This window comes from Lagenorhynchus albirostris, chromosome 18, assembly GCF_949774975.1.
Source record: "Lagenorhynchus albirostris chromosome 18, mLagAlb1.1, whole genome shotgun sequence".
Classification (NCBI taxonomy): domain Eukaryota; kingdom Metazoa; phylum Chordata; class Mammalia; order Artiodactyla; family Delphinidae; genus Lagenorhynchus; species Lagenorhynchus albirostris.
Genome location: NC_083112.1, coordinates 55,269,393 through 55,413,571, shown reverse-complemented (window position 1 = coordinate 55,413,571; position 144,179 = coordinate 55,269,393). Strand labels below are relative to the sequence as shown.

Here is a 144,179-nt window from a genome sequence, read left to right as displayed (position 1 = left end):
GAATCATCTCTACATATTGCTACTTCAGCACAACAGGCTGAGTTATACAGTCTTTTATGAGCTTATATTTTAGTCAAGAACAAAACTGCCAATATTTATACTAATAGTATATATGCTTTTGGAGTAGTTCATGATTTGGGGATAGTGTGGAAGCAACGTATCCTCCTTACTTCCAGTGGCAATACAATTAAAAATGGTCCCTATGTTCAGGAATTATTGGATGCAATACTTTAAATCACTGCTTTAGCTATCATTAAGATTCCAGGGCATTCTAAACTTGATTCTGTGGAAGCTAAGGGTAATCGCACCTTGCTGATATTTCTGCAAGGAATGCTACCCTTTAAGGACTCAACAGCAGCCAAACCTCTGTCATGGTCCAACGGGCTATTTCCCCAAATAATAATTTAGAAAAACTGACTAAAGAAGCCCAATAATTGGCCTCAGAAAAGGAAAAACAAGATTGGGAATTCAACAATTGTTGGTCTGATAGAAACAGGAAGCTCTGGTTTGGACCAAATAACAACCCAGTCTTACCAGAGACTAAAATTCCCACTCTTCACTACTGTCCATGCATTAAACAATTAGTCTACTGACAAAACGGTAGCCTTCATGAGTCAATATGGTGGGGAAACATTAACAAAGCTGCAAAAAGTGCCTGCCTCACTTGTCCCACTTGTCCGAAGTACAACCCAGGGAAAACTGCTTCCAGTCATTTTAAACGGCCTAACGGACCACTGAATGTCTGGCAAATGTATTCACACAACTTCCTCTGTTTCATGGATATAAATATGCTTTAGTCATGGTCTGTATGTTTCCACACTGGACTGAAGCCTTCCCTTGTAGATAGTCTACTGCCTCTTCCGTGGCTAAGGTCCTATTGGTAAAGATTATTCCTACCTGGGTAACTCCTCTCAAACTCCATAGATCAAGGAACCCATTTTACTGGCCAGGTGCTCTGACAAGTCTGCACTGTTTGGCTAGTTTTACAGCACTTTCATTGTGCCAACCATTCTCAATCCTTTGCTTTAGTCTAATGCAATAATGGCATTTCTAAGACTCATTTGGCATACTTTGTAGAGGCCCTCCAAATACTTTGGCCAAAATCATTGCTGTTGGTCCTTCTAAATCTCACATCCACCCTTTTGGAACTCATAAACTCTCACCCTTTGAGATAGAGGATACCCACTGCACTTGGCACCCGCTTCTTTTGACCCACACGAATAAAAGGAGAGAGACTTCAATACTGTAAGGACCTAATTGCTTCTATTAAAAATAACCATGTTTTGGTACAGCAGTCTTTTCACAGTGTGTCCTCAGGAGATGAAGGCCTTAAGCTTCATACCTTGCAACCTTGAGATTTTATCTATTGGAAAAACCCCTTCAACCTTGCTGGTTGAAGTACTGCTAACAAACCCTTGTGCCACCCAATTTTAGGAAACAGACTCTTGGATTCACGTGACACACCTAAAGAAAGCACCAAACCTTGACTAGACCTGCATGTCAACTGGTAACCTAAAAGTAAAGATTTCCCAAACTGAAGCAAGTGACATCTGATGAGACAGCTTTCCCAAGACTAGCTGGATGTTTGTCACCAAATCTTTGATGATGACAGAATTCAGATGATTTCAAAAGCCTTTGATCTTGAGAACATATGAACTTCAGATAAAAAGTGCCTGAGAGTTCTCTCTCCTGCCCCTCATTGTTACCTGAATGTGACCTTAATAGGTTTCCAATCTGTGAACTTTCTCTCTGATGTGAGACACTAACCCAGGGAAGATCCTTCCCTTTTGAGGGACAGAAAGCAGCTGAAACCTGACACCTAGTCAGCGAGGTTTCCAAGAAAGAACTTGATCAAAAGAAGAAAATGTAAAAAATTAAGAGACCTTGGGGCTTCCCTGGTGGCGCAGTGGTTGAGAGTCCGCCTGCCGATGCAGGGGACACGGGTTCGTGCCCAGGTCCGGGAAGATCTCACATGCCGCGGAGCAGCTGCGCCTGTGAGCCATGGCCGCTGAGCCTGCGCGTCCGGAGCCTGTGCACTGCAACAGCGAGAGGCCCGCGTACTGCAAAAAAAAAAAAAAAAAAAAAAAAAAATTAAGAGACCTCAATTACTTAGAGTTGGGAGACCAGAAGGGGGAGCTCTCATGCCCTACGATGACAGCAGAGCCCAAAAGGGAAAAGAAAGACTTCTCTTTCCTGGCAGAGACTCAGCCAATGAAAAGCCATGAACTCTTTGTTTACTAGCGCTCTCCCAACTTTCTCTCCCTCCCAATAAAAGTGTTCTCTTTTTGTTGCCTTCTGGGGCCTTGCACATGGCTCACCATGGTTGTTGGCCCAAAACTGTCATTCTCTGCCGATCCTGAATAAATCCATCTTTGCTGGAAAAATATCTGGCAGTCTATTTGTTTCAGGTCAAAAATAGTTACCTGTGAAGTAACAGACTGTTCAATGCCCAATCAATTATAAGTTAACTTCTATTCCAAGACCAAAATCAGATAAGAAAATAGAATTTGGGGTGAGAATATTCTGCTTCATAGGAGAAGGCCAAAGTATTGATAGCTCTGCTTAAAATGCTGTAAATTTTCAGATAATTTCTCTTAGCTGTTTGCACTGAACCTTCACAGTCTTACAGAGTTTTCCCAATCGGAACTCATTATCTACAATGCTCTGAAATGTGCATTCAAAAATACCTTGTTTCATGCTTAGTAGTTTTTATTTTCTTCCTTCCACAAGAACACATTTTCTGCAACAAAAATGTATACTACTGTCTTTTGAAAATAGACTTATCAGTCATTTGAATTGACTCTACTCCTAAAAATTACGCATCAAACAGACACATTTGCTTCCTCATGAAGGTCCACACATGAAAGTTAGAAATTATCATCTCTCTCCTGGGAGCATTCCAGTGGCTACATGGTGATAACTGACACAAGAACATTTCTGAACATAAGTGCTGAACACATGTAGGAAATCCATTTTAGGAGCAGTAAATAGAGAATAAATCACAGATTCTGGTGACCTCTGCATCTTCCATTATTTTATATTCCTAAACCTTATTCCATCTTACTTCCTAATTCCATGCTCCCTTTTAAACTATAAATTAATAGATCCTCAAAGCAGTTGGTCTAATCATAGTGTAAAAGTGATTAAGTATATTTTTCTTAGCTCTTCATTTTTAAATGTCATTTTAGCCACTCAAAGGAAACTTAGATATAAATGTAGATTATGTTTATATGATATAATCAAATGTGAGTTTATTTATTGGCTATAACTTGTTATTCAGGTAATTCTAGATAGATAGGTAGATAGATAGGGCCCCTGGCTCAAGGAACTTAACACTGTGAGAAGATCGCACAAAATACTGAGTAAATCAAGAGAAAGAGTGAGTAATCAGGTCTGGAAGATAGCAAGATCAGACAAGTGTATACTCTGTTCTTTTTACCCTCTAGTTATTTCATTAGTATTTCAATAGTAGAGAGTTACTTCTCTCTACTATTTCATTTAAAAGAAATACCCAAATGGTGATCTATTTATGTTTAATATCAAATACATTTGATATATTAGCAGCACCTAGAACATAGTCACTGGTTTAGCTTCCACCTGCCTGCCAGTAAATTAACTGTGATGATTATCATACATTCATTTACCATAATAATTATTAAATAAGTCCCTATTACGTTCCAAACATTGTTGTAAATTTTGTGATTCAGCAGGGAGCGATGCAGAGTATAACACACATTAAACCAGTAAACATATCATACATAATATTTCATATACTGCTGTGCTATGAAGAAAATCATCAGGGTCAAAAAAATAGGAGTAAATGGAATGGGATGGGATTGTTTTGGAAGGGGATTTAGAGAAACTTCTCAAGAAAGAGACCTCTGAACAGAGACCAGCTGAATGAGGGGTGCCCCCTATGAAGATACAGGGAGGGAATTCCAGGAAGAAAACAACCTGCAAGCTTAGAGATACTGAGGCAGGAAGGGATCAGAATAGCTGGAGGAAAGAAAGAAGAATGTGGCTGAACTGTAGTTGACAAGGAGGAGAATGGTACTGAATGATACTGTAGAAGTAGATAGCAGGTAGACCGCCAAAAATAAACAGGTTGATAAATAAACAAACATAGGACTTTGGCTTTTTCTGTAGATGTGATTTAAAGCTACTGAGGGATTTTTTAAATGGAAGATACTGCTTTGAACTGCCCTGGGGGAAGGGTAAGGAACAAACACACGGCCTGACTGGCAATAGTGTTTGCAGGCTGACCAATTAGGATGTTACATTAGTAACACAGATGAAGGATTACGATTCCTTGAAACCAGTGTTTGTTGTGGCGATAACAAGAAGTGTCTGGCTTCTGGATATGATGTGATCATAGATAACTGGTATACAGATAAGGGAGATAATGAGGAAGAGAGAACCTTGGATTACTCTGAAATTGTATCCTTAGATAGTATGTAATCGGTGATTGTATGGGTAGTAAGTCATCTGGATGCCAAATGGATATTTGGGCAAGCCCATTTGCTTTTGTCCTTGGTCACGAACCATTCTCAATGCTTCTTTTCTGTGTACTGAGCCAAGGGGGGCTGACCCAGGAGGGAACCTGACATTTGAGGACAGCCTCCTTTGGGCTCACTTGCCAGTAGAATTCTCACTGGGTTCAGTCAATTGGAGGAGGATTTAAATGATCTCCTAAATGCTATTGATTTATAAATATATTTTTCTAGGGAAAAAAGTTATTCTCCTTTTTGTGTCTATATATGAAATGTACCTATCCAATAAATATCTAAACTCAAAATGTTCCATACTGAACATTCTCTGGAAACATGCTTGCCTTCTTGTTTATCTCTTGAATCACACTACAATTCTGTAAATTCCTGAATCTCAAACCTATGAATACATCTGATTTTCTAACTACCAGCATATATTAGTTATTAAAATCATATTAATAAAATCCAAAAATATTTTTACTAAAATTTTCTTTAATTTTTCTCCTTTACTGTCTTTCACAGACACATCATCTCTTCCTTTGGACTGTTCCCTTAGCCTTCTGTGCATAAATTTGTTCTCCACATTATTAACTGAATGGCCCTACTAAAATTTAACTACTTTGATGTATGTCATCTATAAAATCTTCAATTGCTTGTCAATAGTCTGGGATAAAGTCTAACTGTCTTTTATTTACACATATAACTCATTATTTTTTGGTTCTGTTAACACTTCATGCTCAACTGTCATCATACACAAATCCCCATCCTTAGTGTACACACACATACACAGGCCACACTGGGATCCAGTGGAAATAGTTATATTCAATTCTAGGCATACACAGCATAGTCTGCATCTAACCCTTGCTTTGATCACCCTCTCTCTCTTGCATAGAATACCCTTTGAACCCACTTCTTCTTTTCCTTTTTTTTTTTTTTTTGGCCGCGCAGTGTGGCATGTGGGATCTTAGTTCCCGGACCAGGGATGGAACCCATGCCCCCCTGCATTAGGAGCATGGAGTCTTAACCACTGGACTGCAAGGGAAGTCCCAAACCCACTTCTTCTAAACAACTATAAATATAATTGGCTCGGGCTTCCCTGGTGGCGCAGTGGTTGAGAGTCTGCCTGCTGATGCAGGGGACACGGGTTCGTGCCCCGGTCCGGGAAGATCCCACATGCCGCGGAGCGGCTGGGCCCGTGAGCCATGGCCGCTGAGCCTGCGCGTCCGGAGCCTGTGCTCCACAATGGGAGAGGCCACAACAGTGAGAGGCCCGCGTACCACACACACAAATATATATATATATATATATATATATAAAATTATATATATATATAAAATTGGCTCGACTTACTTCTTATGAAATGTTCTTTGTCCCAGTTAGAATTATCTCACTTATTCTTGATGCCTCAAAAGAATCCACACTTCTATATTTATACCTCTAGCATTTCCTCACAAATACTAGTTTTATTTCTATCTCCTCCAATTAAGCAGAAAATAATAGTATCTTTCCCAATACCCTGGTTGTTAAATCTTAGGCTCATTACCTCAGCCAATCAGATGTTCCATTCTGAAACTGTGAAGTTTGATGAAGTAAAAGAAAAAAATGGATAGTTAAATTACTCAGGGCTTTTGTTGTTACAAGTCCCCCAGAGATGGTAGTACTGACACTGCAGCAGCACGGGCTTATAGAGCACTAGCCTCAGCAGCTGGTCACAGTGATAACCTCAGGTGCAATACATTTCATCCACACTCCCCAAACCTAAAGTTTTTTCAGTTACCTCCTAGAATATCTGCTATATCATGCACCTTCAAATACTTACACATCTACTTTATATACATTCATGTATATTTTTAGTTAGTTTAGCTAAATTTTACTAGGAAAAAAAAAGATCCTTGACTGAACTGCCCTTATACTCTCAATACCAAATATATGCTTACATCATAGAAGCTCAATTTATATTTGCAGACTGTATAAATGAATACGTTTCATCCTTAAAGACGAACAACATAACAAATGTTAACATTCATCAAGTGCTTATTTTGGGTGTAGCTCTTTGCAACATGCTTTGCAGAAATGAATTTATTTACTCCTCACCCCATCCCTTGAGGTAGATGTTATTCTTTGCTTTACTGTGCAGGATACTGAGGCATAAGAGTTAGTTATATGGCTCAAAGTCATATCTCGTAAATAGGGAAGCTGGGATTTGTACTTGAACATCTGCCTCTGAAACCCACACCCATTCCATTGCCTTTTATTGCCTCTTAAAGCAGGATAAGAGGTATGCTTTCTTTGTTGTTTGTATTTGTTTGTGTATTGAGATCATTACTAGTTTAAGCAAAAATAAATGAGTACTCTTTGAATTTTTAATATTAGATTACATTTTTTCTACTGTCCTTTGCCCAAAATAAATGTGAAAAATAATACAGGTTTATCCAAATTCAGGAGAGAAGTGAAAACGATTTTAATGATCATCTCAGCTGTTTGGTTTGCTTATTATCAGCATGGTCCATATGAATCAGCTGACACTAATAAGAACATCTAAGAGAAGAATATATGCTTTCAATTTAAAAGTCTAGAATCTATCAATCCCAGTTAAATGAGCATCATGTTTTGTAAATTTGAATGTGTTATACTAGAAATGTATAAATATTTAAACATATCTTCTTTATTATATATAAATATATACATATGATATGTACATATTTATCTGTGTGTATGTGTGTATATATATATATCATTGTAAATGGATATATGTTTTACTTCCGCATAAATTCGGTTTTTAGATCCCATGTCTTTATATAGACAAAGTCTAAGCCAAAATAAGAATTAGCTTGGCTTAGTAGATGCAGAATACTGATGAAGAGCTATCTTTTGAATTTCTTCCTAAATGCTCTTATATTAAGCCTTAGAACTGCAGGAACAGAGAGTTCCACAGCCTTGGAAACATGACAAAGACATCCTCCCCTGAATTTTACATCATTTATTTCAGTTAACTACAAAATGTCAGAAATGAAAAGGACACCACCAGAAATTTTCTCAGTAAATTTTCACCTCAATTATGGCCATAAGAATATAGCACAAAAAAATTTAAACAGCACAAAACTAGAAGTAAAAAGAACAATTTCCGACAGACTTGCTTTCAATTGTACCTATTAGAGAAAGCATTATCTTCTAAAAATCAATATTGTACAATCATAACTTTTTTCTTGACCTATAAAACATTGAGGCTACTGAGTTTGTAATTCTGAGAAATAAAGCCCCAATACTTATCCTAGATGTTGTTGAGTATGCCCCAAGTATGAGCATGCAATGTTTATTCACATATTCTCATCCGTTAATTCATTACAAAAAATTTTTTGAGGCAAAATTGTACCTTGAAGTCTGTGGCCTACAAAAACTTCAATAATTATGCATATGGATATGTACATATATTACATAAAAAATACATAGTATAGAGTGTCAATGATCTACATTGAAGTTTCTGGTGATCACAGACATATATCATTTCCTAAATGAACCATTATTTATTAATTCATGTGTATTAGACACTAATAATTTTGAAATAATTTTTACTCACATGTGAAAGAGAAGGAATTTTGTTGGCTCAAAGGGAGAGGCAGGACTCAACTTGGTAGGTTTCATGTTCTTGTTTTTTTTTTAAACCTCCCAGGAGGAAGTGAAAGCTGGGAAGGGAAACGTTACTGCATGGGGAAAAATTTAGAGTAAGAACAGTAACAAAATTAATGTCTGAAATAATCTAACCTAAGTTCTTTATCATACTAGTAGTTATACAGAATGCAGTTGCTTTTTGAACACACTATTCTAATTCTCTGGATTCCTGTTCTGATTCGTTCTTTTGCTTTCCAGGCCTACTTCTTCTTTGTTTTTTTTCTTAATTATTTTTTTTTTTTTGCGGTACGCGGGCCGCTCACTGTTGTGGCCTCTCCCGTTGCGGAGCACAGGCTCCGGACGCGCAGGTTCAGTGGCCATGGCTCACGGGCCCAGCTGCTCCGCGGCATGTGGGATCCTCCCGGATCAGGGCACAAACCCGCGTCCCCTGCATCAGCAGGCGGACTCTCAACCACTGCGCCACCAGGGAAGCCCCTCCAGGCCTACTCCTTAGCTTTTACTCTCAGGCTTCATTTCCTTGTTCTCCTGGATTTGGCATCTGTTTTCTGGAAGCCAGATTTTCCACTACTTTAATTTTAAAAAAAAACAACAAAAAAAACCAAACCTGAAGCCTTAAAGAATCCTCCAAGAGGCATCAGAGTATCATACTCATGTAAATCTCTTCAAATCTATAGATATTTATGTCATCCTCATACTTGATATTCTGGCAGAAATATCTGAAGAAATGAAAACTCAGAGTTGCCCAAATTTAATTTTAAAAATATACAAAACATCAGCTTGAAATGGCACCTATAGTGTCAAACAGAATAAAGAAGAAAAAAGTCCAAATAGAAACTTGGTAGAGTCAGTTTCTAAACCATCAAGAAACAGTTCTGAAGACTTATAGAAATGAAATGCAATTATTAAAAATTAAGAAATGGCCTTCTTCAGAGTAACACTGGATACATGAAATCAATGGATTAATATTTATCATGTTTTGAAGTTAAAAACTTATTATTTTTGAGATGGAATACTCACAATAAAATGAACACAAGCTGGGCCATAAAAATCCTCAAATTATTAAACAATGAACATCACTTATCTATATTACCTGTCTAGAATAAACTGCAAGTCACAAATAAGTGGAGATATCAAAAAATATCTTACTTCTAAAAACAGTTATAAATATTCCACAGACAAAAGAAAAAAAAGCTTAAAAGAGATTATGGATAACTGAGAACTAAATTACTGTAATAAAACATAGGAAATAGCTAGAGAGAAATATTTAACTTGGAAGTCATTTTTTCAGAAATAAGTTTGAAAACTACGATCTCAGTCTCTAACTCCAAAAGCTAAACTCCCAAAAGATTTAATTCCAAAATATTAATAGAATTCACCTTTCAAAATATGAAATAATAATAAAAAAGATAATGAAAGAAATTTAAAAATGGGGTAAATCCTAAAATTTTAAATGGTTTATCAAATATATATATATTACTTCTGAAATAGATTTTTATTGTTTAATCAAAATTATATTGTTTCATTTAAAAATTTATTTTGGAAAAATTCCTGAGCTAAAAAATTCCTGAGCTAAAATTTCTCATATAGCATGACTGAATACACTGTAAATTTTACTCAGCAGCAAAATATCTTGGAATTTGTTTAGCTAACAAAATTTACAGTAATCTGAAAAACACTGACCCTTGTCTTATTTCAATAATTTAGCTATTACAATAAAATCTCTCTCTCTCTCCCTCTCTCTCTCTTCTACCCAGTCCAGGAAAACTCTGTCAAATCCTTAAAATGCAAACATAAAGCAAACACCAGACAAATGAGACTTGGTAAGCACCCTGTTTGAAACTAGGTTTTCCACTAGGTTCAAATCTAAATAATAATTTTCCTTGTAATTTTTCCATTTTATAAATCAAATATACTTCAGTGTCCAGTTTACTGTATAGAGTTCTTTTATATCTCAAATCACTTTGTATGGATATTCTCCTCACTAAGTTCTCCCCTTAAGAGAAACAAACACTAATGTATTACCAGAGTCTTCACCACATAAGTTAGTATATACTAGAACAATTTTTTTGTCTCAAACTATTTCATCCACTAATCAGAATGCTGTCCAGATTATTTTGTTCTTAAATCCAAGACAAGCTATTTTCTATATTGCTAAGGAATAATAAAAAGGAGAAAATTCAACTTAACTTCAAAATAAATTTCCAGAATAAGAGAAAATAAATATTAATTTAAAATAAGTAATACATATGTGAGAAATGAATTTGTTATACTGTAATATGAGCATATTTAGACATTTTTATGATTTCCATATTGCTTTTATTTTCATATAGACATTTAAACCATTAGTTTTCATACCTGACTGTAAAATTTCTAGGAAAGATATAGCTATGTTTGAATATACATTATATATAGAATATATAAAGTATATATAGATTCAAATATATTTATTTAAGCACAGACATATATCATATATGTGATATGCATGTGATATATATGTGAATATATATCTGTGCATATATATAATGCTTCCAGGATGAACCCAACAAAACTTAAAATATGGACTAAAGAAGGGCTTCCCTGGTGGCGCAGGGGTTGAGGGTCCGCCTGCCGATGCAGGGGACATGGGTTAGTGCCCCAGTCCGGGAGGATCCCACATACCGCGGAGCGGCTGGGCCCGTGAGCCATGGCCCATGAGCCTGCACGTCCGGAGCCTGTGCTCCGCAATGGGAGAGGCCACAGCAGTGAGAGGCCCGCGTACCGCAAAGAAAAAAAAAAAATTATGGACTAAAGATATTGTACTAGTACTTATTATTTACTGCATCACTAGCATTTCATCAATCATTCTGAGCAAAATCTGATTCACTTGTCATTCTTACTTGGCAATCAAAAATCTATCTCAGAAACAATGTTTATCCATCACAGCTCCATTTCCACCAACATTAAAATGTGTATTTTTTCCAACATAGTCACAAAAAAGTCCCCAAGTTTTGACCTATAATGAAGATAAGGTTTTTGAGTTTAAGGATGACTTTGTCTTAGTTTAATTTAACCAATTTTTGGAAATAACCAGCTAACTAATGGTTTTGAAATTCTTCATTTGCTTTAACTTGGTTTCAAGCCTCAGTTATTCAGGTCCCCTGAACTTCACCATCATGGCTCATATGGGGGTAGCGCAAGGTTGCTCAAAATTTGATAGATTAGAACTATTTCTGTCTACCTCAAATATGTTTCTATGGTATATTTTCTTTGTGAGGCCTCTAGTTGGCCTAGGGAACTAAATTCTATTTTTTTTTTTGATAGACATTATTTTCAAGTCTTCCATCAAGAAATGTCTACACTTAAAACCTATACTTCAGTTTACTGAGCCTATGTTTTCCTTCCTCCACTAGTTGAGAATAATCTTAACTCCAGCAAGAAGGCTTTAGGATGCCAAATTTTTTTCTTTTGATCTACAATTTTCTAAAATGGCAATACCAATAGTTTTGTCATCAGTTACCACATGCTGCCACGAGTCATTACAATCTAGGGATCAGTATAGAATTCAGAGGATAAAAATCTGGGTCTTAAACTTGGTTACACAACAAAGTCGGCAAGTTGTAAAATGTCTATGTCTCCTTTTCTCCATTTGTTAGAAAAACTAATAAAATCCTATTTGAGATTGTTTTGAGCATTTTGTAGTAACTAATCCTATTTAAAATGGTATTTATTACATTATTATATATAAGTTCACTCATTGATATTAGTACTTGCAAAGATCTACTCGACCTACAAAAGTTTAACACCAAGTCAATGGTGTATTGTGACTCTAAAATACGCATAACAAAGCCAGTAAAACACAATTTTTATATGCACGCCTATTAAACCATTAAGTCCTACAGACCTTGGGAATATTCTGCTATAGAAAGATTAATTTACTTATAAGAATATTCTGCTATAGAAAGATCAATTTAGAAAAGTGATTTGTTTAGCACAATATAATTTAAAAAATAATCACCACAGCTTTTAAAAAGAGAATAAAGCAATTTTTCAACGGCATACTATTACTGGAACTATTTGAGGGTACATTGAGAAAAACAAATTCCAAAAATCACAAAGCTTCATAAAATGAATTAAGATGTACTTTCTCATTCCACTCAACACAGCTATGACATGAAATTTTCAAAGCTTTGGATATGAGTCACTGTCTACTAACATTCACTTGGAATTCTTTTATTGATTTTTTTTTTTTGTTTTTGCTATGGCATGGTGCCCTATGTCTGCTGGTGCTAACGTTTATCTAAGATCAGCATTTTTTCTATAGCATTCTGCTGTGTTTATTTGTTTTTTATTTCCTTACTGCTGTAACACAATTGTCTATAATTTAATTTATTCATATTGTCTTCTTTAAACCACTACAGATTTAACTCTTCATTGTGCAAATAACATCATAGATTTCTTTTTAAAGTTTTTAGATTTTGTTATTACTTTTAACAGAAAATCATTTATGTTATCATCAACTTATTTGAAGACACATGAAGTTGAAGAATTCTGGATCTTGTTTTTCAACATAGTTTACTTTTCACTGGATTTTTATGATGCACTTCTGTATATATCTATAATAATAGTGTCAAATAAAAATTACAAAAATGCAATTTATTAAACCATTTTAATACTATAAAGAAATTATGGATAATAATCTGATAATAATCTTCTGATATATTTAGTAAAATATCTTTTTTTACAGCATACTAATACCAACATTGGACATACCTAAATATTAATATTTAAGATAACATATAGCATGCCTGTAAATGCTAAAAAAGACAGTTGGCTACTTCTGTTTTTGCTATCTCTTTTTGCACTTTCCACTGTCATATATAAATATTTTTAAAATATAGAAAGAGGTCCAATAAAGGTTCCAAAAGAATTGTCACAAGATTAAGATTAATCATTAGAAGCACTCATAACATATGTGATGGAACTATGCTTCCATACAGTACTGCAAGGATTTAAAGTGTCTTTCAGTTATACTGCCTCTTCCCAAACATAACCCTCAACAGAAATGTAACTGCGTGGGCGGGGGGGGGGGCATTCTTTGTTACCAAAAGAAACAGATATTAAAATTTCATTAAATCACTGCATGCAGTTTGTAAGTAATTCTAAGTCAACAGAATTTTGTAATAGTTTTTATCATATCTTCCCTCTAGATTAAATAATATAGTTGTGGGGTCTATTTTTCATACTCTACTCTGCCAAGACTGACAGAAACCTGACAAAGGGATTAGCGTAATACTACCTATTTTTTTATTTTAGAAGTTATTATTGAATTAATACTGTGATAAACAAGTGTTTAAAAAGTGCCTTTAAGGATCTGTACTGATGAAAGTGAATTCACTGTGATTATTGACAAAATCTGTTGAATTAATCTTAATTTCTCTTTGCATTCATCATCTCTTTACTCAGCTAGCAGATATTTATTACATACATTTAAGTGCACAGTGATACTACAGGCATTTAACAATTATTTGCTTATATGCAAATATTTTAAGAATAATATCCTGATTTTTCTTTAAGGTTGCATCCACATTTTCAATATTCTGAAAGAAAAATGATCAGTTTAATTTAAAATTTTTCATCTTAAATATCTATATACCTACCAGCACTGCAGATCTCACCTGCATGTGAAAATAATCTATTACCAATGTAAGACAAAATTTCCTTACAAATTTTTGAATATATGAATTTAAATCTCTTGGAATAATACTGATAGTAAAGGCTTGATAAAAGAAAAAAATACAACCATATATGTCTGCATAAGATGATATTCTATTCTGGTCCTCTCTCCTACAAATTTCAATATTCATTTTAGCCAATCCCAAAGCTATCATCAAGAATTAGTACAGAAACCTCCATCTTAGTTTTTCTCTTCAGAATGGCGAGTCTTAAATTTGAACCTCAATGCATTTCAAATAATTAAATATATGTAATTCAATCTTCCTTAATCTTTTGCTTCCCAGTAATTTCCCCAAAACTGAATTCTACAGTTCTTCAGTAAGATAAACACCATATATTCTTACATGAACTTTCTAGCAGCATTAGACAGCAGAAGGTGAAAAGCCTCACATTTATCATCAGATTCCAGGCTTCATTGAGCCAAACAGTTTATTAGATTTGAAATACAACTTAATGATCACATCTGCCATGACTTATTCTTCAGGATGGCCCTTGACTCTGTTCATCCTCATCTTTGCTGAATTTTACAGACAGTAAAACAATATCATCAATTTTCTACACATCAATTTTCTACAATTTTCTACACATCATATCTTGCCTGAAATAATTCTTAAAAACTTGTATATTTTTTCTCATCATTTAGGAATTTCTTCCAATGGAGGTGATCTATGATTTATACTGTCATAATAATTAATAACATTGAGTTAGGCACCAAATTAATGCTTAATAAATGGCTGAATGAATTTTTTTTTAAAGTAAATCAATTGTTTTGACAAAGAGAACCCTTTAAGAATCATGTTAGGATTATAATAAAAAATAAAATAACCTATTAATTGGAGTGTATCACAGCCTAAAGTGAAGACAGTAAAATATAAAGTTTACTGTTATGGACTGAATTGTGCCCCCCCTCAAATTCAAATGCTAAAGTTCTAATCCTTAGTACCTCAAATGTCAATGTACTTGGAGATGAGGCCTTTAAAGAGGAAATTAGGTTAAATGAAATCTTAAGGATGGGGCCCTAACCAATAAGACTGGTTTTCTTATAAGTGGAAGAGACAATAGGGACACATATGCACAGAGAAAAGGCTGTATATGAACACAGCAAGAAAACCGCCATCTGCTAGCCAAGAAAAGAGGCCTCAGGAGAAACCAAACCTGCCAACACTTTAATCTTAGACTTTCAGATTCCACAACTGTGAGAAAATAAATTTCTCTTGTTTAAGTCATCCAGTCTGTGGTATTTCATTATGGGAACGCTAGCAAACACATACAACTGTCAAAACACAATATCTTTTATGCAATTTGGCTTCTGTTAACATGAATAATTATTATTTTTTTAATGAAAAAATATAACAAAGTCTGTGTTATCTAATTACTATCACTTCATGTCATTTTAAAATATGACAAACATTTTCTAATTCCATATTAGAACTACTACAGTGCTTTCCTAATTAATGAAAAATCTCTTATTACTCAATATTATGTTGTGTTATGGAGAAATTAATATAACATTTCTTTTATGAAATTGCTAAATGGAGAAATAAACTCATTTGAATTTAGGTTTTAAGAAATTACAAAATAAGGGAACTTTTAAATAAAAACTGAAGCATGTACCATTTTAAATTTCAGAAGATAAGATCTCAAAATATTAGCAAGGAAAAAACACATTAGCAGTTTTAACTACAATTTTTAAACTCAAATCTCAAAGGGCTCTCACAGTTCTAACTAATGCATATCTTAATAAAATTCATATCCCCTTAAGTGATCATATACCTTTTTTTCTTCCTTACTAAATAGTTAAATTGACGGTTACTTGCAGGCCATATAATGTTCATTTTAATTTTGTATTATAAGTTTCAGTTCTATTTTCTGAGTATCTGAAAATATTGATGGCCTCTTAAAATATGTATTTGTTATTTGCAGGATTTTTTTTTCTATTTCAAATTTTCATGTTTAAAGAAATTGTGCTAATAAACATTGTCATCTGCAATCTTGTGAATAGGATATTGGACTAAGAGTCATTAGAGTTGATATCGAGGCCCACCACTTACACTTACTAGCTTTGTAGCTTCATACAAGTCATTTAACATCTTTGAGATCATTTATTCATCTGTAAATTACCAGTATTCATCTGTAAACTATCCCCCAAAGGATACTTGATTGCATTAGATATACTAGACAGGGGTCGGTAAACTCTATTATCCAAACAGAAATCATTTTAGAGTGATTAAATATTTTGGATTATTTAAAATAAAAGTAGCTACAATAAGCATATTATGATTCTATTGATTTGATATTGATTTTTGCATCACTTATTATATTGCCATTATATGTTCCAGGAAAAGAAATTCTTTCTTTGCCTAATGTACCCCAAATTAAAACAATTTAGCTGTTCAGAACAGTCACCATTTAAAAATGATAACAGCATGTCATCATGTGCACTATGGCTAGTCCTATACCAGTAGGTCCTTTATTATAACTTGAGTGATAGTAGCACAAACTCTTCATGAGGCTCTTTCTCCAAAAAGTGAGCTTCTTATTCTATTTCATGTGAGATATTAAAAGTTGCAAAGGAAAAAAAAAAAAAAAAAACAACACACCTTTAGACCCAAACTGACCTGCTAGATGACCAATTGATTGACTTACAAAGAGAAATGTGGAAAACCGGTTCCGTGACCCTTACTGAAGGTATAGAAGTGTGAAAACTGAGTAAATTGAACACGATCATTTTTTTCTTTCCATAGTATTTTGTTAAAAATCCTGTGAGGCTCCCCCGACTGAGTTTTATTGAGATATAATAGACTTATTAGTTTGAAGTGTATAACGCAATGATTTAATATATGTATATATTGTGAAATGATCACAATAAGTCCAGTTAACACCCATCACATTTTTTTTTTTAGATTCCACATATAAATGAGATCATACAGTATTTGTCTTTCTCTGTCTGACTGATTTCACTGAGTATAATGCCCTCAGTGTTCATTCATGTCACAAATGGTAGGATTTCCTTCTTTTTTATAGATGAATAACATTCCAGAGTGAGTGTGTGTGTGTGTGTGTGTGTATGTGCCACATATTCTTTATCCATTCATCCACTGATGGACATTTAGGTTGTTTCCGTGTATTTTACTGCAAATAATGCTGCAATGAACATGGAAGTGCAGAAGTCTCTTTGATACAGTGATTTCATTTCCTTTGGATATCCACACTGAAGTGGAATTGCGGGATCATATGGAAGTTCTGTATTTAACTTTTTGAGGAACCTCCATACTGTTTTCCATTGTGGTTGCACCAATTTACATTCCTACCAACAGTGCACACCACATCCTCACCAACACTTATTATCTCTTGTCTTTTTGAAGACAGTCATTCTAACAGGTGCGAGAAGATACCTCATTGTGTTTTGATTTGCATATTCTTGATGATTAGTAATATGGATCACCTTTTCGTGTATCTGTTGGCCGTTTGTATGTATTCTTTGTAAAAGTTTCTACTCACTTCCTCTGCCAATTTTTTAATCAAATTTTTTTTCTGTTATTGAATTGTATGAGTTCTTTATACATTTTGGATATTAATATCTTAGATACAGGAATTGCAAATATTTTCTCCCATTCCAGAGGTTGCCTTTTCATTCTGTTTATAGTTTTCTTTCCTGTGCAAAAACTTTTTAGTTTGATGTGGTCCCACTTGTTTATTTTTGCTTTTGTTGCCTTTACTTTTGGTTTCAAATCTAAAAAGAAAAAAAAAACCAAAACACTGCCAAGACCAATGTCAAGGAGCTTACTCACTATGTTTTCTTCTAGGGGGTTTATGTTTTTAAATATTACTTTCAAGTCTTTAATCCTTTTTTTTTAACATCTTTATTGGAGTATAATTGCTTTACATTGGTGTGTTAGTTTCTGCTTTATAACAAAGTGAATCAGCTATACATATACATATATCCCCATATATCCTCCCTCTTGTGTCTCCCTCCCACCCTCCCTATCCCATCCCTCTAGGTGGTCACAAAGCACAGAGCTGATCTCCCTGTGTGAAGCAGCTGCTTCCCACTAGCTATCTACTTTACATTTGGTAGTATATATAAGTCCATGCCACTCTCTCACTTCGTCCCAGATTACCCTTCCCCCTCCCCATGTCCTCAAGTCCATTCTGTACATCTGCATCTTTATTCCTGTCCTGCCCGTAGGTTCTTCAGAACCATTTTTTTTTCTTTTTAGATTACATATATATGTGTTAGCATATGGTATTTGTTTTTCTCTTTCTGACTTACTTCACTCTGTATGACAGACTCTAGGTCCATCCACCTCACAACAAATAACTCAATTTCGTTTCTTTTTGTGGCTGAGTAATATTCCATTGTATATATGTGCCACATCTTCTTTATCCATTCATCTGTCAATGGACACTTAGGTTGCTTCCATGTCCTGGCTAGTGAAAATAGAGCTGCAATAAACACTGTGGCACATGACTCTTTCTGAATTATGGTTTTCTCAGGGTATATGCCCAGTAGTGGAATTGCTGGGTCGTATGGTAGTTCTATTTTTAGTTTTTTAAGGAACCTCCATACTGTTCTCCATAGTGGCTGTATCAATTTACATTCCCACCAAGAGTTCAAGAGGGTTCCCTTTTCTCCACACCCTCTCCAGCATTTATTGTTTGTAGATTTTGTGATGATGGCCATTCTGACTGGTGTGAGGAGATACCTCGTTGTAGTTTCGATTTGCATTTCTCTAATGATTAGTGATGTTGAGCATCCTTTCATGTGTTTGCTGGCAATCTGTATACTTCTTTGGAGAAATGTCTATTTAGGTCTTCTGCCTTGGATTGGGTTGTTTGTTTTTTTGATATTGAGCTGCATGAGCTGCTTGTAAATTTTGGAGATTAATCCTTTGTCAGTTGCTTCTTTTGCAAATATTTTCTCCCATTCTGAGGGTTGTCTTTTCATCTTATGGTTTCCTTTGCTGTGCAAAAGCTTTTAACTTTCATTAGGTCCCATTTATTTTTGTTTTTATTTCCATTTCTCTAGAAGGTGGGTCAAAAAGGAGCTTGCTGTGACTTATGTCATAGAGTGTTCTGCCTATGTTTCCCTCTAAGAGTTTTATAGTGTCTGGCCTTACATTTAGGTCTTTAATCCACTTTGAGTTTATTTTTGTATGGTGTTAGGAAGTGTTCTAATTTAATTATTTTACATGTGGCTTTCCAGTTGTCCCAGCACCACTTACTGAGGAGGCTGTCTTTCCTCCATTATATATTCTTGCCTCCTTTATCAAAAATAAGGTGACCATATGTGTGGATTTATCTCTGGGCTTTCTATCCTGTTTCATTGATCTATATTTCTGTTTTTGTGGCAGTACCATACTGTCTTGATTACTGTAGCTTTGTAGTATAGTCTGAAGTCCAGGAGTCTGATTCCTCCAGCTCCGTTTTTCTTTCTCAAGATTGCTTTGGCTATTCAGGGTCTTTTGTGTTTCCCTAGTAGTCGTGAAACTTTTTGTTCTAGTTCTGTGAAAAATGCCAGTGGTAGTTTGATAGGGGTTGCACTGAATCTGCAGATTGCTTTGGGTAGTATAGTCACTTTCACAATGTTGATTCTTCCAATCCAAGAATATGGTATATCTCTCCATCTGTTTGCATCATCTTTAATTTCTTTCATAGTGTCTTATAGTTTTCTGCATACAGGTCTTATGTCTCCTTAGGTAGGTTTATTCCTAGGTATTTTATTCTTTTTGTTGCAATGGTAAATGGGAGTGATTCCTTAATTTCTCTTTCAGATTTTTCATCATTAGTGTATAGGAATGCAAGAGATTTCTGTGCATTAATTTTGTATCCTGCTACTGTACCAAATTCATTGATTAGCTCTAGTAGTTTTCTGGTAGCATCTTTAGGATTCTCTATGTATAGTATCATGTCATCTGCAAACAGTGACAGTTTTACTTCTTTTCGGATTTGGATTCCTTTTATTTTTTTCTTCTCTGACCGCTGTGGCTAAAACTTCCAAAACTATGTTGAATAACAGTGGTGAGAGTGGGCAACCTTGTTTGCTCCTGATCTTAGTGGAAATGGTTTCAGTTTTTTACCATTGAGAACGATGTTGGCTGTGGGTTTAATCCATTTTGATTGTTGTGTATGGCCTAAGATAGGGATGCAGTTTCGTTCATTTGCATGTGGTTGTCCAGTTTTATCAGCATCATTTATTGAAAAGACTATCCTTCCCCATGGTATACTCTTAGCTCCTGTGTCATAAATTAATTGCCTATGTATGTGTGCATTTATTTTGGGGTTCATTCTTTTTAAGTAACATTGTCACTGTCCTCTAGATCTCCTTACCCCACTTAGATGGGGAAGGAGTAGGGATGTTCTGATTGTTAATTTTATGTATCAACTTGACTGGAGTAAGGGATATCCAGACAACAGATAAAAAATTATTGCTAGAGTGTCTGTGAGGGTGTTTCTGGATGGGATTAGCATTTGGACAGATAGAATGAAGAAGCCTGCCCTCACCAGTGCAGGTGTGCCTCAGCCAATTCTCTGAGGGCCTTAACAGAACAAAAAGGCAAAAGAAGGGAAAACTTGCTCTCTGCTTGAGCTGGGACATCCATTTTCTGCTGCCCTCAGACTTCAGTGCTCCTGGGCCTTTGAACACAGGGCAGGACTTACATCATTGGCTTTGCTGGTTCTCAAGCCTTTGAGATTTGGCTGGATTTATACTACCAGTTTTCCTGGCCATCCAGCTTCCAGATAGCATAACATGGGACTTCTCAGCCTCCATAATTGTGAAACCTCATAATAAATCTCCTTCTATAGATCCATTTTTATTTTATTGGTTCTGCTTCTCTGGACAACCCTAATACAGGTGCTTTCTTTTTACTGTCAACGAAATGAGAGGACTTTCAGGGGATCATTAGAAAACTTATGTGAGCCCTGCAATTTTAGTGGGTATTGCCATGAAATTCTACAGGCAAGAGGCTGACTTAAGTGACCTATGAAAGCTTAGAAGGTAAGACTGGAAATGTACCCTCACCTCTGTCTGGGCAAAACGAGGTATCCATAAAAGAATATAACTGAAGTTTCCTTAGACCTTATTGAAACATCAGACAAGAGAGCGTTTGTAACCCTAGCAGAAGGTGGACCACTGGATGTCCAGAGTTGAATGGGAAATCATTAGCTCCCAGCTGGATGAGAGGTACTGCCCCTAACAAATTAGAGTTGGGAGAGCTTAAAGAGAAACATTTGAGAAAACCACACAAGTGTTCTAAGGGATTAAGAATAACTGAAATGCAATTCAGAAGGAATCATCACATATGTCCTTGCACAAAGACATTTGCTACACTTACATCTCTGTTCTCCTTCTTGTTCTATATCTGTATAGGACAGAAGCAGCCTCATGAAGGGAGAGGAGAAATACATAAAGTTAGAGAAAACAGACTGAAACCCTCTATCCAAGCCCAGTTTCTTTCCTCCTACGTCACTCTCCAGTGCAGTCTTTGCAGTTTGAACCTCAAGGAAAACTTTTGATTGGTTATGATTATGACAATGGAGTAGTTATTGTAATTGCTTAAATGAGCATGTGATTGGAGCTCAAATGCCTGGAAGTGGAGATTATGGAACTCCATCTAGTGGCAAGAAAAAACTGGTTCAGAGAGTAACTTTAGAACAAAATTATATTATGTAGCAACTTGAGAGTCCCTTTAACAAATGTATTATACTAGGCCACGGTGCTGTAAATTTTCTTTTTTTCTTCCATGTTTTTATTTTGCTTTATTTTATTTTTAGTTTGTTTGCCTTCTGGCTCCTGCACAGAATAAGGAAGCTGAACTAAAGAGACATAAGAATATCACTTATATGTGAAATCTAAAAAAAGAAAATGATACAAATGAACTTATTTACAAAACAGAAACAGACTCACAGACTTCGAAAACAAACTTATGTTTACTAAAGGTGAAAGGTTGGGGGGGGTGGCAGGATAAATTAAGAGTTTGAGATTAACATACACACACTACATATATAAAATAGATAATCAACAAGAATCTATTGTATAGCACAGGGAACTCTATACTCTGTAATAAACTATATGGGAAAAGAATCTGAAAAAGAATGGATATATGTATATATATAAATGAATCACTTTGTTGTACACCTGAAACGAACACAACATTGTAAATCAACTATACTCCAATATAAAATAAAAATTATATTAAATTAAAAAGAGATATAAGGAAGAAAAGTAAGTCAGCATGCAGTACATTTTGCCTCTCTGGGTGCAAACTTAAAATGGAAACTTTCAAATCTGGTAAAGTCTATCCTTTACATACTTTAAGAAGACCCTAGAGATTATTTGGAGAAACCGCTGCTGGTGGAGCTCGGAAAAAAAGTAGACAAATACTTCTTGAGTTTTCCTTCTCATTTTTATAACTGTCTTTTATTGAAATAAATATTACTATGAATTGCAACACAATTAAATGCATCCATTTTAAGAATACACATCAATGAATTTTAACACACATATATAAACTCAAGTAACTATCACCACAATCAAGATACAGAATACAGCCATCTATTACTGTTGGTGGTTCTCTCTCCATCCATGGCACAATGAGCTTTGTGTCCCTATAAATGAGATTTGCCTCTTTAAGTGTTCCATATAAATGGAAAGATACAGTAAATACTCTTTTGTATTTGTGTTTTGTCACTTAGAACAATGATTTTGAGAATCTTTCTTGTAATTTCATGCATCAATAGATCATTCTTTGTATTGGTATTATTACATTATATGGATAGATTGAAAGTTTATCATTCACCTGTTGATATTTTCATTGCTTATAATTTTCAGCTATTATGAGAAAAATTACAATAAAATGTTTGTACAGATATTTGTCAGAATATATACTTTCATTTATCTTAGGTAAATATTCAAGACTCCAACTACTAGGCTTATGGTCAGTATATGTTTAATTGTATAAGGAATTGCCAAAATACTTTTCAAAGTGGTCACACTGTTTTAGATTTCCATCAGCAATGTATGAGTTTAATTTTTATGCTTACCAACACTTGGTTTTCTGCCTTTTTAAATTTCTCTATTCTAGCAGTGTGTGGTGGTATCTATTGATAATTGTGATTTTAATTTGCATTTCCCTAATGACTAATTATGGTAGGCAGCATTCCAGTGCTTACTTGCCATTAGCACGTGTTCTTTGATGTACAAATTCTTTGTCCATTTTTAATTGGGTAGTTTGCCTTCTTATTATAGAGTTATGAGTCCTTATATATTTCAGATCCAAGTCATTTATCAGATATCAGTATTACAAATATTCTCTTCCAGTCTGCGCTTTCCTTTTCCTTTTTAATGGCATTTATGAAAATCAGAAATTTTTAGTTATTTGAAGTCCAATTTATCTTTTTTTTTTTCCAGTTGCCCATGTGTTTTGCCTGTCTCAGGATCACAAAGATTTTCTTCTATCTTTCAATCCAGAAGTATCATAGATTTAGCTTTCACGTTTCAGGTTCCATAAATCATTTAAATTTAATTTTCATTCATATTGTGAGGTAGCCAAGTTTTTTTTTCTCCCATGTGGATATCAAGTTGCTTCATCAGCAAGATTGAAAAAACTGGCCACTCCTTCCACTGAATTACCATGGCAAAAGGGTTGAATATCACTGATACATGATGAGTCCATCTGTGGACTCTAATTTATCCTACTGATCTACATGTATATCCTCAAACCATATCACAGCATCTTAACTACTGTAGATTTATGTTTTAATCACATAGTGTACATCCTCCAAATGTGTTCTTCGTTTTCCAAATTGTTTTAGCTATTCCAAGTCCTTTGCAACTGCATATTTATTTTAGAATCAGCTTGTATAATTCTACAAAATAAAAGCGTGATGGGGTTTTAACTAGAATTATGTTGAATTCATTCAGCAATGTGGTGTGAATTAACATCTTAATAGTATCAAATCAGCCAACTCATGAATAACATCTTTCCATATATTAATTTAGGACTTTTAAATATCTCAAAGCCATGTTTTACAGTTACCAGTGCAGAGGTCATGCACGTATTTTGTTAAAATTTATCCCTAAATATTTCATACTTTGGGGTGATAATTTGAATGGTATATTTTATTTTGATTCAATTTCCCAATTGTTTCCAACTGTTATTTTCTAGTATATAGTAATACAAATAATTTAAAAATGACTACTCTAATCTCAGTTATTTTTATTTTTTGTATATTATTCAGGATTTTCTTCATATACAATAATGCCCCATGCAAACAAAGAGATGTTTACTTCTTAGTTTTTTGTTCGGTGTACGTTTTACATCTTTGATTGCCTTGTTGGTCTAGGGAGAATCTCTAATACTATGTTAAATAAAAAAGGTGAGAGTGCATCCTTGCCTTTATATACAGTTTTTCGATTTTCCCTCCCTCTCTCCTCCCTTCGTTTCCCCCACCTCCTTTCTTTTTTTCTTTCATCCTCCCTTTATGTATGTATCCTCCCTTCTTTTCTCTCTCTAACCCTCTCCCCCTTTCTCTCTTTCTCTTCCTCTCTTTTTTTTGTGATACTCATTGTTGGATTGAGGAAGCTTCCTTTATTGCTCACTGTTTGAGCATTTTCATCATGAATAAGATAAATTTATTTAAATGCTTCTCTGGTAATCTGTTTAGTAGTGAATTACGTTGAGAGTTTTGAATGCTAAAACAGTGATCCATTATTGGAATAAATCCCACATGATCATGATGTCTTAAAATATACTTTAATATGTTTCATTTAAATTATCTTTTAAATATGCACATGCATTTGGATTCCCTTTGTTAATGTGTGGGTACGTATATATATGTACATATATTTTTTTTTTTTCATTTTTGAGTCTAGGTTCACATGGCATAGAGTGGTATATAGTTCTGTTTTTTCCACAATGCTCTTATCTGATTTGGTTATCAGGATAATGCTGACCTTATAAAATAAGTGGTAATGCCTTCTTCTCTCTTTCATTTCTAGAAGAGTTTGTGTAGGATTGATATTACTTTTCCCTAAATTTTTGAAAGGGCTTATCAGAGAAGCCATTTGAGTCAGGAGTTTTCTTGTTGGGAAGGGTTTCAAATATAAATTTATTTTCCTTAGTACATATAGTCTACTGAGATATCTTATTTTTTTAAGTAAGTTTTAGCATATTTCAAAGAAACTATATTTCATCTCTGAGTTGAATGTATGGCATAAGATTGTTCATATTTTCTTTTCCTCCTAAAATATCTGTGGATCCCTAATAATGTATCCATCTTTATTCTTGACACTGGATATTTGCTTATTCACTCTTTTATTGCATAATCAGTCTAGGTAGATGTTCATCAATTTTATAGGATTTTTAATAAAACAGATTTATGATTCATTGATTTCATCTTTTGCTTATTTTCTACTTTACCGCTTGCTCTTTTTATCTTATTATATCCTTCTCCTACATGTTTTGGATTTAATTTGCACTTCTTTACTAGCATCTTTGGATAGAAACTTAGATCATACATTTTAGACCTTACTATTTTCCAATATAAGCCTTTAAAACTATACATTTCACTCCGAGCATTGTTTTAGCGCTATCTTCCAAATTTTGGTAAGATATATTTTTAATTTTTAAAATTTCCCATTTTACTATCTTTTTTAAATCTGAGGGGTATTTAACAGTGTATTTTTTAAACCCAATTCTACTGTGGTCAAAGAACATGATTTATAGGATTTCATCCCTCAAATCTATTCAGACATATTTGAATGTTTCAAATGAACTTGAGAAAACTGATTTTCTACTGTTTTGGAGTGGTTACATTATTTCAATTACCTTACTTTAAGTCTTTTATATTTTCAAAGATGTTTTTGTCTTCTTATACTAACAATTACTGAGAGATTCCTGTTGAAATTCATTTCCACTTCATTTTCTGTCGGTTCTTGCTTCACATATTTTGAAGCTATATTAATAGATGCATATACATTTATGACTTTTAAAATCTTCTTCAAGAACTGACCCTTTTATAATTATGAGATATCCCTTTATCTCTGGTAACAGTTTTTTTTGTTTTTTTTTTCTGGCTTTGTTGGGTCTTCATTGCTGCGCGTGGGCTTTCTCTAGTTGTGGCGAGTGGGGGCTACTCTTCATTGCAGTGCGTGGGCTTCTCATTGCAGTGGCTTCCCTTGTTGTGGAGCACGGGCTCTAGGCACGTGGGCTCAGTAGTTGCAGCATGCAGGCTCAGTAGTTGTGTCTCGTGGGCTCTAGAGCGCAGGCTCAGTAGTTGTGGCACACGGGCTTAGTTGCTCCATGGCATATGGGATGTTCCCAGACCAGGGATCGAACCCATGTCTCCTGCACTGACAGGCGGATTCTTAACCACTGCACCACCAGGGAAGCCCTCTGGTAACAGTTCTTTTCCTAAAGTTTAGTTTTATTTTTGTAATACTGCCAATTGGGAATTTATCTGATAAGTGCATGAATTATTTTTCCATCCTTTTCTTTTAAGTTGTGTGTACATATATATCTTTGTACTTAAGATGTACTTCTTGTATGCAGCATATTGTTGACAATATATGCCTTTTAATTGGTGCATTTGGACAATGTGCTTATAATTGAATTATCTATGTATTTGGGTTTAAACATGCCATCTTGGTAATTGTTTTCTATTTATCAATTTGTTCTTTGTACTTTTTGTATTTTTTCTCTGCTTTGTATTGGGTTAAATATGTTTACTGGCTAAGCCTGCTTGTGTGTGTGCATGTGGGTCTGCTTGTGTGTGTGCATGTGGGCAGGTGTGCATGTGTGTGTGAGTGATTGCTTAAGATTTACAATATGCATCTTTACCTTAACATAGTCTGTCTTTAAATAATATTATACCTTCTAATATTAAATACAAAACTCATGTCATTGCACACAAGCATTTCTCCCCTTTCAACAACTGTGATATATCAATATAGATAATCAATATAGATAAATGTTTTACAGGGGTTTAACATATTGATTATATTTTCCCAACCATTGAAAACCATAGTTTTGTCCTATTTTGTATTGTTTGCTTTTTGCTGCTGTTGTTGTTAGTAAAAGTTGGAACTTTTTTTCACAGTTCAAATGTAAATTTATCAGTAAATTTATCAGTCTTTGTTAGGAACTGGCAAATGCAGCTATTCAAAAATTAATTTACATCAACCAAAAAAGAAGTCAAAAGCATCAAGTAAAAGTCATTAAAGAAGTCAAATATATATGTGTATATATATATACACACACACACACACACACATATTTGTCTTTTTTATTTCTCCTGATTTTTGGACCTTATATAGCATTACTTTCCCCTTAAATTTTTAGAAGGTAATAAACATGTACCATATAACAGAAGTGTATTTGAGTTCTCTTCTCCAGGTCCTTACCTTTAATACTAAATGGTAAATTAATTAATAAATAAATTTGAATAATGTTGAAAAGTAGTCATGAACTTTTTAAAATCTATTCATTAACTTATTTCATCAGTCATGCCTAGATAAAAATAATTTTCTTACCCTCAAGGCTTTTGACTCAATCTGCTTGTGGACATTGGTTTGTTCAACATTCCAATATGCTTTAAATTGGCATATAATATGCATCTCAGAGTACACAAATTTATTTTAGATGTATTTACTGTATTATAGATGAACATTTTTTCTAAGATATTTTTATGATAGTGCTAAGTTACTAAACATTTAAACAAAAACAGTAAAATATCACAACTGAATAGAAGTGATATGCCAGTGTTGCTATTAATTTAAAATAAAAAGTAAAATTATTTATGAAATACAAAATATATCATTTGCCCAATAATGCAAATTAAAGGTTCTATATGAAACATATTATACACCAATTAAGATTATAAAAGTCTTGGTCATTTAGTGTACTTATAGAGTGATTATGTTAATAAAATGTTATAATAAATTGAACAAACATAAATTAGATAAATTAGTAGTTGATATCATTGTGAGAACACTAAATAACAGAGCTATATGAAAAACAAATATTGTAACAATGGTATAATTAATTTTTGAATCCTTGACAATGAATACTTAGAAAATTCTAATTAGGAAAGAAAATTAACCAGGCTATGTTTTGGTAAAATTGGGTTCCCTGGTAAAGTAAAATTTATACTATATAACACTTGAACTGTGTAATCAAAAAATTAAAGCATTATTTTTAAAATAAGTCCTCTGATGAATTAGTCAAACCCATAGTCTTAGAAAATTTCATTTAAATTTCAAATATGAAGTTAGCAAATTTATAGATTATTTTTTACTAATCTGAAATTCAACACCTTATCTTATATACTATATAATATTTTTTACATGTATATAATTATAGGAGAAGAACATTAAGAAGAAATTAGATACTGTAAAATCCTTAAGTGGATTTTGTTTAATTCTACCTCATCTTCTAAAAGAAGTCTAATAGTTTCTCCTAACTTGATTTTGGCATTCATCAAAATAAGTTATTTAATGCTAGAATAAGAAGATACAATTCTATTTCATGAGTGCTTTTGCATAACAGTCAATGTATACCTCAGTGCCATCCAAAAATGACAATGCATTTTTTTTCTACCTAGTCTTTTTTTGGGGGGCATGGAACATTGATTTTATGGAATTGGGTATTTATTTCTAACTATGTAGTAAAAAGAATTGACAATTTAAATTAATATTTCTTTGATAACTAATTTTAAAATAACCTCCTTGATACAGACATGCAATACTCTTCAAATTTTATATTTCTAAATGAACAGTTGGCTTTAATGCAATGAAATGATTTAAATTTCATCATAAAATTTGGTATCTTTTGGTTCAAACTATATTTGTGTCTTGAGGATAGTAGGTATTCAACATACATTTACTACTGTTATTTATTAATCCTCTGTGACAGTATGTCGGGTCAAAGTCAAAATTATATTGCAGAATTAAATGAAAAGACACAGTTTATACAGATGTTAAAAAAAGACTCAGTTTAATGTTTATAAATGATAAACCACTTATACTGATTATAGTTTCACGTAGTGAAAAAGAAGCCATCTGTATTAAAAACTATTTAGATCATGTAACACAACCTTTCCTCTAATAGGCCAAAAAGGTTATATTTCTAGAGCAATGTAATGACATCTTAAAATAATGTGACTACTTATTGAGAAAATTAGCACTTTTAAATTAGATAGCAGATTTTGAAACCAGACTTTCTTTTTTTTTTTTTATAAATTTATTTATTTATTTATTTTTGGCTGTGTTGGGTCTTCGTTGCTGCACATGGGCTTTCTCTAGCTGCGGCGAGCGGGGCCCACTCTTTGTTACAGTGCGCAGGCTTCTCATTGTGGTGGCTTCCCCCGTGGCAGAGCATGGGCTCTAGGCGCTCAAGCTTCAACAGTTGTGGCACGTGGGCTCAGCAGTTGTGCCTCCCAGGCTCTAGAGCACAGGCTCAGTAGTTGTGGCACACGGGCTTAGTTGCTCCGCAGCATGTGGGATCCTCCCGGACCAGGGCTCGAACCCATGTCCCCCGCATTGGCAGGTGGACTCTCAACCATTGCGCCACCAGGGAAGTCCCGAAACCAGACCTTCTGAGTTAAAATTCTAGTTCAACCAGCTGCTAATTTTGTGACCACGGGTGTGTAATTTAACTTCACCATACTACAGGCTCCTCATTTGTAAAATAAAAGTAAACTAACATACAAGATTGCTGTAAAAATTAAATGCATTAATGTTAAACTATTGTGACAATACTTGAAACATATTAATTGCTAACTTGTTTTTAATTTTTTTAAATTAACATATATGCATAAACTATTTTTAAATGATATACTGAACAAAATAATCATTTTTATTGATTAATCAATGCTCTACTCATATGTGAACAATACTAGATTAGACATTTATATGAAAAATGTTTATATATTTGATATTCAAATATATAAAATTCAAGAAGATATGAAAAATAATGTATTAAAAGTCTATATATAAAATGATAAAATATGTATTTTCAAAGCTGAGATTCAGAATTTTGAATTTTAGATATATAGGTTTAAGTATGAAAATGTAAGGCAGAAGAAAAAGAAAAAAGAGAGAAAGAAGGAAGGGAGGGAGGCAGGGAGGGAGGGAGGGAGGGGAAGGGAAGGAAAGGGGGAGGGGGAGGGGAGGGGAGAGAGAGAGAAAGAGAGAGAAAGAAAAAAAAGTAAAGGAAGGAAGAAAGAAAAAAGTAAAGGAAGGAAGGAAGAAAACTAAATGATGACTTAACAGTAAACCAGAGAAAAAACACTCCATGTATCTAATGTTTGGGGTTTAAATTATCCCTACAATAAGACATTTGCTACAGTATTCTTTCTGATGTAATATACTCTTTCAAACTTAATTTTTAAAATAAAAGCTTTGCACAAAGATGAAATATTTATTTTAGAGTCTATATTATCTGATATTAGTATAGCCATTCCAGCTTTCTTAGGTTTCTGCTTGCAATGACATCTTTTTATATCCTTTTACTTTCAACCTAATTGTATATTTGGATTTAAAGTGTGTCTCCTATAGACAGCCTATATATGGATCCTGTTTGTTTTCTATTCAGCCTGAAACTCCGCCTTAATTAGATTGTTTAATCCATTCAGAATTTAATGATATTAACTGATATAGCTGGATTTGTCTGCCATACGTTATGGCAGTTATTATTTTATATAATTGTATATCACTGACAAAAGTTTATATAGAAAATCGAGAGTAAGTACATATTTACAGAGGTTGTTGTATTAACCTGCTAATATATCATTTTGGTTCTTTTCATTTGTATCTATGGATTTGACTTATCATATGGTATCATTTCCTTACTCCAATACAGCTTTGCTTCTACTTACCTCCTTTATGTTCTTATTGTAAAATATATTACATTTCTATGTACTATGGATCCATATAATTATACAAATTGTTGCACACGATTCTTTTTAAAAATCAGCTAAGAGAAGAAAGGAGAAACATACATTTGTTTGTCTTTTGTGTTACATAATTACCTTCACTGGTGTTCACTGTTTGCTGTGGATTTGAATTTCCCTCTCTGGGTTTATTGCTTTCAGCCTGAAAAGTTTCCTTTAATATGTTTAAGGTGCCTCTAGGACTTGCTAATTTTGCCGTTGTTTACCTGTTCATTTGTTTAATGAACTGGCTGATCTCTTTTTGTGGCACCTGTTTCCTCTGCCTTGTAAATCAGGGGTCCCCAACTCCTGGGCCGTGGACCAGTACCAGCCCATGGCCTGTTAGGAACCCAGCCACACAGCAGGAGGTAAGCAGTGGGTGAGAGAGCGAAACTGATAGCTGATTGTTATAGTTTCTATCAATGCCCTGGAGCATAAATTAATACACAGTGATCCAACTTCACTTGGGTTCCTTTGCAGAGGTAGTTTCTGAGGCTATCTTGAAAGTTTGAAGGTTTTTTTGTTTCTCCTGGTTCCAGGAGGCTGTCTTTTTACCTTGTTGTCTGTGGTAAACTAGCTGATCTAAAGCTTAGCTCATTCTCATGAAGATATTAACCTTTTCCTTGGTTGCTTACCATTAAAAGCTCTCTTGTTTTTGAAGGGGCCCTAGGCTAAATCTTGCCTACGTGCTCTTCAAAATAAAGTCAGTTCTTTTGGGGAGAACTCTGGTGACCTCTGTTCTTATGGCCTAAACCTTTCACTGGGAAAAAAATCTGAGCTCTGAAGATGGGGTTGGGAACACTTGCTTGCTTCTCTTATAATGACATGCCTAGGATATAAATGGATGCTAGAAATAGCCTCCGGTCTTCTCAGCTTGACTCTCCCTGTGTGGTACCTCCAACCTGTAAGCCCAAGTGAGGGTAGTTGAAGTACTTTGAGTCTTTCTCCCCTGAATGAGGTACAGTGGCAGGTTTTTGCACTGGGGCAAGGTTTTCCTGGGGTTTGCTTAAGCAACAAGAAGCTAGGGTTGTGAGAAAATGCTGGTGATACCACACTTCTGGAGAGATTCCATAGCTCTTAATTAAGATCTGGATGGAAAGAGACCTCCCATTTTGGCGACAGCTGCCCAGAATGGAACAGGGGTTCAGCATGGAGGCTGGGAACAGACCATGGCTCAAGTTATACAGTCTCTCTTTTTCTCTTCCTGATATTTAGTAGATTTCCTTTTTTTTTTTTTAAATCAAAATTATTTATTTATTTACTTACTTACTTATTGCTGCCTCAAGCAGCTTGCGGGATCTTAGTTCCCTGACCAGGGATTGAACCCGTGCCCATGGCAGTGAAAGCATTGAGTCCTATCCACGGGACCACCAGGGAATTCCCTAGTAGATTTTCTTGAATAAATATTTATTCATTTGCTTTATATCTTTAGGATAATTCCCAGTGATTTTAATTTCTTTAATATAACTTTCCTCAGTTATATTTGTTCTACTGGGAATTGGTTTCACAGATCTCCGCCTATCACTATTCAGGAAATGGAATCTGTGTATGTATGTATTTAATGTCAGTCATCACACAAAACTGTAACATGAAACATAAAGGCCTATAAAGAAGTATAGACAATTATAAAGAAATTGGACGGGGGCTTCGCTGGTGGCGCAGTGGTTGAGAGTCTGCCTGCCGATGCAGGGGACGCGGGTTCGTGCCCCGGTCCGGGAAGATCCCGCGTGCCGCGGAGCGGCTGGGCCCGTGAGCCATGGCCGCTGGGCCTGCGCGTCCGGAGCCTGTGCTCCGCGGCGGAAGAGGCCACGGCAGTGAGAGGCCCGCGTACCGCAAAAAAAAAAAAAAAAAAAAAGAAATTGGAGGGGTTGGGAGTGGGCAAAATAGGTGAAAGGAGTCAACTGTATGGTAATACATGGAAACTAGACTTGGTGGTGGTGATTACTTTGTAGTGTATACAGATGCTGAATTATAATCCTGAAAACTGGAAACTTACATAGTAAAAAATAAAAACTAAAGTTAAAACTAAAACAAAACTTCTTTGTGACATATAAGATACATCACCTGCATAAGTGACAGCACAATTCTGAAAATTATTTTTGTGATTCACAATGGCAGTAAAAGGACTGATATGTTCTTCTAAGGTTTTATTCTCTCCATTTTTCCCTTTACTTATACTACAGACAGCATTTAAAATCTTGTTGCCATAGTTACTGATATTAAAGCATATACAAGAGACTCAAACCTGAAACTCTTAAGAAAATATACTTGAAATAAAAGAAAAATCACTACAGTGAAACATACTTATATATAATAATTTCCCACCTGACATTATTTTTCTTCCCTTAGAAGATATAATGATTGAACTATATAGTGCCCCCAAAAGGTTGCAGGATTTAAAGAACTTTAAAATGTTTCCTTAAGAGTCATTTTTAGAAACCAAAAATGGCATGATATTTACAAATACATTGTGTATAAATAAGTGATAACGACATGAGAAATACATTGCATGGTAATGAAAAGTTTATCCCAGACACAAATTATAACATATCCTTTTCTCATTAACATATTAATTTCTCATTAATATGAATATTTCTGTTGGCAATCATTTTTTATCAACTCAATGGCATACAATTGACATTTAGTTCAAGAAGAGTGAAATACAATATATAAACAGCATTTTAAAAGCTAGATTACTGTATGTGACTCCGCACAGTATGGAGCCCATTCCATAAGGTCATTTTGAACTGAATGAAAAGGTAATAGCTGACCTGATATGGGATTTGATGCTATTCTTAACAGTGTGATGCCTCTTATTATATTGCAATAGATGCATCATTTAAAAGGTTTTAAATCGCTTTATTTCTCTTTTTTTGTCAAAAGAGCATAGAGGGTAAAAACAGCTTTTTAAAAACAACTTGAGCACTTTTTTTTTTCAAAACCAATTCCACACCGATAAATCACAGAAAACATAAAGGCTTTGCAGTTGAAGTCAGCCCACTCAAGTTCCTTCATCTGAATTCTATACATTAAATGTGAAAAGCTTGAATTTATCATATTTTCCATACACTGGGATTCACCAATATATTTATAGATAGAAATATATAGATTGCATACTTAAATATACAGATATAGATATACAGATATACGCATAGATATAGATATCACACACCAACACACCAACACACACACACACACACACACACACACACACACACACACACATATATAAATTTAGGAGGCCAGACAGAATAACTTCTTTATCTTTGAATCTTACTCCTCTTTTGTTCCTGTTATACATAATATTTATTAGGTAGCTTAAATAAGTATTAACTGATTAATTTGTCAAAGGAATTTGGAAATTTGAGCAAGTTAACATGCTTAATATTAGGATCAAAAATTAATAATTGAAGAAAAAAGAAAAGTACTTCAAATTTTCAAATTATCTGGAACATGCATTGACTTATTTTTTGACAACGCTCAATTTTAAATCTCCTATCCTGCCTGCTCTTCTAAATTCCTCTATCATATATTCAATTATTCACTTACTATGAGCTTCTTTGTTCCCAATAGAAATACAAAGGCAGAGTCCTTAAATCAATTCATGGGACCCTGCTGATTTTCTCCTGCCCATTCCCTCCCCACCCCCCCCCCCCCACACACACATACCTGAAAAACCATCCAAATCTCAGCCAAGAGTACTCTCCACTTAGATATTTGTACCTACAATCTGAGAGTGACTTTCTGTGTGTGTGTATCTGTCTCTCTCCCTCCTCAGAATCAATCACCAACTGTTTGATTCCACTCCTGAAATATTGATCAAATCTCTCTGTTATTCAACTACAGCGCCATGACATTAGTGACAGTCACCATTCTCTTCAGCTTAAACCTCGGCCACTATGGAAAACAATATGAAGAGTCCTCAAAAAATTAAAAATAGAGCTACCATATGATCCAGCAATTTTACTTCTAGGTATATACCCAAAGGAAATAAAAACAGGGTATTGAAGAAATATATGCATTCCCATGTTTACTGCAGTATTATTATTACTCACAATATGGGAAAACCTAAGTGTCCATCAATGGATAAATGGATAAAAAAGATGTTGTATATATACATACAGTGAAATAGTATTCATCAGAAAAAAGGACATCTTGCCATTTGTGACAGCATGGATGGAATTTGAGGACAGATACTATGCTAAGTGAGATAAGCCAGAGATAGACAAATACTATATGATATGACTTATGTGTGAATTAAAAAAAAAACAAAACTGAACTCTAAAAACAGAATAAAATGGTGGTTACCAGGTGGGGAAATAAGAGAGATGTTGTTTAAGGGTACAAACTTGCAACTAGTAGATACATAAGTCCTGGCGATCTAATGCACAGTATAGTGATTATAGATAATAATATTATAAAAATTAAACTTGATAAGAAACTAGATCTTAATCATTCCCACCACAAAAAAGAAATGACAATTATGTGACCTGATAGAGGTGCTATTTAACACACTACAATGGCAATCATACTGCAGTATATAAATGTATCAAATCAACATGTTGTACAACTTAAACTTACACAATGTTATATATCAAATATATTTCAATAAAAGACAACAAAAAAATCCCTGCAGTACCCTGTTAACTCATCTGCTCTGTCCTCTCTTGCAGCCCTTCATTTGGTTCATCACTAAGTATCAGAGAAGTATTTTAAAATATGATTTGGATAAGGGAGATTTCCTGCTTAACACTACAATGCCTTCTCCTCTAGACTACAAAACCTTGCAGCAACTAGCTATGACTTCATCTCTAAATTTACTTCACTCTTTTCAGTCAGCTACTATCTTTTCCTAACAAATATGATATAGGTTTATTCACATTCTCAGAATTTCAAGTCCTCCTCTGTCAGGCATGCTTTCTCTTCTTCTTGTCATGGGTTAATTTCTCCTCATCTTAGCTCCTTAAATTTGCTTTCCTAGGAAGTCTTCCATAAACCTCACACTAGGTAAGTCTCCTTGTTATAGCTATAATCTAATGGCACAAATTTTAATATAAATCCTTATTTCCAAATTTTAAAGTATATTTCTTTTATGAGATCCCCAACTTCTTGAAGCCAAAGACTGTTAATCACTTAATTCCCAGCACCCAGGCTGACTAGCTAGTAATGAGTAAATACTCAATAGTGTTTGTGGAATAAATGAGTCAATCAACCAATCAACAGTAGATTAGTGGGGAGCACAAGTGAGATTATAAATGAAATAAAAATTTTACAAAATGGGAACATATACAGAGTTCTTCCAGGAACCTCCATTATAATTACCATTATTTAAAACTGGATCTTCACTCTGTACTATTTTTCTGAGAGCACTAATGCTGAATACTGGCAACAGGGAATACAAAGCTCTTTTGTTTGATTTCATGAGACACAGATGAACAGATATTAGAACAAACATCTTAAAGCAAGGCATATAACTACCTTTCCAACCAGAATCAGTTTCATTGCTATCTGATTCTGAGGAACCTCTGGAGGGTCTGAGATAAAGAAATATTAAGTGGTGTTGACAACTTAATTGGAATTTCAAACAGAGCAAATCAATTCAGTGAGCATTTTATTGAACACCTGGATAGGCAAAGCCCTGTGATAGTATGTGTGGAGGCACAAAGGTGAATAAAGCACACATACTGCTGATTGTCTAGGTGGCTGCAGCAGGGTCCTCTGAGTCCATCAACACTTCTCATTATGGCTCTTTTTGGCTATACATTGATTCTCTCAGAACTTCCTCCATCACTGGTATACTTGACCATGTCAGTTTAAGTATTCTGATGAGGGGTGATTATGGAATAATAGAAGGACTGCAGCATGGACACAGAGTCTTTTTAGATCTAGGGTTCACACAGGCAATGTCTGCGATTTCTGAATTGAATTTTCTCAATGTGTAAAGTGAAGAATTAATATTACTTATCTTTAAGATCACACATTGACATATCCAAAGCTTTTCTGATGTTGATAGTATTAAGCCACATAAGATCTCTAACTATTTAATCCTTTGACAATATTGTTCCTAAAATTGTGCCTAAAATTTAGACAGCTGAGGGAAGGAAAGCAGAGTACTTTGCAGTGGGCTCTTCTAATCCAGATCCTATGGGTTTGCAACAAACTTGAAATGGTGTGGACACTGGAACTGTGTGAACATCAGATATGGCCTCATAAATAACAGTAAAGGAGACTGTATTTTTATTTTGGGAGACATAACCCTCATCTTCTTACTTTTCATATTTCATTTCTTTAGGCTCCTAAGCCAGACATGTTTCAAAAACTTTGTCATCCTGAATAATGTATTTCCAGTTCCCTGTTATATATATTTTCTTGTGGATGCCTTTTGATGCAACTGATTTCAATTAGGTAACAGAAACAAGATCTTATCTTTTTTATTCTCAGAAATTTTACTACCTTACCTCCAAATTTATGGAATTATCTATACAGTATATATTTCATCCTTCCAGGTTTCTCTCTAGTTTCTATAAGTATTATTTTTACTTTATAATATTTGTTTGTTCTATTTTTCTCAGAGGTAGTTAACCCAGCGTTACTCCTCTGCTCTTTAAAATAATAATAATGCTAATTATGGAAATACTGCTTATTTATTAAGAGAATAGAATTATAGAATCATTCCAGTATAACACCGTGTTCTTTGCATGCATAAACTTGTTAAATATTCACAACGAATTTTTGCATTAAGTACAAATTCCTGTTTTACAAAGAAACAAAATCAGACTCAGAAAAATTAGGCTACTTGTCTAAGTTCATAGAGCTAGTAAGTGGTAATGGGTTAAAGCCAAGAATATCTAATTCCAGAGACTGAGGTCTGAATTATTATGCCATAAATACATTATCACTGTTGCTTGGAGAAATTGTCCTTTTGATTTTTAGTGAGAATAGTCTTCTTAGATGATGTACTCAGTTACATATGTGAAGTTACAGTAATGTAATTTCAACCAAAATGCAATTAAAGTGATTTGTTAGCCTACGAAATGATTTTCTTAAGAAAGCAACCAGCTTAAGTGATGAGGGCAAACCACAGGACAATTCAAATTAAGAGGCTTGATTGGAACATTTTCCCACCTTCATTCCAATGTTCTCCTGAGTTCATACAACACATTCTCTCGTAATACTTTTTTGACTGCTCACTACTCCTTGGAGACACTTGGACTCTCTGAGAAGTCACCTCTGTCAGAATCTCTCCTTTCAGTATCCCCATTTTATTTTATTTTTTTTTTGCGGTACGTGGGCCTCCCACTGCTGCGGCCTCTCCCGCTGCGGAGCACAGGCTCCGGACGCGCAGGCTCAGCGGCCATGGCTCACGGGCCCAGCCGCTCCGTGACATGTGGGATCCTCCCGGATTGGGCACGAACCCGCATCCCCTGCATCGGCAGGCAGACTCTCAACCACTGCGCCACCAGGGAAGCCCCTATTCCCATTTTTATAACTTTTTCTCAGCTTAGAACCACATTAGACGATAAAATGATGACTAAAACACGTGTGTTAACGGCAGGCACCAGTTCGCTGAATTTTGTTATTTTTTAACAAAATATGCTTTCTTTAAAGTAAGAAATTATTATTTAAGGCAATGTTACATAGTGTGTGGTCAGTAAATGTTTAATAACTGATTAGTTTATGACAGAAATTCAAAGATTGGCAGTTGAAAATACAGATATATTTTTGGCCAAGCCCTACCTCTATCCCCATCTCTCACCATGCATTCACACGATACAGTCAACTGCATTTTTGGTTTGCCTTCCTGTTCATGGTGTCTCTCATACTTCATCAAACCTGCAAGTAGAGACACTGCAAAGTAGAGACACTGACAACATTTATTTTTTCTTCCTGGATTACTTTTAAGGGTGTTGCATAGTGAACAGCTTTGGAAGATAGAGATGATGAGGGCAGAACTGTTTGCTATTCAGTTTAATAAAGATAAGCTCTCCCTCTGGGTAATAGATTGGATAGGTTTGCTTGCAGTTCATTATAAAAGACTGAGGTTTTATAATCTTGGGGTTTCCATTTGCGACACAAGCCCACTGCTGCACCCAGCTCTACCCACCAGCATTATGTGCTCGGGAAGTGGATTGGGGACGGGGAGAGAAACTGATATAATTATGAAGTTTATGCTTCTTGCTGTATCTGAGAAACAAAGTCTTTTTTCTCTGTTATGGGTGTCTCATGTTTTATGTCAGCAAACATAAAACCACGGCAGGCTTATTTGCTAGTTTGCAAATCAGGTAAATCTCAGGCCCTTTACCATACTTGACACCATCCAGTTTAGAAATCAACCACATGATTATCACAAAATAAATCTAGGAAGATGGATACACCTGCAGCTTCCACCTGTGTGTTTCCTCTACTTTAGCTTTCCGAATATGTAAAACTCCAACCAGCATGAAAAGTTGGCTATTTTCTTCCTGATTGTTACATTTTAAAAGGAATTTAATTAGCAATGGTGGAAAATTAATGGCAGTTGATAATTCATAAATTTAAAGACATTGCCAAATTTAAACTTAGAAGTTGATATTGTACAATTTGTGTATTTCTTTTCGTATTTTGAATGCAAACATTTTTCAAATAAATTAGTATAATCTATATTAATGATTTTAAAATGATCTTCTATATTTGTCAGGGTAGGTACCTTGGTGATATGTAAAGGTATAGTAGACAAAATGTAAATCTAAGCAGAGTAGAGGTGACAAATTAATATCCACCTATATATCATTCACCCTATTTCCATTAAAATAGAAGATAATTTGGTGGTAAAAATATTTTGCTCTTACATTCCAAAAGCCCTCAAAATTTCTTCTCACTGGATTTATACAAAAAGATACTGAAGGGAAGCATAAAGATCTATCTCCATGGCTCTTTTTGACTGTGCAATGTATCATAAAGGTAGATGGAGAATGTGGCAGAACCTCACTCCACTCCAGACTTTGGCATAATGGTGCAGGAAAGCTAATCCAGTGAGTGAGTTATTGATTTTTTTTTCCCTCTGCCAAGCAATAGCATTTGCAAACACCAGTGGAGTACTGAGATCTCAGGATTTTCTCTTAGCAGTGGTGGCCACATGATGTTCAACTCATGAAGTAAGCTGATACACACAGTTACCTGGAGAGACTGTCATATACTAGAATACACAGTTTGACCTGTGGCCAGTTGCCTGAAGCACATGGTCAGATATTGACTCATCCTCAATGTTAACGTATGTTAAACGTTCTTACTATGTACTCTCTTGTCTTAACTCCCTTCTTGTTGTTTCTTCATTTATGTGTCTCTCCACCCTCTTGCATTCATGTGTCTTACTAATAATGCATCTGGAATACTTATTCTTCTAGCTCACCAGGTTCAATTACAGTGAAATATCAGTGTAGTGAACCAGTGTGATTATCTATAGAATATTTTTCTGAATGTCAAAGATATGAAATTAATAGCAAAGTTGGGACTAAAATTCACACATTTCTGTCTTTCCAAGTCAATGTATTTAATAGAGTAGAGTGTTTCTTAACATAATCCTAATATTAAGAAGGCTATAGTGTGTAATACTATGTTTAATCATTTGTTTGTTCATTCTTTCATGAATTTATTGAAAAGAAATAGAATTATGCCTGAGGATAAAGAAATAAATAATATAGAAAATTGTGACAGTTTCAAAGAGCTTATGTCTAAAACAAACAAAAAATTGATACATTAGAGTTAAAAAGGACATTTTTATCAGATCCTTTAAATCCAAATTAAAGGTCTGACTTTTACCTGAAAGAAATGAGAGGTTTTTTAAGTGTTAGGAAACAAATTGTGAGATGTTTATTTTTAAAATATAATTTTCACTGCCATACCAAAAATGGATACTCCTCATGCAGCTTATATAGCAATTCATTTTCAAATTGACAATATTTTAAACTCAGGTACAAACAGGAGTTATAAGAAGGACTCCAGAAGCATTTAAAAGTAGAATAAAATAAACTTAATATGTTTTTCAAGATCATATGGTAGATTCATGAGAGGGTGGGAGAGGTCTAAGAATGACTTCTAAATCTGAAACACTATAATGGGAAACTGGTTTGATTAAGGTATCATTTCATGAACTAAGGTTTAAGAGAGAAAATAAATTTTGTGAAAAAAAAGATGAGTTCAATTTTGTTTAGATTGGTATTGTGGCTCCTAAGAGGTATCAAATGTAGACATAAAATGAAAATTTTGAAATACGGGTGTGAATTTCAACAGACATCAGAGTCGTGTAACTTGAATTTTAGTTTATAAATAAACTGATGAGAAATTAATCCTTGGGAATAGATAAATTAGCCCATGCCTATATATTAGTTGTTGACTGCTACAATAACAAATTATCCCAAAGCTTAGTGGCTTACAACATTTATTATTTCACAATGTTTGTAAGTTAGGAATCTGAAGTGGTATAGTCAATGCATTTGGCTCTAGGTCTCTCACAAATGTACATTCACTTCCAGTCTCCACTGGGAAGGATTCACTTACTAACTCACTCACGTGGTTGTTGGCAGCCTTCAGTCACTCACAGGCTGTTAAACTGAAACCTCAGTTCTTCATGAGGTTTGGCTATAACTGTCTCTCAGTTTCTTCACTCATTTTCATCTACATATACTACCTTACAACATGGCTTGCTTCATCAGAGTGATCAAACAAGAGAGCAAGACAGAATACCAGCAAGAGAAAATGAGTGCAGGCAAGTTGAAATTCACAGTTAAGCTCATACCAGAAATGATAACCCATTAATTTCCATACTCTACTCATTAGAACCAAATCACTAAGCCCAGCTCACAAATAATGGACTAAGCTTAAAGAAGAATATGAGATCGAAGAGGTGGGTTCATTGGAAGTGATGTCAAAAGCTACCAGCCACAGCCCCAAGGAGTGAGAAGTAGTAAGAGAAGTAGACTCATGGCAAACTTGAGAAACATCTTTAATGTTATAATTTTAAAATTAGCTGGTACGGAGCTAAAATAAATACTTGAGGAACATCTCAGGCATTGTTTAGCTTCATATTCTATTTAAACTATCCACATATATGGAAATTGTTAACATTTCTAACTATAACCTAAATTGAAGATTCCATGTCTTCTATTCACACCTTATTTAAGTGCTCAATGTTCAATAGAGGTCTTGGTTTATTAACCAATTATAAACAATGCTACAATTTATATCCATTCAATTGATGTCCAAGATGGAAAATACCACTCTACAATTAATAATAAAAACATATCATATTCTGATGATTACTATAAATACACTCCTTTCTTATATCTCCTCTAGTTCAATGGTTTGAATATAATTTGATATTTTAACTATATTTGATATTTTAATTAATATATAGAATCGTAATTGCTATATTATGAAAGTTCTCTATTTCGTTATGTTTCATTTCCAATCTGAACATCTACAGCTAATACTCATGAGTCAAATTCAATGAAATATAAATCACAAGGAATTTCCGAATGATCAGAACTATGTTTAAGAAGTCTACGATGGAACCATAGGCTAAGAACACAGACTGAACTGAAAAACTGACACTTAACCACAAGAAGCATGTCTAATTACGTAAGATTATTTGTGTGATTCACTCAGTTTTATGGTTCATTCCTTGATTATGACATTCTGAAGGCAACAGCATTTTGCTATAATATAATCATAGCAAAAATTGCCCAGCATAACATTAATTAACAAATATATTCTTAAGTATATTTTTAAAAATTCAGTTTACAGTTTAAAAGCTTACTGACTTCTCAGTATTGTTATGATATTTTGAAATGATCTCTTAAATTTCTTTACAGATAGTTCACTGTTACAGTATTTGAAACGCAAAGCATTTTTCTATGTTGATTGTTTTTCCTGAAACTTTACTGAATTCATTTGTTAGTTCTAGCAGTTTGTGTGTGTGTATGTGTGTGTGTGTAGTCTTCAGGGTTTTCTATATATAAGATCATGCTATATGCAAACAGACAAAATTCTACTTTTCCTTTCCAATTTGCACGCCTTTTTTACTTACTCTACCTAGGACATCCAGTACTATGTTGATTAGAAGCTGCAGTGTGTGCATCCATGAGTTGCTCCAGATCTTAGAGGAAAAGATTTCAAATTTTCAAAGATATTTCACGGCTGAATATTCTGTTAGCTGTGGACCTGTTACACATGACTCAATTATGTTGAGATAAATTCCTTCTACACCTAATTTATTGAGAGTTTTTATCATGAATTGATACTGAATTTTGTCAAATGCTTTTTCTGCATCTATTGAGATGACTGTGTAATTTTTATCCTTCAGTCTGTTAATGTGGTTATCATATTGAATCTATAGGTTCAATGCTATAGCCATCAAAATCCCAATGACATTTTTTATAGAAATAGAAAAACAATTCTAAAATTCATACAGAACCACAAAAGACCTCAAATAGCCAAAGAAATCTTGAGAAAGAAGAACAAAGCTAGAGGCATCACATTTCCTGATTTCAAAATATATTACAGTGCTACAGTAATTTTAAAAGTATGGTACTGGCATAAAGACAGACATAGAGGCCAACAGAATAGAATACAGACCCCAGAAATAAAACCATATACACAGTCAACTGATCCTCAAAAAAGGGTGCCAGGAATACACAATGGGAAAAGGGCAGTCTTTCAACAAATAGTGTTGGGAAAACTGGGTATAGACATGCAAAAAAAAAAAAAAAAAATTGGAACCTTATTTTACACCACACACAAAAATCAGTTCAATTTGCGTTACAGACTTGCATGTAAGATCTGAAACTGTAAAACTCCTAGAAGGAAACATGGGAAAAGCTTTTGGACACTGGTCTTGGCAACAATTTCTTGGATATGACACCAACAGCACAGGCAACTAAAGCAAAAATTAATAAGTGGGACTGCATCAACTAAAAAGCTTCTGCAGCATCAAAGAAACAATCAACAAAATGAAAAAGCAACCTATGGAATGGAAGATAGTATTTGCTAACCATATTATCTCATAAGCGATTTATATCAAAAAAATGTATAAAACTTAGACAACTCAATAGCAAACAAACAAAAAAAACAAATAAACTGATTGAAAAATGGGTAAAGGACCTGAACAGATATTTCACCAAAGAAGACACACAAATGGCCAACAGGTATATGAAAAGGTATTCAACATCAGTAATCATCAGAGAAATGCAAATTAAAACCAAAATGAGCTATCACCTCACACCTATCAGGATGGCTATTATCAAAAAGACAAAAGATAAGAAGTATTGACAAGGATATGGAGAAACTGGAACTCTTGGAGGGAATGTAAATTGGTGCAGTTGCTATGGTGCATAGAGGTCCCTCAAAAAAAATAAAATAAAAATAGAATCACCATTCGATCCACAAATCACATTTCTGACTACATATCCAAAATAATTGAAATTAGGATTTGAGGAGATATCTGCACTCCATGTTCACTGGAGCATTAGTCACAAGAGCCAAATTTAGGAAACAACCTAAATGTCCATTGATGGATGAACGGATAAAGCACACGTGGCATATATGTATAATGGAGTGTTATTCATCCTTAAAAGAGAAGGAAACCCTGCCATTTGAGACAACATGGATGAACTTGGCATTAAAGTGAAATAAGCCAGTAATAGAAGGAAGCACAAACGCTGCATGATTCCATGTATATGAGGAATCTAAAGTAACCAAACTCATAGAAGCATAGAGTAGAATGCTGGTTGCCAGGGGCTGGGGTAGGGAGAACAAGGAGTTGCTGTTAAATGGGTATAAAGTTTCAATTATGTAAATGAATGATTCTGGAGATCTACTGTACAATGTAGTGCCTACAGTTAATGGTAATCTATTGTGGGCCTGAAAAATTTGTCAGTAGGGTAGATCTCATAGTAGGTATTCTTAACACACACACACACACACACACACACACACACACACACACACACACACACAGGGCAAGAGGAAACAGTTGGAGGTGCTGGATATGCTTATTACCTTGATTGTAATGATTGTCACAGGGTGTATGCATGTGTCCAAACTCATCAAATTGCATGCATTAAATATGTACATTTTTTGGTATATCAATTAGACCTCAATAAAAAATTCTTTTTACAGTAATGATCCCTTACCAAAATTTTGGTGGTACACAGGAAAATTTATAAACCTAAAATAATACTTTTTCTGTATAATATAGTTCTAAAGATTCCAAATACAAATAATTTAAAGACAATCATCATTGACACTTGGTACCTAGATAAATATAAAATTTTTGATTATCATCTTAATAAATGTTTTACAAAATCTATTGTATATTAGGTAAAATAATAAACATAAAAATTACTCTATATTTTAGGAGGTGGAGCTTTTTCAAGGCTATATTCAAATGCATACTTTTTAAATATAAACATACCTTAAAGGGTATAAAACATAAAATGATTAGTTCCATATTGACTGTAGATGAAAAACTGGTTTTTAGGAAATTGCCGTTAAAGATTTGTTCCCATACTTTTCCAATAATTTTTATATTTCCTGTATAAAATGAGGTTGATCAAATAAGATATAACAACATAAACAAAAACCATGTGGCAAGATGCTTTTAGAAAACAAACTAAATGTAATAAATATAATAGAAATGTATGCTAAAAATAGAACCGATAAATCAACACAGCAGCACAAAGCAAATATAAAATATACAGGCACCATCTGAGATCCCTTTTATATAATTAACTGAAAATACACTGCACACCGCAGCGAAGAGTAGCACCCACTCACCACAACTAGAGAAAGCCCACGCACAGCAATGAAGACCCCATGCAGCCAAAAACAATTAAATGAAATAAATGAATTAAAGAATTAAACAAATACATTCAATAACTATATCTGTGATTAGTCAAATTCATAGAAGATTTGAGAAGGGTAGAAACTTAGGCTAATAGGCACACTCGGAATAAAACATGGAAACAGCAAATTTATTCTAAAGTTTATTTCATTTTAGTAATTCTAAAGTACTCAAAACAATTCAGGTATAAGGGAATTTATATGTTGGTTATTGCTGTAAAATGTGTTTCTTTAGAATAATTAACCTAAGATGTGTAAAATGTGTTTCTTCAGAATAATTAACCTAAGATGTGGTATTATTTCACTAATATTTCAACTAAATTTTAAAGGGTAATATACATTCTGGAGAGTGTTTTGGTTATATAATACACAGTCACTCTTGCATGCTTGAAGACATAAGAAAAGCATAAAATTGGCCTCAATAATTACTGAATCTAAAATTAATTTTGAAAATATTCAACCAATTATATACAAAATATTTGTGACAGGCTAGTAGGATGGTTCTACTTATGAATTAAAAAATACTGGGGTTCCCTGGTGGTGCAGTGGTTGAGAGTCCGCCTGCCGATGCAGGGGACGCGGGTTCGTGCCCCGGTCCGGGAGGGTCCCGCGTGCCACGGAGCGGCTGGGCCCGTGAGGCCATGGCCTCTGGGCCTGAGCATCCGGAGCCTGTGCTCCGCAACGGGAGAGGCCACAACAGTGAGAGGCCCGCGTATGGCCAAAAAAAATAATAAAAAATACTGAAAGACTTAAACTATCTGTAGCTCTTCAGTGACCAGTCCAGACAGTTTATGTCTTGCCACTTGCTTGTGTTGTGCTGACATCAGCATCTCTTTGCCTAGAGGCATTCTCCAATCTTAGGTCATCTGCCCATGTGCACTGCAGACTGGTGGTAGTTAAGAAATTAACACCTCCAAGATCATCTCTCAACTAATGTCTGATAGGAGTTTTTATGTACATACAACATCTCTCTTAAGATGGTATAATTTTGAGGAATGTGTTTTACACCGTTTTCCAGAATTTCCCCCTTGAAATTAAGTTTCAGACAGGCATAATGGTAACAGGATGGATAGTGCACCTATCACTAACTGTAGCTCCTCTCCTTACTAACTTCTTCACTCCCATACTGATGTCACCTGCACCCCCCCCCAAATAAACTACTTTCACACATTTTCTTTTCTCTGGATCTGGTTCTAGGAAAAGCCAAATCAAGACACAAATAATACAAGGATGCCTGTCCTTAGTCACATAATTTTCAATAATAAGAAATCTACATTAAACACCTGGGTTTATATGAATGTGCTTTATAGGAATGTGTTATGACAAAAGGAAAAGTTTAAGTGAGACTAGTGCATATCACATAACTATATAGAATAGTGCCAATATTAAAAAAAAATAGAAGCCATAAGATAAAACTACCTTCAGTTCCCATGAATAATGAGACATTCCTCACTCTATGATAAAATCAATCTTTACTCATACTGTGGAGCCTATTTCCCTTCCCCTCTCCAGAGTCTCCACGTCCACTTTATTCCATTCATTCTCTCTGATGTATCTCATTCATTTCTATAGCATCGATGCTCACTTCCGGGCTTTCAAATGTCTATCTCCAGCTCCAAGGTCTCACACAATCTTCCACTTCATATAGCAAATTTCTTACTGGACGAGTCCAGTTAGATGTTCCACAGGCACCTCAAACTCATAATGTCCACTATTCCAATCACTACTCGCAATCCACACCTCTTGCCCTGTTTCTTCTCCTCTTTATAACATCATTTTGCAAACAAGAAATTTAAGCTTTATTCTTGATCTTGCTCTCTTCCTTACCTCCAAATCAAATTAATTTAAAAGTATGTAATTCTATTTCCTGAACATTGTTATATGTGCAATTTCCACCTTACCATACCTCCCTGAGTGTCAACTCCCATCATCTGTCATGCAGATTACTGTCACATCTCCCAACTGGCCTATCTGCCTCAGTCTTTTCCCTTCCAATCCCTTCTGCCCAAATTAATACCGATGATTACTTCAGCCTTGCCTCTTGCCTGTTGCCTCCATCCTTAGCTTTACATTCAGTACTCCAGTTACTCAATATTGTTCAGTTGATTCAAAGTACATTTTCTAGAATGTCTGGCTATGGGCTCAAGTTTTTTGTCTGCCTGAAATTCACTCCACCCTTTTCTCCACCTCAGGTTAATTTATACTCATTTTCCAAATTTTAAATTATATATACTGATTCATCTGTTCAACAAACTTGTTTTGAGGGCCAACCCTGTATCAAGATTTATCGCAGAAACTAAGAATAAATACATCAACAAATAATACATATAGAGTTCATGCTCTATTGGGTCTCACACAAAAGCATACAAAGGAGTAGGTGACATCATGTGTAATGAAGAAAAATAAATTAGGGTAAGGTGAGTAAAAAATCATGAAGCGATAAGGGTGGCCGGCAAAAGCACTCTGATGAGATGAATATCTCAGCAGAGGCCTGCATGAACTAAAGGAGTGAATTATGCAATTATTTAGGGGAAGCAGTTTCCAAGGTGATAGAACAACCAGAGTAAGGATGCCCTTAGGTAAAAGTAGGTTGTAGGGATCTAGGAAAAGCAGAGATCAATGTATTATATCCTGACATCTTTGGTCTGTTTTATATATGGCTGTCCACTGAGCTTTCAGAGCATACTATTTCCCCAGCCTACAAACGGATACACTTTATGTAATCACCTGCTTGCTGACTGTTTTTTCAACTCTCACGCAAGCATTCAAAAGACAGAGTCCTTGCCTGACGTTTTCACTTGGTACACGGTGCCCATGACAAAAAGGCTCAATAGATATTTTATCAAAAATGAAAGTATAAGGAGACATTCATACATAAACACGTACATATGTATGTGCATGTGTATATATATATGTTTTTCTCCCCCCCCATTTTTTTTTTTTATTCTTGCATTACATTTGTGTTTCCAACTGTGCGGAAAAGAATGCTTAGAGAGTTGTTACAACACAGCGTGAAGTGACACGAGGCGCGCGTGGCCCCCAGGCCCGTCACTTCCCATCGACCCCCTCTCCCAGTTAGACCGGCCTGGCGCCGGGTCGGCTCGGCCTACCTGGGCTCCGAGGGCTTTGCACTCTCTGGATCTGGCAGGTCTCGGCTGGGGCCCTCAGCTCCTACCCCGGGAGTCGCCACGGCAGGCAGAGGGCTGGTGCTGGGGCCAGACGCGCTGTCCCACCTGCTGCTGAGGCGCGTTCACAGCCATCTCCTCGCGTGCCCGGAGCCGGGGTCCGGGCCGTCCGCGGGACGTCGCCCGCGTGGCGTAGCGTCTGCGTCTCCGCCGCTCGTGAAGCGTCGGCTGCCGTCGCCCGCGTGGCGTAGCGTCTGCGTCTCCGCCGCTCGTGAAGCGTCGGCTGCCGTCGCGCGCGCCTCACGGTCCACCAGCCAGTGCAAGTCGTCTGTAAAGATGCGGCTCTTAACTGTTATATATATGTTTATAATATATATTTTATATACTTTATAACATTTAATATATGTAACATGTATATACTGCTTGAATATATAAAAGGTAAACATTTAAAGTTGCATAATTGAATATATAAATAGGTATCAAACACGTGCACACACACAGACATACCCTTCTGTTTCTTGCTCTAGAACCCTGGTGACACATATTTTGATACTAAGAGTGGTTCTGGAGAACAGAATCTTAAGGATGAGTGTTCTAAATTGGTTCTAAGGTTTCCGGAATTGGTTCTCTACTCTGATGAGTTTTAAAGGCATTCATGATTCTATTTGCAGTGGTAAAGAAGGCACTGAGAGTCCATAATGAGAAGCAGCAACAGAGGCAGGCAAAATATCATCACTGACTTGTCTCTCTCTCTTTTTTTTTTTTTCCAAAAATACGATTTGAATGAGGTATTCTTCAAAATCTTCCCTTTTTTCTATTGGTTAAGTACATGCAAATGTAATCTTGATTGTTTTCAGCGAACTACCTTTTAAAGCGTTAAGGACCTATTTTCCATCGTTAGCATGATTATTTTCACTTAACTTTTTAAGTTGAAGTACAATACACATCCAGAAAAAGATAAAAGGCACGTATGTATATAGCTCATTGAATTATCAAAAAGTGAGCACACTTATGTAAATATTACCTAGGCCAAGCATGTTAGAGTATGTCAGACACCTCCTTCTGTGCCCGTCCTGATAACTACTACCTCCCCCATCCCCCAAAGTAATCATTGTCATCACTGCTAATGCATGTTTTGAATTATATACAAAGGAATCATGCAGGATGTACTTTTTACACCTGGCTTCTTGGGTTAACATTATGCTTGTGAAAGTTATTCACGTTGTTATGTATAGGTATAATTGATTTATTTTCATTGCTTTACAACATTTCTTTATATAAATATATCCCAACTTGTTTATCCATTCTACAAATGGACATGAGAGATGTCTTTTGGGACTATTCTGAATAATATTTCGAAAACATTCACGTGCATGTCTTTTGTAGAGAGTGACGGCTTTTCTGATGGACACATTCTCAGGGTGAATATGCTGGCTCATAAAATAAATGCATGTTTATCTTTAGCAGAATATGTAAAAGACTTTTTATGGAGATTGTACTAATTTACACTCTAAAGAGCAGCGTATGAAAATTCCATCCTTTACAATATTTCGTATTGTCAGTTTTCTTTCGTTTAAGCTTTTTACTGCTTCTCTCAATTTTAGGCATTCTGGCTGTGCAGAACTCTCTCACTGTGGTTTTAATTTGCAATACCCCTATGACTGTTTGGGTTGAGCACCACTTTATAGATTTGTTAGTCATTTAGATATTTCTTATTGTCCCTATTTTTCTTACTGCTTTGTAGTTCTCTATATATTTTGAATACTAATGTACTGAAAAATAGATTCTTCCTATTTCTGTGGTTTCTGTTCCCAGCATTTTAACAGTGCCTATAAATGAACAGTTCTTAAAATTAATGTAGTCTGGTTTATCAGTCTTTCCTCTTATGGGTAGTTCCTTTGTGTCATTGGGAGACTGCACCACAGTCCTGAAGCTATTTAGCTATGCTGTCTTCTAATAGCTTTATTGTTTTGCCTTTCACATCTAGGTCTACAGTCTTACTGGAATTCGTTTATACATATGATTTAAGGCAGTGATCAAACACTCATCTCAGATTTTTTCTCTTATCTTTTTTGTCCAGTGTGGATATTCAATTGACCCAGCATTATGCATTTAAAAGAGAGTTTTTGTGGTGTGTGTGTGTGTGTGTGTATGTGTGTGTGTTTTCTGTTTTGTGTTGTATCATCATTGAATACTCTTAATTAAATATCAATACTTATGAAAGTGAGGTTCTGGTTGATATATCTGATATCTTAGAACAATTTGTCAAACTAACTAGTATAATGAGATTGGCTGGTTGCTCATAATTGTACGGGGATAAGTTGGGAAAGAAAAGAATGAACTCAAGGTTTAAAATTCCCAGTTCAAGCTCAACATATATGACCTGAAAGGTTTTATATCTGTCCCGAAAGAAACCTTTATCCCCCGTAGCCACAGAGCTGAAGTTTCTCAAAACCAAATCTAGAGTCTCATCATACAAGTGACTGAATTACAATCTAATTTGAATCTCCCAACCATACAGGGTGTCTTCTGTTAAGTTGAGGGCATTGATTGGGAAGAAATGGGATCCTGAAAGTCAGAATAGAGACATGGGCAGATTCTGATGAAGCTGGGGCCATCGGACCCCTAAATTCTGCTGCGTCTCCTTTGCCAGTAGAAACAGCTCTTTCAACCCTGTTTGTTAACTCACTTTTGCCTGAATAATCTGTAATGACCTTCCCTGAGGTAGCTGCCTAACAAGACACTGCAGATTTTCTTCAGGACCAGCTCTCACCACCCTTCTGTGCTTCTACCTGTAAGGAGACTCAAGCCCAAGCAGGTCTCGAAAAGTGAACTATAAACATTGACTCATGAAGAGGTGCCCATAATCCAAAACAACTGCATGATTTTTCTAATTTATGCAGACATTTAGCTGTGGAATATGTGTGAGAATGGATATTAAGAGAGAGATAATGGCAGAAGGACATAAAGGTTTATCAGGCTGAGTTTATTCATATGGCCCAGTAAGTTGTCTTTTTATAATACAAATTGAGTAATATCACCCACTTCCTTAAGCCCTCAGAAAGGTTCCTGTTGCAGTTAGAAGAAAATTTGACCATTTTTTCATTGCTTAGATGACTTTGTTCAGCCTTGTTTTTTACTGCCACCTGGTCTCTGTGTTCCTTACTCATATGGTCCATGTTCAGTTTCTTGTACATATCAAGCTTTCCCCTGACTCAAGGCTTTAAATTTGCATAAGATCAAAGTTTCTGTATAACTGCTTTCTGTTGTCCTTGTCTCAGCATCACATTTAGAATAAATACACATTCCCTCCACTCTTTATTACTTCTTACTGATTTATTTTCTTTTAAATAGTTATGATGATCGTAAATGGAAATGCATTCATAAATTCATTATCTGTATTTCTCCCACAAAACCCCAATATCCAAATCTAATGTCCACAAGACAAATAAAATAGTGCTTCACACAAGTACCTGCTCAATAAATATATGTTTAAAGAATGAATATAAATTACACATGTAAGAATAACACTAATATACTCTACAAATATTTTATAATAGTTTCTAAAAATTCTATACATTTAAATGTTTTAAAACTCTAGATAGTTACAACATTCTAAACAAAATACTATGAAAATGTTCACATTCACAAAGGGCATATCTATGTTATGTAATCAATACATACAAATTCCTTGTGATGTAGAGGGTAATATATATTTCAATGGGATTAAAATTATTTCTTCAAGTCACAACATTGGTAACTGTTTCACAAACCCAACATTGGCAACTATAACACATACACACAAACTTGCAAAGCTCAGCTGTTTAAAAATACTTCCCTTAGAAGAAAATATTGATTTTTCTATGTCAATAAGTGGATTTAATAGTCCCTTTTTTGATCTTCCATATAACTTTAACCACCTCGTAGCATAGAATCAGGTGTCTGTCTTCCCCAAGACCCTGACAGCTCCTTAAAGCCTTGATAATTATATATTTGACAGAATAAAGTATAATATAAAAATTGGATTAAGGGAGTTTTAGAAATAATTATATTTATTTTTAAAAGGGTGCCTGTTAAAAACAAACAACAACCAAAAATAGAAACAACAGAACCAACCAAGGGTTCATGGATAGTAAAGCCAGAAACTAATGCCAGACAGCAACTTTCTTCACTAAGCTATAATAAAAAAGCCCATGCAGTTCACCACATTTGAATCGTCTGATGATGGCAAGAGCCAAAGCACAGGGCTTGAGGGGTCACTGGGTACTAAGCTGGGTTGGGCCAAGGATGTGAACAAAGGAAAGAAGTTTTATATCTGTATGAGTTCATTTCTTTGGTAACCACATTATGTGAAGCCTACAAGTTTGAGAGCTGTTGCTTCTCTTACTTCGATCAAGTCAGTGTAGGTAGGAAACCAGGTAATTGGCTATAATTATCGCTGTGTATGTTCTAAACACATGCTAGAAAATATGAACTGGGGACATGCGAAAAGCTCACTCACCTTGTTTCGTGCTTCACTGTTGAAGGATAGCTTGAGACAGACAGAAGCTTAAAAAGTACTTTTTTAAAAATTAAAATTTCCAGGTTTTTTCTGAAACATTGACACTCCTGTGTTTAACATTACACTGATTGATGAAGAGAAAAACTTCCAAAATAAGATACATATTTATTAAAGTATAAGACATGTTTAAGGTTTTATTGAAGATTAGAAACTAAGTCTAACTTATCTATTGTCATCACATTTTCAATTCTGAATCAGTTGCCTTAGGAATTGAAAATATATTCACTTTTATTACTTTGTTTCTGTTCATTAGGACCTCCAAGACAAGGTGTAAATACTTGAGGTCTAGGACAACAAATAATGCTTCCCTAGTGCCATCTAGAGCACCCATCTAGAGGTAGTTATGGAGCAGTACTTTAAAAATAAAATAATCAAATGACCAAACGTTTTTGATTGATTTACAAACTATTGAATGATTGACTTGTGAACTTACTGTTGAAATACTGCCTATCATGTTTGGTGGGTACTGGTTACAAAGAAACTTATTTCAGATTTATTTAACCAGTGGCTTATTAACATTAGGATTAAGTTAAAGAGTGTATAAACAAATACATATATATATATGTGTGTGTGTGTGTGTGTGTGTGTGTATATAATATTTTTATATACATGTAAAACGTAGATAATGTGAAACTTTAGAAGAATTAGTCCATCACAGTAATACAGTAGTTTTAATATATCATAAGTACTCTAATTGCAACAGTGCCAAATGCAGCACAAACAAATGCTTTGTTGATATATTGATTTGGATCAGTATTTTTTGTTACAGAACATATTGATTTCATTATCAGTTATCTTGTTTGTAGCAGTATTATCTACTTAGGTATTGACTCAGTAAGTCGGGTCATCTTGTAGCCCTGGGCTTCTGATGCATACCGAATTTTAGTGCCAATTATGGCATCATTAACCATGGTTGGTTTACTTCAACCTTTAGTGAGATGCCAAACTTAGCCTCAATTTTTTTCTTCTTGGCCAGGATAAGAACTTGAATAAAATGAATCACTTACGTAGATTTTTTAATGATAAAAAAAAATTCCTCAGAAGTAAATGAGATTCATCACAGCAGTGCATAGATGCAGTCTGTTATTAAACTAAACATTTTTTCTAATTTTCACTTTAAAAAATTAGCCTCATCTGGAAGAATCCACTGAAAGAGTCAACAAATTTACATTATATGAGTTTGTGTGCAGAAATACTTAAATCTAATAGGAACAATATGCTTACTAACATAGTGCTATAACATCTGAACTAAAATGGGGTGTGATGAGAAAAAAATTAAATTAACTTAAAAGGTGTTTTGATTACTGCTTGTCTACAGCATGTACATAAAAAATAGAAGACCTTGTTATTTTGAGTGTGACATTTTCCTGTGATGGGAGATGTCAGTAGAATCATAACTGTAATAATTCAGAACTCTGGCAAGATCACGCACCTTTAAAAGTGGTCTTCAAATAGTAATGGGAAAGAAGGAGGTTTTTTTTTTTTATTGAAGTATCATTGATTTACAATGTTGTGTTAATTTCTGCTGTACAGCAAAGTGACTCAGTCATACATATATATACATTCTTTTTCATATTCTTTTCCACTATGGTTTATCACAGGATAGTAAATATAGTCCCCTGTGCTATACAGTAGGACCTTGTTGTTTATTCATCCTATATATAATAGTTTGCATCTGCTAACCCCAGACTCCCAATCCATCCCTCCCCCATACCTCCCCCTTTTGGCAACTATAAGTCTGTTCTCTATGTCTGTGAGTCTGTTTCTGTTTCATAGATAGGTTCATTTGTGTCATATTTTAGATTCCACCTATAAGTGATACCATGTGGTATTTGTCTTTCTCTGTCTGACGTACTTCACTTAGTATGATAATCTCTAAGTCCATCCATATTGCTGCAAATGGCATTATTTCATTCTTTTTTATGGCTAAGTAAATTGTTAAAGAGTATACACTTGAGCTTTCAGTGGGGTCAGGGTATACCAATTATTCCTCCTATGTAAATACTCAGATAAATTGCATTCCTTCTGAAAACCAACCAGCTAATCAACAACAATGAAGAGGATGAATATAATAACACCACAACCCTGATTAACTAAAAGAATTATTCCAAGGAGGGGACAGCAATTGCCTTCAAAAGAAAAGGACATAAAATTGCTTTTTAGAAAGTAAAATTCTTTTGTTTTTAATATTTACTGCCTCTGAATATAGATACCTCCCCTTCCGAAAGAGTCAGACTTAGTAAAGATAAAAAAGAGAGGAACTTTCTCATTTTAAAATGTCTCAGTTAAATATCAAAAGTAAACATATGTCTTTTGATATTCCTGATTGCATTTATTTTGAGGGACTAACTAAGAATAAAGTTGAAGCAAGGGACATCGATTTTAAAACAAACTTCATTTATTCAGTACTCGATAAAGAGAAAAAAAATAATTTGTTTCACCTTTCAGTATGATTTAATTCAGCAGGCAATCATTGATTTTCTATGCTGTACAAAGCTTCGTCCTTGGTGTTATGAGAGGTACAAAAATGAATAATTGTAGTCCCTACTTTTAATAAGCTCATTGTCTATTGAATAAAACAGATTCATAAACTGCCGTACAAAATATCAGGTAGTAATTTTATAAAAAAAGGAAAAAGGCTGTCAAACTTTAACGAGCATTGGAATTATCTGGAGGAACTGTTTAAATTAGATTGATTGGCCCCACCCTCAGAGTTCTCAATTTGAATTTCTAACATGGTCTCAAGTTATGCTTATGCTGTGGATCTTGGTATGATACTTTAAAAATTACTGCTTTAAGGATTTGATGGAGTTATTTATTTTTATTTGGTCAACAAAGGAAGAATTCCCAAGAGACATGGACTTGCTATTTGATCATTCATTTGCATTTGACAGGAAGATGAGGAATTAGGCAATCATATGGAAAGAAAATAAATCAATCAAAGACATAATAAAACCAAATATTGAAATCATGTATAGAATGTGTGGTTGGACCATGAATGAATGTATTTGGCTAGTATAGCACAGGGAACTATATTTAATATCCTGTGATAAACCAGGATATAGCTATAAGACACATGGCAGCTTCCTAGTTCAAAACCAGTAAGAGAAAGAAAGAGAAAGAGGGAGATAGGAAGCAAGTGAAAGAGAGAAAGGGAGAGAGAGAAAGAGAGAGAGAGATGCTAACCAGATGGGTACCACAATCCTAGTAATCATCTGTAATCGTGTAAATGTAATCATATGCATCTTATCACCTTTGCCATTGGTTAAAGCAAGTCATATGTCTTCCCACACTCAAGGGGAAGATTTATACAGTAGTGTGAAGACCAGGACACAGGGACCATGTGGATCACCTTGAAGTTTGTCCTCCATAGTAGAGAAAGCAAAAGTTGTTCGGGATTTGTGAATCTTTAGTGTGTCTCTGTCAAGAATGCAGTAGAAAAAAAACAAAAAAAAACAAAGAATGCAGTAGAAAATGCAGCATGATTTATGATTATTTAAGGCTACCAATATAAAATATATAAATGGCATTTTAATACCTGTTTACACTTTCTATTAAATTTCTGGAATATAAAAGAAAACAGAACTTGATGTCAATCTCTCTATTTTGGAAAAGTATAAGTTGATTTTCCAGTATGATGCAAGTAAGGAGAGAAATTTTCCCATTTAGATCAGTTGGGACTGTGGAGTTTTAAAAATACTTTTCAGGAAACATGACTAGAGACATTTTTAAATTGCAAAGATACGTACTAACATAAAACAAGAGCAAGGAAGCAAAGAGAGATGTCAGTTCTGAACCAATGGATTCACTGAACATATTTTCTCTTCCTGAGTCCAGGGATAAGATGACCATTATCACAATGCTCATAATCAGTTTCGTCAGTCATTTCTCTAGCACTCTGTCTTAAATCCCTAGAATGAATCTGTGGATAAAAGGTGACCACTTGGCTGAAGATTAACGAGGTTGAAATATAATACTTAGGCAGGAATTTAGCAAACTCTCTGACAGGTTTCATGATAAGAGGAAAGAAACTGTCAGGCCATACAATTTGTGGGAATTTGGTGAGGATCTTTTGGTAATGTTGATAGTGATTTACTAAATGCAGAAGGTAAAGACAAAATAGCAGGTTTTCTTATGGAATTATAGTATTCTAGCTATGTGAATAAAGCAACTCCTGGCAGATTCTTTAAGAGGTAGTGAATATGAGGAAAAACGGTGCAATAGAGAAGATAATCATAGAAGACATATTAGAAAATACTTAATGACCATTTAAGAATGAACTCAGTTAAAGTAGAGATAAAAACCTGGTGAAGATTTTTTAAAGCAATAGTTCTAGTAATTGCAAGTATAATTTAACTCACTTTGGGTTGAAACTGTCATTGACTCGGGAATATAAGATTACAGATAAACTATCTCTGAATTTATAGGAGAGGTTTTAAGCAGATTAGTATAGAAGTAACATCTTTGGTTACATAAGAAGTTGAGGAATATGAAGCAGTAACAGCAGAGAGAACAGGAGCCAATGTTGGGGCAGAGAGCAGCTACACTATTCCATTAATTCAGGATGGAGAGGAGTTGCTATTGGAAGTGGAATTGTGTTAGCTAACATGTATTTCCCAGCCCAGGGGCTTCCTGAAATTTAAACAGAATTTCAGTTGTCTATGTATAGGTTCATTTTTCAGAGAATAATTTTTAGAGCTTACATAAAATTCTCATCAACATATATGACCCCAAATAAGTATAAGATCTAAAACCTGTTGAAACTAAATTATGCTTTTTTAGAGACTCTCTCCCTTTAAAAGCAAAGAGGACCAAGGACATCTGAATGGGGCTTTTGTGCTGAGAACTGACAGAAGTCTAGCCCTTGTCATAAATTTGCCAAGGAGGGAGCCCAAGACAGTTATTACATGTGGAACGATATTTCAGAATACAAGTGCTGACTATACTGTAGATGTCTTTTGTTGTTGTTCTGGTCAGAGAATAAAACCAAGGAATGACTGGCAAGGGCTGATGAAAATAAAATGTTTAAATGAAAAAAATGTTCCTAATAATTACTAATTACCTAGGCAATTAGGAAAGCCCCAAATTATCACACTCAAATATATTCTAACTAGACCATTCCTGAAGTTAAGGTTTTATAGAAATAGACTCCTCACAGATTATTATACAAGCAGATTTTAGACAAAGACTTGTTAAAGAAAAATTTCACTGCATGGAGTTAAACAGGCAGTGAAGAATTTATTTGATACTGTGGCAGTAGGGCAGAGGGATTGAACTCAACTCCACTAACACAAAAGGCAGGAGGATTTTTACACTGGGATGAGCTCATGGAAAAGTACAGGAGGATGTTAGGGGAGAGGGAGGTTGGTCACTGTGCTTATGCCGTCTGTGTTCGCTAACTGGTACTTATCTAAATTTGACTCCTACCCTCCCTTAGAAACTGGGTGATGGACGGGCTTTCTTGATGATTAGATTTCAAAGAGATGGTTCCCAAATCCTTGAGAAAGATATGCCTGGGTTTATAAATCTGGCAAGAGGATGTGAGAAGATTTACACCTATAAAGAGTGGACAAATAACTTACAATTGCAAGTTTTCTAAAATGTATGCTCTAAGAAAGGAAGGTCGGGGGACTATAGTCAGGAAGAAACCTATCTAAAGTTTAGACAAGCTGAGGGACACATAAGGCTTTCTTAGACTCGTCTGTGGTTCAGTAATTTCCTTATATGACAACTATACACTCAACTGAAATAGCTCCAGTCCTTATATGGAACCATGAAATTAGTAGTGCTTTCCTTTAGCAAATGCTGTGGAAGCTTAGACTTGGAGCTGCCATACTACATACCATTACTGCAAAACAGAAGCACTGTGTTTCTACTTGCCACTTTCAATTTATTAAACCATTCAATTTTCTCTGAAGGAAAAAAAGGTATATGCACAAATATTTGAAGATCTTATTTTAACACATATGCAGCCTGTAAAAATGTTTCCACTAGAGTTTCAAGGCTTTTGCTGAATTGGCTGAATTTTGTATATTGTAGTAAAGCTAACTATTCTTTTGCTTACACTGCTGTAAATTTTGCTTATTGTTATGTATAATGTATGAAGAAGTACAAATGTACAGTGTATCTTTTGCAGGAAGATTATGAACTAAATCAAAAGTATTTCCAATATAAATAATAAAATAGAAAATACAATTTAAAATAGAGCCAGAAAAGCTTAGACTCAGAAATAAAATTTTCACAGCTACTTTGGAAAACAAATCATTCAAGGCACATTGTGGGCACAAGGCTTAGTTATTTGTTAGAACTCACTGGAGATATTTTTCAGTTCACATGTGGAACTTAATGCTGAAGCCTACTTTAATTTCTGATGAAAGTTAATCACTCAATTTTTTTGGCTTCACACTAATACTTAATATCAGATAGAGGAGAATAAAAAGAAGTTAAAGTATTATCCACAAAAGAAAGGAAAAGATATTTGCAAACAAGAAGAGTTTTCTAAAACCTAATATGTAACACTAAATACTCAAAAAAAGAGAGAAAGCTATTCAAAGATGACTCTTGGAGAGTTCCTTCTTAGACACTGAATAAGGTCAATATGACTTCAAGATTTATGGAAAATAACAATGGAACAAATGCCCCAAATAGGACAGACTTTTAACATAACTTCCCTCAATTTAATATTTAAGTAAACTTGAAATATAACCAATTCTGAACTGAAAAAAGCATTATTTCTCATTTTGGTAACATTGTTGGCCATGTAACCTGGACAACAGATATTTAAGGGTCAATCCAGACTGTTCTTTTGCATTTACTAAACGGTGGATGTTGTCCAGATCTCTCTTGGCTAGTATGGATTAGAAATATTAAAAATATACTTAATGGTCTCTCAGAAAGGGAAGTTTTGGTTATGAATCTAAATGGTACTCTTTCAAATTTAGTATACATAGACCAGTTTTCCTTGAGAAGATCAATCTGGGTAACAGCCAAATTAAAATTTTATGGAAGAAATAGACCATTATCAAGCTACTGTTTTTGGCATACTGTACTGTACTAAGAAAGTGAAAGAGGTGTGTGTGTGTGTGTGTGTGTGTGTGTGTGTGTGTGTGTATGTGTGTGTGTGTGTGTCTCTGTGTATATGTATATATACATACGGTGCTTTTAATTTTCCTTTTCACATATACTGGAATTGTTCACTCTGAAAGTATGCATTTAAATTCTAGTTTCATTATTATCATTTCATTGTATTGCCTCTATTCTTTGTTACTTATTTTATGGTCACTGAATGTTTGAGCCTGCAACACAGATAACCTCAGTGTTTCTCGAATATCTTGACTTCAGCCTAAATTCCACTCTTGTTGGAAAATATATATCTACTGCATATCAAAATCTCTGAGAATGTTTACATTTAATCTGTCACATCTAGCTCTAATTTGCTCTTTTCATTAAATTACCAATCTCTAGTTGAAGTCTTTTACAGCTGCTTTCATCTTCCAGAGCCACGAAGATACTCAGTTTCTCCATTTCCCTAAACAAATCACATCAGCAAAAATCTTCTCAAATCACATCAGCAAAAATCTTCTATGTCATATTTGTCTCAAGATGTTGAGTATGGAGGAGAAATACATGGTATGATAAGACTTTCAGCAAAATGAAGTTAAGACTTTGTTGATGGTCATACCTCTTTGGTCTCAGATTACCACTAAATACTGCTTTTTTTTCACCATATATTTGTAGGTACTTCATTTTCTTTCTGAATTCATAAGTGCCTCAGTAAGTCAAACTTCATTATCATTATGTGGAAAAATTCACCTCCATTTAGTTACTCATGGCAGTGAGACTTATCAACCATCTTGGCTTTATCAGAAAGGGGCATCAAAATATATTTTCCTCAATAATTAGATTATATACTTGGATACAATTACACTACTTTGGAAAAAGGAAAAAACCAATGGCATTTAGATTTTTGTATAGAAGAGCATCTTGACACTATTTTTATATTTTACATTATTATTTTCCTTAAAATATTCTTATGAATCAATACCCATATATTTTATTATTTATTAACATGTATTGTTAATTTTCTTTTGGATTTCTTTGGACATTGTTTTGTCCAATAGGAAACATAATCACAATTATAAATTAATAGAAACTTTATAATATACCTCTAAAGGAGTTACCATTTTATTTAAAGCATTTATTGATATTGATGTTACCAGTAGAATAAAGTTGAAATTATTTTCATGAAGTTAACAATATATATGTTTGGCATAAAGCCTGTATCGTTAAGGAAAAACAAAGGAAAACCAAAGACCATTAAACTAAGCAGGATATATGCTACCAGATTTTTGGACTTTTGTCCATCTTTTCAATGTTCCTGAGCATTCAATTCCTTTTATTGCCTGGATTATGCTTCTTGGTAATTTTAATTGTACAAGACATTTTGAAAACAATGGGTTGTACTAGGTTAAAGGGAGGAAAAACTTAGATATTCAGCTGAGAGAAATGCAGCAGAAGAAATTTGCAGGAAGAAAAATCCTTGGAAAAAATGCATTAAAAAAGAATAATAACAAAAGATCAAAGTTAATGTGTTACAAAAGCAGTCTGAATAATCTGTCCTGGGAACTGTCAGATCTTAATGGTTGAATTCTGTATTCATCAATGCCGCAAATTTTATTATGAGTAAGAAAATGAGTAGAGTTATATATAATTTTGACATGTGATTGGAAATTAGACAAAGAGAATATTATTTTATTGTGCCACCGAAACTAAGTTTGCCATCATTTTCTTGATGTTCTTTCATTTTTGATTGTAAATTTTCGGGAATACTTTGAACCACTGAACAACTAGCATTACTCATTATTACTATGTTTATTAACAAAACACTTTAACTTTTTTAGTCATGGAATAAAAATTAGTTTAACATGATGTGTATACAAGACATTTTGCTAAGTATTAATCTGTGATTAAATTGTGAAATGTATTTTTTTAAGTAAAAATTTCATCTGTAAATTACTCTAAAAGCCACTTAGACTGTGAAAGTCTTTCTGATAAAACTAGTGGACATATTCTTTCTAATTACATGATTTAAGACCACCATATATTATTTGTATCCATTTGGAGAGTAAAAAGTAAATATGATATTATTATAATTAATTACATACAATTATAATATAAATTTAATTATATAATCCAATATATCTTAAAATCATAATTGGGAGGCAATATGCTAAATAATTTATTTAACAATGGGTAAATAAATTGTGCTTGCATCTTATTTACTGTTTTTCTGATTCTACACTATTATGTGATAATTGTAGAGAATTTGTAAAATTCTGAAAATGAAAAGAAAATATGAAAAAATACAAAACAAAAACATTATAATGCACTACTCATGCAGTTAAACATTTAAGACTCTGCAACTTGATGCATATTTTGTGTTGTTTACTATAATCAGATGAAGATGCACAAGTATGTCTATATATGTATAAATTGGAGAATAATATTGAACTGGTACAAGAGCATGAATTATTACCCCTTAAGCTTATTCTCCGCCCAGGAAGTGAGACACAGAAGCATTAGAGTTTTCTACCTGGCGGAAGTTTAGTAGCCATGGTATGAAGTCATTTCTTCCTATGCCATAAGCAAAGAAATGGTATATCCAGCATGCTACGCCCAAACACTTTTCCTTGCCTAAGTTAAATGAAATGGTCTCCAGAGATCTGAGTGAGGTCGAAGATGCCTGCAAGATGGGAAAAGACCATTCAGACCCTGATAGGAATGATGGCTGAAATAGTGAATGACTAGGCTGTTCCTCCTGCTACCCCAGCAGTAGACAGATAAGAGAGATGGATAGGCAGATAGATGGATAGATTTAGAGAGAGGTACAAATGTGGCAGCCTGAATTTCTGTTTTCAAGTCCAGTGCATATTTTATGTGAGTTTATTTTGGGTCAAGGAGAAAATGCTAGCAAGACCTGAACTGTTTTGTAGTTACCCTACCAAAAAGGGCTTCTGATTTGGAGGAAACCTTAGCAGCTATGGAAGAATTTGAGCCAGAAGGGAAATCTCACTTCCTGGAGCCTTGCAGCAAAAGAGCCACAGGAGAGACCGTGAAGGACTCACACCTAGAACCACATAAGTCAGCAGTGCCTGGACAGAGTTTAATTTTAACAGGAAGGGGCTACAGGGATAAAAAGGAATTGATTATTTTGCTCTCCACACTCCAAGTCCCTGAAGCCACAAGTTTAGATAATCATGATGGAAATGGTAAGTATCTTAGTCAGTTCAGGCAGCTGTAACAAATTACCACAGACTGGGTAGCTTAAACAAGAAATGTTTATTTCTCACAGTCTTAAGAGGCTAGAAATCCAAGATCTGGCCACTGTGGTCAGGTTCTTGGTGAGGGCCCTCTTCCTGGTTTATAGATGGCAGCCTTCTCTCTGTGTCCTCATATGGCAGAGAGTTAGCACGCTTTCTGGCCTCTTCTTATAAGAGTATCTATATTTTATTTTGTCACTTTCAGTAATATGCAACTTCCAAGTAACTTTTTCATTTCATGTAATTGGTGTTATTTATAATGACCCCTTTTTATTATCTTAATATCTGAAAGATCTTGAGTAGTATACCCTCTATAATTGCTAGTAATGGCGATTTGTCACCTGTCTCCTTTTTTCTTTCTTTCTTTTTTTTTTTTTTGTGGTATGCGGGCCTGTCACTGCCGCGGCCTCTCGCGTGATGGAGCACCGGCTCCAGACGCACAGGCTCAGCGGCCATGGCTCACGGGCCCAGCCGCTCAGCGGCATGTGGGATCCTCCCGGACTGGGGCACGAACCCGTGTCCCCTGAATCAGCAGGCAGACTCTCAACCACTGCGCCACCAGGGAAGCCCCTGTCTCCTTTTTTCTTGATCAATAGATTATGAGGTTTATCAATTTTATTTATTTTTTTTCAAAAAACACTTTTAGTGTTATTGATTTTTATGTTAAGGTTATCAGATTTAACAAATAAAAATACAAGAACCCAATTAAATTTGAAATCAGATAATGAATATTTTGCATGCATAATTATGTTCCATGTAATATTTGCGACATACTTAAAAATGTACTTTATCTGAAATCCAAATTTAACTGAGTGTTCTGAATTATATGGGGCAGCTCTATATTCTGTATTTTTGCCTGTTTTCTATTTTGTTGGTTTCTGCTCTTTATCTTTATAATACCCTTTCTTCTACTTAGGATATTTTTTGTTTGCTGTTCTTTTACTACTCTCCTATGGTTGTAGGTTTACAGCATTGATTTCAGACATTTCTTCTTTTCTGATATTTGCATTTAACATAAAAATCTCCCTTTAAACATTTCTTTAGCAGTTTCACATATAGTTTGATATGCTAGCCTTATAATATCATTTGACTCAAAATAGTGTGTAATTCCGTTTTGTGTTATATGTTGATACATGTGCTGTTTAGAAATGAGCTATCTAATATGTATATATTTGGGGCTCTTCTATGTGTATTTTTTTATTTCTAGTTTGTGTTCTGATCAGGGAACATAGTTTGAAAGAAACCCTTTTTTAATATCTATTGAGATTTGTTTTATGAATCAATATGTGGTCTGTTTTTGGGAACACTCCATATGTGCTGGAAATAATGTTTAACCTGTAGTTGTTAAGTATAATGTCTCACATATATCAATTAGGTTATGATGCTGACATTGTCATTCATATCTTGCATATCATTTTTTTTGGTCTAGTCACCCTATAAATTAATATGAGGTATAAGAGAACCTGGAAAAGAATAGATACATGTATATGTATAACTGAATCACTTTGCTGTACACCTGAAACTAACACAACATTGTAAATCAACTATACTCCAATATAAAATAATTTTTTTTAAATATGAGGTATATATTAAATATTGAATTCTACGTAGATTTGGCAATTTTGTTAGAAGCTCCAATTTCTGTCTTATTTAGATATTGTATGGTGTATTTAATTATTTTTCATATTGTATTCAGTTTTTATAATTGCTGTCTGTAGGAAGGGAAGGTTCATACAACTTCATTGCTTTCTTGCCATTATGTGTATGATGTTAAATTAAATTGGTTTAATAAGTGTTAAGGTTTGGATCAAAGGCAGTTGTTATAGTTAGTGCTTGATAAATGTTTCCTCGATTCAATACATTTTAAAATGGGATTCTCATTATATATGTATACATAAAGTCATATATTTTAATATAGATTAGATCTTGAAATGAGTACTCTGGGTGAAAAATGTGTTAATTTATTATAATGTTATGTTTAAGGCACTAGAACTATCAATTTTGACTTGTTCATTTATGACTTATAGAACATATTCATGACATCATTGTTCTATTTAATGCTTCCCAATTGAATCCTAGCCTCCCAGCACATATTACTGTGATTTTTTACTAGTGTTCACTTCTGGGGCTTTAGTAATGTAGAGGAAATTGAGGTGGTATTCTGATGAGAATTTTCTGCTTACTGACTGACATGAGCTACTACAGCCACTATATTAATCTTCTTCCAATCCCTTCACCAGTATAAAAGAGAACCATATAATTTATTTATTTACGTGATTTCTCTGATCTTCTTAGGTTATATAAATTATTCAAGGCACACTGTTGAGAAGATATAGGTTCTGTTGATAGTCAAGACCATACGATTCAATGCCTGTATGTGTATATGCTTTATATAATCAGCAGCAAAGACAGAATTTTTTATTGGATTCAAAAAATAAATATATTTTGAATGTTTAATGGATAACTTAACATGTATCTTAGATAGCATTTGGGCTTTCCAATTTTTTGGAGATGAATATAACTTTGTATTACACCCAAAATTCTGGGGATTATGAAAGTCAAGACTGTCTTCAATGATTTTTTTCTTAAATATTCACAGGAACTTAATTTCTCATGTTCCCCAATAGTACTGTCATTGGTAAGTTATGTGACCATTTCTTCTTGACCTACTATCATAATCCTCACTTTCTTTAAAATCAAACAAGAAGCTTAGCTAATTCCTTGACCACTATATAGAGAACACATATCTACCATTTATCTTGCCAGTACCTTGGTCTCTCTTGGCTTCTCAGGTTAGTTCCATTGTGAATCCTTGTTTAATTTCCTTCCTGGGGTTTCAGATTTTATTCTTTCATTCTGTAGAGAAATTCAACTTCCTTTATTCCTTCCCCATATTTCATGACAAATCATTGATATTGCATTAGCAACTTTTTCTTGATACCTACAGATAAATAACAATGTTTATATATGTTTCAGAAAAGCCATCATTTAAATAAAACTTTGAAGATAATATGCAGGAATTATTTTTAAAAGTGATATTTCTTTTCTTTTTCACATGACATGGTATATTAAAAATATCAATCTGAATATGGTAATATTTTATACAAGATTTTAATAACTATGTACTGTACTTGATGAGTATTTAAATAATTTATTTGTCATTATGTTAGTCAGCTCTGATTGCCATAAAAAATACCATAGATTAGATGGCTTAATCAATAGAAATTTATTTTTTCTCAGTTACAGAGGCTGTTAAGTCTGAGATCTAGGGTCAGCATGGTTGGGTGCTGGTTCGGGCTCTCTTCCTGGTTTGCAGAAGGCTAACTTTTCACTGTGGCCTCCCACAGCACAGGGAGGGAGAGATGGCTCTTGTTCTCTTCTTATAAGAGGACACACTCCTATCAGATTAGGGTTTCCTCTTATTACCTCATTTTACCTTATGTAATTACCTCCTAAAAGTCATACCTCTAGATACAGTCACATGGGTGGAGAGGTAGGACTTCAACATATGAATATGAGGAGATACAATTCAGTTCATAGTAGTTATTATTGAGTAGTTACTACCTAAATAATAATATATTGGCCCTTACTGTGTTTACTCTATATGGAGTTTACATTTATTGTTATTGTTTTTTCATTCTTTGTTTTGAATATTTGAAATTTTTATAACTGTGTCATTTGGAAATGACTTAATACTTTCTTAATCAATTTGTGTCAAAAAATTATATAACTAAAGTCTCATATCTGAATAACAAAAAATGATTTGAATTAATTGTTTTTAAATCTTTAATCTTAAACTGTTTGGATTTATACTTTATTTTAAGTACATTTGCTAATATTTTTAGTTTGTACATAAAATTATGAGGCCCCAAGCAGTCTTATTTTTAAACATTAATCAGTTTCTCTCCATCTATTTACTTCTTCTGAAGCATCTATTAGTATTAACCCAGGCTGTGAAAAGAGTGACTGAAAGAAAGAAGAATGTTAGGCAGTGCTAGGATTTAAGTCATTTGTGACTCAACAAAGAACATCTGCTAAACCAAATGTGCACATCAACTGCAAAGGGAGCTTTTTTCAGACGTTCCCTAGATAAGGCCCATTCTCTCCAGATATCAAAACAGCCAATGCCTACAAAGTCTGATTAATAAAAAAGGATTTGATATTTATATTTAGGACTGAATTACAATCATGAAGAGAAATTCAGTGCTTCTGGATTTTTACAAGCTTCAAACTATTTGATTTTACTAAGGCAAGTACATGTACCTTTTTGAAGAAAATATGGAAACATTTAAGTTAAGAAAAAAAATTAACACTCAGATAATCATTTTGTAGAGAGATTTCCTTATAGAAATTATTCAGATATCAGAGCATCACATGGAAGAAAAAGTCTGTTATTTTCTAGGAAAGAGAAGTAGAAGCATTATTTAGTCAGTAGTCCTAACTTGTAGAGCTTTCTGTTTTCTGATGCTTTCAAGATACATCAATTAGCTTTTTGTTGAAGAAGTCTATATTCATGTGCCAACATTCCATTTCCTTATATTCTTTTGAAAGCAAGTTTAAGCATTTGCTCTACTAATTTCTCCAAAACAGGGATTTACCTTGCAATCAATCTTGTAATTTACTGTATTTCTATCTTCCTTCTTTTTTAAACAGAAATAGCTGCTGGTTATTATGGAATTGCTTTTAAAATGCTGATAATATGAAGTCTCTATAGATTTTTTTTCATGACATGAAGGTTTTTGTATTTCACAGAAGTGTTTTATCAAATGCCCAGGAGGGAGCCTGCCACTACTGGGAAAATGAATAAATAGCAATCTTAAAAATTAAAAATTTCTTATTTTTATTGAGGAAGGAAAAGAGATTCATGGATTCATTAGTCATTACAGTTGAAGATAAATGAAATGTGAGTTTTTATAAGTGGTATAATAAATTGAGTGATGCTATTTTAGACTGGCATTATTTAAGTGTCGTTTGTGGAGGAAATAGAATATTAAATTTATGTTGCAAACAAGTAGACAAGTAACATATGAGATAAATTCAAGCCATATAAAGTAGTTATGAGAATTACATGAGATTACAGTATTCATCTCAATACAGTATTGAGATGAACTTGAATTAAGTAGAATATTTAATTTGGGGGGCTGTGTGTGAATTGAAAGGTTACCCATCCAAGAATTAACCCTGTATGTAATAATCAACATTTAGTGATCTAACAAAAAGCATATTACCCAATACTTATATGACCCTCAGTTTCCTTATCTGCCTTACCAATTTCATCTACTATAATCATCCCAATGTGTAATATGTGAGAATCATAGAATCATATTTAATATCATTTTAAAATAAATGATGAACATCAAGATGAGAAGATTTACTAAGAGAAGTATTAAAGCTTGCTAAATTGTCAGAACAAGAAGTTTTAGACAACTATGTTACCATGGTGTCTGCTTAATGCATTCAACATTTTATAAAGAAAAAAAACTGAAGAGAATACACACACACAGCTTTCATCAGATGCATTGAGAGTGTCAGAATTCTTTAAAAACATGGAGAAATCCTGAACTCCTGCAGGAAAAAAGAAAAGAAATATATAGAATATATATTAAAACGGTAAAAAAAAAAAGAGGGAAGACATTGCTGCTCTAGTTGTTTCATCATCAAAAATCATTATAGGAGTCAAAATGAAGAAATAAGATAAGAAAATGTTTACGGAAAAATTTTTTTTCTAGGACCACATATCCCAAAGATGAATTCAGGTATCATGCCAATACCTAAATTACTGGGATTTAGATTGTCACTGAAAATTGAATGTACCTGAGGGATGTGTTTGTCCTAAGTTAAACTCAGTAAATATGGTGTTTGATGTGATCTTCCAAAGAGAGAGGAATTCCTCACTTTACTGAATACACTTTATAGTATCCTGAATATTAACATGAAGCAGAAAATTTTGACCCACTTAATCACAGCGAAAAATCTTCTAAAATAGTAGCTATTATTCACTGATAACCTACTGTGTTGAAACACAGTAATATGCCTATGCATTCGTTATCTAAATAATGCCTTCTCAATTAAGGTGTCATAGAAAGTTCTAGGTATCCTATGTTAATGTTATTTTCAGCCTTTGAGTTAACAGGTAGGAACCTGAAGGAGCCTGAGCAGGCTTCTGTGTTTTACCCATTGGGACATAAACATATTATCATCTTCTCTGTGTGTAGTAAAGTAAAGGTTAGGAAGCAATGACATAATTCTTACAATGGCCTTATTAAATAGTTACTGTTATTATCCTCACTTTACATAAATTTAAGCTGAAAGAAGTTTAGTAATTCTATTTAAAGAAGTTAAGTAACATTCTCTAGATCCCATGGCTAGAGAATCTTGTGCGCTCTAAATCTGTCTGATTAATCTTGGGCTTTCAAGTACTTTACGAGTACACATGATAGAGTCTCTCTACTTCCAAGTCATCTGTATACTCTCCTTCCTCCTTTCTGCCCCTCCTTGGATGAAGGTATTCATGCATTTGTTAATTCCATCCCCACTATTATACTTGCAAATCTTATTTTACAAATGAAATGCAGTAGAAAGAGTATAGACCTTGGAATCAATGAAACCTGGGTTGTAGCCCAAATTCTAAATGATAGCTACAGTAATACTTCTAGGTGGGTTAAATTAGTGAACTCCAAACTCTCTAGGATTCTAGTTTAGCTTAATGAATGTAAATATATATGGAGAATTCACCTAAATTAATGGAATGTGTAGAATCTCTCATTAAGCTGGTTTATGGTGGGTAATCCAGTTTCAGTAGACTATGTCAGTGAAGGTGGGCCAGAGTAGAGTATCAGACAGAAGCCCCTGCTAATACCTTCAGTTGCTATCCGTTGTCCCTGATCATCTCAGGCACTGGTTGACCATCCACTCTTTAGCCACTGCGATCTGAAAAAACTGATGTTTTGGTTCCATGACCAAATAATGACTTTCCCTCATGTACCTCCTCCCATCAATTAGCCCCAGTTAGTGTATACTTTATCTTATTCAATATGAAAGAGCATATTTGCTAGTTATTATTGAACTTCTCCAGACAATCAGATGGGGGGAAATATACTCTGATGTCTGGGAAAGGTGTAGAGGTAAAAATATATATTATCTACAGGGAGCACAGAAGGGTTTCTAATGGATCAAAATTTCTCCAAATTATGGCAAACCAAAAGTAATGTCTTGTTGGATAAGAATGGTCTACACCTAGATGTGCAGCTGCTGGGAAACAATTCTAAATAAAATTAAACAATACTCTTGAATCTTGCATAGCTCATTGGTTTAGACAGAAGTCTTCTGATTTCAGATTTTAAAAAGCAGTAAACTCAGAAGGTTTTTGTTTTTTTGGTTAAGGAGTGATTCATAGTAGCTTTCCTTCCAGATATCTATATGATAATAGAGTTTCCAAGTTTAGTTAATATTAACACCTTAGGAGTTTATCTCCTCACTATAAAGTGTATAGTAGTTCTTCTTGTCACACAATGTTATTTTCTTCTCCTCCTTCTCCTCCTCCTTTACCACCACCACCACTATCACTATACTTAACACAAAAAGAGGAGGAAAACTATGTAATTTTGGTTTATTACTGATCTCTCAACAACACTGGACACAGTTCCTGCTATATATTTGGTATTCAGTAACAATCTGGTATGTTACAGGAAATTCTAGAGAGGATAAAGGACCTCAAGGGAGAAGATGATGTATCATTTAGGGTCCAATCATGAAATAAAAACCACATAATAATTTGAGCACTGAAAGTTTAATCTAAATATGTATTATCTACTTTAAAACAGGTTTAATATTAAGAAATAAAGAAGCTCTTAAATATACAAGAGTAGTAGTCATTGAGAAAAAACACTGTCTCCATGACTGAGGATGAGTACAAAGGAAGGAACAAATTTGGAAGACCCCCAAGTCTGAAATTTGGATCTCATAAGAGAATAGGAGAACATCTTTTACTGGATAGCAAAGAAGTTATCTATAATGTTGTAGGCCAGGAGCTGGCAAGTAGTAAATAAGCACATAATGTCAAAAACACTTACTGAAAAGCTGGCTGAGGTGAGAGTTGGAACTCACTGGGAAACCAGCATGGGGGTGCTGTGGAAACTTGCTGGAAAGCCTCCTTCTGGAGCTCTTGGAAAACCGACTTGGAAGCTTCCTATGCAACAAGCTGCTAAAAGGTGGTTAGACTAAATAATAAACAAATATTTATTTTTTATTATTTGTAATTTATTATTTATTAAAAATTGTAATTTATTACACATTTATAATAAATTTGTAATTTATTATTTGTTTATTATTGTAATAAACAAATAAAGTAAAACAAATTATGACAAAGCTCGAGCAGGTCCAGAAGTTACAAGTTGCACGAGCAGGTAACTCAGACATTTTCAATACCAATTGCTGTTGTATAGTTTCCTCTCCCACAATCCATGTCTGTGGCTTCCTGGAGGGTTTCTTATGACTAATTGACTAAGGATTAAAAAGACCCTCAAGCCTGGTTTACATATATGTTTGCCTGACCTGTTGGCACTGCCTAAATGTGCACAGCCCCAGCACTGCATCCTCGGTCAGGGTCACCCTTTGTCAGTATTTTTCACATGGACGCTGGCACAATGTTAATATTGTTGGTAGAGGGCACAGGAAGGACGCTGGAGGGGAAAAAGGCTTTTCTTGTCTGCTCTCCATTTTGTCTCAGTTGCCAGTCTCCTCAAGGGCAAAGCGTCCTCCAATGCTAGAATCCACCATAGTACAGTTAATTCTGTGCTAAGCTCCTGCTTGTGGATGTTTCTTCAGTTATGGGCTAAGGTACGGTGTGACTTCTTCCAGTCCCAGCTGTTGACAGCAGATAGATTCGCCAGCTCCTAGTTCCAAAAGCAGTTGATTTTCTGCAGTCCTCCCAACACCTTCTTTAATGGCTTCACAAAAGATTGCCACAAATGAGGCTCCTCACCTGGCTCTCAGGTGACTGTTGTGCATTCTGAGGTGACAGTCCTCTCTGTGGATGGCTTCCCCCAACACCACAGAGAATATATTTTCAGAAACATCTTAGTACCATTTTTCACCATACGGTGATCCATAAACGTGCCTTCCCGTCCCTCTGCCCCATGCCACCTTTGGTAAGGGGGGGGAAGAGAGGCTCTTTAGGTAGCTGTTGCAGCTCTATGAGTAATAGATATGATAACATGTATATACCTACATACACGTACACACAGAATTCTTAGTACATTATCTCACACAGCCTGAAATGTGTGTATTCAGTTCTCTTTCTTCATTTCACACTTATGACTTAAGCTATGCAGTCTGAGGAACTAGAGAATTGGGAGGCATGCCACTAAGAGTCCTTACTCTTTCTTCATTCCTCATCCAATTTGTTACCAATTTGGGTCATTTCTTGCTCCCTTTGTATTTATAAACTTACATGAATCATTTCTACTTCTTTGTTCAGGACCTCATAATTTCTGTCATGGTTAATTAATATTTTTCTCAATTTATTTTCTATCTTGGTTTGATCCTCTTGAACCTATTTTTCATAGAGTTACTAGGGTGATTTTTATTAAAATTCAGATATGATTATGGTGTCCCTTTGAAGTAGTTCAATGTTAAAATACTTCGGGGATAATAATCAAGCTCATTACTGAGAAATTAAGAACATTTCTATTCTAGGCTGTAACTACTTTTCAGTCACTTATCATTTCATCTCCTAAACCCTATGTGCTGTTCATACTTAAGCAGAACTATTCTCCAAATAGTGTTTAAATTTAATTGAGAGGTACAAACTACTGTGCATAAAATGGACAGGCTACAGGGGGAGGAGTACAGTGAAATATAGCCATTATTTTGTGGTGATTTTAAATGGAGGATAAGCTATAAAAATGTTGAGTAGCTATGTTGTACACCTGAAACTAACATGATGTTTTAAATCAACTATACTTCAATAAAAAATTTTAAAAAAGAAAGTTAAACTTTAGTAGTTCTGAACTGCTTGCATAACTCATATTATTTTACTCTATCTACTCAGCACCTAGCATTGTGAGTGGTCAATGAATGATTGTTAGACAAACAAGTAAATATATGAATAAAGTGGGTTAGAGAAGCATGGATGAAGGAGCAAATAGACCAACGGTTTCTTGTCATTCAGTTGTGTGAAAAAACTCATACTTGATATTTGGAGATGACTAATTTCTTACAGTATTGTAGAGTAAAATGTGCATCAAAGATGTATTCAGAATGGAACATGATGCTGATGTAAATATAATTTTATATAAGTTTAGTGTAAAATATGCCTATGTAAATATCCAAAAGTACTCATTAAGATAGTAGCACAATGAGAATGCTTTAAACACCTAAAAATATGAGAAAATAAACAGTTCAGTAGGAAAAAATTAACCAACTAAGGACAAAGAGCTTGATAAAAGCCCAGGAGAGGTAGGACTATAGATTGCTATAGAAAGAAGTGGAAAGAAAATATGTAAAGACAGTTGATTTAATAATGTGGTGGAAAGCTAGATAACTAGCTGGAGAATGGACAGAAAGATCACCCTCTTGCAGAGAAATTAAAATAGGTGATTTTTTTTTTAAGGAGAGAAGGAAAACAAGAATAAAAATATAGTGGAGCCCCTTAAATTATAAATCAATAAGAAGGCATTTTAGTTAAGATGAATATGACTAGAATCTCAAAGCCAAGAATTCTCATTCACAAATCTGGCATGGTCAGACTTCTACCGGTTGCTATGGATGGAATGTTTCTGTTCCCCCCAAATCCATGTTAATTCCTAAACCCAGTGTGATGGTATTAGAAGGTGGGGACTTTGGGAAGTGATAGGTCATGAGGGTAGAACTCTTAAGAGTGAAATTAGTGCCCTTATAAAAGAGATCACAGAGAGCTCCCTTGTCCCTTCCTCAGTGTGAAGATATAGTGAAAAGAGAGCAGTCTGTGAACCAGGAAGTGGGCTCCCACCAAACAGTAGATCTGCCAGTGCCTTGATCTTGGACTTCCAGGCTCTAAAACTGTGAGAAATAAATTTCTGTTATTTATAAGCCACCAAGTCTATAGAGTTTTATCATACCATCCTGAACAGACAAACATACCAGTTTAAGCTTCTGAGGTTATTTGCATTATTTGTTATGAGAAAAAAAAAAAAAATCAGTGAATGGATGCTATTTATACTGAGCTTGCAGTTTGATCCTAATCCCTTACCAGTGTCTTTTGAGATAATGTAGAATGTCAAGAAGTTTGAAAAACATATTTTGCCTATTATAGAATCATGCTAACTAACCTTCCTAGTAGTTCCTTCATCTCCTGTTCCATCCTGCTAACATTGAGTCTTCACAAGTAGGAGAGGAAACTACTTTTTTTTTTTTTTTTTGCGTTACACAGGCCTCTCACTGTTGTGGCCTCTCCCGTTGCGGAGCACAGGCTCCGGACGCGCAGGCTCAGCGGCCATGGCTCACAGGCCCAGCCGCTACGTGGCATGTGGGATCTTCCCGGACCGGGGCACGAACCCGTGTCCCCTGCATCGGCAGGCGGACTCTCAACCACTGCGCCACCAGGGAAGCCCGAGGAAACTACTTTTGATGGATAAGATTCCATTTTCTTGAAAGCTTTTCAGAGCAAAGAGAGAAAAGAATTTTTAGAAAGGGAGAAAGTCATCTAGCAATACTCACAGGGGTTTTAGGAGTCCCATTAACAAAAAGTTTTCTCCCCTTAGCCCTTTTGTTTAAAAGCTTCAATTAACATTACCATGCAGAAATTTTCTGTCTTGATTCCTATCTGGCTTTCTCCCTGCAAGTAGAGCAAGTGAGGAGAGACAAAGAGGATGGGATCTCTGAGATATCATTAAAGGTTAGTCACTTGTTTTTTTCATTCACTCAAAGTTTGATACCCAGACCCCCTACATAAATACCACCTGTGGTGCTTTTTAGACGTGCAGTCTGCAGGCAACACTCAGACTTACTAAAACAGGTTCTAAAATATGCCTTAAAATACTCTGAGACAATTCTTATGTAAAACAAACACTCTGACCACTGCTATAATGTCTGTTCTACAAGTGTATTTGGAAACTTAACTCCAAACTAAGGTGGAATACAGAAAAACAGAATAGCTAAGGATATAAAATAGAGCACAATAGTAATGATTACTTTGTTCAATGAAATGTTAACAGAAGTGACATGTGTCATTTCCACTGGAATTTTTCAAAGCCTGAAAATAAATTATATTCTTTTTCTTCTGCCAAGGTGATCTTGAAAGCGAATATTAAGATGAAGCTATATCAGCTGGGATCCCAGAATCACCATAATGAGTTAAACATGCTGCCAACATGATAATACTCCTAGTCTGAGTGAGAAATAAACTTCTGCAGTGCTAAGCCATGAGATTTTAAGATTGTTACTACAGCATACCCTGGGGCGGACTACTATGGCCAGTTACTCTATTGCACTAACATAGGATTGAGATATGTTATCAATACCAACAACCCACCTTTTCTTCTTGCTCATGTTTATTTATCTTCGGGGGTGGGGGAGGATCCTAGTGCTTTCCATGTGTTGCCCTTTGAGCATTTTTCTTCCATGTGGGCTTCTCTTCCCCTGTTTTATTAGTGTGTTTTTATTCTCATCTTGTCTTTTCTTGCTTATATCAAAAATTTCCCACAAATGACTGGGTATGCAAATGGCAAAAGGCTCTGCAATGTGGATCTTGTTAGACATTTTTACTATTTTTATTGTTGCATTGAATATTTAAAATTGGCTTTTGGAATGAGGCAAGTGTTATCTAAGTTCAGTTTGCTATTTGAATCACAGTCTGTAGTGGGGATTTTTGAAGAACGTTTATCTTCTATGTCTTACAGGTTCAACTGGCATTTTTTGAAGTCAAATACATTTTTCATAGACTGTTGTTTTTGATTATCTGTTGATATATTTTTGAATGATCAGAGATATGTTTTATCTTGTGAACATCTACAGATTGCTTTTGCTTCCCCACATTTTCTAACTGTTTAATATTAATTCCTCCTTTTAAACCGTAAGCTGTAGGACATTGATGTACACAAACTTTTTCTTAAATTTGAATATTTACTAATATACATCTGTAGCTGTGCAAGTCTCTGTAAGGATCTTTGATCCTGATGCATGGTCTTCTTACATGGAAGCATGTAGTTTATTTTAAATATTCTAATGGTATTTGTGGTTTTCTCTCTCCTGAGAATGAACAAAATATAATAACCTTCAGAGTATACTGAGTTTATTAACTTTCTTGTAATATGTGCACCTATTCATTTATGTAGACCCACTGCTTTCCACTTCTGTCTCCCACCATATCATGTCATAGGTAGTAATAATCTATAGTGAATGTACAGTAGGAAACAGCTATGGAATAAAGATGGAGGTAAAGTGATTCTAGCTATTTTGGAAAGAAACTCAGGACTAAAAGCATGAAGGTAGAGTGATAGCAAGGTAGCAACCTCCCCTGACCCTTCTCAGAAGATATTCAATTCATAAATATGGTCTATCGTGTGTGAATTCTGATTATAATCACCTTAGAAATAAAGGGAAAGCAATCACATAATGGAAAATTTCCTACACAATATTATTAATATAATTATGATTAATACTTCTCAGAAAATAAAGTCAACTATAGTACAAGTACTAAGTATGTTTTGGTTTAACATATAAAAGAGATTATTCAATAATATATTTTGTATCAGTTGATATGGACATGACTAAGCTCTAGCAAGGATATGAAAATGTTGGAAAAATGCATATTTCCTGCACATATGGTCTTTTGTTGTCCAATTCTATTACAATAACTGCCCACCTAAGAATAAAAAACTGAAAACAGATATCAAGCAAGGATCATTGACCAAATTGGTCACTGCCATCTTATCTGTCACTAGCCAAACCTGTCCAGAGGGAAAATCTCTGGTTGTAAATGCATTGTAATGTAGAGTAGGTGGCCAGCTGATGATGCAAGCACTTCCTCTTTTGCCTTCTAAGTTCATGACATCTGATGAATACATCTCTTTTTAAAGAAAAAGCATTATTTTTAAAGTACCTGGTTATGAGTGCTCAATTCAGTAAGAGCAATAGGTTACAGGTAGAGAGACAAGGGAGTATATTGAGAAACAAAATTGTTTAAATTCCTTAAGAAGTTTAAAGGATACTTGAAAACTTCTTAAGGAATTTAAACAATTGTTTAAACAATTGTTTAAATTGAGGAAACAATTGTTTAAATTGAGCAAAATTCAAAGGAGTGACTAGATGTTAATCTACTGTCTTTCCCACTGTGGTCCAATGTTTTACCAGAGAATTTGCTGTAATGTAAGAAAGGTGGAAATTTCTCAGTGTTTCTGATCATATTCCAAATTCCCTACAATTATTTGAGTTTTACACCCCTTTTGACTGTTCATTAATATTTACTTGGAAAGTTGAAGAATATTAATCAGGTAACAGTATATTTCAGTGATCATAACCACTCACCATATTTTTATTGGAAGAATAAATGGTTGAGGTGGTATTAACAACAACCTTATAAAAAATACAATTAAAATTACATGAGACATCATTCATTCCGTTAGAAGGCACAGTTTTTAAGAAGTAGATCTTGTTCAGTGTTCTCCAGAGAAACAGAACCAAAAGTATAAGGCCATTGGGGCAGAATTCACTGTTACTGGGGGGGAGGGTCAGGGGACTATTCTATTCTGGCCTTCACCTGATTGAATGAGGCCCATCCACATTAAAGAGAGCAATCTGTTTTACTCAGTCTACCTATTTAAACATTAATCACATCCCAAAACACAATCACAGAAACCCGAGAATAATATTTGACTAAACATCTGGGCACCGCATGGTCCAGTGAAGTTGACTATCACCAAGTGTAATCACTTTATCACTAGCTTTCTATTTGTTACTTGGAAAATATACTTCAGCTTCTCTCTTGAATCTGTAAGTCAAATTATGTGTCAAATAATACTGGTTTTCCATTACTTCAAAGAGATAATGCAAGATTAATGTGCTAGTTTCATAATACACATTGAGTTCCTCATAAGAAATAAAGAATTGACATGTTAATATTATCAATATGTTATAGTATTTTAATATATTCAGCAAAGACCATCATTCACTATATGACATGAATAATGAAAAACATCGAAGGAAAAGAAGAAAGTTTGTAAAATCTTTTGAGGAATTCATGAATAGATGTGTATATAACTTGTGTTCTATAATGTATACTAGGTACAGTATTATGGGATATGATAAAGGAAGAAAACTGATATAATCTAATTAGATTTTATTTTAAAGTTTGTACTGTAAGGGTAGCCTTGAAGTGTTTTTCAGTATACATTATCAATGGATATCATACTAAAGATCATTCATTAGATTTACCTTCTAATCCAGGAACTTTGACCGACATCATGGTCAAATCAGTTTGATTTTAAGATATTCATTTGTAAAATTGTTAGAAGAAAGACATGATCTCTAACAAAACATCCTGTTTTAAGATTCTGTATTTTATATGGTAGGTCGCAAACCAGAAGCCTATAGGTTTAAAAAAAAGAAAACAGAAACATATCATTTACAAAACAGAAAATTTTACATAAAAATTAAATGGCTGTACTTCTCTAAACAAATAAGATCTGGCAACTCTCCCCTAAATTTGCATATGGTATCAGTTTGTACCAAGGGTATAATCTTTCCATTTTATTTCTCATCCACTATTTAAACAAATATGTTTTGAGTATCAGAGACTCAACATTCCTACCTTAGCCAGTGCTTTGGCTTTTCCACCTTTGGTAAACAGTTTTAATTGCAATTCATGTTCTGAAAAAGACAAAAAAAACTTAACTGATTTTTGATTTGTTTTGCCTAACGAAATTGATGAATTAGTCCATGAAGTCATATGAATATCATATTAAAAGTTTATTAAGTCCTGGGATGTTACCAAATAGTAAAGTCTCATCTCTTTTAAGAATAATGTGACTGGTTATTGCTTTCTTCTTTCATTTGCTATCCAGATTGACCCCAAATGACTCAATTTTATGTGAAGGGAAAAGAAGAAAATAGTCTCAATTTGCTCATAATGAAAATGAGTACTGATACTACTTTTTACTGAATAAATAAGTTCCCATTTTCTTTTGTGTTAGTGACATCAGAATAAAGAGGAACAGGTTAGCAAAATATTTTACTCTAAGGAACTGTTTACCAAAATACGTCAACGCAAGGAAAGATATTCACAAGTGAGTCTAAATTCTTGATTTATCTCTAGAGAACTGACTTAAATCTGATGTCATCAACTATGAGTACATAAAACAATGAAAATGTATTACTTTTAAAATTTTTAATCATTTAAACAGTCCTTATCTTGCTACTATACCTCTTACCAAGAGGTGGCAGTACCATATTTTCAACATTCAAGTGATGAGAAATATTTATATTGACTTAATGTTATCATTTTTTCCCTTTTTCTGAAAATTAGTAATACAAGTCAGTATTTAAGTGTATTCTCATATAAATCAACTAATGTGTGATAATTACAGCATATTCTTTGTAGGCCATCATTAATCTTCTTTATAGATATTATCTAGAGCTTTCTTTGTATTATAGACTGTGTTCTCTAATGATTGCCAGCACATACACACCAGACTGCCTTACCCCAATATTCAGTTCTTAATGTGCTTAAGGAATGATAAGTATAAAAGTAACTTAAGTAAAAATACAATCTATTGTAATTTAGTGATATATATGGGGGTTGGCCCAAAAAATGTTATAATGTTTATGTAAAACAAAGGAATTTTGATTTAAATGATAAAGACCCTTGTTTCTCTCAGTGTGGTCAACATTAGTACCCTGAGAGCTCATTATATGTAGAATCTCAGTACCCACCCAGACTTACTTAATCTAAATGTACATTTTATCAGGATCCCCAAGTGATTTGAATGCATATTAAATGGTGAGAAGCACTCATCTGAACTAATGATTACAAAAATCATCATCGATAATCACAACTGGCCTTAGAACAGTGTTTTATAAATTGTGTTCCACCAAATCCTGTAAGTGTGAAGTACTGCTTCTCTGACTACTGTGAGAGAAAGAAGTGTCCTAGAGAAGGTCAGTTACACTCTTATCTGTTTGCTTTTTTTTAATTTTAGTGAAAACACTTAACATGAAATCTACTGCCTTAACAAATGTTTAAGTGTACAATACAGTATTGTTGATGATATAATGTTGACGGTATAATGTTGTACAGCAGATCTCTAGAATTTATTCATCTTATTTAACTGAAACTTTCTACTCATTGACTAGTAACTCCTCATTTCCTCCTTCCTCCAACCCCTGGCAACCACTCTAACATTCTTTGATTCTATGAATTTGACTATTTAAGATACCTCATATATGTGGAATCATGCAGTTTTTTGTCTTTCTGTGTCTAATTTATTTCACTTAGCATAATGTCTTCAAGTTTCATCCATGTTGTCATGTATCACAGAAGTTCCTTTGTTTTTAAAGCTGAATAATATTCCATTGTGTTTGTGTGTGTATGTGTGTGTTCATATATATATATATATACACACACATACATACACATTATATTTTCTTTATCCATTCATCTACTAATGGACATTCACGTTCCTTTCTTACCTTGGCAATTATGAATAGTGCTGCAGTGAACATGGGAGTACTAGTATCTCCTTGAGAACCTGATTTAAATTACCCAGAGGTGTGATTACTGGATCATATAGTAGTTCTGTTTTTAAGTTTTTGAGAAATTTTTAAAAATGTTTTCTGTAGAAGCTCTACCATTTTGCAGTCACACCAATGGTGCATGTACTGGTTGTTCCAGCACTTTGGGTAAAAAGACTGTCTTTGCTCTATTGTATTTGTCATTGCCCCTCTGTCAAAGGTCAGTTGACTATATTTACATGAGTCTATTTCTGAGTTCTCTATTATGTTCCACTGATCTATTCTCTTACCAATACTACACTGTTCTGATTACTGTAGCTTTATAGTACGTCATGAAGAAGTCAGCTAGTGTCAGTCCTCCAACTTTGTTCTTCTCCTTCAATATTATGTTAGCTATTCTGGGGTTTTTTGCCTCTCCACTTCAATGTAAGAAACAATTTGTTTCTATCCACAAATAACTTATTGGGATTTTGATTTTAATTGTATTAAATCTATAGATCAAGTTAGGAAGAACTGATATTTTGACAATATTGACATGAATCTTAACTATTCATGAGCATGGAATTTCTCTCCACTTATTTAGTTCTTCTTCGACTCCTTTCATTCCAGTTTTATAGTTTTCCTCATATACATCTTGTATATATTTTGTTAGATTTTTACCTAAGTATTTCATTTTTGCAGGTGCTACTATAAATGGTATTGCATTTTTAATTTTAAATTTCACTTGTTCATTATTGGTACAGTATTGATATTTTAACAATAGTAAGTCTTCCAGTCCATGAATATAAATATTTTTCCATTTTTATGTGTCTTTAATTTCTTTTATCAATATTTTATAGCTTTTGGTATACAAGTCTTTTGCTTTCTTAGTTAAGTTTATTCCTCATCTGTTGTATATACAATTGAGTTGCCTATTATGTGTTGAAATGTAAAATCAGCACTAACAGTGAAAATCATTTAAATTTTCCTTTAGAATTCTTAGGAAAAAATACACTGCATTCAGAACATCTCTAAAGTATTTTAAGGCAAGCAATTTTTAATTCATTTATGAAATAGATCACCTTTTTGGCCTGATCACTGCTGCCTTTTTGATGGACTACATTGTAAATATATGTCTTCATACACTGAAGTAATAATTGGTTCTGTACGAAAGTTAAAAGAGAGTGGCTTTTGACAAAACAAACAAGCAAAAAAACTTTAAGTTCACATCTCTCACATAACTTATTTTCAAGAAAATCTGTCCTTGACTACAATGGACAGAGTTACGTATGACAGTGATCATTCTCTCTCTTTCTCCTTCACTTTTCCTCTTAATCTAACATTTGTTAATATAATTAAAGTAGTAACATGATAGAATTCTACCTTAAGTTTCTCTTTAAGCTCTCTACTAAAATATGAGAGGTTGAGTGTATTATATGAAGTAGTGTAGTATTATTAGTATAGTAGTAAGTATAGTAAGTAAGTATAGTATAGTGTAGTATTATAAGTATTATATGTATAAGTATAGTATAGTAGTAAGTATAGTAAGTATAGTATAGTGTAGTATTATAAGTATTATATGAAGTAGTGTATTATATGAAGTATGCAATGGGTATAAAGTTACAATTATACAAGAGCCCATTAGGTACTAGAGAAGGAAGGCACTCATGACACTCTATCTTAGAGAGACACTCCTGTATCTTTTCTCTCAAAACAAAATTATGTGTCACAGTTCTCCAAAAGTTTTGCAAGAACCTTACATTTAAATATATGGTTTGTCATCTACCATGAGTCAGTTTAGACCATGATGTGATTTTCCTTTTATATAACCTTAATGATAACTCTATTAAAAACAATAGGAGATGGCCCTCCCTAGCCCCTGTGCCTCTCATGGAAAACATGTGTGAAAGCTTCTAGATATCCTCCCACAACCACCCCCATAGTTATCACTCAGCAATTCCATGACATGGATGAATGGATAATTGCTGTCTGAAATGGGTTAGAACCTTCTGGCTACTCAGAATGGAAATAAATACAACTTCTTACAATAGGGCAGACCTGAGGCCAGATTAGCAAGAACTAATCTCAGAGAAGTGTTACCAACAATTAGGACACCATTTGGTCACCTGTCTTTGAACCTATTATCAGGTATACAGCATGCAGTACTATCCCAAATTCTTCCCCATTAACCAGATAGAGCAGAAGACCATTTATTACCCAGTAGATCATAACATTTTGGACAACATGTTCACTATCCATTCCCATGAAATTTCTTCACATCCCATTAATCAATATACAGAAAGCCTATATTCTTCCTTTTCCAGAAGTAAATCTATGTCAGCATGCTATCCTCATTCTAAAATTGTCAAGAACTATGAGAGATCTGTGACTTTGCTCTACTTAAATGCTGGCACATAATTTGCCACAATTTTAGAAATGCTGGCAGAATACAGGAGACATGAGTCATAGAACTTTATGGCTAATGGCAATATAAGCAGCATGAACATCAGAGTATTTCCTCAGTCCACTTTGCAACTAAGGCTCATGGGAATAACCCAAATAGGTCCAAATAGATGTCTGAGAATGCAATAGTTTGCATTTTATGAAAGGCATCCTGACTTTAGGAAACTGAACTCTTTTATAAGGGAGGTAAGCATGCCTGCTACAAAGGGAGACATTGTTTCTGTCTTCTTAGGCTGATTGCTAAACAAATACCTTTGAAAACAGTCTGGAACAAAGGCAGTCAAAGTCTCTGCAAAATGTCAGGAAACCTCAGGTACCCATAAAGAATTGTCTCTCAGTATTGGCTTCCTCAGCTTTACCTACTTTTCTTCTTTCTCTCTCTCCCTCTCTACTCCTTCCTTCCTTTCCCTTTATTTCTCTCTCTCTCTCTCTCTCTCTCATTCTTTCTTTCTTTCCTTTTTTATTTCTTCTATTCTTGGCTTTAATGGTCTTCACAAAGACTAAAATAGTAGTAAATAAATATTTTCAGGTACAATGATACATGAAGATGAAATAGTCCTGATTTCTTTTGTTGTGCAATTAGTTTAATTTTCTCCTTCAGATTTTATTTTCATACATCATATATATGTTTCTATGTGAGTGTGTGCATGTTGCAGGGGGGGCAACACTTAAAATGTTATAAGTTAGAGTTTGTATCAAATTTGCTTAATGTAAGTTTGTATGGTCAGATTTTCAGACTATTCCTGTGGAAATTATATTCAATAGGCCTAAGATGGTACCCAGAGTTTATATTTTTAGGACAGAGCAAACTGAATCTTAAATAAAGCAATTTGAGGAAAACAGGCATGGAACATTTTTTTAAAGGAGAAAGAAATGGACATATCTTTACTAAACACATTTTTTACAATGACAAGATAACGTCAAATGGTCAAACCTTTTTTTCTTTGTGTGTTAATGAGGTAAACACATTTTTGCTTTGTTCATAACTAATGTTTTCTTTAAGGGTATCAACAAAGAACAAATTAACTGCAATTTTTATTGTAGCATGTAGATGTAATTTGATATAGCAACTTTATGCAAATTAATTTAGTGCCACAGAAAAACACATCTGTAACACTTAACAAATGAGAAAACAAGTAGAACAAAAGAAATATGAATTGTAAAATTTCATTTATCTCATAACATCTTGCATCATACTGAGAGAAAAAAATTAAATCCTGAAAATCCTAAATGCATGCATATTGTATCAAAAATGAAAACAAATAATTGATATTCTTTAAAATATTTTTATTTGATAATGTTAAAATATTTTAAATGTCAATGTACAATAAGAAGCTATAAAATAGATCATTTAAAGTATCTTTTCACATACAGTATTTGGGCAAATAGGAGGGTCTATCCTGACTTGTATAGTCTTCAAAATTAAATTAATGCCTAATTTAAATTGTAAAATATCTCTATAATTCTCACAGTTTTATATGTTTCATGAAATTCTACTAGTCTTTATGTATACATACATTACATATCACATAATAGTTGGCCTGAATGACCAGAAATATCAACATTTTCTCATGTCTGGACCTTTTTTTCCCCTTCTGTTTCATATATCTTGGGATATATCTTAATGAATCAAATTCTGGTGTCTTAATACAAAAACTAAAAAAGACCACTGCTTTCTCTTAATCAGCTTCAGGGTAAGCAAAGTGCAGACACACTAAAAATCAGTGGAGACTAGCTCCCAACACTGAGCTGACAGCTAGAATTTGCTCGGCCATCTCTACTCTCTGTTATCATCCTTCCCATTTGTTTTGTTGTTGATGTTATTAAGATAGGCAGGTCCAAGGAATTCCTGAAATTGTTTTACTCTTGGATTTTGTAGTTGTCATTCGTGAAAGTATTCTCCTACCTGCCTGAAATTAGAACCTCAGAATTCTGAAACAGGAAAGAATGTTTGGATTTAAGGATTTAATGAAGAATTGTTGAATAGAATGCTCTAAACCAGAACTTTGGAGGTAGATACCAGTTGAGAAAAGAGAAGAGAAGATGGAGCTTTGAAATTCCTTTGTGGGTGGAATTAACAGGGGGAGATACTGGAGAGGTCAGTCAACACTTGCTCAAATAAAAACAAAAGTTATTTTAATTGTAGTTGATAGAGTTGTGAACTGTCAAACAATTTCAAACGTAGTCACTTAAAAAACATCGTGTGATACTTATATAATTATGTGAATTTGAACAGTTTATGAAAATACATATTTTTCTCAGTACTAGAACAAATCTATTGTTTTAGGTACTATTACAACATGCAATGTAAAAAAATGAAACAATTAAAGAATACTATAGTGTTTCCCAAAGCTTTTAAAAGCTGTGTCATATTTATTGACTATATAATGCTCTAGTACATCAGGGGACAAAACACATTTCCTTCCCTATCAACAAAATAATGGATTGTTCTTATTTCAAATAAAATTTTGTATACTATAATTTTATTGAAAGAAAATCCTAAAATATGGAGCTTTGGAACTCAGTATATTAATGATTAAGAATAATAAATTAATCTAGGCCAAAGGATAATCTACTTCAAATTTTAAGGTATTTCTTATAGCTCAAAGATATATATATATATATATATATATATATATATATATATATATATATATATATGGAATCATACACTTGCAGCTTTTTCATATTGGCCTCTTTCACTTGGTAAATGCTTTTAAGTTTCCCCATGTCCTTTCGTGGTTTGGTAGCTCAATTCATTTAAGTGCTAAATAATATTCCATTGTCTAGATGTGCCACTATTTATCCATTTACTGACTGAAGGACATCTTGGTTGCTTCCAAGTTTTGGCAATTATGAATAAAGCTGCAATAAACATCTATGTGCAGGTTTTTGTTTAGACAAAAGTTTTTAATACTGTTGGATAAATACCAAGGTGCATGATTGCTGATTCGTATGATAAGAGTATGTTTAGCTTTATAAGAAACTACCAAACTGTCTTTCAAAGGGGATGTACCATTTTGTGTTCCCACCAGCAATAAATGAGAGTTCCTGTTGCTTCAATCCTCCTCAGCATTTGGTGTTGTCAATGTTCTGGATTTTAGCCATTCTTATAGGTATGTAGTGGTATCTCTTTGATATTTGCATTTTCTATTTTATTGATCCCTAATTTGTATTGGTTGGTTTGGGCTGAGCAGTATTTTGAGCTAATACCTGCAATTCCACTGCCCAGTGATGTGCTATAACTACTGTTGTATTCATTCAGAAATTAATTCATTTAGTATTCAATGACTATTCGTTGAGCTTTTTTTTTTTTCTCTTATGTTCTAGACACTTCCTCTAGTATAGGATTATAGTAATGAACAATAAAGACACGTTCACTGCCCTCCTGGAACTTAAATTTTTATGCTGGAGACAGACACCGAACAAAAAATAAATTATGAGAACAGTGAAGTGATAACATTTTCCTCAGTGCATCATGAAGAACTTGAGATATATAACAAGAGGAGCTTAGCTAGTGAGAAAGGTCAAAACTGTAAATTAAAACTCTGAACTTAGTATGCTGCTTTCAAGTTATTTATACCAAAATGAAACCACCTACTCATTCAAATATTTTTCTTCTATGATTATAGCCCTTTCCCTTCCTCCCAGGTTTAGCTCTTTAATACATAGAAGAGATTTTGCCCTTCTTGAATTTGCATTTTCTTCTGATTATCATGCCTAATGTTAAAAATGATTAAAGAAGACAATTTAGGTTATACAAACAAACTTTAATTACTTCATGAAGTGGAGAGTGTCTTTTCAGAGAACAGTAAATGGCACAAAGCAGGAAGCTTTTATAGGATAAAGAATAAAAAGCAAGAAAGAGACAAATAGAAAATAGCTGATTGGCTGGGGCTACATAGCCAGCCTTGTTTGGGATGAGAAGGCCCAGAGTTGGCTTGGAGTTTAGGGATTCGCTGACTGGATATACAGTGTTTCTGGACAAGCAGAGCATTTATAGGGACAGGAAAGATATCCAACTTTCAGTTTGGTGATGTGGCATCCTGGGCAGGAGTGGCTCTTTTGGGGATCTAGAAATCTATTTCAAATGTCCCCCCTTTGATCATCCTCTTGACCATTCAAGATGCTTGATCAAAGATACCTGGTGTTAGTTACCATTGCCTCTTTGGGTCTCAGCATTGTATCCACAAGAGACAATGTCAGGCTCATATTCTTGGAGCAGGTTACATTTTTCTGTTTTCTTTTGTCGTCCCAGTTGGAGAGAGACCATTTGTCAGCTGGTCAATGACTGTCCACATGCATTTATAACTTTTAAGAGAATACAGTGTATTAGGGAGACAATTATTAACAACAAAACAACACTCATGGGCTTCCCTGGTGGCGCAGTGGTTGAGAGTCTGCCTGCCGATGCAGGGGACACGGGTTCGTGCCCCGGTCCAGGAAGATCCCACATGCCGCAGGGCGCCTAGGCCCGTGAGCCATGGCCAGCGAGCCTGCGCGTTGGGAGCCTGTGTTCCGCAACAGGAGAGGCCACAACAGTGAGGGGCCCGCGTACCGCAAAAAAACAAACAAACAAAAAAAAAACACTCATGGTTTGGGGAGCACTCCTGAGCCAAGAGACCCCATGACCCAAACCAGTTAGAATCAAATAAGTCAAGAAATGTTCCTCTTTAAGCCAGTAGGCCTGTCTATGTATTTCATGTACCTGTGTCTCTACTTCCCCAGAAGTGTTTATCCAGTGAACCTGCTCAAGAGAAACTGAGGTATTAGAAATCAGAGAGAAGTCTGTGATGGGCAGAAAGAACTGCAGGATCACCTACATCATCACAAATCCAACAGTTAACTAGCTTTATGTATTTGGACTCATACAATTTTCAGCCCTTTTTTCATGCCTAAGTACAAATATTTCTGTCTTATTATATTATGTGGACTTATATGTATAGAAATAAAATTTTTATTTATTTATTTATTTGGCTGCACCGTGTGGCATGTGGGATCTAGTCCCCAACGAGGGATCAAACCCATGCCCCCTGCAGTGGAAGTGTGGAGTCTTAACCACTGGACCTCCCAGGAAGTCCCTAAAAATAAACTTTAAATAGTCACAAAAAGGGATTAGCATCAGGACCAAGTGTGAACACTAGGTATTTCTAAGTTTGAATTCAGGTAAACATTGCATCTATTTAGGAATAAGAAATATTCAAAAGAAAACATAGCCCATCTTTTTGCAGTTTCCTGTTTTAATAGAAAGAGGATGAGAAGAATGAGAATTGTTAAATTGAAATTGAGACCTACTGCATGGTAAGATATTGCATCACAAACCTCAGCGTTATTGTGCATAACTCCTTGATTTTGACAATGTATTTCTGAAGTTTTCTTAAAAGATTCTATTTCCCTTATTTTGCATTCTAATTTACTTACTGTAAATTTCATTGAAGCAATAGTTTTCATTTTGTTAGCTACTATGCAAATTAAATGATGAAAACAACAGAATAATCTCCTAGCTCTTAGGAAGTGTTATTTTCTTTGTTTTCCAGATTCATTATTTTAAAATTTTTATTGTAATGGTAAGTGTGCATTGGCTGGTCTACAAACAAAAGCAAACTGTCTAATCTAAATTGTTATCGGTTTCATAGAGGGCAACAAAATGGTCGAACCTCCTCCAGCTTTATTTGAATTGCATTTTATAGACTGAAATCAAAGTTACAAATGCACGTTTACCAATTCAATACATATACATTTATTCACTCCACATATCTTTATCAAAGCCCTTGTCTTTACTAAGGAAATAGTATTATAAGCAGTTCCCAACTCAAATATGGATTTTGTTTCCAAAGACTCCTTGCAAATGTGGACTAACAAAAAAACACTTATTTGAAATTCAAAATACCTCCTAAGCTGATACACATAATGGGCTTTGCAAAGCTATCTCATTTAAAAAAATCAGTTAACTTATAAGGACGTATCCTGAAACAAAATCAGGTTCAGCATGGCACACTTAGTGTTCAAAGTTGTGATGCCCTGATCTCTAAAGTGCAGACTCTGCATTCACACCAAATTAGCATTCTTTGTTTTTTTAGCCATTTATCTTATTCTCTAGCTTACCAGGATGACAAGAGAAGGAAAGCATTTGAGGGAGAAAAAAAAAAAAACCCACAAGGGAAAGTGGAGGCTACAGTTGAATGCTGCCTGGATAACACTTAAGCTTGAGGCTAATAAAAGCTGGAGTGTTTTTAAAACTAGTGCTAAAGTCGTAGCTTTATATGTAGCTTCTCCTAATGAGGTGCCTACTTTAGATTTCCTTTCCTCTTAGAATAGTCTTCATCCTATACAATAAAACAAAAGGCAATTGTTCCCACTTCCATGATTAAACCCACCCAAAGACCAGTTTCCAAATGGAAGGCTATGGCGTTGTACATCTTGGATAGCAGCACTGTGACGTGGCATTGTCTACAGCCAGTTGAGTCCAGCTTTGCATTCTTATAAGCAGGACATTTCTCCTCCACTCTACTTAGCCCGTGATCACCACCTACAGTGCACAGATTGTACGGATAGTGCTTTCTACCCCTCGTCTTACTTGGCTCTTCTGTTGCAAAAATTCAAGTTAATATAGTATTAATATCAGATTCTGACTTCTTTAAATATAATTAAAGTATTTTTGGGGTCCTGGAAACATGTTTATAAGTAAAGTAAGTACAAGAAAATTAAATTTGGATAATGTTTTAAAATACACCTTAAGTTTCAGAAAGGAGGCAAGGACTGGCCAAATTATCACATCCACAAATTGTTCATATATATTTTTAACAGTTAATGACTTTCAGTCACTTCATTTTTTCAAACTTATACTCAGGAAATGTTATGTCTAGGGCCATTCTAGCCATAGAATTTTAGTATCTAGTGTGATGATTTTATGTTTTCATTATTAAAAGACCCATTTTTTATAATGGTATACACCAGGGCAGTAAAAATTGGATTCTTGTTTTAGAATATTTTTTGGATTGAAATGTGTGTAAGCATTGTATAACTTAAACAGTATAACTGAATATTTATGGTGTTGCTATGGGTTTTACCTCCTCTAATTTTTCCAGGTAAAAATTCATTGTGTGTGTGTTTTAAGTATCTTTAAATGTTTTAAAACTTGGAAGTTACTACCTGTAGATAATATTACTTGGAACAAATTTTTTTGAAACTTCGATAATTTTATTTTGAGTGAAAAACTGGTTTATGTTCAATGTGTACTTCACCAATTCCATCTGTATTCTTAATGAGAATCCTTATCTAGTGCATGTTTTATTCCAAGTATTCCTGGATGATCCCATAGACACTTTGACTTCATGGTCTGTAGACCATTACATCTATGCCATAAAGATGGCTCAGGGAAGATAACTAATGATTTTACAATAGTCATTATCTAGAAAGTATTACTATCCAGAAACACATAGATGTTGGAGGGCTGACACTGTGGAGACAAACAGGTTCAGAACCATTTAAGGTTCATATTTCTTCTTTAGTTTCAACTGGTTTTTGCATCCCAACTTTCCACAGATAGAAATTGTGAAACCATATGACAATGGCAGCACTTTCCATTGGTTCTTAAGATTTTTTTTTCCTGTTACAGCTTTCTGAAATACATCTTTTAAAGTTTTCTACCCTACAATATTACTCTTTTCTCTCATCTTAACCTATCTCTTTTTAATTCAAGGATCTGAAAGTTAATTACATTTATACTATGAGCACCTTCTTTTGAGAGATGTACCCCATAAGATCTATGTCATGGATCCATGGATTTCTCATCTATGCCTCATACTACTAATATCCCCCCTTACACACACACACACACACACACCCCACATACTTATTCACTCTTTGTTAAATTCCTTTTTCACAGCTACTCCAGATATGATGATTGTTTAATGTTGACATCAAAATGACACTATACACTGAAAAGCAGAAACATCTTGCAAGACCAAGGCAAGACAGATACCTGAAAAAGTATTTTATACTCCTGTGGTGAGCATTTTTTTTCTTTGGTGTGTGCCCACTGGAAAACAAAGTAACTGTGTTTAGGAACTTAACTGAATAGCAAATATTACTGAACAGTAGTTTACTTAAAAAAATAAGCTTTATTTATGAAAACAGCTTTAGACTTTAGAAATATTGTGAAGATTTTACAGGGAGTTCCCATATATATCATTTCCCCTATAATAAATATCTTAATATAGTATGGGACATTTGTTACAATTAGTAAACCATATTGATACATTATTATTAAAACATTTCATACTTTATTCAGATTTCCTTCAGTTTTATCTGATGTCCTTTTTCTGCCCCAGGATATTAACCAGGATACCACATTACATCTGTTCTAATATCTCCTTACATTCCGCTTGGTTATGACAGCTTTTCAGACATTCCTTGTTCCATAACGTGGACAATTTTGAGGAGTTTTTGTGAAGTATTTTGTAGGATGCTCTCTAGTGGAATTTGATATTATTCTCATTATTAGACTGGAATTATGTATTGTGAGTGAGATTATGTATCTTGAGAGAGGGAGAGTGACAGAAAGATTGAAATTTTTTAAAACATTAGTTTCCCCCACTTGACGTAAGGACAGGGATTTTATTCAGTGCGTGTTTTAGTCTGTTGGGGTTGCCATAACAAAATGCCATAGACTGGGTGGCTTAAACAGCAGAAATTTATTTCTCACAGTTCTAGGATTCAATTCCTAGTGAAGGAAGACTCTTTTCCTGGCTTGTAATGACCACCTTCTTATTATTCTATTCATGTGGCATTTCCTCTTTTTTTTTTTTTTGCGGTACGTGGGCCTCTCACTGTTGTGGCCTCTCCCGTTGTGGAGCACAGGCTCCGGACGTGCAGGCTCATCGGCCATGGCTCACAGGCCCAGCCGCTCCGCGGCATGTACGCTCTTCCCGGACCGGGGCACGAACCCGTGTCCCCTGAATCGGCAGGCGGACTCTCAACCACTGCGCCACCAGGGAAGCCCCAGCATTTCCTTTTTGCGTGCTGGAAGAGTGGGGGGATCTCTCTTTCTTCCTGTTCCTTTAAGACCACCAATCCTATTGGATTAGGGGCCATTTTTTTTTATCTCACTTAATCTTTACCTCCCAAAAGTCCAATCTCCAACTACAATCACAATGGAGGTTAGGGCTTTAAATATATGACTTTAGGGAGGGACACAATTCAATCCATAGCATCCCTTATTTATTTATTCAATAATATGTTACACCTTTATGGACATATAAATATCTAGTTCCACTTTACCTTATAATCCAATACTACTTTATTTATTTAGTTGTTTCAGATTTGGCCATTGGGAGCTCATTTCTTGGCTTATGTGTAACTATCGTTACCTAATATTAATATTAATTTCAATCACTCCTAACTGAAGATTTGGTAAAAATGATTAACCATGTAAAAGTAATACAACAGTATCTCATCTAATATGGTAGGTTTTCCAGATAATGTTACATTTTGTCCCAAGCTTTCCTAGCCTGATTTCAGTCTCTGCAGTATGGTTTCTCTATTTATATGTGGTTGTTTCTTGTTGTTATCGTTGTTGTTCCTCCTCTCCTCTTCCCACTCCTTCTGCTTTTCTGTCTTGTTCTTTCCATATTTTTCTAGGCTCTCTTTCTTTACTGTTACCTGACAGATGAGTTTCCTGGTTTCTTTTAATTCTATTTCTTCCTGTTTAATACAGGAACATAGTTGTATTTCAATAATTATTTGATGTGTCTAATATCGTAAAAAATTTTCAAAATAGCTCTTGAATTATCATCCACGTTTTTTAGACAACAGGGTTTTGTAGCTTTGTGTGTTTTGATATAATGACTTACCATTACATCAAAACACTAAAAGAAAAAAGCGTATCAAAGCCATATTCAACATCTATTGGTAAACAGAGAACATTTAATTCATGTATGTATTTCATGCAGAAAGGGTGAAGATTTGGCATCTTTAGAACAATTCAATATGTTGGGCAAATATGCTTAACATTTTAAACTCTTGGAGCTTGTATTTAGGTTTTATTTGACCCTAAAATAGATTTTGTGCTTAAATTTTGTATTTTCATGCAGTTTTAATGCGAGATAACCATAAAAAGCAAAAATGTATGAAACACTGACAAATTGGTACAGGAAAAATGAAAAAACAATAATAATTATGAAAACCTCCACAACGTTACATTATGTAAAAAATTAAATCACAGAGCACCAGTTATTGTTTATCCCTACATACAATTATTTCAGAATTTTAAAACTTATACATAATTTTCTATCTTTGAAAATTGTGTATCTTGAATTGGAATGAAGTCCATCATAATTTTTCTCAAAATCATTAATGGAATGAGGGGAGTTTTGATAACCAATGGTAATCTGAAGGTTTCTTCAAAAAAAGAAAAAAAACTTTAAAAGAAAGATAAATAAAGATGCACACACACACACAAATGCCCACAATAAAGACAGATGACAGAGATGGTTGCAAATTTCAAAATACTTATATTTAAATATTCCAGAAAACCAAGTACAGCAGAGTCACCTGTCATTACACTTTTAAGGAGACTATGAGAAATCTAGAAAAAAAAAATGTGAAATAAAGAAAATAGGAATTAGCAGGGAGCCTAAGATTGTTCTAAAATCACTTTTAGAGAGAAATGTCAATACTAAGTTTGAAAACATTTAAAAAGAATTTGGGCATATCAGAGCAGAGACTACAGGGAGAGAAGTTAAAATGTGTGACCTGAGGTGGCAGCTTTTCAAGACATTGCTCTGGGGAAAAAGAATGTGAAAAGGAAGGGACAGGTACTCTTTAGATATAGGGTGATATAACAAAATAAAGCAAGAGTTGCAAATTTATGTTGTGCAAAACAAAAAAGGACAACAGCAAAAGACACTGAAGCCACATAATCCTTCTCCTAAACCCCCAGAAGAATAAAGGCATCCATTAAAGAAATTATTCTTTACTACACTGGCAGAAAAAGCATTCTTGAACTAGGAATTCACTCCAAATTTGTGAAATAAATACATATGAAATAAATAGAAAAAAGCAGCCTAAATTTTTTTTTTGGCCACACCATGCGGCATGTGGGATCTTAGTTCCCCGACCAGAGATAAACCATGCCCCCTGCAGTGGAAGCATGGAGACTTAACCACTGGACCGCAAGGGAAATCCCAGTCTAAATATTTTAAAATTTTCTATTAGAAAGGGAAACCAAACAAACAAACAGAAAATGAGAATAAAAACATGGCTTAATGAAATGCTCTTCCCCCACCCAAATAAAATGCACCAGAAAGTACAAAGAAGAAAATTAATAAAAACGTTCCTGATTATTTTCTACAAAACATTTAGAATTATGTAAAACCATCTTGAATCACAAATCCAAAACCAGAAAACACAAATGTTCAAAATAAAAGAGGAGAAAAAAGAAGATTATTGAATTGAGGAAAGAAATGGAAGAAGTAAAAACCATCACAGAAATTAACATTTAATTGCAAGATACACAAGTGCATTAATATCAAATGGAAATTTAACAATGATTACTGAAGAAAGTTAGTCAAACCAACAATAGAATAAAAAATAGACTATAAAAGAAGAAGTAAAAAAGGTGCTAGAGAAAATGGTTGAGGTGTCAGTAAGGCAAAGGACATCTAGTATATATATATATATATATATATATATATATATATATATATAATTGGAGGCTCTGAAGGAAAAACAAAAACTGAACTAAACTAGTATTTAAAATTACAAGAAAAAAAGTCCAAATGTAAAAACAACCTGAATCTTAATATTGAAGGATTTTTAGGATATCTAAGAAAATTGGTTTAGAAAGCAATTTCAAGATATATCTGCATATAGAATAACATTTAGAAAAACAAAGTCCATAGGGCCTCATGTAAAGAAAAAACAAGTTACTTGCAAATACCTGAAAATTGGACTTGCATCAAACATCTCTAGAGCCACATACATAGTGAAACAAAAGTGTATGGGCAGCTTCAAGAAAATCAAGGAATTAAATTATGAACAAAGAATTTTTTGCCTATATAAGCTGCTCTTCCAGTATCAAGGCCAGAGAAAAAGTTTTTTAACATGCAAGATAGCAGCCAATACTGTACTTTTTGAAGATTCTAGAAATGGTGAGCTTTATTAAAGAATGATAAAATTTTAGGAAAATGAACAATGAATAGAATTTAAAATATTTAATTGTAAATCCAAGTTGTAATTGAAGGTGGGAATGAGGATAGAATAATAACCATTTACAAGTTATATTTACTAACAAAGTAGAAATAATGTAACTCAAATATGAGAAGATAAGTGATGAAAGAGGAAAGAACACTAGTTTATTGATTCTAATATAGACAAAATATAGGCAAAGTATGTAAATAAAAACCTGAGAAACAAGCAAATAAAAAGATTAATAAGAAACAGGTGACTTACAGATGTTAAAATGGCATACATTCAAAGTCAACTGATATACTTAACATACAAGCATTCATAAACTTAAAGGAAATTTTAACAAAGGAAAAAAATATCTTGTGAAGAAGAAAACACAGGAAATATAGCATTTGGAAACATAGTATTATATTGAGGAGTAATTTGACAGATATGAGATCAAATATATCAGTTTTGTGAATAAACATGAGGGTCAAATCACCTATTTAAAAAATTCAAATTGCCTTACAGAGAAAGAACATACTAAATGCTGTTTCCCAGGGACTCACTTAAAACAAAGTGTTTTTAAAACTGAATAAATAAAAAAACACAAGTAAAAACAAGGAGAAAAATAGGCATTGCTATTAGAATATCAGGCAAAATATAATAAATAAGATTAACTATTCTAAGATGTGTGTTTTTGAATGCTAAAAGCCACAATCCACAATATAGTACCACACATATGAATACATATGCACCAAATAATACTGCGATAAACTTACTAGAGCAGAAAGAGGGGACAAAAGAGACAGAAGCATAAAAATATCAGAAGGGTTAACACACTACTCTCAGTAAAAGTGAGGTAAAAAAAATGGACCAAAAAACTTAGAAATAGGGACTTCCCTGGTGGTCCAGAGGTTAAGACTCGAAGCTCCCAATGCAGGGGGCCTGGGTTCAATCCCTGGTCAGGGAACTAGATCCCGTATGCCACAACTGAAGATCTCACATGCTGCAACTAAAAAAGACCCTGCACACAGAAATGAAGATCCCTTGTGCCACAACTAAGACCCAGCACAGCCAAATAAATAAATAAATATTTTTTAAAAAGTAGAATATAGAAAAAATGCTAGAGTGTAATCAATTTTTAGATCATATGGAAACAGGTAAAACTTTGCCACATGGTAATAGAGAATACACTTTTTTCTACAGTGGAATTAGATTTTTGAAATTTTGGTATGAAAAAAATGTAAGAAGAAAAGTCAAAAGAAAAATGACAAACAGTAAATACACACTTGCAACTTTAATACAAATAAAGAGTCAATGTCAATAATAGCATACTTGTATAAATATGTATAAATAGAACAACACAAAACTTTACAGAAAAAATGGAAAGACATAAACAAATAATTATTTTAAAAGGTGTGAAAATTGCCTGTAAACTCTGAAAAGATATTCAACCTCACACATCATAAGTAAAATAAAAATTAAAAGAATCCTGAGCAACTATTTCTCATCAGTTATAATGACCAAAAATAAAAGCTTGATAATATGTTAAGTTTGGAACCAAGCACTCTCATTCATTGCTTTGGAAATGCAAAATGTTTTAACCTCATGAATATGAATTTGACTACATCTAACAAAATTGTACATGCTTCAACATTCAATCCAATAGTCTCCAACAATTGAAAAATACATCTGCACAAGGTTATTTTTTGCAACATTATTTGTAAAAGAGTGCAAGAAAAGAGCATAGTGTCCTGCATTTTATGTTAAAAGAAAAGTGAAATAAGAAAACATTCATTTATCTTCATGTTTTTGCAAAAAGAAATACAGGAAGGATAAACCAGAAACTTATTAAATTGGTTACCTCCAGGGTAAGTGGGAAGAGAGTTGAAAAGATTGAGGGTGAGGTACATCCTTAAAAATATTTTTAATATATAATTTTAAAATTCTGGAATCATGTTAATATCTTAACACAAAAAAGTAATATAAAATAAAATCCTCACATAGATAATTACTATGTTTTAAAATAGTTTTGTTCTAGTATGCACTCTCCAAGTAAAACATCGCTACAAGATGCTGACTTTCAATTTCAAGGTTTGGTATTTCTTGTTGTATAACTCTTCCTGTTTTAAATTGTCTAAATCCCGAGGTACTGGCTATTGTTATAATAGCAAAGTCTATGATGGCTCAATTTAATAGAAACCTGGAAGTATATGACTCACCAGTACCATTATTAAACAGACTATTCTGATCATGCTGACTAAAAGTAACATTTGGCATGTTTCATTGAAACTCCTTTCAGGTACACAAACATGGCACAGTATAACAATAGGTTTCATAGCTCTATTAAACATATCCTGTAAAATATTTGGCTTATCACTTTTTAGGCAATGACTCCTTAAAACTTTAAAGTTTGACTTCTGATTCTAAAAATACACACAAACTTTTATTATTATATTTTCCAATTGCCTATCTGTGTAAATGTGTACTGTTCTCATTTTTTCCACTGCAAGGATAGCAGATGCATAAATTCTTTTCTATTTGCAAATCTCAAGTCAGCATTAAAAATGATAAACAATATTTCTGTATTTGAAAATGGCCTTGTTGAGGCTGAGAAAGAACCGGAGGCAATTAAATGCCTTTTTTTTGTCAGTGCTTAATATAAGGCTTTATTTTTCCATCTCTGTGTTTAATACGGGAATAAAAACAAAATGAGATGAACTAATATTAATGAAACCCTTAAGTGAGTACTGGAGGTGAAAAGTTCAACAAGCAATAGAAAACTCAATATTGAGGAAAAGGGATTATTTGACAATGAATGGTTATCCACATATTAGCTTGGATGGATAAAGTACATCATTTATAATTCTGAGAGCTTGTGTTCAGTTTTCACATGAGTTTTACTTTATATAATACCAAGAAGCTCAGTTGCATCATTTTGGATCTTTCAAATATGTATGATTTTTTAAAAATCAGGTAGGCGAGTGATTGTTTGAGGGCCAATTTGCATTTATTTGAACACCTATCAAACTCAGCATTCTCTTCTCAGTGGCTGGATGAAGCAGGGGAGTAATGATATGAAATATCATTTTTCAGTCTGCACAAGTTATAAGACAGCATGAGTAAAACACCAAGTTGCCAGAGCTAAGGAGAATGTTTTAGACCCATAATTCAGGAAATGCTCAGCAGAGGTTTATTTTCAGCTCAGCTACAATCTAGAAGTGATGCTTTCTGCCAAAAGACCTTAATTGTATACACCTGTCCATTACTTAATGCCTTTAATTTGTGTAAACTGTCTCTGAAAAATCTTCCACTCAATAAAAATTATTAAATAAACATTGATTTCATTATTTTTTATCTTAGTATGTTTTCATAATTATAGACAAATTGCAGAATAGAACACAGAACTCCTGTTACCCACACTCACATTTTGGTCATTTGTTTATCTATATCATCCTCCCCAAACACACACACATTTTTTTGGTTTTTAATCATGTAATAGAAATTTGCAGGTATTATATACCACAATCTATTTATAAATACTTCAGTATATTTTATACTTATATTTAAAGTACTCACAGGCCAGTCTAGAATTAATTTGAGAAGGGACCACATAAGAGTGCTAATATTAGGAGGCCTGTTTCATGGTCACCAAAGCAAGTCAACCACATTAATGTAACAATTTTCACATAAGGCTGGTCACTTTGAAAGGTAACAGTGACACATAGTAACATTTCTTTCCCTTCAAGATATTTCTGGTGTGTAACAAAACTTAATGGTTCTGTAAATTAAAATAGCCCTGAGAACTTCACAAGACTGTAGATAACTCCTAATTCTGTCTCCATTACAGCATTATTAAAACAGAAATATCTTAATTCATATCTGTAGTGCACTTATATTTTGACCCAATGTTATGTTTTCAGGTCTGAGGAAGCAGCTAACTCACCCTATGTAATTTCTTGTACTCCAGGTACTCAGACAATCAGCCATATTACTGAAGCAGAGTTCACTTATTCATATTGCGATGGACTCATAGATTCCTTTTGTATTTAGTGAGTTTTAATCCATTCGCATTATTATTTTGATGCTCAAGGTGCCCCATATTTGTCCATGAAAATTCTTTAAGCTGGCTTTTGTGATTTTTATCATGTCCCAATCATTCTTTGAGTTCTTACTGTCTGGTACAAAACATATTCCAGTCTCACCTTGTACTTTCCCTCCCCTAGCACAGAAACCTGTAATTTCCTCAAGGAATCCTCGTTTCTAGACAACTGTGGAGGATTATATTTGGAAACAAAGATCTAGACCTTGATGTTTTCATTGTTATTTGAATGTTGCTGCACTCATGCCCTGACAGTGGACAGAGCAAGCTTCCCACACATGTATAAGTGCATGTGCGCACATGCGCGTGCACACGCCCACAGAGCTATCTATCTACCTATCTATCACCTATCATCTGTCTATCTCTCTACCTCTATCATCTATCAAAATCAAGGAGCACACTGATTTCTCAAATTCCATGTTTGTAAGTATCTCCCTTTTCAGACAAGGAGTAACCAGTCTCCTGCTTTTCTCAGTGTGTTTACTTATTTGATTAGTTTCTCAGTATGTAAGCAAGCGCTGGCACTGTGTGTGGACACCCTGCTCAATGTATTTGGGTTCTTGTTGGGATTCTGCCACTCCACCACCACTATCTAAACACCTGACTCTCCTTGAACTGTGACATCCCACAAGAAGTCACGTCTTCTACCATGCAAATTCTCTCCTCATCAACTCCAGCTTGGAAAATGCATGGAAGCCTCCTTCTTCAAACTAACTGGACACTAACACCCCATTGCTGAACTTGTACCCCTAACTTCCTATGTGGAATCACCAAATTCAGCAATAACCCCAGGCCAGTTTGCACCCCTGCACTGATTCACTTCTCTCCCCCTCACACTTCACACTGCAGTCACTGCCACTTATCTCTGCATGGATGCCCTACTAACTCCACTCAAACCCAACACCCATTCTGCTTAAATAATTATTAAAGCATGTGCTTTAGTTTCAGAAATTACATTTCCTCCAAAATTTAAAATTGATTGATGACTTAGTTAAACATTCTTCACATTAAGATACTTCAGATTTTCTTAAAAACTTTTAATTTTTAAACACTGAAGATAAAAACAAAGCTACTATTAAAAACCTGATTAGTACTCTGAGACTGCATTTGTTACAAATGTTCTAACACAAATGGGTATACTTTTTTTTTAAACATAGTTACACAGAATTAGAATTATTGCAATCTTTTAAATTCTTGCATGGTCTTTTTATATTTATTTTCTCACATTGGTTATCTTGTTTTCATTAGTTAATAAATGCCAGTAAATCTACTGGGAAATTTGACCTGTTTGCTCCATGGGCACCATTATCCCCCAGCATTTCATCTGAGAAACCATCCTGAATCTCACAATCATTGTTATACAGTTTTAAAGCGTCTATTGTGCTATTAAAAACGACATATGCACACACACACACAGATACACACCCACACTCACACATTATTATTTTTTTTAACTTAGAAAGTGGATATCACTCTTTATGCACATTCCTGGGTCATTTGTTTTTCCAGTTACTATTACGTTTCTATGATTTATCTATATTATTGTGTTTACCCTAATTCAATCATTTTCAGCCACATAATATTCTGTCTTGCTCATACATCCATTTTCCCACCAGTGAAATCAAGTTTGTTTTCTGAAATTTGTTATGAAAAGTAGTGCTCTGACCATTCTTGGAAATGTATCCCAGAGTACATATGGCAAAGTTTCCCCTTGGTATATACTGGCAAACAGAATTTCTGGGTTGTAGGGTATGTGGCATTTTCAACCTTCAGAAATAGAAGCCACTTAAAATCCTACCAGTTATGTAGCATCTGGAGTCAGATTCTAACACTTAATTCTGTCAGATTTTATTATTTATATTAATTAATGGATGTGCAATATTTTGTATAATTTTATTTATAACTTGAAGTTCATAATTCTTAGTTTCCCCCACTGCAGGTATGATTTTACCATAAGACATAGAGAGCTAGGGTTTTCATATTAAATCAGCTGAGACTTCAGATATGTTTAATGAACCATAGCACCAAAGCCAAAACTTTCACGTCTTTCTTGGCAATTTTATTTTTTTTACATCTTTATTGGAGTATAATTAATTTACAATGTTGTGTTAGTTTCTGCTGTAGAACAAAGTGTATCAGCTATATGTATACATATATCCCCATATCCCCTCCCTCTTGAGCCTCCCTCTTCCTATTCCACCCCTCTAGGTCATCACAAAGCATCGAGCTGATCTCCCTGTGCTATGCAGCAGCTTCCCACTAGCCATCAATTTTACATTTGGTAAATGTAAAATTTATCAAATGCTACTCTCTCACTTCGTCTCAGCTTCCCTTTCCCCTCCTTGGCAATTTTTATATCCACCATCCAGGTGGACAAGTCCCCTTCTTATGCACTTCAGTTTTGGAATCTTAATTGTTTCCCCAGAAGATGTCTGTATTGAGTGTTGTATCTTTCTATTATATACTGTTGCTATTTAAAATTTTCAATTTTGCCTTCTGTATTTTCTCATCTTATAGTAGATACAAGCCTAGTATAAAACTGCTTATTCTGAGTGTGGTTGGATGTGGTTTGATTTAACCTAAACAATTTGTTGTCAATTACAATTTCTTAAATTATCTTTATCACTGGTCAACATTATTGTTATTCTACCACGATTAGTAATCCACACATTATCTTTACCCATTTAAAAATTCTTAGCATATTGTAATGGTTTTGTGGTATAAACAGCTATTTTACAAGTCTACTCAATTTAACATCATATAGACTAGCTCTGATATAGACATATACATCAGTATAAGAGAATATAAAGCTCAGAAATAAATTCACTAATATTGTTACATGGTCATGAAAGACCTTTGACTCAATCTGCACTGACAGTATATATATAATACTGATTTTTTTACTCTATTTCTTAATTTGATATTTTATAGCAGAATATGTTTACATATGATTATATCTCATACTAATATTTTAGCATTAAACTTATGTGAATTAATTAAAATATAACTTTAATACATAACTTATGATTTACTGTAACACTCTTTTTTTTAACATCTTTATTGGAGTATAATTGCTTTACAATGGTGTGTTAGTTTCTGCTTTATAACAAAGTGAATCAGGCATACATATACATATATCCCCATATCTCCTCCCTCTTGCGTCTCCCTCCCACCCTCCCTATCCCACCCCTCTAGGTGGTCACAAATCACCGAGCTGATCTCCCTGTGCTATGTGGCTGCATCCCAATAGCTTTCAATTTTACATTTGGTAGTGTATATATATGTCCATGCCACTCTCTCACTTTGTCCCAGCTTACCCTTCCCCCTTCCTGTGTCCTCAAGTCCATTCTCTATGTCTGTGTATTTATTCCTGTCCTGCCCCTAGGTTCTTCAGAACCATTTTTTTTTTTTAGATTCCATATATATGTGTTAGCATACGGTAATTGTTTTTCTCTTTCTGACTTACTTCACTCTGTATGACAGACTCTAGGTCCATCCACTTCACTACAAATAACTCAATTTCGTTTCTTTTTTATGGTTGAGTAATATTCGACTGTATATATGTGCCACATCTTCTTTATCCATTCATCTGTCAATGGACACTTAGGTTTGCTTCCACATCCTCGCTATTGTAAATAGAGCTGCAGTGAACATTGTGGTACATAACTCTTTTTGAATTATGGTTTTCTCAGGGTATATGTCCAGTAGTGGGATTGCTGGGTCGTATGGTAGTTCTATTTTTAGTTTTTTAAGGAACCTCCATACAGTTCTCCATAGTGGCTTATCAATTTACATTCCCACCAACAGTGCAAGAGGGTTCCCTTTTCTCCACACCCTCTCTAGCATTTATTGTTTGTAGATTTCAGATGATGGCCATTCTGACTGGTGTGAGGTGATACCTCATTGTAGTTTTGATTTGCATTTCTCTAATAATTAGTGATGTTGAGCATTCTTTCATGTGTTTGTGGGCAATCTGTATATCTTCTTTGGAGAAATGTCTGTTTAGGTTTTCTGCCCATTTTTGGATTGGGTTGTTTGGTTTTTTGATATTGAGCTCCACGAGCTGCTTGTAAATTTTGGAGATTAATGCTTTGTCATTTGCTTCATTTGCAAATATTTTCTCCCATTCTGAGGGTTGTCTTCTCATCTTGTTTATGGTTTCCTTTGCTGTGCAAAAGCTTTTAAGTTTCATTAGGTCCCATTTTTTAATTTTTGTTTTTATTTCCATTTCTCTAGGAGCTGAGTCAAAAAGGATCTTGCTGTGATTTATGTCATAGAGTGTTCTGCCTATGTTTTCCTCTCAGAGTTTTATAGTGTCTGACCTTACATTTAGGTCTTTTATCCATTTTGAGTTTATTTTTGTGTATGGTCCTAGAGGGTGTTCTAATTTCATTCTTTTACATGTAGCTGTCCAGTTTTCCTAGCACCACTTATTGAAAAGGCTGTCTTTTCTCCATTGTATATCCTTGCCTCCTTTGTCATAGATTAGTTGACCATAGGTGCATGGGTTTATCTCTGGGCTTTCTATCCTGTTCCACTGATCTATATTTCTGTTTTTGTGCCACTACCATACTGTCTTGATTAATGTAGCTTTGTAGTATAGTCTGAAGTCTGGGAGCCTGACTCCTCCAGCTCCGTTTTTCTTTCTCAAGCTTGTTTTGGTTATTCGGGGTCTTTTGTGTTTCCATACAAATTGTGAAATTTTTTGTTCTAGTTCTGTGAAAAATGCTATTGGTAAAAAATATGGAACGCTTCACGAATTTGCATGTCATCCTCACGCAGGGGCCGTGCTAGTGCCAATCTTCTCTGTATCGTTCCAATTTTAGTATATGTGCTGCTGAAGCGAGCACTACTGTAACACTCTTTAAATTTCTTATATCAAACAACAATTTGAGTTTTTAATCTTATGACACAAGAAACTTATTTAAGATAACAATAAACATTTAACCCAATAATATGAACATGTAATGAGTTTAAAATAGATACTTTTTTAGGATATCATTCTTCAAAATGTTCAATAGTCATAGACAGTATGTCACAGAGTTTGTGCTATGTACAAGAGTTTGTTTTTGTGAGGTTTGAAATTTGGCTCATTCTGGGATTTTGTTATTCTAACATGTGATGCAACATATTGAAATAAACTGTAGTTATTCTTCCTTTTCCACACCTATTTCCCTTCCTGATGACTCCAGTCACAAACAGTAGGTGGGGATAAGCAAGACAGGTGCTTATGTGTGTGTGTGTTGTGTTGATAAGGGATCAAGGTGCTCCACAATCCAGAGTCAGAGGCTAAGTAAGTAGAGTGAGGATGGCGTTCAAAGGAAACAGACAGCCCAGCAAGGGCTATTGGTACCAGAACAGGATTAGAACTCAACCTTGGGCAGGGGGGCAGAGATGACAGCAGCTGCCCAGGCTAGAGTATTGGATTTAGAGCAGTGTAAGAAGGGTATCTTCTTGGGGAGGCTGAAGCCTGGCTTAGTATATAATACCTAAGTATGAGAAGGGCATGCAAGAGGAGACTGCGTAGAAATGGAGAAAATGAAAATCAACCCTATGTTATTGGATTTAAATTAGAGATATTGTAAACTCAGAGATTTTAACCTATTGAGATGGATATAGAAATAAATATGTGTGTGTGTGTGTGTGTGTGTGTGTGTGTGTGTGTGTGTATTTCTGGCTCTATCTACTACAATGGTCCTATGAGAAGTGACATACCAATAACAATGAACACACCTAGCACTAAAATCTTTTCTGTACTCTATTCTCCATTAAAATAACCTAGAATTCCATTGAGAAATGACTCATTTTAGTAGTGGGGTGAGGAAAATACAAAATGAGATTCCAATGGGGTATTTTCTAGGCCAGAAAATAAAGAAGAGTTCAAAAAATGATGAGTGCATGCCAAAGGATATGTAAGTCCATTTAAAGAGATCCTCACTGTAAAAAACTTAAATGTCAAAATGATGATATTAATGGATTACACCTGATTAACTAAAATAAGAACTCATGAGTCTACACTAATATAAATTAGTGAATAGATGTTTGATGAAGTCTCAGACTATCTCCATCCCAGTACTTATATATATATAAAGAAAGGGAAAAAAATAAAAGAGAGAAAAAGAAAGAGAAACTTTAGAATGGATAACACTAGTATGTGTCATCTTAATCAAGTGCTCAAAGTCAAAATAAGTAAACAAGTAATGAGACAAATTAAAATGGTATGCCATTACAGGATTGGATGGGAAGGACACGGCATCACTTCTTTGTTAAACCTGCCCAAAATACTTAATCTGAATTGAATTATGATGAGATATTTGATAATCCCAAATAGAAGGGCATTATCAAAAACAACTGGTTTTTAATATGCCCATGTGTCAAGGTCATGAAAGTCAAGGAAAAACTGAGAACTGTTCCAAATGAATAAAATCAAAATGACGTAGAAAATAAATGCATGTGTGTAATTCTGGACTTTACTCCTTTATTTTAATGGATATTACGAGAATAACTGGAGAAATTTGAATGGTCTCAGGAGTAGATGGTAGTAATATATTAATATCAATTCCTGATCTTCATGTTTACATTGTGGTTTTCTAGAACATGATTGGAAGAAATATACACAAAAATTTTTTGTGAGTGATTGGGCATCAAGTCAGCAGCTTACTCTTAGATGATTCAGAAAAAAGTTATTTGTGATGTACTTGCCACACTTATTAACTTTGAGATTGTTTCAAAAAAATTTTAAATGTAAAAATATAATTGTTATATATACACACAAATTGCCCACATTGTTTTTGTATTATTGTGCATAATTTTATTTATTTTGCTACTGCAAGATAGGGGAAAATGTCCCTCCAGGTTCACTTTACAAGATGGGTATAAAAAAACATTTTTCCCCAAACATATATAAGTCTTTAAATATTTTTATTATGATTACTTAATGCTTGATTATATAGAAGATAATTCATTGAGGCAAGGTCCAGCTGGATACATTTTCCCATCTTCCAATGTTCACAAGGATTAAGGAAACTTGTAGTCTTATCAAAGGCTATTAAAAATTGTTGATTCAGGATTTAATCAAAACCATGAAATGGCATAAAGCCATGCAATAGTTAAAATAATATCAAATAAAAAAGCATTTTGTAAGTTAATGCCTTTGTAAATTAGACTTTTAACATGTTATATTTCCTTATAGAAGAAACTTTTAGTATAACTTTAAGGGAAAAACTGAATGTTGGTCATTTATTTTCCACGACCAGAAAGACATCATTCGTTAAAATAATCAATAGTTGGTACAGATTATTAGCAGTATTAATTACAACATCATCATTTCTCCTACACATAAATGAATTTCAGAAAATCACACTCTTAGTTTCTCACCACTGATTAGTGGCAGAAGCAGAACTAATGATAACAATAATGGTTTTAATTAGTGATGTTATTTTATGGCACACAGTGCATTCTCATTCATTTACTCAAGGAACCACAATCACCCTATATGATGGATTATATCCTCATTTTATACATAAAGATAAAATTCTCACAATGTGTTGAAAAAGTTGCCCAAGTTTCACACAGCAAAGTGGAGGATCCTGCAATTTGGTATCTAATTGGTCTAGACTTCAAAAACCATAAATTACTTCAAACTACTTCCACCTAATGTAGTGTATTTATTTCCCCATGCCACATTGTGAAAGGTATTTTTGTGTTGATGTATCTTTAAGGGCTATTTCTAGTAGTCACTTAATTGATTATTTATGATCCTCTCCCTCCCTTTTGAACTTGGATTGAATTATGGGAAATGGTCTTAAATCTTTAAAGAATCAGCCTCCATTGATCACATACCTCTATAACTTGTGTCACATGACCACTGAAAATACAACTTGGGAAGATCTTTGGGTTATTGAGGAAAGAGAAGTTATAGCCTATATTTTGTAAACATTAGTATGACTATATATCAAAACAGAGGGTGTAAACAGCCTATTAGTACAGCATCTTCACCAAGACGCTCATCCCTTTCAATCACTTCTCCATAAGAATATTCCTGCTTGAATATAATGGAACATTATATACCATTTCCCTTCCGCCTATTCAATTTTTACATGTCAGTCAAATATCTTCCCCAGTATAACTGATTATTTTTGTTTTTCCAATCAAGAAATACCCATATCAAAAATGGCTGGAGTAATTGTTTTGAGACATGAAATATAGTATTTTAGTTAGGATCATTTGCCTTTCAGTATAATTTTCTAAGAAGTGAAAGAAGAGGTTTGATTGAAATAATTGTGTTTTTTCTCCATGATGGCAATCTGGAGATTAAGAATGATTTCTGAATCATTATGAAATTCCTCTGTATTAGTTATCTATTGTGACATAACAATATTAACACAGACTTAGTGTTTATGACAACACATTATTATTATTATCATATCATAGTGTCTAAAGCTTTAAGAGTTTGGGCATGACTTAGTTAATTCAAATTCTCATAAGGATGCAATTACTGTGTTGGCTGACGCTGTGGTCTCATCTGACACTTTACTCTGAAATGATCCACTTCTAATCTTTCATGGAGGCAGGATTCAGTTACTTAGAAGGCTGTGGAACTAAAAACCCCATTTTCTTGCTGGGTGTTCCTTGGAAGCCACTTTTAGCAACTTGCCATGCAACTCACACACAACATGGCAGCTTCCTTCTGCAAAACCAGCAAGGAAGAGAAATTATTGTAGCAACACAGTTTACAGCCTTACATAACCTAATCGTGAACATGTAAAAACATGCACCCATCATCTTGCTTTATTCTACTCGTTACCAGCAAGTCATAGACCCTGTCCACACTCAGAAGAGGATCACACAGGGATGTGAACACCAAGAGCTAGAGATCATGTGTGCAACCCTAGCATCTGTGATCACCCTCTGGACTCTAGTTGTTTATATCCTTCCCACATGCAAAATACATTGATTCTCCTTATAATGAGACATTCACGAGACACTGATCCCATTAAAGATTTTGCTCTAAGTCTATAATCTTATCACCTAACAAGATTGGATCTAGATATGGATGAGGCTCTTTGTGTGTAGTTCTCTGTAATGAAAGAAACCAGTTAACTGTAAAATATAGAGACAAGTTTTCCAGCCCCTCCCCAACAAATCAACATGCAGCAGTTGAACAGTCACGTGGGAACATCTACAGGCATCCCCATTAAAACGGGGGGAAATGGAGAGAAGTAGTCATTGATCCTAAAACTCTGAAATCCAGTCCTGTGAATGTTGGAATTTCTTGATTATGTATGTATAAAAGTCACTATTTAACCATAAAAATTACTCATTTAAATTAGTTAATAAAAAATATAAAACCTAACAAGTATCAGATATTTGTTCTACATATTTGCACAGAAAGATGTGCTTCATTTCATTAAGAAGCTAATGTCACACTAGAGGAAAGATACATAATTTATTGGAATTTTGTGAATAATGAAATGCATATTAGATTACCTCTGAATGTATTCACATCCTCTTACAATAAGATATCATTTGAAAGGGCAAGAAAGGTAACTTCTGTTCATTTTATTTTTTATATATTTGAATCCTAATACTAATTTTGTCATTTTTAGCTATATCCAAATCTGTGGCATAGAAATAAATCTGTGGCATAAATAAATATATATATATATATCACTCTCAATATATTCTGTGATAGGAAGAATTTTCCAAGTACATTATAATGTGTTTTGAACTGTGGGCATTCATTGTAGTATAACAACAGCCTGAAGAAATTTTAGTGTGTAAACTCTTCAGTAGTTTAATCAGTATACATCTCCATTTTCAGTTTGGCATATAGGCAGAAATAAAACTGGAGCTATATGTTTGTCACTTTGGGATTTACCTTAAATCCTTTAGGTTGTCTTTCTATTTTGATAATCCTTTGCCAAATTACTTTTTTAAAAAAAATTGAGTTAAAATTGGTATATAACCTTACATTAGTTTCAGGTGTATAATATTATAATTTGATATTTGGATACACCTCAAATTGATCACCACCAAAAGTCTACTAGTTATCATCCATCACCATACAACTGACTCCCTATGCTTTTGCTACCCCTCAACCTCCTCCTTTGGTAACCACCAGTCCGTTCTCTCTATCTATGAGTTTGTTTTTGATTTGATTCGTCTGTTTGTTTTCAGATTCCACATATAAGTGAAAACATGGTATTTGTCTTTCTCCGTCTGAGTTATTTCACATTGTATAATACCCTCAAAGTCCTTCCATTTTGTTGCAAATGACAAGACTTCCTTCTTTTTATGGTTGTGTAGTATTCTATTACATGTATATGTGTGTGTGTGTGTATATATATATATATATATATATATATGGCTCACATCTTTTTTATCTATGCATCCATTTATGAACATTTAGCTTGTTTCCTTATCTTGGTTATTGTAAATAATGCTGCAATGAACATGGATGTATATATTTTTTCAAATTAGTGTTTTCACATTTTCCAGGTAAATATCCAGAAATGGAAAAGCTTGATCATATGGTAGTTCTATTTTTAAATTTTGAGAAATTTCCGAATCATTTTCAATGGTGGCTATACAAGTTTACATTCCAACAAATAGTATATGAGATTTCTCTATTTTCCACATCCTCTTCAACATTTGTTATTTCTTATCTTTCTGATAACAGCCATTCTAACAGGTGTGAGAAGTTATCTCATTGTGGTTTCGATTTGTATTTCCCTGGTATTTAGTAATGTTGAACATCTCTTCATGTGCCTGTTGGCCATTTGTATGTATTCTTTGAAAAAATTTCTATTTAGATCCTCTGCCCATATTTTCAATGGGCTGTTTCTTTTTTTGTTGTTGAGATGCCTGACTGTTTTGTTTTCTTAAATATATTTTGGATATTAACCCCTTATCAAGGTTATGATTTGCAATTATTTTCTTCCATTCAGTGGGTTGCCTTTTCATTTTGTTGATGATTTCCTTCAATGTACAGAAGCCCTTTAGTTTGATGTAGCAGCTTATGTTTATTTTTGTTTCCCTTGCCTTTAGATTCATACCTCCCAAAATAATCACTAAGACCAATGTCAAGGAGTTTACCACATAAGTTTTCTTCTAAGAATTTACGGTTTCAGGTCTTATATTCAAGTATTCAATCCTTTTTAAGTTAATTTTTTTGTAGGGTGTAAGAAAGTAGTCTAGATTCATTCTTTTGCATGTCAAGATTTCCCAACACCATTTATTGAAGAGACTGTCCTTTCCCCATTGTCCATGCCTGGATCCTTTGTTGGAAATTAACTGTCCATATATGTCTGGGCTCTTTGTTCTGTTCCACTGATCTGTGTTTCTGTTGTCATGCCAATACCATACTTTTGATTACTATAACTTTGTAGTATAGTTTGAAATCAGGAACTTGATACCTCATCTTTGTTCTTCTTTCTCAAGATTTTTTTGGCTATTTGGGATCTTTTATAAACCACACAAATTTTAGAATTATTTGTTCTAGTTCTGTGAAATATGCCATTGGAATTTTGATAGGGCGTACACTGAATCTGTAGATTGTTTTGGGTAGTTTGAACATTTTAATAATTCTTCCAATCCATGGAACATCCTTCCACTTATTTGTTACTTCTTTAGTTTCTTTCATCAATGTCTTATAGTTTTCAGTGCAGTTTTTAACCTTGATTAAATTTATTCCTAGGTATTTTCTTCTTTTTTACATAGTTGTAAATGAAATAGTTTTCTTAATTTCTCTTTCTGATAATTCATTACTAGTGTATAAAAATGCCATAGATTTCTGTATATTGATTTTGTATCCTACAAATGTATTGAGTTCACTTATTAGTTCTAACAGATTTTTGGTGGAGTCTTTAGGGTTTTCTATCCACAAATGGTGACAGTTGTACTTCTTTCTTTCTTATTTGGATAACTTTAATTACTTTTTATTGCCTAATTGCTCTGGCTAGGACTTCCAATACTCCGTTGAATAAAAGTGGTGAGAGTGATATCCTTGTCTTGTTACTGACCATAGAAGAAAAACTTTGTTTTTCCTTGTTGAGTATAATGTTAGCTATGGGTTTGTCATATATGGCCTTTATTATGTTGAAGTACATTCCTTCTGTAACCAGTTGGTTGAGAGTTTATATCATGAAAGGATGTTGAATTTTGTCAATTTTTTTTCTGAATCTACTGGAATGATCATACAATTTTTATCCTTCATTTTGCTAACATAGTGTATCATATTGATTGATTTGCAGATGTTGAGCCATCCATGCATCTCTGGAATAAATCCCACTTGATCATGGCGTATGTTCTTTTTAATATATTTTTGAATTCAGTTTGCTAATATTTTCTTGAGGATTTTTCCATCTTTGATCATCAGAGATATTGGCCTGTAATTTTCATTTTTTGTGATATCCTTGTCTGGTTTGGTATCAGGGTAATGCAGGCCTCCATTAAATGAGTTTGGAAATGTTCTCTCCAGTTTAATTTTTTGGAATAGTGTAACACTGGGGCAGGGCAAGCAGCCTTAGCAAGGTAGAGAGAGACTATCAATAAATGGCACCTGCCAGCCTCAAGCTAGCAGAGTAGGAGATTGAAAAAAAATGGCACCTGCAAGCAATTACATCCCCAGAAAGAGTTTCAAGAGACATCTGTCCCTCTGACAGACACTTTAGGTTAGTTAATGAATCTTCTTCATGTATGGTCTAGGTGATTTCCAAATTGCTGCTTTTGAGCTGGGTCCCAGGGTGAGTCTGTGAAGAGCCCTTTAAAAGTGGAGTCTCAGTTTCCTATAGCCTTTTGAGTCTCCTGGACATAAGCCCTATTGTTTTTCAAAGTCAATTATTTTGGGGTTCATCTTTCCAGCGCAGTTCCCAAGGGTTGGGGTACCTGATGTGAGACTCAAATGCCTCATTCTTCAGGAAGAAGCTCCTTTTTTGTGATATTTTGTGATATCCCTCCTGCTTGTGGGTCGCTACTCTACTGGTAGGGGCCCTGTGGAGACTGCCTCTCTTCCTCTCCTACCTTACTCAATGTGGCCTTCTTATTGTTTGTTGTGGAAGAGCTGTTCTGCTGGTCCTCTGATTATCTTCAGAGAGAATTATTCCACAGGTAGCTGTAACTTTGGTGTGTCCCTGGGAATAGGTGAGACCTGTGTCTTCCTAAGTCCCATCTTCAACCAATTCCCCAAATTACTCTTCCCTTTAGCATTTTTAGACAGTCAAAATATCCCTCATCCAGTGTTTTCAGGATGAACTTATTGAACATTTTAATAAAATAGCTAATGTAATTAAAGAAAAAGTGACACTGTGACATTTCCACATATATTAAACAATGAGGAACATAAGTTAGTTCTCAAAAATTATCCATCAGTCTTGTGTCATTAATGGTCTCCCCAGAACCATAGTAAATCTATATTGTAATACAATAGCATTGTTCAAGATAGCATGGTTTAAAATTCTATGTCTATAGTATATATCAATTATCATCAGTAGTTATCTTTCATTCCAAGAAGATATTCTCTTTTCACTCCAAGTAACTGATAAATTGATATATAAATTATCTATGGACCACAGACGTACTGATTTTGGTTTGAAATTGACACTGTAACATACTGACCATTACCTAAAGGAGAAAATTCAAATACATCAGAAAGTTTCCCTTGTTGAAAACTTGCAGGCATTGTGTAGAAAATATGCAGGCATTGACAAAAGATTGTGATTTACTTTAATAAAATGTTGCATAGAGTTGTGTTTTTAATTTTACTGAACATATGTAAATATGAACAATCTACCTTAAGTCATTTCAAGTATGTAACAAAAAAAAATATGCAAGACTGGTTCAATGCAACAGCAGGCATCAAGGCCATAAATAATTCTATGAGTAATATTTAAATAAAAATTAAAATGTTATTTATTAATTATAATATACAATAAAGTGTGTGTAAAGAGAGAGAGAAAGAGGATTGCAATGTTGAGCCAGACCACTAACTTATAATTTATTACCTTTGGAAAATTTAATATATAGAATTTGGAAAAAAATATGTAGAATTTTTTAAATATAAGAAACAAAATATTAGGAAAAATAAGATCAATAAATCCAAAATGAATCAAAATATTGATGTTAAATTATACAAACAGGGAAGTTTAAAAATTCAGAGTTATTTTTCAAATTTCCAAATAAATCATCTATATATTAGAATACAACTTTTCTTCCAGCTACCCAAGATACCAAAGGGATAGAAGGCCACGGGGAAGAAAGTGGCCCTGGTGCCTGCTGTCGTGAAGAAGCAGGAGGCCAAGAAGGTGGTAAATCCCCTGTTTGAGAAAAGACCCGATAATTTGGCATTTGACAGGACATCTAGCCCCAAAGGGCCCTCACCTACTTTGTAAAATGCCCCTGCTCCATCCAGTTGTGGTGGCAAAGGGCTATCCACCATAAGCAGCTAAAAGTGCCTCCCATGATTAACCAGTTCACCCAGGCCTTGTGCCACCAAATAGCTTCTCAACTGCTTGGGCTGGCCGATAAATACATATCAGAGATAAAGCAAGAGAAGGAGCAGAGACTGTTTGCCAAGGCTGAGAAGAAAACTGCAAGCAAAGGGAATTTTCCCTCTCAGTGGCCACCTGTTTTTCGAGCAGAGGTTAACAGTGCTACCATTTTGGTGGAGAACAAGAAGACTCAGAAGGTACTGATTGCACATGACATGGATCCCATGGAGCTGGCTGTCTACCTGCCTTCCATGTGTCATAGGATAGAGTTACTGACTGCATTATCAAGGGGAAGGCCAGTTGGGAAGTCTAGTCCACAGGAATACCTATACCACTATCACCTTCACACAGGTAGGTACAAAAAGTTAATTTGCAGTTTTAAATTTCTTACCAGAAATCATCTATACCAAATTCACAAGTTTGTCAGGTATTGACACATTCTATATCTCTTCTAACTGCTCCACCAATTCATAATATTTTCCTCTTTCTTCAACATCCAAAATAATTTCCTCTCTGCCTAACTAGTTTTGACTGAAAGTCTCCTGCCTGTAGTTCTGGCCACCAGCAAAGGTAACAAAACTAATGGTACATAATAGGCCTAGTCTTGAGAGGTCCAGATTATCCCTTCAGCACTGCACTTCAAAGGAAGTCACAAGGCCAACCAAGGTTTAAGAGGAGGAGAAAGACTACCTTTTGGTGTGAACAGTGGCATGCATATAGAGAAAAAATGAATTATTGGAAACCTTACTTAGAGACTATCACATGGGAATAGAAACAGTTTTTATGAGAATGTTTTCAAAGAAAGAAACCATAATATAATATATAAGTAATTTTAAGAAGACTAGCATTGTAATGATCTGATATATTTAATAACACCATAAAGCAAAACATGAGGCAGATAAAAATTAGAGAAAGGTTTTTTTTAGTGTAAGATAAAGAAATAATATTCAACCTAAGTAATACACTATAACAAATAAATGCTATGAAATATACATTAAATTGTGCAAATGACATGATTATGATTGGACAATTCACAAAGAAGAAATATGTATAAAATAATGTTTATCCTATTTAAATGATTATCTGATATTAAATTGTTTGGGACATATAAATCATCATAATTATAGAAAATCCTAAAGATTACACACACACACACACACAAACACTATTAGAATTAATAAGTGAATTCAGTAAAGTTGCAGTACACAACATCAACATACAAAAATCAGTTGCACTTCTATACACTGAAAACAAATGATCCAAAAAGGAAATTGAGAAGACAATCCTATTTACAAATCATAGATGAAAGAAATTAAAGAAGAAGCAAATAATTGGAAAAACATCTCATGTTCATGGGTTAGAAGACTTAATATTGTTAAAATGTCCATACTACCCAAATGATCTACAGATTTAATGCAATACTTATTAAAATCCCAATGGTACTTTTTACAGAAGTAAAAGAAAATAATCCTAAAATTCATATGGAACCCCAAAAGACTTCTCTTAGCCAAAGCAACCCTGAGAAAGAAGAACAAAACTGAGAGGGATCACCATTCCTGATTTCAAATTATATTACAAAGATACAGTAATTGAAAAGTATGATACTGGCATAAAGACAGACGTATAGACCAATGTAACATAATAAAGACCTCAGATATAATCGCATGCATATACAGTCAAATGATCTTCAACAAGGGTGCCAAAAATACACAATGGAGAAAGTACAGTCTCTTCAATAAATGATGCTGGGAAAACTGGATATCTACAGGCAAAAAATGAAATTGGAACCTGATCTTACACCATACACAAAAATCAACTCCAAATGTTTTAAAGATTTAAACATAGAACCTGAAACTCTAAAACCCCTAGAAGACAATTAGGGAAAATCTTCATGATGTTGGTTGTGGCAATGATTTCTTGGATATGACACCAAAATCAAAGGCAACAACAGCGACAACAAAAATTAGACAAGTAAGACTATACCAAACTGAAAAGATTCTGCAGAGCAAAGGAAACAATCAACAGACTGAAAAGGCAACCAAAGGAATGGAAGAAAACATTTGCAAAATATATATCTGATAAGGGGCTAATATACAAAATATGTAAGGAACTCCTACAACTCAATTTCAAAATAAGAAATAATCCAATTAAAAAATGAGCAAAGGACTTGAATAAACATTTCTGCAAAAAAGATATACAAATGGCCAACAGGTATATGAAAAGATATTTAACATTACTAATCATCACAGGAACACAAATCAAAACCACAGTGAGATATCATTTCACACTTGTTAGGATAGCTATTATCAAAAAACAAGAGATAAGTGTTGGTGAGGATGTGGAGAAATGAGAATCCTGTGCGTTGTTGGTAGGAATGTAAAATGTTGTGGCTACTATGGAAAACAGTATGGAAGTTCCTAAAATAATTAAAAATACAATTGCCATATAATCCAGCAATCCCATTTCTGGGTATACATTTAAAAGAACTGAAATCAGGGACTTGAAGAGATATATGCACTCCTATGTTTACTGCAGCATTTTCACATGATTCAACATATGGAAACATGTCTGTAGATGGATAAATGGATAAAGAAACTGTAGTATATAGGAAAAAATAAAATATTATTCAGCCTTAAAATGGAAAGAAATCCTGCCATATGCAACAGCATCGATGAACTGGTAGGACATTATGCTAAGTGAAATAAACTAGTCACAGGAGGACAAATATTGCGTGATTTCAATTATATGAGGTATCTAAAATAGTCACACTAATAGAAACAGAGAGTAAGATGGTGGTTGCCTGGCATTGGGGGAAGGCGGAAAAAAGAAATTGCTGTTCAATAAGTTTCAGTTGTGCAAGGTGAATAACTTCTAGAGATCTGCTGTACAATGAATACAGGATTATAGGTACATTGTGACTACAGATAACAATACTGTTTGATACACTTAAAAATTAAGAGGGCAGATCTTATGTTATGTGTTTTTAACCACAAAAGCAAACAAAATAGAGGTACATAAAAAGAAAACCCCACATCATATACTCACATAAAGTTTGAGAAATAACATGTAATGAAGATACTGGACATACTCTTGCCTCACAAGATTGTTTCAACAAATTAAAAATAAATGCACTGCAACCATAAAATTTGGAAGAAAAAACTTTCTTTTTTAAAGTTTTCCCCTAATAATCTATGTTCTTAAAAAATTATGAACTTCTGATAATTTTGCTCAATGGGAAATGTAAATTTTATATGGTATACCAACTTTGGCACTTGCATATTTTTCCAGTCACAGAAGTACGAACTGAAAATATACAACACATTCATGTACTGGATAAGATGAAAAAAAAGTAAAAAAAAAAAAAAAGGTATATAAATAATTGACACATTTGCAAGTAAACAGATAGCGCTGATGTCCATAACTTTACTCAGATTTAAAATAATCTGTGTTTTCAACCCTAAGTTACATTCATTCATTTTTCAGACCTCTGTTCCATCTTTGAAAGAACATTCAGCTTAAAGTTTTGGAGTTCTCCTAGTCTTGAATTTAATTTAAAAAAAAAATCACATTTGTAATTATATTAGTATATATGCTAGGCATTCACTGGAGTCCTTTCCTCCACTGCAAGGTCTATTAGATTAAAAACTTTACTACATAAGCTATGTATTTTTTATTATATTGCAGATAATGAATGCAATGGCAGTCAGGTAGAGAAGATTTAAAGATATAAGCATGGATTTACAAAAAAGTTGCAGAGATAGGTAAAATATAAACCATTGATTTGAGAGGAGACAGAAAATATTTAAAAGAATTTTCTAAATTCTTAAATACTATACATGATATAAAATGTTAGTATAGTACATTTTGATAACATATTCATTTGACTATTTCTTTTCACTGCAATGTAATGAAACATTATGCTACAGTTATGTGGATCATGGAATAAAAGAAAAAAAAAGAAAGATGAAAATATTACATGCATGCACTTATACATATACACATACTTAAAGTGAACATCATGTAAAACTTGAAAAATAATAATCACATTGTATTTGGAAGAATGTTCAAGAAATAACAGAAAATAAAATAAAATATTTTATCTAAATATTATCTGAAGTAATTTCTAACCATTTTATAGCAGTAGAATTTGTTTTATTACTTGTATGTGGAAATTTAATATTTGCAAAATGATAAAAGAGAATGCTCTTCAGAAATTAATTAGATTAATTAACTATAGCTACACATAAGACAATTCATCTTTTGTGTTTTTTCCTATTGTAAATTTAATGCAGTTTCTTACAAACAAAACAGTAAATGTTTTAGAAAATATAATTCCTTTACATTATTACTACACTACAATCCCAAAGGGATATAACCACCTCATTAGTTGTGTGTCCATCCCACCAGATAACTCCCATATAACTATGTTGATAATAATGATGGTAATAATACTTATTTTATATAGATATCTGATCACACTTGGCTTATTCTTTAACAGTACTCTCTTACAGAAAGGAAAACACATGGGTCATCTTCCCTATCAGTCATATTTTGATTTAATCATTATGCATGCATATGTAGTTTTTCTCTTTTTTTTTCAGGAAGAAGTAGGTGAACAAAATAAGTCTTAATATAATTTACAGCTTTGGGATATTTTTGTTTAATTTTTCATCTACTTTAGTAAGAGGCTTTAAGTCAAATGGTTGCATTATAGAGACATAAAAATAATGAAAAATTCACACAATTGAAGAAAGCAGTTTTCTTTGAATAATATAGATTTTAAAAGTAATATTATACAAGTAGAAAATGTCTTGATTTGTATTTTTATTAAACAAATATGTGGTATATTTAAATTTATTTCATCAATTTTGCTCTGTAACAAACTACACAACAATGATCTAATAATGTTCTGGATACATTATGAAAGTAACTTAATCCAATTTTGCATAACTTTATATTCTGTATATTTGGGTTGTATATTATTTCTAAGCTGGAATTTCATTTTTAAATTAAATTTTGAATACATGAAGAAATATTATCATATTGCTCTACAGATGACTATCTTGAAAACTAAATTCTTACTATTGGTTGAAAGACAATATTTTGGTCATAATTGTCAAATATTATCTGGTATTGACATTATTTTTGGGAAGGAGGGGAAATTACATATTTTGAGGCAAAACATAAACTTCTAGTTTTTAAGAAAATATGTATGAGTGACGTAATAGACATTAAGGATTCTTTTTTTCCACATGTTTAAAAACTTTATTTGGTAGTGTCATATTGAATTTTATTTACTACTAGTAGTTTAGTAACCAGACAGGAACAATTAAACCTAGTTATTTTATACATTATATTAAAGTTTCTGAGAGAAAGAATGTTTGTACACACACAAAAAGTAGAGGTGGACCATGAAAAATATGGATTAAAGAAGGCAAGGAATATTAGAGGCAGAGATAATATGTTGAATGCACACTTAGAGTATTTTCTTACTTTTCCCAAAACTGGTGTGTCACTGTGGATCAATCTTCCAGTTTTATCACACCAGGTCATAGTATTCCTACAATAAAATATAGTGTAATGAACTAGTTTGGAATTAAGGAATTGTGTGAGCGGTATTAGGCAGAAGTATTTCATGTCTTCTGGGTTTTTAACTTCTGTTTTCTTTCATTGATTTACAGCATCAATTCCCTGTATGATCTGATCATTTCGAATTCTGAAGGGTTTGAAAACAGCAAGAAACCTTGTAAGAGTGATTAAAAACCTTCAAAAGTTCCTACTTTTATTTCTCATAAACGTCAAAACTTCACAAGCTACATGGGGTCTTCACAAAGGGAACAATCCTACATCTTTATTTTGCTCTAATGGCAAACATTTCTCATCTCTGTCAGATTTGAGTGCATAACTGTATCAGAAAACTATGTCTATTGGTCATAGGCATATTTATCACTTGACATATGAATCACAATGTCTGTAGCAAAGTTGAAGATCAGCAGTGACAATTCACTTTAGGTCCCTGAAGGGCAACAGTCTTGGTGTTAGAAGTCTACAGTAAGTTCAGAAGACAGGGAAATAATTATATTTGAATATTACCATGGGTATGAATGAAAATTAAACAAGTCACATATAAAACACTGAACCTTTGTTTCTTAAAAAAAAAACTAAGTTAAGGTCACACCTCAGCAGTATTTTCTAATTAAATACAGTTTCTCTTTTAATATTTATTTATTTATTTGGCTGCACCAGGTCTTAGTTTTGGCATGCGGGATCTTTAGTTGTGGCATATGGGATATAGTTCCCTGACCAGGGATCGAACCCGGGCCCCCTGCATTGGGAGTGCGGAGTCTTAGCCACTGGACCATCAGGGAAGCCCCAGTTTCTCTTTTGATGTAATATTTTTTCTTTCTATGGTAAATAGAACATTACACAGAAAAGACAATGAGTAAAACAGGGACAAGAGATACACTGATATACTGTAATGATTTATTGGCAACTAGAAGTCTAAAGAAAAGTGAGATGAATTTTAGTATTCATAAATTTCCTGAAACATCATTTAGTGATTTAGAAAAGGCAAATAAGAACTTTTATTATCTCTTTTTATTCCTTAAAAATATTTTCCTATGGAAAAGTTGGTTATAGGCAGAAAATACTTGCTCAGTGTTTTATTTTTTCCTGTTGCATAAGAAATATTTTAAACAAAGTTTAGCTTCTTTACAATTTTATTTGCTAAGATACTACAAATCATACCTTTATAAATTTAAGCTCACAACTGAGCAATTTTTAATTGGGGGATTATTTCACCTGTAAAGGAAAATCTGCTTATGTAATTAATTTTCAGAATACAGGTTGAAATGAATGTGTACAAAATGATTTATTATAATTTAGTTTTAAACTTTAAGACATCAGATTTTATAGATCAATATAGGAAAGCACAGGATGAGACTGACTTGCCAATAATTCTGCCATGATACTAACATTTTTGTAACATCATTAATTCAGAAATTGCCAAAATTCTGCCATTCATTTAGTCAGCAGCAGGTTTTAAAACTTGTTTGATTAAAGCATATACATTTTTAAGTTTTATTTTATTTATTTTAATTTTTTTTTTTTGCGGTACGTGGACCTCTCACTGTTGTGGCCTCTCCCGTTGCGGAGCACAGGCTCCAGACGCGCAGGCTCAGCGGCTATGGCTCACGGGCCCAGCCGCTCCGCGGCATGTGGGATCTTCCTGGATCGGGGCAAGAACCCGTGTCCCCTGCATCGGCAGGTGGACTCTCAACCACTGCGCCACCAGGGATTCCCCATATACATTTTTTAAATTTATAATTTAAAAAAATATTGATATTTGGACAACTGCCTTTCTCTCTTAGGAATTTGGGCTTGTGAACAAGAAAGGCAATCTTTGGCAAATCTTTTTCACTTTATGTTTTTTATGGAAAAATATAATTCCATTTAAAACAAGAAGAAGACATTAGCGTATTGCTGACCAAGCTAAAGAAACTAAAAGAATGTTGACATATCCTGATTTGTAAACTAGTGAGACAGAGAAAGGGAAGAGATTTTGACAGAGAGGAAGACATGCATCCGAATCACTTGGAAAGCCTATTAAAATACAGATTGCTTGACCCAACTTAGAGTTTCTGATTCCATAGGTCTGGGGTGAGACATTACTAAACAGTTCTTAGTTGACGGCAATGTTGCTAACAGTTCTTAGTTGATGGCATGTTGCTAACTAACCACACTTTGAGAACCACTTCATCAGGGTTATATATTATTCCACTATTGCTTTGATAATTATGAAGATGCTTTTCCTAGATCAATTTGTGCTAAAAATTGCAAACTTTATTCTTGATTGAAAAGAAAATACGCATCTGAAAATTGTGTATTGACCTTCAACACATTAAGACAATATCATATTATAAATTGAGGAAGTTCAGTTTAAAAAATAAGAGAGAAGTTTGATCCATGCTGGGAGGAAAACTTTGCCTCTACCCCATTAGATTTGACTGATTAGGGGCCTGGGAGTTAACAAACAAAAGTCTGATTAAAGGTGATTAAAGGAGTTAAGTGTATTCATATGCAGGTGTATTTGAAGGTGCACAAAAGAACTGGCTCTCTGAGTAACTAGAGAAATGGGTTTATATCCCCACTTAGCTAGGAGAAAGGGAGAGGGGAGAAAAGACATGGGAAGAACAAATGGGCTTATTGTGTGGTGCAGGGGAAGCCAATGAGCTTTTGGGTAAACAAATGTAAGTTACGAAGTTTGTGATAATGTTTGCTCATGCAATATCTCCTCAGATCTTTCTTCTTTCTAGTGGTGAAACTCCCCCAGAAAGGGGATTTACAGCAATTACACTCTCTAGGAGTGAAGCTGCCTTGAAGGGGAGATTATAGTTGCCTCCCCTCAGAAGGTTCTGCCTTTAATCAAGTAAGGGAAGCTTGCAAAAGACTTCTTTCTACATCTTTTGAATCTCAAATGTCTCAGCTTAAAATAATCTTCATGCCAAAACTGCTGTTCACTCACCAATGAAAAATTCTATATAAACAATTAAATCCTCATACACTGGAAGACATTCTCAATCTTAAAAGGAAATTTAGTCAAAATGACTATAACTAGTTTTAAGAACATATTTACAATTTATTGCTTAATTTGTTCTTATTTTTCATAGTAAGGCTGAAAAATCATAATCTACTAAAATTTAATAAAATAACTAATTTGATATAAGAAAGTTTGAACCTCAGAATTTTTGAAACAAAATAATTGACCCATTCTATACCCTAACTGTATATTAGCTATTGTATAAACATTATTTTCAGTTATCTTTTTCTAAATATTTTCCACCCAGTCAGTAGAAAGTTTTCTCTTTAACAATATTTGTCAACAATTGTCTTTAATTTTTTCTCTTGTCCTTATGTTAATAGACAGTAAGCCAGCATTTCAGACATTTAATGGCTGATCTATTTTTGTAGCAAGAAGAGAGTCTTAATGGATTGAGAAAAGCAGTCATTGAACAAGGATGCCATTTACTTAAACTGTACTTAAATATAAATTTATAATCTTCAGTTATATACACTTGTTTCTTTTCGTGCTTCTTCTATTCTACTAATAAGGGGTTTTACTGAATTCACATTCATCAGATTTTCTGGACTGTACAGAAGTTGACCTTTTAAATTTTGAGCAACTGAAAAACTCTAAATTTTATTTCTAATGTGGCACACATATCTTCCACTTTAAGGTTTACTATGTGGGAGTCCATTAAATGGAAATTTGGTCAGTTGAAAGTAATGATCAATTACATAAAAAAGATTCAGTTATCTAATTGCAGCTCTTACAGTGTTGACTATACAAGAGATATAACAATAAAACAAAGAAAATATTTAGAACAAGTAAGACTTTTCTTACTACCAAAGCACAAGTCAAAAATAAAAAGGAGAGGCACTGCAATGTGTCAGAGGGTTGATAGAGAGGATATTGATGGAGAAAGAAATCAGCCTGACTTCCAGGTGCCATGGTAAATTTTCAGAAGAAAAACCGACATCTTCTGAAGATTTAGTTCTTCAATAAACAGAATAACTATTTTATTACATTATAGATGCTTTAGGATCAGGGATCACATTTCATTCATCTGTTTGTCTGCATTGTTTATAACATTTCATACCACCACATACACTAACCAAACTGGTTTTTCCAACAAATACTGGATTATTTTGTAATGAGCTTATTGAAGCTATCAAGCTAGACCAACCCTCAGAGATTGGTAGGTTTTTCCTTACTGGGTATGTATGACTCTAATAACAACTAACCAAAAAAATGTGTTCATAAACCTATGGCAAGGAATGAACTTCAACCCCCCCATGGATTAAAGTATAATCAGCTTCCTCCTATTCTGGAACCAGAAATGTTTGGGTCCATATTGAAAGTTGTAAAAGGGCTATAAAATCACAGTGAAGATGTGATGTAACAACAGCTATATATTTGGTCTCTGTCCCAGGGTCCTGACATGAGATCCAGAAACCCTTAGAATCTCAAGTCATAAGAATGCCTTTTGTATGCTAATGAATGACTGGTGGCTCTGGGCCCCTAGATAGCATCAGGATGGGTCGGGTCACCAGAAAGACTAAGCCATGATTAAAGGCGTGGAACTTCACTCCCATACACATTCTCCCAACTCCAAGGAAAGGAGAGAGGCTGGGAAAAGAGTTCAATCACCAATGGACAAGGATTTAATGAAGCAAGCATAAGTAAAGAAACTTCCATAAAAACCTCTAAACAATGAAGTTCGGAGAGCTTCCAGGTTGGTGAATACAAGGGAGTGCTTGGAGGGTATTGTGCCCTGGAGAGAGCATGGCAGCTCTGTGCCTCTCCCTCCAGAACTTGTGCTATGTATCTCTTCCACTTAGCTGTTCTGGGTTGCATCCTTTATAATAAACCAGGAATAGTAAGTAAAGCACTTTCCCAAATTCTGTGAGTCTTTCTAGTCAATTATTGAACCTGAGAAGTGGGTTGTGGGAACCCTGAATTTGTAGCCAAGTCAGACAGAAGTGCAGGTAGCCTGGGCACCCCATTGCCGCTGGCATCTGAAGCAGGGGCAGTCTTGTGGGTCTGAACCCTTACCTGTGGAGATGATGTTAATGCTAGGTAGTTAGTGTCAGAACTGAATTTAATTACTGGACACCCAGTTGGTGTCAGGGAATTGGAGAATTGGTGTTGGAAAACATACAGCCACGTATTTGGTGTTAGGACGGGAAAAAACACATGGTGGTGGTGGGAGAGATAAATTATTACCCTTGATCACAAGAAGCAAAGTGATGGAAGGGGGAACTTAGATGAAAGAGAATTCTAACTTCTCTAAAATGCTGTGAACAGTCATAATTAATCATCTAAAATTATAAATCCTTGTTTGCATTTCAGTTAAAATTTATAAGATACATTTTTGCAAAATTAATTAGATTGACATATAAAAGACCTTCAAGGGACATCTGTTAAGAATTTGTACAGGTAGATATGTATATAACCTCAAAAAACCTGAAATTTCTGCACCTAAATACTGTATTAGACATTTTAAATTAATAAACCTATATATTTCAAAATATACATTATATATTTCAAAATATACATTATAGAATATTACATTCATTACAAAGAAAATATGAATAATTCATGAGAGGAGAAACAGTGGGGAAATTAAACTGGGAGTCAGGATATGCCAAAAAATTCCATTTAATTGCATGCATTTCTCTGTAACATTTAATGAATTTCACAACTGTGACTAATTATCTAATACTAAGTTATTGTCCTGCCTTGTATGATAATTGATTAAATCAATGCTCCTTTTTTTTCTCCATAGGATTTATTTGTAATATTAGCTCTTATTTCATTAAAAGAGTACTTTGACAAAGTCATGTCTGGCACCATAGTCTCTTTTAAATGAGCAACAATGTGATATAAACAGTGTAAACATTCCCTAATAGAATACTTATGCATGTTCTAGATCAGATGTGCAACACAAGATGGGAGCAAGTTACTTGAATGCTCATCTTTACGGAGTCAAAGCAAAATTTTTAGTTTCTTATAGATCCAATGTGCTATGAAACAAACACTAAAATTATCTGAAAACAAACAACTATTTTTTTCTTTTACAACGATTATTAAATATAATATCTACAGACATATGCCCTCTCTCCTAAACAAGAGCTACATATCGTGCCTTACCACTTTTTAATGAAATGAAGAGAGGAATAATCCATTAGTTTTCTATTGTTCCTGTAACAAATTACCTCAAATTTAGTGACTTAAACAACACAAATGTATTGTCTTATAGTTCTGGAGGTCAGAAGGTCTGACATGGCTCTCACTGGGCTAACATCAAGGTGTTGCCAGATCTGTGTTCCTTTCTGGAGGCACAGCAGGAGATTCTGGAGACCCTCATGCATTCCTTGGCTCTTGTCCCTCTTACTCAATTTTCAAAGTCAACAATGTTGCATCTTTCTGACTCTCTTCCTTCATCACATCTCTCTCTCTCTGACCTCAGCGAGCAAAGCATCTCAGCTTTAACGTCTCATATGATTTGACTGGGTTTACTTGAGTAAAGGAGAATAATCTCCCCACCTCAAGATGTGTAATCATCTCTGCACATACTTTTTACCTTATGTTGGTCAGGTAACATAGTCACGGGTTCATGAACATTAGAATATGGGTATCTTGTGTTGTGAGGGATTATTATGCCAGAGAGAGAGAGAGAGAGAGAGAGAGAGAGAGAGAGAGAGAGAGAGAGAAGGAGGAGGAAGAAGGGAAGGGAAAGTGTTTCCATAAAAATAAATGTACCTAAAAGTCATGTTTGAAATCATAGAATTCATAATAAATTGCTTAAAATGGAACAGTTTAATTAGCTTTTCTTCAGATTCTATTCAGTGGCCAATGGCATCTATAAGGAACTGAAAATAGTTGAGGCATAATCTGTTAAATACATGAAACACGTTTGTGCTAATTTAGTAATATTTTCTTGAGACATACATACATACAAATAATAGTTGAAATACTTTTTCTAGATATTTAATGCACGTAATCCTTTGATTAAAATGACTTATTTTACTTTGTGTCTTACATCACTTAAAAAGATCAATATTTGGTTAATTTATAAACTGAAATCAAAACATAATAAAAACATTCTTCAAGAAACTCCTTAATTGAAAAGTGCTATAAATGGCTTTTTTTAAACCTACACTGGACAGCATGATTATTATCCTTCACAATGAAATGCTTGGAACAGAGCAAGCAATTAGTAAATGATTTTGTAATAAAGGTAAGGCTAAATAAGGAATACTTCCCCAATTTACTTATCTGCCAGAATATAATCCTAGATTTTCCAACATATGCTTTTCTTTTACCAAAACGTATTGATCCTACAATACATGACCATTAAAGATCTGTATCACTCTACATGTTTTAAATCAAGGTTTAAGGAAATAATTACAAATGTTGGTAATTTACTTTTTTTATCAATTTTTAATTCCTAAGTCCAGTCTGTTTCAGAAATATTGCAATCAGAATCCTTAAATATGTCCTTCTTGTTTCACCATCACTATTAAATAGATACTCCTGCATCATTTATTATACTATTTGGCCACTGGCAAAGTCTAGTGTTACTATCTACTACCACCTAAATTGCCTACCATCATTCCCATTTTTAAGCTGAACTGGCATTTTTCCATTGCTTGAATGATAACACTTTTGCAAAATATTCTTTATTTCCTGACAGACAGTGCTTCATCTCAGTCCGAAGCAAAATTAAGAGCTTATTTTTGTCAAATTTTTACAGCATAGGTTGCAAGCACAAATATCTAGAGAGAGAGTCCTCTACAGCATTAAAGAGAAGAGATCTCACTTTATTTTGATTTGCAAGACAGTGTAGGACATTCTGTTTATCTTTTGAATAGAATAATTCACTATAAGTACTTCTTAGAAACACCTCCAGCAGGGCTCTGCTGCTATCTACAAGTATAGCGTTCACCTGCCCAGTCAGATAGAGTTTCTATGGACTGATATTCCCTTTCCATACACAGTGCTTGAGGTGCCTGGTGTAGTGGCAGACTTATTGCTAAAGTGACACTCTTAGCTTCTAAAGCTCTCTATGAATGAGCTTTCAGCAACATTTTTTTTTCTTTTTCTTACTTAATGGAATACATTTAGGCTTTCATTTTGTTTTCTTCCTGCTAGCTGCTCTTATATATTTTAATTAAACATAAATATATATAAATAAATGTGCCATTGGCTTTAGTTAATTTATGTTTCAGACATACGACAAAGTGATTCAGTTATACCTATATGTATGTGTATATATATATATACTTCTTCATATTCTTTTCCATTATAAGTTATTATAAGGTATTGAATATAGTTCCCTGTGCTATACAGTAGGTCCTTGTTGTTTATCTATTTTATATATAGTGGTACGTCTCTGTTAATCCCAAGTTCCTAATTTATCCCTTCCCCGCAATTAAACATATATTTTAAAAAAAATTTTCAACTATATCTTGATTCACATTTTTCGAACTAAATACCTCTAACATTATTTTCTATGCTTTGCTTCCCACATGTCAGTGACACACTAGAATATATCATATCAAAATATTGATATGAAATATACAAAAACGAAACCATTGAATTCTGTATCTTCTTGTATTGGACTCTTATTGAAATGTTCAATGAATAATAATTCTAATTCTCAACATGTGTTTTCTGCTATTTTAATGTGAAGTCAGCAAGATATGTTTCATAACATGGCCTTTCAACTAGCACATGGAATCTTCATAGAAATAATTTGAGTCATGCTTAAAAAACATATATTCCTTCATGTTTAATAATTACATATTCTCTAAGAGAGGAATGAAGAAATTCCTATTTTCAGTACAGTGAATCCTTTAGCAAACTGTGTCTTTGTGAATTCTTAGCAAACATTTGTTCTCTCTTTGTGTATGTCCCAAGGATTGAGCTCACATTCAGCAACAGGAGAGAACCAATATCCTTTAACCAGTGTCCTGCAATTGCCATCACTTTTGTGCCATTATCTTTCATTTCTTGCACAATTGGCTACTATCTCTGACATTGCTATGCCCTGAAACTAATTTCCAGTTGCATAGCTATTCACACATCTGAAAATGCAAAAACACATGCATATGGTGTAATGCAGAGGATTTTTGCTTTGGAAATAAAAGACCTAAGTTTCCAAGCCACATTTAATCACATAAAATCTACGTATTTTAAACCTATTTTTTCTCATTTAACATCATGTGAGCTAGCTAATAAACAGAAAAACTTAGCTCTGATAATTAGGAGTTATATGACCTTGAGTAATTAATTAACATCTTCAAATATTCAGTTTTTTTGTCTATAAAGTGGAAATACAAGTACATATCTAATAAGACTTTTGAAAGTATGTTTTTATAATTGTGTATATGCATGACCCTGGAACAGTTCATGATATAATTTCATACCATAGTACATTAGCTCAATAAATGATAGCTTCCCTCTGCAATTGGAAGAAGATAAATATACCACAATCTATATTTTGTTATTGGAATAATCACATTTATGATAATATAATATTTGATGAAATAAAAGGATATATTAAAGTATGTACCAGGGTGCAGAAGGAAGAATTTTTAGTTATCCTAGAAAGTCACGTAAGATAAAGCCTCAAAGCCAAGCAAAATAAATTAAAAAACACCATCATAGTCTCAATATTGATGCAAGTAGCACCCTTAGACTCCTTAGTATAGGACTGGTCACACAGCTATTTGACAGTAAATACTCATTACACTCACCAGTTGCATATAAACCGCCTAGAGATTTATATGAAAAAATATTTTTAGGGAAAATTGTGGTATTGAGAATACTGCATTAATGTCCTCCATTTTCTATGGGAAACCTCATACTCCCCCCTAACCAAATGAAAGTATTCTTGTCTTGTGTCCCCAGAAGTCTGAGGTACAGAGGCATTTTCATGATTCTTGCCTTGAGAGTCTTAAGGCATAACTCTTAGAACCTCTCTTCTGTACAAAAGGACCTCTAACATTATAAAAACAAGACAAAAAAATTTAAGATCTTCGTATTTTCACAGAACACCTCGCCTGTCACTTCAATGAACAGAATAACTGTCTCAGAAAGGACTGCAGGTGTGGCTTTTGACTACTGAAATAAAGTATAATTTAAGGAAGAGGAAGCTCATGACATTTTTAAAGGTATTATAACATCTTGAACCAAAAGACAGAAAGGCAGCACAATATAAAAAGAAGCCTTTGGCCCTATCATGTACTGCAAGCAGAAGCAGATCCAAATATACTCACCTGTAAACATAAGCTATTTCTCATGGAAAAATAAAGGATGACTCATGAGGCAGAAACAAGATTCAGAGGGTGGAGGCAAGATCTGCAGAGAATCTTTTTCTGGGAAGAGAAGTAAGGCTTAAACAAGGAATTGACAACACATGCCCAGCTGGATTTCAGCATTGCAATCCACCAACGAGTACTATTTGCCTAAACTCCCTCAGCCCCAATGACTTGCTAATAGAAGTGTCTATTACAATTATCCTATGACTGACTCACCATTGTATGTTGGGTATGCAAAAGATAAATAACTCGTTTCTTGATTGAATTCACAAGTTTTTAGATTGAGAGAAACTATACATGTGGAACTACACTGAAGGAACCTCATCCACACTTGGATTTGATTTAGATGTAATGTCCTGAAACAGGAGAATATAATAATACTAAGAGGAGACTTCGTAGGTCATGAAAGGGGGGTGAAACATGTAAAGCATTTGTGACCTGCCAGCAGGTTATTGTTAGATTTAAAATGACCACAAATTCTTCAACATTCTCTTATTGAACTGTTGTCTAATCCACCCCTCCCCTTCCATCTCTGCTGGCCTGTGAGTTGTTCTACCGTTAGTATGGAAAAGTGATATTATGACAGTTTCTGGCTGTGTCTCTAGGAAAGATGCCGACTTCCGCATTAGTCGTTTTTGGAGCTTTTAGTTGCTGTGTAAGAATCCCACCCACCCACCTGGAGAAGCCACAATGAGAAACTCGGACTACATGGAGGGAGAGAAAGGACCAGCCATTTCCAGCCTTTCAACCTTCTTGGCACAGTCCATGCATGTGAGTGAAGCCATTAAGAACACTTCAAGCCAGCTCAGCTTTCAGCTGAATATCACCAATTTACAACTGTCCAGCTGAGCTTTGCCTGGAATCCAGCCTTGCCCTATCTACTGATCCACAAAATTGTGAGATATTATCAAATGCGTGTTGTTTTAAGTCACTAAATTTGGGAGAAGTTCACTATGCAACAATATATAACTGGATATCTGTTAAATATCTTAAGGAGGTAAAGTACCAATCATCTTTTAGGCTCTCAAGAAATCTTTTTTGCATGAATACAATTTAATCCTTATAACTTCATTTTCAATTCACACTTGAAGAATTTGAAGCTTTGAGACAGAGGTCAGCAAACTAAAGCCTCCGAATCAATATTCTATCCCTTCATTTTCTCCACACGAGAATACTTCCTCTGAAGTATGAAATGAATGGTTATATCCAGTTTAATTGTATGACAACTTATCAGAGGTTTTTGGGTGTAAATTGCCTAAAGCTTAACCTAATTATTCAGAAAACATGGTCAATGTGATATTCCTTAGTGGCAATATGACTTAAATTTTAGGCCTTTGGAAAAGAGGAGTAAATAGAATAGATAGAATCTAAAGAGCTAAAGATGAAGTATCAAGAAAGATCATAGTAGTTGTGTTCAAGTTTAAAAGTAAAAAAAAAAAAAACACTTTATGAACCTAAAAATTGCTTCTTATAGATTTTCTGGCTTTGTAAGAAGTTACAAGTCATCTGTATTGCAATGTCATAGGAATTAGAATAATAGTAGTGAATGTTTTAAAGTCCAAATAATTAGAAATGGACTTAGGTCTTTCAGATCAAATTACATGAAATATACCATTTTCCATGCTTACTGTTCAAAACGTATTAAAACTAAGACATAGAGCATCTTTTTTATACCTTATTATGTACACCCTAATAATTAATGCTATTTCATTGAATTATTCCCTTATTCTTTCCTGCTCTCTCCTCAGTTGCTAAACCAGATGTTCTACCTCTAACAGCCAAAATATTTCATTCTTCATAATCTCTCTTTATAAACTGCTTCTATGGTTAGTGATGGTGTAAATTTAGAATCTGTAATCACCCTGCAGGGTCATCACCAAGTGATTTATACATATATAACATATATACCTCATATATATGATATATATATATATGATTTATATATAATATATAAATACAATACATAACTGATATCTATATCTCCTATATATGTATTTGTCATGGAACCTATTGGTTCTGTTCCTCTGTTCTCTCTCTCTATAAATACACATGCACACATATATAAATGTTTAAAAACAGAGATGACCCTCCATAATATGGGTAGGATTCATCCAATCAGTTGAAGTCTTTAAGAGCAAAAACTGCATTTTCCTTTAGAAGAAAGAAATTCTGCCTCAAGACTATAAAAATCCTGCCTGAATTTCCATACTGCTGCTTTGACCTACAAGAGTTCAGACAATCATGTGAGTCAATTCCTCAACATAAATCTCTTGCTAATATATATATTAGAAATCTCTCTAATATACTATATATAATATATATATAACATCTATAGATTATAAATATTAATCACACCTACAAAATACCTTCACAGCAACATCTAGACTACTGTTTGACCAAATAACTGGGTACCATAACCTAGCCAAGCTGAAACATAACATTAACCATTGACAAGAATCAAGATTATTACTTATCAACCTCTTTAAGAATATGTACCTGAATACAATCCTATGCAGAACAAATTTTCCTGTATTTTGTACCTTATAGTTGTATTATAATTAAATTTATGTCCTTATCATCTGCACTCTACAAAAATACCAACTCCTTGATAGTAGGTGCTTAATATTTTCATTTTTTTATCCACAGTGCATAACATAGGACCAAATACCTACTTAATCCACAAAAATTCATTTAGAAAATGATACAATTTTTAAGACATGATATGTTTGTACTGAAAGTGCATTAGTTTCTTATAAATGGAATCCGTGAAAGAACAAAATTATACAAGATTTAAAGAGAAAAGATGCTAATATTAAACATAATTTTCAACTGAAATATTTATAATGTTCAATAGTGAAATTTCCAAGATTTAAGAGCCATCCTGCATATGTGTTTAGTATGTCAGTAATAATGATCTACTACTTAGAGTATTGCTTACTATAAGCATCTCCTAGTTGTAATTCTTTATGACAGTGGCAGATTCTACCACATTAATACTAACAGATGGTAATTACGAAATGAATGAAACAGATTGTTAGTACACCACCACGTAGACTGCACATAACTGTTATAAAAATTAATCATCTAATGACTCAGATGAATTGCATCTACATTAGCAATTAGATATTTGAATCAACATTTTGGAACAAAAACAATTGTACAGTTGGAAATGCTTGATTAGTTAGACATGGACTCACTTCAGTAGTTTCAGACACAAAATATTTACCACAGCAAGCTAACATCTGGTAAGGGAAACTAGGCAAACCTTACCCAGGTCAAAAACAGAGTAACCACAAGTTTTATTATAAGCCAGACTGAAAAGTGGTCAGTTTGTCCTTGTGTGTGTGTGTGTGTGTGTGTGTGTGTGTGTGTGTGTGTGTGTATGTGTGTGTGTATGAGTGTAATTCTTACACCAATTTGTTATAATGGTTCAATTCATAAAACCAAATTATTCATAATTTTGTGTTAACTATTAGGGAAAAATGTATATATTTAAAAAATCACCAGATTTTATTTTACATCATTCATAAATATTAAAGATCAGATGAGAAAATTAACTCCTTTGCATTCTGTTTTACTACCCTCTTTTATTACTAAAGTTAAAGGGGTATAAAAATATTTGTCATGGGCTTACCTGGTGGCGCAGTGGTTGAGAATCCGCCTGCCAATGCAGGGGACACGGGTTCGAGCCCTGGTCCGGGAAGATCCCACATGCCGCAGAGCAACTAAGCCCGTGTGCTACAACTACTGAAGTCCGCGTGCCTAGAGCCCGTGCTCTGCAACAAGAGAAGCCACTGCAGTGAGAAGCCTGCACACCACAACTAAGACACAACTCAGCCAAAAATAAATAAATAAATTTGTTAAAAAAAAGAAAAAAAATATATTTGTCATGTTGTGTTTGAGACATAGCATTTTAAAATCAAATCCTTTATATACCTAGTGGTTTTCTTTCAGGTAGACATATTCAGTGTGAATGCACTTTCAAAAATAAGAATTTACAAATGTGGGAGATATAAAAATATATGTGATTTGGATGTAGAAAAGCCTATGGATGAGTAATGTGTATGAATTGTACCAAAGTTTTACAGTCCCTTATATCACATTCACTGTTCATCTTTTAATAGCTCCGTTCTTCTCCTGCGATGTTATTAGTGAGTAAGAAATAAACAATGGGCGCGGTATAATTTAGTGGAACATATGTCTGTTTATTGATACAAGTGAGACAGTTTCAAACCCCTAAGATCAGCCCCTGTTCCTATTTCTATGCACAATTGTATATTACCACATTTAGCTACATATTAAAAGCTAGAACATTTAATTTTTGCTTTTTAGGTATACTTTCTTAATACATGAGACTTTTTTTTAAGCTCCATAATAATTACATTGTGTTTTATTGCAGTAAGTATTTCCCAAAATCTAGCAACAAGTTTAATACAATAGAAGAATTGATATTTTCTCAAATAAATGCCTTTTAAATTAAGTTCAAGCAAACTGAAATCTAGACATGTGCTTGCAGAATATCAATGATCCAAAATTATTGATCAGGTAACATTACTGAATGTCTCATACTTTAATTTTTGAAAAATAGAGTCTGTCCTAATTATTTTCTGATTGATCTTGAAATCTTATTTATAAAATTGTATAATTCGCAATACTTGTAAACATAGAACCCCTGAGCTCAATATTCCTTTATTTTAAAATTTGCAAAAACTCAGCTCTCTGTGAGTGCATGCAGCATTTAAACTTGAACAAACAAACCCTATTTTCTGATATGTGATAACTGTGCCTTTTCAACATCATAATCATTAGTTTCAACGCTCTCCAGAGCATGAAGAATTTGATCACAGTACTAAACTTTTCATCTCATCTCAAATAGAGATATCCATTTGAAGTGAAGATGTTAATTCAGAATAGTAAAACAACATCTTCACCTGCAGTTAAAGAAAATGTTTAGTTACATCAACAATTCTTATGAATTTCTGGAGCCAAATTTCTCTATTAGTCTCATCTATCATATGTTTCTTTACAGTAAAGCTAAAACTCCTTTCTACTGAAACAGTTTAGCAGAAAAAGTCAAGCTTAAAATGCAGTTTCAATAGTGCAAGAATGCCAAGACTAATTGTCTGATAAAGAAAGCAACCATAATTGTGGGTCTGAAAATTAATAATGGTTGCAAACAAGAAATATATAGATCCTTTAAAAGTGCCATCACAATCACACGAAGGGGAATCAGGAATAGGAGAAAACAGAATCAAGTCTGTTGCAGCAAGATTAGGAATCTGACATATCCATGGGGTAGGGTAGAGCTTTATCATTCACATTGGCTGGAGAAGAAAAAAGCCCACAGATTAAACCACCCCCTCCGAGGAGATGAACTGAAGGTCCTGTATACTTAAATGGCTCTGCCATGGTCCTCTGCGATCCCTTGTGTCACTAGCTTTCAGAATAACCCCTGGATTATCAGACTACTTCCTTTCCCTATAGTCAGCTCACATGGGCACTATGATTACATAATGCACACATCAGGAAATGCTCTCTCTCTCTTCCTGTCAATATCCTGACAACTTCTGGAGTCTTCAGATAAAGAGCAAAAATGTAATTGCTTGAATAAAGCAGAGTGTTCAGTGCTTCACTATGACTAAGCTTGATTTTTTATGTTGTATCTGGCATCTTCCTTTCAAAATAGTTATGTATATAAATAGGAGGATGAATACTTCTAAAATATATATAAAATACTTATACACAAACTTTACATGAGATACTTTTTAATAGATATAGTAATAAATGCATTTAGTAAAAACAAGTACGGGTCATTAATAGAGTGCTATGGAAAATACTAGGTGATTATTCATCAATAATAAGAACCACATCTTCCCTAGAACACTATTAGACTGTATTTTCTCACCCTATTGCATCTATTTGGAGTCATGTACCTGGTTTTCACCAGGGGAAAACGAGTACAAATGATGCATGTTCCCCCCACTGACTGAAATGGTTAACAGTGTGTGTGCCTTCTTCACAGGTTCTCTCTTGCTGTCAGATACAGCTCCCAAATCTCCAATATTTAAGCACTAGAATTGATAGAAAATTTTCCCTCTGAAACACAGTTTGGAGCAAAGATCCTTAGTTCCTTTTCCATTTGCCCCACCTGGAAGGCGATTTGAGGGAAAAATAATCATTATTCTGTAAAAGCCCCTAAGATTTTGAATTTGATTGTTACAGCATTTACCTTAACAAATATAATACATAAAACTGGGTGTTACCAAACAAAAACCAAAATACCCCAAAATATATACTGTTCACTTAGTAGTTGTTTAGCATTTGGAGAGGAAGCTGACATCAGAGGCTGGAAAGCAGCAGCTTTGTGTTATTGAGAGAGCTGCTTTTGTTGTGCTGCTGGCAATGTTTCCTTCCAGCCAGTGAGAAAGTCCACGATAGCCTGCTGGGTGATGGGACACATTTAGACATTGCTCCAACTGACACAGCTATTCAGAGGATACTGCAATAATGTTTTCCACCTACACCACCAGCCTGCTATCCCCCAGAGAGTGGAGTGAGACCACTTGAGACTGGCCAGACCCAGATGAGACTGCCCAAATCAGAAAATCTGTCTTGTCAACCCATAGCACTGTAAGAATTAATACCAAATTCTTGTCTTAAGCCAGTACATTTTGAGATGATTTGCCATTCAGCAAGAAAAAACTGGCACAAAATTTGATGTGAAGAGAGAGGTTCTGCCTTAACAAAAATATAAACTATTTGGCATTGGCTATAAACTATTGGCATAGGCTGGAAATATGGAAAGAAAACAGAAAAGGGTGGAAACATGATGCTCTAATTTTTAACAGTCCTGGATAAACAGTGATTTTTTTGGCCAGGTTGGAGAAACTAGAACTACTGGAGTAGTGGCAGAACAATTAGCAAAATGGTGGTCTGCAGTAATGTCGAAAATAGAAAATACATTTAAAGTACTTGAGCATCTGACTAATGTAATCAGGCAAGATGTTATACATGTCAGTTGGTTGGACCTAGAGTCTGTGATAAGAGAGATGACGTAATGAAAAAAAAATTTAGTTTGTAAGTAGCCTTTAAAGGAATTAGAGAAGATCCAGCTCTTGCTAAATACTGTTCTCATCTTCAGTCTCCTCTGTTGATGAAGATTCATAAAGTGAAATGAGATCTGGTATCAAAAATCAAATCAGTGCTTTAGCTCTAAGAATCCCTATTAAGACCTCTGAAGGACTTAAAGAAGTCCCTAGTAGTCATTCTCAGCTTGATAAAAAGGGCTTCTAAGAATTTTAAGGTTGTTGTCTCTCAGTAGCCTGACATAAAGACCAAAGTAGAGAGATATATTATGGATGTGGCTTTTGACACATGGAGTGGACTCACATCAGATGTACAAGAAACCCATAAACTTTTAATAAAGTTGTACTGACAAAAGTACTACTGGCTTCGAGCTAAAAGAAGACAATTAAACATTAAAAAAAAAAACAAAAGGAAAAACAAGAAAAAAGAACTTTGCATTTCTAACTTTCTATTGTTCAGAAGCAGACTGAGAAATCAAATATGGGCAAGTTCTTATTAAAAAAAGGAATTGTATCTCAGTGGAAAGAACTTGGATCAAGGAAAACTTAAAGTACAATATATAATGATGAACTTGGGAGCCACTTTCATGAAACAAAACTAAGTGCTCATCAAGGAATATTTTCTCTCCTAAGAGGAGGAAGAACTGACAACAATTTGTTTGCCTGAGATTCAGAATTACCATGGACCGCTGATTTTCATGTTCTTTCTGTTCTTCCAAACCCTTCTGAATGGCATTGTCATTGCAATAATCCTATTCCTATTTCAATGTTGTTGGTTGTGTAACTTTGTGGGATGAATTACTTGATTATATAGTACACCATTATCTGTCAAGAGAAAGCCACATTTGCCAGTATTGGTAAGCTTATTGAGCAATTTCCATTTACTTCCTATGTATACACTGCTGCAAAATCTCCAAGTTTCTTTTGCCACCAATTTATTTCAAGATTCTTCTAGTCAGAAAGAAATTCAACTTTTTTTTAAAATGGTGTGAAGAGAATGAATTTGAGTCAATGTCTGGAAATAGTGGTTCAGTCCCCTTTGGTTTAAACTAACAAGTGACACTTCAATATCTGTAACTTTCCCAAACTGAATGGTGTTGTCTTATCATGTAATAAGATCTTCATTCCTGGAAGTGTTCAAGCAGAATCAGGATGATGTCCTCAGAGGTATATGGGACAGAGAAAGAACTGGATGAAATATAGAATGAAAAATAGAGTTCATCTTAACTTCTAAGCACGATTCGTTGAGAGTGCTGCACACTGGGAAGCCAAGACCATGACGTTCACAGCAGGAATGCTATGACCCGTAGCCAATAATTTTCTTGGGAAAGAAAAAAGTAGTGAGTGACAGCACATTTAAATGGCCTTTAGATCTAATTCAAATTCTATAATTATAGTAAGTAATCTCTTATATACAACTTAAAAATATTCAAAATGCTGATTCATCACGGGAATGAGTTATTACAAGTTATTTGTAATATTATTGCTCATTGAATATATCACTATTTAAATAGGAGCAATATACCTGAACACAGACTTGAAAAGCTGTCAGGAGTTACTGCAAAAGTAATTAAACTTTCTTGTTGACTCTAAATTGATCTACATACTATATTTCAAAACTGGTTATTACACCAAGATGAAAACATAGAGATTATATTTAAAGCATGCAATGTTGTATTTGAAACAAAGAATGATAACTTTAGTGCTAAATCACATTTTTAGGTATATAAGTGTATCTGAATTGATAGCATTATTTTAGAAGTTCTTCACTATGATTTACAAATATGTTTGACTTTCTCTTTTAAGTAGTAAATTTCATTTGGAATGTGGAGCTTTTCAAGAGAAAGTAAAAAACTTGCTAATAGGAATGTTCTTCAGGCAATAAATACCCTTGGGACTTCCTTAATGGGAAAAGGCTGCTGAAAAACTCTATTGACTTTCAAGAGAAGTTGATAATTAACCTCTTGGCAGTTTCCTCCAAGCTATTCTGTTAGTCTCAGCACAACCATAGTAACATAATTCTACAGAGATTAAATAGGCTTTGGACCAAGATACTTTGAAATAATAAACTTAGTATTCCATGTTTATTAAATGTAGCTATTAGGACTGACATAAAATGAGATTTTATTCTCCTGTTCTTATATTTTACAGTACTGGATTTGTTGGTTGAAAAATTTGGAAAACAATGCTTTCATCTTATATACTGAATGTACTATATAAGAATTATTGAAAGACAAAAGTTCTTGTAGACTCCCCTTGACATTTAATATATTACAAATAACCTACTGTTCATATCATAATATTAAATTGAAAATCAGATTACAGAACACTAGATAGTATGATCCAAAATTATAAAACACATATTATAGATTGTACTTAGACAATTTAATTAAGACATAATTTTGAGAAAGACATTGCACTAAGAATAAAAATTATCAATATTAATCCTATGAGGTAAAAAATATTATTTAAATTATGCAAATAAAATGAAGCACGGAGCAGCTGAGTAAACTTCCCAACCTCACAATTTAGGTAGAGAAAGAGACTAAGACTGAAGGATAGTCAGGTTAGCTCCAGAACTTATGCTAATATCTACTGTAGGCAGTTGGCTGTTTATACATGGAAACCTGCAGAGCACTGTAGTTTTTTGGAAGCTTTCCTTACTTTCTGGCACTGAAAGATTTTTCAGGTTCATCTTGTATATTTCCCACCACTGTTCTAGAATAAGTCATATCTTCAAGAAGTCCTTGCTTCTTAGCTATCTATTTATATTAAAAGTTAGTTTCTCATACACAACACACAGTGGGTCTTGGTTTTGTATCCACTCTTACAATTTCTATGTTTAATTAGTATATTTAGACCATTCACATTTAAGGTGATTACTTACATAGTTGCATTAGTATCACCACAATTGCAACTGTTTTTTATTTGTTACATTTGATTATCTTCCACTTTTCCTGCCTTCTCTGGTTTTAATTGTTTTATATGCTTCAATTTTGTATTCTCTCTTGACATACGCATTACAATTTTCTTTTTAGTTGTGCACGTGTGTGTGTGGTTGCCCTAGGATTATAACCTAATAACATAGTATTCTCAATTCCTTCCTCCAGCCCCTTTGATGTTGCTCTAATTCATTTCAATTATTCATAAGCTATAATCACTCAATGCATTGTTACTCTTCTTATTCTAAAAAAGATTTAACCTTTAAATCAATTAAGAATAAGAAAGATAAAAGATTTATCTTAATTTCTTTTATTCTTTTTTTTATCCTCTTTCTTTTTGTATGTTAGAACCAGGTGTCTGACTTATATCATTGGTCTGCTATAGGATGGATTTATTTTAATATTTCTTCCAGCACAGGTCTGCCGGCAGTGTCTTGAATGTGTTTCTTTCTCTTTTTTTTTTTTAATTTAAAAAAAAATTTTATTTTTGGCTGCATTTGGTCTTCTTTGCTGCATGCAGGCTTTCTCTACTTGTGGTGAGCGGGGGCTACTCTTCGTTGCGGTGCACGGGCTTCTCATTGTGGTGTCTTCTCTTGTGGAGCTTGGGCTCTAGGCATGTGGGCTTCAGTAGTTGTGGCATGCAGTCTTAGTAGTTGTGGCTCACAGGCTCAGTAGTTGTGGCTTGCTGGCTCTAGAGCGCAGGCTCAGTAGTTGTGGTGCACAGGCTTCATGGGCTCTAGAGTGCAGGCTCAGTAGCTGTGGCACACAGGCTTAGCTGTTCCACGGTGTGTGGGATCTTCCCGGACCAGGGCTTGAACCCGTGTCCCCTGCATTGGCAGGCAGATTCTTAACCACTGTGCCACCAGGGAAGGCCCCTCTCCTTTGTTCATGAATGGAACTTCTGCTGGATATAGAATTCTAGTTTGGTGTTCTTTTCTCTTTCAACTCTTTAAATACTCCACTACATATTCCACTACACTTCTTTTTACGTACATGGTTTGTGATTAAATGTTTCCTGTGATTCATATCCTTGTTCTTCTATTGTCAAGGTGTTTTGCCTTCGTGTTTTTTCTCTAGTTTCTTTCAAGATTTTCTCTTTGTCATTGTTTTTATGCAGTTTGACTATAATATTCTTAGATGTAGTTTTTAGTATTTATCCTCAAAAATGTTCTTTCATTTTTTCTAAATCTCTGGTTGGTGTTTGTCCTTAATTTGGAAAAGTTCTTGGCCATTGTTACTTCAAACATTCCTTCCAGTCCATTCCATCTTTCTTCTCCTTCTGATATTCCAATCATGCCCATGTTGCACCATTTGAAATGGGATAACAGTTTTGGATATTCTGATATTTTCTTATCATATTTTTTTTCTCTTTGCAATTTAGTTTGGAAATTTTTATTGGCCTATTTTCAACTTCATTGATTTTTTTTCCTGGCTGTGTCTAACCCATTAATGAGTCCACTGATAGCATTCTTCATTTATATTACTGAGTATTCCATTTTTATCATAACCTTTTGATTCTTAATTTTTTTTTTTTTTGCTTACTTTACCCATCTATTCTTGCATGTTGTCCACTTCATCCACTAGAGCCCTTAGCATATTATTTATAGTAATTTTAAATTCCCTGTCTGATAATTGCATATGGGTCAAATATGAGTCTGGTTCTAATGCTTGCTTTGTCTCTTCAGACAGCATTTTACTTGTATTTTAGCATGCTTTGCAATTTTTAATTGAAGCCAAACATGAAGTATCTGATAATAGAAACAATGGTAAATAGGTCTTTAACAATAGGTTTCCTGTTAATCTAGCTAGGAGTTGGGTTGTGTTTAAGGTCTGCTGCAACAATGAGTGCCAAAGTGCCAAACAATGAGTGTCAAATTCCTCTAATGTCATTGTTTTTGTCTCTTCTTTTCCTTTGTTCTTCTGTAAAAACTCTTCAAATATTATACTCCAATATAATTAAAAAGCAAGCAAACAAACAAACAAAAAACTCCTCTTCAGATAGTGTCTGTCTTGAAATTCTCTCACCTTCAATGCACTGTTACTCTATTGGAGCAGTGTTGCTGTGGTGGTAAGGTGTGGGAAGGGGAAGCAGTCTGTAATCTTAAGATTAAATCTCAGGTTTTTATTGGGCCTGTCTCCCTGGGCTGTGACATTCATAGTGCTTCTAAGCTTTTTCCCCCTCCTTAAGTAAAACAGAAAAGTGTAACAGAGAATGATTTGGGAATATTTGTCAATGATTACTCTTTATGCACCCTGTTAGAACCATGGGAGAATCTTTCTTGGTTCTTCACCTGTGGAACCTGGTGATGCTCTTGGATACACATCCCATGAGGCTATGCTCCCGTAACACTGGAGCGCCCAGGTCCTCCTCACTCTTGTGGTAGTCCACACTCATCTTCCAGCAATTCATCAAAATTACTGTTTAGTGTGGCTGCAAGTTTATGACTCTAGGAGCTTTGTTTCATATAAGCGTATCTTAGCTGTGACTCTCTGGATTCACCTGTATCTCCAGATTTCATGGTAGTGGTTGACACTCTGACCTTACTTCCCTGATGGATCCAAGGAAAATCATTCATTTTCAGTTTGTTCAAAACCTTTTTTCTTGCTGTAGTAGGGGCATGAGTGACAACTTTCCTTTATATGTCATAGCTGAAACCTGAGAGATTTTTTTTTTAATTTAGAGAAAAATGAAAATAAATAAAACACAATAAATATTTAATTAAATATTCTCTGTTTCCATGGGTGAGAAGTATTAATATTTATCAAGTCAAGTTGAGGTATAGGATGTCTAAGGATTTTGTGATGACCTAGTCACAAATCTTACTAATTTCTTTCCCCTTTCTACTATATCACAAATTCTTAAATTCCTATGAACATAAACCTCCCATAGATATGTAAAAAATATAAATACACTTACTCCTTGTGTACTTGGACTCACTGTCTTCAACTTTATTCGATAGCAAATGAATAGATGAAGATCTGACTTCCACTTTGGAAATAATGCTGAATCCAGTTTCTCTACATCGTGTTCTCAAACCACATATAATCTGTTCAGATTGCAGCATTGCTGACTTTAAAACAGCAGTCTTTTACAAACAAGAGTAAATAGTTGTACCTTCCAAAATAAGATACGTATATATACACATATCTACATTTATTTGCCTTCTTAACTCTGAATATTTAAGACTATGATGATATGATGATCAGGTCCCTAAGCATATTATAGTTTATAAAGCTTCCTTTCTCCCAGCATGGAGAAGAAGCATTTTTATTTTCTGAAAAAGAAAACCTCATTTTCACTGGTATAAATTTTAATTTTTTATCACTGACCCTCCAAATACAGCACTGCTAGACGAGTATGAAATGTTTGGACACTTTTATAGGAAAAAAAAAATTGGAGAGAACATTGAGTCAGTAATGAAAATAACAACATAGGAAAATGGCTAATGACTATTAGGAATACAGATAAAGTGATGATTTCTCCTACCTCAATTGACCCCTCACCCCAATCCATTCAAAATACTAAATCTTCCTTTGAACACTTAACAATATATGAAAGCAACTGACAAAATTACTAACTACTTAGATATATTAATTTGTTTCAAGGCCTTACAATGTATTAAAATTAAACAATGAAACATAATTATGATTTTTTTATGTACCCTGTAGACAATTATAGGAACATAGTCTCTGTACTGATATTTTCATAAT

The 144,179-nt window shown here is 34.1% G+C and overlaps 2 pseudogenes; one reads left to right on the top strand and one right to left on the bottom strand.

The window, feature by feature from the left end:
- Positions 1 to 63,363: 63,363 nt before the first annotated feature.
- On the top strand, positions 63,364 to 114,922 carry LOC132508728 (large ribosomal subunit protein eL8-like; annotated as a pseudogene).
- LOC132509053 (U6 spliceosomal RNA) lies at positions 104,802 to 104,914 on the bottom strand (annotated as a pseudogene).
- Positions 114,923 to 144,179: the final 29,257 nt, after the last annotated feature.